Consider the following 121896-nt stretch of genomic DNA (forward strand, 5'->3'; position numbering starts at 1 on the left):
CGGCCACTTCACTTGAGTCTTCAACTCCATGGTGTTTTACATACGAAAGCTGCCAGCCTGGCAGGAGTCCTGATTCATGCTACTCTGCCAAGCCTGGCCATTCAGGGCTTGCAAGCCAGTGCTGTCTGTATCAATGAAAGCCCTCTAGAAAAGTATTATTGACTGGCATGAACCTGGGTGGGTGGCCGGTTGTGAACCTCTTTTATGTAGTACACTCACATCAATTTTGTTGCTTTAAAGAAGTCCCTCAACCTTGGTTTAGATTGCCAGATTGCCTGTTGTGCAAACTGTTGTCAATCATGTATTTATTATACCTGGGGTGGAAGCCCCGTTGGCATCAATACTTGCAAGAGTTTGACATGAAGGATCACGTCACCCAGTCCTCAGACACTTTACTGGGACTGGGTGTAAATGGAGTGAGATGAAAAGGCAGCAGATCTTATTTCTTCACTTTTCTTTGTCTGTAAGTATCTACACAATCATGGTAAGACATGTATGTAAATATGTATATGCATATGTATATATAGCGTACTTTATACCTACACATGATGCAAGTATGCAGTCACATTCCTGAGCAGTTTTGTGCCTTGTCTTTGGGTACTAATTTAAAGATGGGTTAATATTTCATGCCCCCCCTAAACCCCCAGTAAGTTTACAAATAAGATCATAGGGAGGGGTTTGATCACTGAGACAATTGCTGACCTGCCTCTTCTTTGCGCTTGTCATAATGGAAAATAACTGTTCAGCTAAAGTGAGCCATAATCAAAAGCTTTTTCTCTCCAGCACTATAGGAAACCCAACGCTGAGATTTGCATTGCTTGTATTTTTAGAATTGCATGGACAAAAATAAGGTTGTAGGCATATATAGTGGGTACTCAGGCCTGTCACTGGTGACTGCTGAACTTCATCCCTAGATCAGGCAATGTTCCCAAGGTAAGTAAGCACACCTTGGACCAGCCTCCACTTCACAGCCAACTAGCAAGTAGCTGCTTACAGAACGCACCAACTGTGCTTTGCCTGGCTGACCCCCCGTTCCCTGTTCCAGATACTCTTTGTACTCGACCTTTCCCACACACCAAGAAATTATGATGCTTTGGGTTTCAAAGCTGAACTAGATCAAAGTTTGGACAAACGGATAAATTTTCTAACTGCTTCAGACAGCAAACGAGGGTCTAAGAATCACTGCTTTCAGCATTCATTAATCAAACCTGTTAAATGATTACCTCTTCAGGGCTGTTTTGTTGACAACTCTTCATGATGGCAATGTGTCAGTGGCAGTGTCCCAAGGCGCATTCAGTGGTGACATCAAGGACAAGCCTCCCTCACCTCACCTAGTGGGCTGGGCACTTCCACGAAGACTATTTAAGAAAGGAGAATGCCTCCTTTGAAACCAATGATCACAAGAGTATTCCAAAGCAAGGGAAATCGGATCAACTGAAAGGCACAGCAAAATCCTCTCTGAGATCTTTTAAAGAAAGTAAGTAGAATGGTGTCTATGTATTTTTTCCAGCTTTAAATTACCAACAATCTGAGTTCTTTATATTGATTTATAAGTAGAAGTACACAATCAAATCTTCTACAAATTCTACCTTTCTATTATGCATTGTAGGAAAGCAGAGTTATGCCGGTTAGAATGACATAACATGCTAACAGACAACATTTAATTTTAGCTTGTGATCAGCATTTCAAACCCGTCATCCAGATCCACTGCAGGCTACGGTAATGCCCCCACAGTTGAAGACCGAGCTAAACATCATCCCCAAGGTTATCCAGGGGGATTTGCAGAGCCTGCCTCCAGAAGTGAGAGAGTTCATTGAAAGCAATGCCAAGCTGTGCCAGCCTGAGAGCATTCATATCTGTGATGGCTCAGAAGAAGAAAACCAAAAAATTCTGGACATCATGGTAGAACAAGGCATGATTAAGAAGCTGAGCAAGTATGAGAACTGGTGAGTGGCATAAAAGAAAGTCAAGTAGGAGCTCAGAATAGTGATAAGCATTTTCTATCTGTTTGCATTTAAAAGTGCTCAAAATCCTTTAATATTTACTTTTCACGAGCATTTTGGAACTGTAGCTTACATAGGTTAAATAGGAAGAGCACAATTTTCCTCTCAAAATTAACGTAAACTATATTAATCAATTGGACTACCAACTGTACATTATCTCTATTTATCAGTTACAGAAATTGGAGAACTGAAACAATATCATGAGACTTATGTAACTAATCATTAGCAATGGTTAAATATTTTTTAGCAAATATATCTTTTGAAGAATTCTACTATTTCAGGCAATTAGTTTATTCATCAAATACTTTTCTGTGGCATTCAAATAGCTCTGTGGGTGTTCAAATACTATTCAGCACAGGCATTATTCATATTGTGCCAATGAGTTTTGACTGTAATGTATTCAGCAAATACTTTTTTCAAATATTCCCTCATCTCTCCCAACTAACCCAACATGAAAGGAGAATATTAACAAGTACATGCTTGGGAATTACGTGCTGACCAAGAAATCTTCATGGAAGAAATCTGCAAAGACTTTTGAATAACTCAGAAGTACAAGAATTTGGCAATCTGTTTGCAGACTATTTGAGAGAGAAAAGGGCAAAATTCACCAGATAAATTATTCATTGTTAATTATATGCTTAGCTGTAGTGATGATGGTTATGACAGCCCAGCTAGAACATTTTTATCCTCATAGAAAATTTCTAGGCACAGAGGTGAAAATGGTAAAGCAATCCTCTCTATTGTAAATAAATGGCAAATAAATTATTTGAAGGAGGAAAAAATAATCCTGTCTAATCAGCCAGCTTTATTTTTTATGATCATGGTAATACTCAATATTTCTTTTGCAATGCCTTTAACTTAAATGACAGTGCCAATCCACTAGGCTGGATTCTGGTCCCGCAGACATATATGTGAACATTTAAAGTACTTGCTTGGAATACATTTTGCTCAAGACATCATCACTTTGTGGTCCCTATGTAAAACTATTTTTACTTATCTGTACCAATAAGAATGAGAATTAAATGAGTTTAACTTTTCCCTGCAAACTAGCAACAGGGAATAAAGCTGATGTAAGAGGCAGAAGAGTATTAAGGAGTAATGAGAATTTCCCAAGCCATATAATTCACTATTCATTCTGCAATGTCCTGAGATACTTTGTTTGAGAGAACGAATTTGACTAATCTTTGAGGCTGTCTCAGTTGCATTGATTTTGTCACTTAAGTTCTACCCTTTCAAAACGTTTTACCCTTTTGTGCTATAGGGGTCCTACAGAAGGGTTTAAAAAGTTATATATTTTTTAAATGATTAAAGTCTAATTTCATCATTTTTGGTGAAATACAGCTGGTTGGCTCTCACTGATCCAAGAGATGTGGCAAGAATTGAGAGCAAAACTGTCATTATCACTCCAGAACAGAGAGATACCACTCCAATCCCTAAAAACGGAACTAGCCAGCTGGGCCGCTGGATGTCAGAAGACGATTTTGAGAAAGCCTTCAATACCAGATTCCCGGGCTGCATGCAAGGTCGGTGAGAAAAGGAAAGCTGACATTGCACTTTTAGAGTTACAGAAACAGTACTACTAATACTTATGATAATCCTTAATTTAAAATATTTTAGCTGAAGGTTTAGGTAGGTACTCCTGATATAAGTCACTTTGTAGGTTTCATCTGGATCTTTACAATAGATCCAAAGGTCTGCACATGCATTGTCCTCAATCTTTCTCCAGTAAACAATTCATTCTTCTTTTCATAAAGAGGGGCAAAGCAAGGTAGGAAAAGTTGGGTGACTTTTGAAGGAGTCATAGAGCAACTGAGCAGCAGAGAAGAAATTCAAGTAAGAATGGAAGACTCCCACCCCCAGCACAAATTTCTTCAGTAAAAGAACCAATAGTTTACGTGAATAGAGCACTTGGCCTCCACCCACTTTTACTACTGGCTAGAGAATTTGTCTGAAGAGCTGCATTCAGCATTTAAGATAAAACTTACTGCTCCATGATTAGACAAACAGAAAGTTGCAGATCTCTAAACACCATCAGAAATGACCACAAGACAAACAGCCTTTAAAGAAGTGATAAACCACCTCTATATTAATAAATATTATTTCAAAAGTTCCTTGCTTTGCTGTTTGTGAGATCACATCCTGTTTTACAGGACGTACAATGTATGTCATCCCCTTCAGCATGGGGCCTATTGGGTCTCCTTTATCCAAGACTGGGATTGAATTGACAGATTCACCGTATGTAGTGGCCAGCATGAGGATCATGACACGAATGGGAACAGCTGCTTTGAAAGCCCTGGGCAATGGAGAGTTTGTAAAATGCCTTCACTCAGTTGGATGCCCTCTGCCGCTGAAAGGTAGGTAAGATTAAGAACTGTCACCTCTGGAATTATTCAGGCATACATTTTGTAACTGGCTGTGTTCTCAGCACATGGGGTACTCACTATAGAAAACTAGAGTGTTTTGCGTAAAAATGCGAGGTTCAAATCTCAATTAAGGGAATCAAAGCTCAATGAGAGTCACATGGAAAGGAGATTATTATCCCCAGTACTTACCAAGGGGTTTCCTTGGAAGCAGCTGGTACAGGCTGCTCTCAGAGGCTTGATGCTGATGAAACAACACAGTCTGATCCAGCACGGAAATTGCTATATTCATGAGTACAACATTCTGTTTTGCAGAACCGCTAATCAACAACTGGCCATGCAACCCCGAGTTAACACTGATTGCTCATCTCCCAGATCGCAGAGAGATCATTTCATTTGGCAGCGGCTACGGAGGAAACTCCTTACTGGGGAAAAAATGCTTTGCTCTCAGAATCGCCAGCAGAATCGCCAAGGAAGAGGGCTGGCTAGCTGAGCACATGCTGGTAAGAGATATTAAATCATGTGTTTGAACAGCCATTAAACCTCAAATTAGCTCAACATAAATGTATTACATCTTGATATCAGTGAAATTGCAGTCTCATATGGATAGTCCTGTAACATGAGACACGTATTTATCACACAGCGGCCTTATAAGAATTAGGAAACTGCTTACAAGGTTAAGTAGCAACCATTTAAAGAAGTATCTATAGAATAGGAGAACAAGGAAGATTTAGAATGGGTTCTAAATCTTGTAGATAGGCCCTTGTAGTGAGCAGAGCCTAAACATCACTGGGCACCCATGTTGTGCTTAGGAATCTAATTGCTGCAAAGGATCCATGCAAGTTTTGAAAATTGTCTTTCATGTTATAAAGAGGTTTATGCTCTTAAAAACCTGCAAATATCAGTTAGATTTTCTAAATGAATTCTACTTCGTCTTTTTCTGCCTTTAATTTCTGCTATCATTTAAACATCCTACTACCATAAAATACCACTGAAAAAAGGAATTTCCAAAATGCATAACATAACTGTCTTGGAGAAAAAAATGTATATGTACTGTGCAAAATGTGTAAGTGTTAATACATGAAGTGATTTCACTCCACTCCAGTCACGCAGCCAAAAAACGTTACCTGGTTTTCTTTTGTCTCATCTGAAAAATATAATTGTATACAACCTGGATATTATTAATTGGCAAAATAAAAATAAATAAATAAATAAATGTTTGAATTATGCATACACCTGACATTTAGAAAAAATGTAAGAACTCCTTATGGATACTCAAAGGGCAAGAAGAGTGGACTTTTTGATGAGTTGTCAACTCTATTATATTCAAACTCTAGTACTGTGCTTCTCTTGCAGGAACAAATTTGCATAATTAAATGTTTTGTCAGTATCTTTTTTTGGAAGACAATCTTTAGAGAGAAAAATGCAGGAAGAAAGAACCACATTTAACAGCTGCATTTGTTTTTCAATAGATCCTGGGCATTACAAATCCAGAAGGTGACAAGAAGTATTTTGCTGCAGCATTCCCTAGCGCATGTGGAAAGACAAACTTGGCCATGATGAACCCAAGTTTGCCAGGATGGAAAATCGAGTGTGTGGGGGACGATATTGCCTGGATGAAATTTGATGAACAAGGTCTGGAACTTAAATTGAATCGTTGTAGGGTCCAGTACGGTTGCTTTTAGTGGCAGCAAGATATGGTACCTAGTTCTGGACAGAATTAAAACAGTTTCATTTGCTTATATTTTGTCATTTAAATTTCAGGCAACTTACGAGCAATCAATCCAGAAAATGGTTTTTTTGGCGTTGCCCCTGGAACTTCGGTCAAAACAAACCCCAATGCCATTAAAACCATATTCAAGAACACCATCTTTACTAACGTAGCTGAAACCAGTGATGGAGGTATCTACTGGGAAGGCATTGATGAGCCATTGCCATCAGGAGTAACACTGACTTCATGGAAGAACAAGAACTGGACCCCAGATAATGGTAACCCTGCCCACTCTACAGTCTCTCTTCCCTCTCCCTACTGAATTAATGTTAATTCTGCTACTATGACCTTTCGGTTTTAATCTGTGCAGGGGAACCTTGTGCTCATCCCAATTCACGATTCTGCACCCCAGCCAGTCAGTGCCCCATCATAGACCCTGCATGGGACTCACCAGAAGGCGTGCCTATTGAAGCCATCATATTTGGAGGGCGCAGACCTACTGGTAAGAGATGTAGCAGCCAGGTTTCAAGGCTGAAGTGCTTGCCACAGAAGAATTGAAACACAAGTGGGTATAAAAACAGGTTTTACTATCATGGGTGAAAATGCAAAAAAATAACTCTAGTCTAGCTTCTTCTACATGTTAGCCTTTGATACTCACACAGCCCCTGACGTTTCAATGTCCAAATTGTTAGAATTTAACACAAAACAGGTAATAATAATAGAGGGCTGGAGACAGATTGGGACGCACTAACCTGGATAGTATTTAGACGTGTAGCAAATTACTATACATCCTGTAAATTCCTCAGAGTCTAACTAGCTTGGACAGAAAATGGTTCGAGAAATGAACCAGTTATAGACAATTTACACGAAGGAAATGAAATGAATTGGTCTCCTAAAGGTCAACCAAAGGTGGAAAACAAATAGAATTATGCTAGGTCTGAGTCTAATATCACAACTGCAGGACCAGATTCGATTTCCAATAAAGTCTGCTGAAGATTCTGAGGCCCCAGATATCTCCAGCTGAGCACCTAAACGTGGATGTGTTGGGTAATCAGGAGCCAGTTTTGAAAACATTCCTATAAACTTGGTCATAAAAGGGCTGGAAAGCAACTGAGTAAAAAAAACACGGAAAAAATAGAATAAATTATACAGTAATATGTATACAGCAGTATCTCAGGTAACAAAACCTGTTATGAAAAAGAAGCTTCTTGACCCCTAATTACTGAAGTGATTTTGTTCTTTACAGGTGTACCTCTTGTGTATGAGGCCTTTAACTGGCAGCACGGAGTATTTATAGGAGCAGCTATGAGATCTGAAGCAACAGCAGCTGCTGAGCACAAAGGTAAAGCAAAATCTAATCTGCCTTCCTATATTAAAAGGAATCCTCTCTAGAAAGCCTGCTTTGGTCCCTCTCCCCTCCCTTCAACGTTAGAGTCTTGGCAGCTAATTTTGCAACCTGTGCATTTTCATAATAGAAAATATTTTTACTGGAATTAAAACCCAAATTCTCTGTAAAAGTCAAATTAAGCAAAATAATCCCCCAGGTGGCAAGCATACAGAACAGGGGGCAGGCATGGGGTGCCAGAAGGCTTGATTAGGAGTCTGCTGTTACAGTCCGGGGTAAATAAACTGAAGCTTTCTGTTCTGCTAGAGCTCAACATAAGTAGGTGGTGGATGGAAGTCTTGGCATTCTTCATTTAAAGCTGCTTGACCTGAGATTTTAACAATTTAATTTCCACTGGTTACAAATATGAGCTCAATGTGTGCTTTTTTTAATGCACATCAGGGATAACGTACATACTGCTTCTTAAAAGGACACTGGTTCAGATGCAGAAAGGTGGTTAGGGGATCTGGGTACTAAATCCTGGGAGGGTCTGAATCTTTGTGCTTTAGGATGGGTGTGTTCACCCAGTACCTTACATTCTCCTTTGGTTTTTGAACAGGCAAAATCATTATGCATGACCCATTTGCCATGAGACCTTTCTTTGGCTATAACTTTGGCAAATACTTAGCCCACTGGCTCAGCATGGCACATCGTCCAGCCGCGAAACTACCAAAGATCTTCCATGTTAACTGGTTCAGGAAAGACAACCAAGGGAAATTCCTGTGGCCTGGCTACGGAGAGAATTCCCGTGTGCTGGAGTGGATGTTCAACAGAATTCAAGGGAAAGCCTCTGCCAAGCCAACTGCCATAGGTTACATCCCTGCTGACACGGCTTTGAACCTGAAAGGTTTAGAAAATATCAGCTTGACTGAACTGTTTGAAGTCTCCAAAGAGTTCTGGGAAAAGGAGGTGGAAGAAATCAAACAATACTTTGAAGGGCAGATTAATGCTGACCTTCCCTATGAAATAGAAAGAGAAGTGCTTGCCTTGGAGAAGAGGATAAAACAGCTGTAGCTGATCAGAATGCATTTATTTATGAACTCACACATACTAAAACAGGACAAACATTTTTAGCAAATCTCCACTAGAAGCGGCACACCGATAAGCAGGGGGGGGTTGCTGAAAAGTAGGTATTAGTTTAGTTAAACTATGGGTGCATCCTAGAAGTAACTCCAGACCTAAGGATTTGCAGCGTCATCACAGTTGTGGTGAGCGAGCAGTTATGGAAAGGTATGTGTACGTGATCTCAAACTCTGATTTGTCATTTGCATGCATGATTCCGCATACGGCTATAATGTGCATAAATTTTTTGCATAGTTTTGCATATACAATTCTAAAACAATCCAGCCCTCAAAGAGCAACGCACTGTTTCTATTGCACAAACCACTAAAGACTCAGATTAATTTTGTTTTTATATTTCAGCAGTATCAGTTACAAGAAAGAAAATTAGATGTTGTATATATGTATTATCTAAACATATTTCACGGCTTAAATATTTTTTAGAAAAATGAAATTGTAACTTTCATCAGAGTGAAAGATGGCTTTGTATTACTAATGTGTATTTAAGATACTGTTATTATATATGCCTCATGTTCCTGTGATTTCCAGATGTTTTGCATGGCTTGTTCTTTAAACTATTGAAATAAATGTTTATATGAAATATGACCTCATTTCCAGTATTCTCACTGTTTATAAAACTATATGCATATAAATTGGGCCTCATGTCAATACCACAGTGCAGAGAGCAATTCACTCGGCGAAGTTCACTGTTGACTAGCATTGACTTGCTGCTCCTAATCAAGATAGCTTTCAAGTTACAAACATTCTTTGCAACTTTTATTCAAGCCAAAGCAATGATCCAGGGATTATGATACCAGCTGAGAACAGTGATCCAGCTAGTCATGTGCTCTCCAAAACTGAGTTTTATTTGTTACTTCAGGCATTCACAAAATAAACTACCTCCTAGGAAAGCCCTGTATTAGGAGATAGCTCATTTCCTGAAGTCATAGGATTTGTCTCCGTTCCATAGTACGTGGGCTTTTGCAAGACTAACTGGCAGAGCTGTTGAAGTAAATATAGTTTAGGAAGAGTTTTCTGGATTTGCTGAGGTGCCTAAAGCCTTAGAGCTCAATGAAAGTGGGGGCTGAAGAGCCTGTATTTTTTTTCCTCATACATAAAGTTACTAAAACTATCCTCTGTTCTCCCGATTAAAGGTGTCCTTTACATGCTTCCCACATCCCTGGCAGGAATTCTGCTTTTTCATTTTGAATGCTTGATCTCCCAAAATATATTGCAAATATTTGTTTAGCAAAAAGAAGATCACTTACATTGTGTAATAAGCCTTTTTATAGACCCTGCTTCCTCAGAGAACAAACAGTACCAGGGCTGGTCAACAGATGCCCTTCGGAGTTTGCTAGGAGAGGTCACATAGCCTGGAAAGCCTTTACCAACCTTCTAGCTGCATGTTTAGAAGTTAACACAAACAGTGTCATTTCTGGAGTGAATAATACAACATAAGTCAATAGACAGATCATTCGATAAATAGACAATAGAAAGCTGTGACGAAAGTAGAGGAGAGCTGTGCAGCCTCTGGAGAGATGATCATCAGTCGACCTGTTTGCTGGTCAGAAACACATCTGCATGGATACAAGTCTCCTATATGGTCCTCTTTAGCCTGTGTACTTACGAATGGGCTCCCCACCAAAAAAAATCAAGGTGAAAGACTGCACATAACTCAGAATAGGAAGGAAGGGTGAACCAGGAGGGACTAGTATACACAGTCCACTCGGATTCAAGGACTACTATCACTTCAGTGTGTAAAATAAAGTTGTTTATCAAGTAATTCTAGAAATAGTTGATGAAGGACTTGGTGCTTTCCCAAACTGATATGACAGAGCCAAATATCTGGTATTTGGATACATTTATGGAAGAACAAAGTGGTCTGAGACAATCCGTCATGACAATATCAGAGGGTTATGATCAATTAGGCCCTTAAAAAACGGAGACTATAATGAAAGGGACGTTCTCAGACCTGAAGGATGCAAAATTGTTCCAGACACTTTTTGAACTGTTGCCCAGAAGATGTGCAGGAGCCCAGGGCTCTCCAAAGTACTCTGAGCAACTTCAGTGCGCTCCTGTACCTTCTCATGTAGGAACAGACTGAATCCTCATGCTTTGAATATTGCAAATGGAGTGTCTCCTCCTTCATACCCGATGGATTTGTGCTGCAGGCCCAAACCCAGCAGGCATGGGATAAAGGAGCAATGCTTGTCCAACAAAATGCTTGTCAGTGAGGCAATAGGTACCATCACCATGAGTCAACATAACCGTGATCTTGGAGCACCCAATCTGTTAACTCTATTGTTAGTGCACGGCGCTAGCTGCCTTGAAAATATCTGACCCCAGCCTCAAACATCGAATTTCTTATTCTGACTAAACCTTCACTTTCTGCAGTGGTGGTCTCCTCATTGTTAGAGGTTAATGAACTTTTCTTCCCCTGACCACCTCTCCCCTCAGGGTTCTCCATAGATTATTCTTCTGATATAACATAACGCCACTCATGAAAAGAGGATATCACAAGCAATTCTGGCAAAGGTATTTAAAGCATCTGTGGTTCTCTCTCTCTCCACACATTTTAACTGAATGCACCTTTTCAAACACTGCTTAGAGATTGGTGGGCATGCAAAATCATTCTAGAAAATGGGGAAAAATCTACTGTGCTGTTAAGGGTAAGAACAAGAAAATAACTTTTTACATGAATCATTCAGCAGCTCCTTTGTATGTAAATATATCCTTAGCCCATCAGCATCTATGGGGAGTACAATTTACATTTTGAATGATCAAAATGTTTAGTATTGGCAGTGAAAATGTTTTAAAAAAGAGAAGGCGGCGGTTTAAAATTTAGAAGCTTAGTCAACCATGCCAGATTATGATCTCAACTTCTTTCCCTCCAACAAATACCATGCTCCATAAAAACAAAATGAATTAGAACAAAATGCTTTTAAATTGAAATCTGGAAATTCCCCCTGATTTTCAAAAGGAAGAGGGGAAGGCAACAAATGCAATAAATTTCAACAAATTAGGAAAGAAATATAATACTTGGCTTATTAAATGGGATTCAGAGAAGCAAAGCACAGGAAAAACTAACGCATGAAGTGTACAGAGCAATAACATTTGCAACAGCTGTGTTATGAAACGCACTTGGTATTCTGGGAAGCTAGGAATAAAGTATTTTGTTAAAACATTTGTGGATGTACTGGTGGCTGCAAAAAGAGGGACAAGGCCAAAATCAGAATTCAGCTGCAAATGCTATCCGATATGGCCTCCAATACTTCATTTATACTGCGATTCACTGAAACAAGACCACACAGTATCCCCCCAGCCTTGACCCCAGGAGACTGTGAGCAGGTCACTCACTTTCTCAAGCACTCGGTTATCTTTAAAAGCAGCAAAAAACCCAAACTCCTGCTTTTTGGGGGAAGATAACTTTTCACTAACAGCCTGCAATAACTAAATTTTGTGCATTTTTACATTAAAATGTCCCTTTGGTGCACTTTTGATGCAAAGGGAAGAGCTAACAGGGGAGTAGGTGTGTGCATCTGATGTGGGAAAGAAACCTGGCACAAACCTGGGGTGTGTGCGCCTCTCTCCAGCCCTGTCTATGGACATACTCCATCCAGGGGAGGCTCTGGTTGACTCCCTTAAAATTAGTGCAGTTTCCTTAAATGACTTAACTACTCATGCCAAAATTCTAGCCTCAGTGGCCGATAAGCACAGATAAAACCATAAAGCTCAGATCCAGACCTTGGCTCAATCTTTTCACAGGTTGAGAAGTCTGGGTTTTGCTTTGGGCTCGCTTCTTTTGTTGCAAGGTCAAATTTTCAAGTGCTATTGTGTCTTGCTCATTCAAAGCTCTTTGTCAGGTGTCAGGCTCAGCAGTAATTAGCCTAAGTATATAAAAGAATCTACATGAGATGTGTGGATATATCCACATGAATGAAGGCAAAACTAAAATAAGTAAAACTCAGAAGTAAAATGTAAGCCAGCTTGCTGCAAAACTCTTCTTGGAAACAAGCAACTTCAGATCTCTTGCAACTCTGATGCTAAGGCTCTTTTCAGGGAAAGAACTGAAATTCAGAGAAATAGCATTTATGCTCTGGGAAATACTGTTTTCCAAAAACCTTGGCTACCATAGTAACATGATTTATTCCATACTTGCTGCAGTATAGTCAATTAGCTCCCTAACTGAAAGACAATTATCATAACTAGAGACATACCTGGCTGGAACGACTACTGAAAAGTGTCTGCTTTGCTTATAAATGGCAAAGCAGAGTACTCTAAATTCCAAATTAGCAATCATCTGTGTTGATCATGGAGGACGTTTCTGGCACTGGTTTAACCTCAGCCATACAAAAAGGGCACATTTGTCAAATCAGCACTGGCAAAGCTCAGTCAACAAGATTCCAGAACATATCCTGCCACATCTGTGAGTCGGCATGCAAAATAGCTAGGTATAAAAAAAGAAAAAAGAAGTATTGCTATTGTCTGCCTTGTGCTGCATTCTGCAGCCATCATAGATACACCTATTGGCTGCGAAACTTTAACTGAGAAGGATTCAGTGAGCAAATTACAGAAATCCACATATACTAACACGCAAAATCAGGTTGTATCTACTCATCTCACACATGAATATCCTTGTGGTTTCCTTGTAGGAAGACGCCATGCAGAAACCCCCCGAGATGTCCCTGCATAACTTGAAGATGGTTATGCTCTCTTCATTGCTATCAGAGACATTGGTCACCTCTGCATTCATTTTTCTCCTCTTTGCACTGGCTCCATTGGAGTTTCTCTGGCTTTACTCCAGCATAAGCGTGACCAGATGTAGGTTTTGAGATTATTTGACTTTAGCTTTCATTCAAGCCGATAAGTTGCTAGCAGAACTTTCTTTATAATGCATATCCCAGAAACGTTCTTTGCATCTTCTTTGGAAATGTCAGATACTAGCTGTTGGGGGTGGGGGTGGAGAGGGGGGAAGAAACCATCTGTTTTTCTTCTCCCAAAGGAACATATCAAAGTTTCTGGGCTGTTTTTGTGTAGCCTCAAGGCCTTTTATTCAGCAAAATAAACCTTGTGTAAAGCTGCTCGTTTTTTACCAAGCTACTGGATTTTTTTTTTCCTTTTAAAGCCTCAAAGCACCATTTCCCAGGTTAAGATGCCCAAGGAACAGTCTTTCCCAGAAACTCACTCTGAAAAACAGCTGTTCTCCAGAACAAACTAAGCGCTTCCCCCATGGAACACAGCTTCTAGGCCCACAGATCTTACCCGTGCTTTGTATACTTTTAGTGGCTTTAAAATAGTTAGACAGTCTGAACTCCTCTTCCCCCACATCATCTCAATGAAACTTCAAATCAAAGCCATGTAAGCTACGAACATGAAGAGCACAACAAAACCTCATTTTACCCACCAGAAACCATCACTGTGTTTGCCTGTGTCTTCCTGAACAGATGAGAAACTTCCCATGCCGTTCTGTAGCTCCCAGATCCTCGGAGCAGCTAGGAATAGCAGTTTTAAATTTAACCAAGGTTGGAACCAAAGTGAAACCTAAACGCTACAAGACGGTGCCAGCGCAGCTGGCGCAGAAGTCGGTATAGACTCGCTTGGCAAGTGATGGGGAGATGCATGCCAGCCCACAGGGCAAACAGCATCACCAGCAGTAGCCAATAGTGCTGCAAAAAGCAGTATGACTCTGCATTATATACCTTTAAACCTGGAGAAGCCTCTCTCTCCTGTGAATCGTTCCTGCTCACCTTCCCCGCTCCCCATTAGGTGGGGAAGGTGGGGATCCCTTCTGCTGCCTGACCCACCAGTGTGTCCCAGGGGAGCGCAAGGCTCCATCAAAACCAGGGCACAGCAGAAGCCTGAAGGTTGGTGAGACCTGAGCAAGCCTCCAGAAGGTGACGGCGCACCGTGCCGGTCGCTGCTGTTCAGCAATTTGACTCCTATTTTGTCTGAGTTCTAGCACAAATTAATTCCTATTTTCTTTTTCCTATAGCTCTTTCAAGTACAACAAGACTATGTATGCTAAAGGTGCCTACATCTTCTTTCCACCTTAATCAGAGGATTAAATTTAATACTAAATATTAAGTTTATAAAGAGCCAAATCCCAGTCCCACCAGAGTTTAAAGGTAGGACTCCCATTGGGGTCAATAGGAACAAGAGGGACCTGCAGGTTCTTTGTTGAAGTTTGTTTTTGTACATTCGGTCTCTATTCATCCCATTCAATTTGGGATACTACCAACATTCACGTAAAGCTCCAGAGGTAGCCAATGGAAAAAAAGATGCCGTAAATTTAACTGGGACAGCAGTTGGAGAAGGGAGGGGGAGGCTGTTTAAGGACTGTGGCTTGACTGGATGTTCTTAGAGTATAAAAACAACATCCTTCTGACACTAATAAGTAGAAGCAGGCACCAGATTTGGTGGGTTTTAATTTGTCCTTACAAAAAGACGACAGAAGTCTGGCTCTGTCTCATCACAGTTATCGTTTATGCTCAGGCACCCCTCCACCCTTGCAGGAGATTAGTAGTGATAATGCATCTGGTACCTGCCCCAGCAATAAAAGAGCTATATGGAGAAGATTACCAGAAACTGCTTGGACCTCTGCCCAATCCTAGAAGTCCTACCAACAATTTCCATAAGTCCCATCAGTTTTTATGGCTTGTCTCTCAAGAAGGCTGCTGAAACCTACTTGAAGGAGAGGCTTTAAAAAGATTTTTGCAGGCATTTATTTCTGGCCAAATTATGATTGCTTGGAGGAAAAAGAAGCCACCATAAAAATCTTGTTAGAGACTTCAGCAGGAACTCACAAACCCATGCAGAACTGAGATAAGCTAAAAAAAGCAACAGCATCCAGGAAGGAAAGGCAGACCAGCCAGCCAAATGCAACTCTAATTCCAACCCGTGACAGACCCCTGGGGCAGCTCCAAAGCCACTTAGCACAAGTGTGGAGCTCAGCCAGGAGGGAGGCACTGGCACCAAAAGAACAGCTCTAGCAAGTCCAGATTGCAATTCGGTATTTGCTGAGGGGGACAGGGGCAGACAGACTTGTTACTCATCAGTACTTTTGGGTTCTCCTAGACTGCGAACACACAGTTCCTCACCCCCGATACGCTCCAAGGCGGATAGCGCTGGGGACACTGATCCATGCGTTCCCTGTAAGGAAGAGGGTGCGTACTGTGTGCGTGCATAGGAAAACAGAGTAACAGCACATCTGTTAATGACACAAAACCATGCTGGCAATACACGGTGTGGCTTGGCAGGGGAATCTCTATCAACTGTCTGCAGTCCAAGGTCCAAAGGGCGATCTGCCTTCGGAGACGCCTGCAATTTCAAGGAACGGCATCCCGGAGGGAAAGCAATGCCTCCACAGCCTGCTGCGCAGCACCCAGCCCACACTGCAGCAGGCCCCCGGCACATGCCAGCGAGCGCTGCGCTTGCTTCGTGCCACACCAGAAGCGAATATCCCTGTAGAGCTAGGGAAAAGCGATGCACGGTAGGAGGATTAGAGGCGTCATCCCCATCCCCATGTCTCACAGACCCCTTTGACAGGGCTCACCCAACTGGGTGGCTTTGCCAGTGCCAGCAGAGCACTAATGAAAGCAGCAGCAGGCTTGCCAAACGTGGGTAATATTTGCTACAGCAGGGCCTGGAAAAAGCCGCTGTGCTGGGAAAGAAGCATGCAGCTGCCAGGAAGGTGGCTGCACTGATCAGTCCTGGGCAGGACCTTGGGGCTGCTGACAGCGCTACCTGGCTTGGGGGCTCTGCAGGCAGAAGAGTGGTTTGTGCCATAGGAGGAAGGCAAAGGAGGGGCGACCAGATGCTCAGGGACCAGACGGTTCCTAGCAGTGACAGCCAGAATCTCCCTGCAGGCTGCGTCACACTGCTCTGGTGTCTCCAAACATGGAGCTGGCTCCTATAGCTATAGCCTTAGAAAGCAGAAGCTGGAAGCTTTTCCCTCTATGACAGTCACTAGAGAATAGCTTCCAGCCTCCTAGTGCAGGTAAATGGGTTTGCTGAACACTGTCTCTGCTGAAGATGGAGCGGTAAGGCCAAGGAGGACATCTGCTCTTGGGACGTTTACGATGGTGCTGGTTTTTGAACAACAAATTTGAATGAAAACCATGTTGCACGTTAAAAGTCACCACCAGGCAGGAGGAGAGTCATGAATCTCTAGAAATCTTCCCAAATTCATAATCTGCAAGCCCAAAGTGAATATACATTGGAGGAAACACTACAGCTGCGACAGCCTCACTGAAGCAATTAAGCAAGGCATTGTAACAGTCCCGGCACAGTCAGCCTTGCCTCAGGGCCATCAGGTCTTTCTCCCATTACTCTTCTCTCTCCCTCACTCTGCTTATTGTTTGCTTCATTGTTAATCCTACCTAATTTAAAAATAGGAAATTGATTTCTTATGTATCCATTACCAACCAAATCATTTCTTTATTACAGCAAGGATCATATTTCATAAGCAAGTCATGGAAAATTAAAGCCATGCCTGTTACTTTGATGAAATAATGGAGAGAAACGCTAGAGGGGAAGGCACAGACAGCTGGGGGCGATCATGCAACCAATGGTGCAAGTTAACTCTTTGCAGGCACCCAGGCTCCAGGCAGCTGCCAGTCTACTGCAAACTTCTGGTTATGGTGCTAAGCATTCACTTATTGCTAAAACTCAAGAACCTCCAGGAGAAGGAAAATAACCACTCTGAACGAAGCAGGTCAATGACTTCAGTGGCTGTAGATAAGTTTGTTAACAGAAGTTTTGCAGCCTGCCTATGTGCAGAAACAGAAACGTTGCAATGTTAAACCAGGAGCCTCATCTGCCTATCTCTTCTATACTATGAGAAAGGCTTTTTCACAGGGTGGTTCAGAGAATTTGAATCCTCTGAATCCTGCTCCGATGACTATCCAGAGATCACCATGGCTGCCTAACCGTGAGTAGGAGCTGTCTCAAATCAGGCAGTGTGAATACCCCCTCATCTGCTGTACTCATTTTAAAAATGTAAACTGTATTGGCAAATCCAGATACGCCTTGGCAATCATCTAAATATGCTGTCTATTAGATCTCTTCTGAGACATTAAAAGACATTCCTGTTGTATAGTATATGCAGCAAAGGAACCCATGAAACAAGCCATACTTTAGCATAGAAGTCCTTGCAGCACAAATGTTTCCAGGCCTTGGTCATATTAGGCCAGGATGCTTTGCCACCAGGTAGGAAGGATTTAGACTGAAGGAGAACCACATCTGTCCTGGGAGATATTCAATTTACATTGCACATACAGGTTATATCGGTACAGCATGGAATCTCAGCCAGATCAACTAGTTAGCAATATAGTGTGACTTGGGGCAGATCACAAATTAAAACAAAATCCAGTGTGTGCATTACTGAGGATTTATGGACTGCTCTATGAACTTCCCCGTGAAGCAGACAGGACATTGTTCCTCTGAAGAGTTACCTACATAAGCACTAGGGCTAGAAGGACATTACAACATCCAACTCAAAGTTCATCAGCTGCTTCATTAACACGCCGATCTCTAGGAATAACAGCCAAAGAAGCAGAATCTCTTCTATTTCCCTATCAGAAGTAAAGATATCAGTGAGTTATCACTGTGTAGTACGTTTTTAACCATGTACTACCAATACACACACCCACATGGAAACACAGCGCCAGAGGACTAAGAATAAGCAAAGCTATCACAGCAGACCACGAGCAAGCAAATCCCTGAGAATGAAGGGTAACAAAAGAGATCACTTCACAGCAGTAATTCATGCCCAGGCAGTGCATCTGTCTGTGCATACTCTTTTCAAGTAAGACACTGCTTGCCTTTGTTTCTTTGGTTTAAGAGTCTAATGCTTTGGAGGAAAAAGCCCACCTTAGAGGATCTTGCAACCAAGTGTTACTCTAGGAAGTCTGTTGTGGGACTTGCTGTTCTTCTTTTTGGAAGTTAGAACCAGAAGGATCTCACATTAAAATAATTCTTACACCAGCTAAGAGAGCTGCAAACTCATCCACCTTACCTAATCCTTCACCTTCTCTGGGAGGAGGCTGGGGCATTTACCAGTTCTCTGCAAAGAACTGCCTGACAACGAAGCTAAAGAAAATCCTTTTAAAACTTTTTATGGTCTTTTCGTGCGATGATTCTCAGGATTGGCAAACAGGTTTTGTAACTCTGTGGCAGCAAAGGAAATAGGCTCCTTCCAGGAACATCATACATTGTCTCTGAATCTCCCCACCTCCAAAGTGCTTATCTAAAAATATGTCATTAGGAGATATTGTGTTCCTCTTTGCTAGTTTCTCTATTGGATGCTATCAAGTTAAACCAACTTATTTATACAGTAAAGATCCCCGAAACAGTCCGTGCAAACTACTGCAAGTTACCGCCAAGCAGCTCCAAGATCAGGCAGTGTGAAAACTACAATGACCAAAGCTTTCTGAGCCTCTAAAGTTCTCCTACACAAGAGGCATTTTGATTCTCTGTTACTGGAGATCATTTATACTGCTTTCTAGTCTGCCTGACTGCTTCCTTGTCTGACTTTGCCAGAAACTCAGTCTTTTCAATAGTTTCTATCAGCATTTTAATGATTATCAAATGCATTAGAGAAATTACTCTCAAAATGCTTCTTGCTTGGAAAATATCCTCCAGGAGTTCTAGATGAACATTTGTTTTGATAATGTAGTTGATAAGACAGTCACAAAAAATTTCAGAAATACAAACATGTTCATTTGCACTCACAAAATAAAACAGACTCACCATGCTAATATTTTAATGGAACCACTGGATGCTTTCATTAGCTGCATTTGCCACTATGACAGCAACAATATCTCCCAGACAGAAACCGAGACAAGACATAGTAATTAGGTCAAACCTTCAGGATAGAGCTGTCATCACAAAACATAAATGCAAATTACTCTCCCACTGTCCAGGCACTATAAGATACGTTATTGCTCTTCGGTTATCTAAGCAAGATAAAGAAATGGAAGAAATGAGATTCTTTCTTTCTTTTGCTATTTTTCACAATTACCCCATGTTTAATTAACCTTAATTAATTATTTAAGGTGAATTTAGCTTTCCTGACCTAATGGCAACATGTAAACTGATTAACTTTACAAAGCTAGCAAAGTGATCTGCACAGGGAGGTCAGATATTGCAATGCATTATTTAGGCCAAGCTATTCTTTGTTGTTGCCAACGATGGCAGCCGAACATGAGAAAGTGATCATGAAGGTGTGACGTCAGTCCTCCCCGGGTGAAGGCAAGACTCCCTTGGACCTTTGTCACCAGTGGGAAGAGAGGAGGAGGAGAGACTACCTCGTGCTAAGGGAGTACATGGCACCTCCTAGGGCTAAGTCTACATGGGCTTGGGGGCAGGAAGGAAAGGGAGGAGAAGGCCTCCCAGCTCCTCCAGGATGACAGGAGGGTGGCAGCATGCAGGAGATGGCAGAGCAGCAACGAGGAAAGAGGTGCCTTTGACGGCAGGTTTGGGCAGTGGAGCCAGACTGCGAGAAGCAAAGGCAAACTGGCCCTTTGTCCAGCTCTGTTTTGACAAGTCCAGTCACGTAATCTCCTTTCTGTTACGTCACGGATGATTATCAGGCAAATAAGTTTATTTTGTACAGATAATGCCTATCTTTGCTACAAAGCAAAACCTGGATGTGAACTTTCCAAGAGCTTCTACTTAGATTCAGACCTAAGCTTTGCAGTGGGAAATGCAATGCCCTGTATAGCCTGATGAGTACTGCAATAAATTCATTCCTGGAATAACTTATACACACATAGGAAGAAAGTGGTCTCTTTAGATATCTACAGTATTCCCCATGTCTTCTGTCCAGAAGCTGAGGCAGGTACATAGATAAGCGAGAAGAAAAAACTTGTCACCATACTGGCTTTAGAGAAGAAACAGATAAGGTTGATAAGGCAGTAAGTGAATTTCTCCTCCAGGCTATCATGCAAATACATAGTCGGGCAAAGGCCATTCAACTATAGCAAAAACACTGCTTTGGCGTTTGGAAATAGCAGCACCTCCAGGCACGAACAGGACGATAACCTCCTGCACTGACTGTCTCGAAAGCCCCTCGTCTAAAGAGCTCACAGCCAAAACTGGCAAGACAGAGAACGGCTTGGAGGGAAAAGATGGGCAGAGTCCAGCCCTGGAGTGGCAGAGATGGGTAGGGAGCCAAGAATGGAGGTAGATCTTCAGACCCAGCCCAGGGCCACCATCGCTGGGCGAAGCAGTGTGCCGCCAGGTGGCCACGCCAGCAGAGGTTTTGAAACAATCTCCCTCCTTTTGAAACTGAGATTCACGAGCAGTCTTATGAGCCACATTAGAAAAAACGATAGGGTCTTTCTGCCAAATTGCTAAGATTCCAGTGTTTTTTCAGTTTCTTTTACATCCTAACAATTCCTCCCCTGTATTTATTTCTACTCTGTTTTCTACCTCTGGGACCTGAGCAAGCCATTGAACCAGGATTAAATATGCCACAAAAGAATTCAAGCCTCATCATAGCCAAAATAATGGTTTCCAATGAAACAAAACAAAAGACCTCAGACAAGGTAACTATTTCAGCAGCTTATTCGGCCGTGTAAATAGATGTTGCCAAGGGAGACCAAAGTGATAAGACTACACCACCTCCCAAAATCTCAGAGAGGAAACATTCAAATCCAAACCTGATTTTCCAGCAGTGTTCACTATAACTCCAACTGAAATTGTGGATAAGTCACATTTAAAAAAATATTTGTAAAAGCGACAAAAAAAATTCAGGCTTCACAGTTGGGCACCAGCAAGGCATTTCCTAAGGGCAGGCTTAATTTTGAAACCATAGGACACCTGCAATTTCCTACCATTGAGGAAGGGATTACACAGACCTCAGGCCTGACCCAGGACTACAGCAACCTGGGAGTACTCAGTGTTTATTTTTATTGAAATCATATATATTTTTTAGATGATAATCCCCAGTGGCAACCTCCACACTAACTGTGCTGCCTCACTCCTCCAACTACTCCAAAGGCTGAAACTACACGGAAGCGACCAACAAAGCTAAAGGGAGCAGGGCCCTCCTGCTACTGTGCTGGAGGGAACACTCCAAAGGGCACTGGCCGTATGTTGCATTTTGGGAGGTTCAGGTTGGACATCAGAAGTTTTCCCCTCAAACAACAGTGCAACACAGTGAGGCTACCCAAGAGGCTGAGGAGTCTCCCGCCTTGGGGGTTTCCAAGGCTCAAGTAGACCAAGACACAGCTGACCCAAACTAGCACTGGTAACAGCTCTGCTTCAGCTGGGAAGTCAAATTAGGGCTGCCCTGAGGTCCCTTCCGCTGCATACCTCCGTGAACAATTAGAGGGACAAGAGATGACTATAGAATTGACCCCAAAACATGACCAACAGGTGCAGGAAAGAGACAGCTGTAAAATAACAACTTGATTTCTGCATGTGTGTTAATTAGCAATGAACCCCATAAAGACTAGCTGCATATTTAACCAAATGAAGAGGTCACTTTGCAGCCCACTCATCCATTCCTCTCTCTCTCGGGGACACTCAGGCTAGGCAAAAACACTCAGGAATGCAGTTCCAACTCACTCTCTGGCGTAACATGTTTGTTCAGAGACTTGTCAGATTCCTGTTTGCAGCCGGCTATATTGGTTGTATGGCTGTACTTTGGTCGAAGAACATTTCACCTGAATGTATTAACTTAGTGCTACATCCAGCAGAGTAAACAGTTTATTTTCAGTGAGGAACACACACGCTGCTTCATTAAATAAACCAACAGACATATTGACTTTATTTGCATTCAGTCTTTTTTGGCAAGTTACCAAGGCAAGCTGTGCTAGTTTTCCAAAAAAATCACATGAATCTTGCTGGCCTGCAGAGCCTTGCTTTGCAAGAACAAGGCTGGCAGAGCAGTTACATGGAGCCTGAAGCTCCCCAAAGATCATTTCACTAACCCATGCCACAGGACAGTTGCTCTTCATAGGTTCCTACCCTCCATGCACAAACTGCTCCCTTGGGAAGGGCAGAGATGGCATAGGCTGCAAAAGCAGTTTACTTTTATGGTGAGGCTCGCATGCCTCTCCAATCCAGGGTCTGGAGGGAAGCAGAGTAGGAGAAAAGGGAAGAGGAGAAGGAGTTAACCAGTGGCTCATGCCATGATTAGCAGAGGCAGGCAGGCAGGCAGCCTGGCCAAGAGCATAGTTCATTTCTTAGGAAGAAAGAAATCTAAATAGAGCCAGCACATGCGTATTCATCTGTACAATTAAGGGAAACTGAAGTAACCCTTGCCCCACTGCAGCCTTCCTGGGGCAGCTGGGTTCCTGTCTATGGGCACTGGGGTAGCACAAACCTTCACGAAGGCAGCCCCAAAGGACACCTGACCCAAGATGCCCATGCACTGCTGGTCTGGGCATAGTTGTTGATGTAGAAGAGCACCTGGGATTTCAGAAAGGCTGCATGGGGACGTGCACTTCCAGAAGAGGCTGAAAGCATCCTGCACCCCAGGGAGTGGGTCAGGGCTCTTGGACCAGGACAGCCCAAGCAAGCACACAGGCTGCCACGTGAAAAGGTTCAAGTCTCCAAGTTACCCCACTGCCCACATGAAGCCTCCTTCTCTGCCCAACCCACAAACCAGCTCCATGATACAAAGGAAGCCAGTCAAGAGCCAGGTTGCTCCCTCCTATGCTGCATTCACAAAGCCAGCCATGGGGCAGGCACGAGCTAGACCCCATCCTGCGAAGCAGCACAAAGTCCTTCCACACAACCCACCAGATGCCCACCCATCCAGGACAGGATGGCATACAAACAGAGGGCAGGCTGTCTCAGATCACTTAATCTTAAGGCTGCATGAAAGGAGGAGGCAGCATTTGGATTTTTGAACTGGACCTTCTGTTTGTTTTAAAAGGACAACTCGTTTCATAGATAATGCTTCAGGTAATCACTGCAGGACAGCTCAGCATTCACAGTGCAGGAAACCCCCCAAGAATGCATAAGCATGGATTGGTTTAGAAGTGAGCATGCTGCCGTGACATCACCCCTCTCAGCTGAGCCAGTCTCCTGTGCCTGCCCCCAGCACAGGCTGCCTTAGCCTAGACCTCTTCCATCATGGGCTAAGCTAGCACACACCAACACATACGCTGAGGACTAACAGGCCAGTGTCCGTGGCTCAGCTAATCTGACCACCAAGCTACAGCCGCTTGCTCGTGCATCAGAGCTCTACTCTATGATCAATGTTTAACCTCCGTAACCTAAAATGACCTGGAAAAAAGGAGAGGTGCTTCACAGCTGAATACCAGTCAAAGAGTTTAGAGTGAGCCTGAACAAACTTCACCTCTGATGGCAAGGCAGAATTGGCAGCATTTGCACTCATTTCAGCCAGGAATCTCCCAGACACGCTTCCTAGGTAAAGTTTATGTCCCAAGTAGGACCAATAGCTCTAGTTTGTCACATATTGCCTGACTATTACCATACTATGGTACTTATCTCAACATATAATAGTATGAGGGGGGCAAAACAATCCTGTTCTCTCCACTCTCCTCCCACCTCAAAAGGGCAAAACAGGCAGAAGTTTCTGTGCACTAAAATCAAAAATCAGGACCCTCTGGGTTGCTGCATGTTATACCTACTGAATCAGGTCTGCTAGTCAAAACATAGCACTACTGGATATATTAGTAATCTAATATACCCACAGTCTAATTTCCATTACAAAATGGCTGTCATAACCATCATCATTTGTCTCAATAGGGTAGTAAAGTAATTGCTGCGATATTGAAAGATAAGGAGACTCCGAAGCCCATTAAGATCTGCACCACTAGAAGCCAATTCTGTAAGTTGCAGCGCTGAATATGCTCTTGGTCCTTGCACAACCAAGCCTCCAGCAGTGAGATCAAGTTGCACTTAAATGGTAATTATGTAAAACTCCACCCCAGCCAGCAGCATTAAGGGAGAGTTTGGACAGTTCAAGTACAAATTTACTGTGTGTATATATATATATATAAATACAAACACACACACACACACTTTTTTAAATAAAATGCCCTTTCTGTTTCTGAAGACACCCTTTCCAAAGCGATGTGCAAGTTAGTTGACACAGGAACACACTTAGCTGGCAGAACTGGCTGTGTCTCCACACAAAGGGGCCAAACATCAGGACAACATCAACAGTTGAGCTTTCCGTACCTGTCAATGGCCAGCACTGACACTAACAGAAAAATCATGGCTGAGTAGCCCAGCAGCTCTTCCCGGGAGTGACATATCAGCACATGAAGTAAGATGCAGCAGTGTTCACCCCAAGGCTCCTGGTCCACCTGAACACTTCATCCTCTGAGTCTGCTTCTTGCCACATGCCCCATGGACCTTTCTCAAGGGACTCGTGCCCTTATAATGAGGAGGGCTGTCATGTGACCAGACCACAAGCTCCTCATCACATTGCTCCTGTGAGACAACATATAGGGTCATTAGAGCTCTATACCGTGACTTTTCCTTTATCCCATGCATCTCTATAAATGGTCCACCCAACCAAAGGATTTGGCTCCAGGGTAAACAAAACATAATTGGATTTGCATCCGTATACAGGGCAGGAGGAAGTAATTAGCACAGGAGATGATCCTGTCCCTAAGCACCTCAGTCCCTGTCCATGAGAAGCAGAACCAAGTAGACCCATGGGAGCAGAGTGTAGCTCTCTCCAAGCCTTCTCAGGGCCACATACAGCTGGGCACAGCAGAACGTTAAGGACACTCCAGGTCTTTCTTCCCAGCACTGGCCACGTGTCCATGCTCTCCAGATGAGAGCTCAGGAGCTGATGTGCAATTGCACCACCTAGTGACAACTGTTCATCAGCCACTATCCCATCACTCTGACCTGGTCCATCAGCTCAGCAACTGAGACACAAACGAAACCAGCAGCCAGGAGGCCACCTAACCTGAGCAGGAGCAGGGCCAAACATGCAGAAGCATCATCATCACACTGTGGAGTCACCCACTTTACCCTTACAACTACCTCCATCGCAGTCACCCCTTCCACATGGTTAGATGCTAAACCCTGAAAGCTTTTTTGATTGTTTCTCTGATGTTTACTACAGGTTAATTGATGCTATGGCCCAGTCTTGGGCAGCTGGAATGATCACCAGCAGCTAGGTTGCCCCTTGTTCAAACTGCAAGGGGCAGGGGCTGCTCCATTCCTACAGTACAGGAAAACCAGGCTTGTCTGCGGATGGCCCAAACCCCTACACTGGGTCAAAGCCTCAGGGAACGTCCCAGCTGTGGGTGTAGGTTAGCGTCAGGACAAGATGCAGAGCCCAGCAAAGGATGGGACTTCTGGATATACACAGGAGCAAAACACATAGGAGGAGGTGAGACAGCCATAGAAATCTGGTAGCTTCAGAAGAAGACAATAGCCAAGCAAGACCTCAGGCCCACAGTCAATCATCAGCATACCATCCACAGACAACAGCCTCCCTTTTGGCCCCCTGGCTTACACTGAGCTATAAGGGATCACCTGGAGCCTTGCTGACCACCACCATCCTTCTCAATGTAACAGATTTTTCCCCCTTCACAAAACCACAGTGCCCAGCAAAGGACTTCTCCCCTGCTCCCTGGGCAGCATTGCTCTGAAATAGGCTACCTCCATCACCTCCCTCTTATAAGGCCTCCCAGTCATCCCAGGTGCCGCTCAGCAGCACTAATGGAGAACTGCCCTTTAACCCTTTCCTGACCAGACTCCACTCCCATTCATGTTGACTGCTGGGGAGGTGCAGGGAGGCGATGATTACCCCATCCCTCATCAGGGTGGAGAGATCTGCCAGGAAGGATGGCTTGCCCCAGGGTATGGCTGAACCCAGAGCACACTCCCCATACTCCTAAATCCTGCTCGGATCCTTTCAAACAGCCTTAGTTTTTTTGAGTGTGGCCTTGGACATCCCCATATTTGTTTGCCTGCTTCCTTTCATCCCTTCCTACGTAAAAATCAGAATGAAAGATCACAACTTCCCACGGAGCTGAAACACAAAAGTTCAGTCACTGGAGGCTAGCTGGCAAAGAAGGCTCCTTTGCTCGCCATCTCGTGGTGGCAGAGAGCAGCTGGCCGTGGACCTCGGCCACCACCACTGGGGCTCGCTCCCCTCTTCCCTACACTCACATGCAGAAACATGCAGAGACCAACACGTCCGGGAGCATTTCACACGTGCAACAGCTCTCACGTCAACAATCACTGGTCATTGCAACAGAGGACGAGCAAGAGAGCCCGACAGTCTCTGTAATGAGCTAAACTTAAACCTTTTCCAATTTGCACAGAGGTCGTTCCTTCCCAGTCTGACCAAACCTGTGCAGGCACACAGACCCACGGCACACTACCTGCATCAAGGGGCGCCTGGGACCATCAGGGCTGGTCTCCAGCCTCACCATAGGATGGGAAGTGGGTTGAGTGCCCCCTTGCTTACCCTGGGGTGAGTGACCTAACCCCAGCGATGTCAGTGGATTTACACCTATGTAACTGAAGCAAGGATCTGGCTCAGGGCCCACAGTTTTTCTCTTTAGAGTAGTTTACGTTTAGGGCTCCATCATACTCCGTAAGTTTCCACTGACTTCAATCAGGGATGTACCAGGAGATTAATATGACTCAGGTGATGATGCGTCAGCCATACAGAGATTTCATGCCTGGACTTTTGCAAGGGTTTTTTAAAGTTTGGCCGAAGCAGAGCACAGCCACATTTCCTTCAGCAGGGGAAGGAGAGAGAGACAGGCAGCTGCAGGGATGGGAAAGGCCCGCAGCCAGTTCAAGTCACACAAAAGTCCCTGCAGCGCTCGGGTGCACACAAGGCAGCAGCATGCCAGAGGCTCAGGGAGCTGGGTGGGAGACCCAACTCACCCCGCACTGCTAGCCCCAAAACTGCTATGGGTGCCACCAACGGGAAGGAAAGGCCAAGGTTGCCATGCCACAACGTAGCCTCAGGAGCACAGAGGAGGATCCCTCCGAGAGGCAGCTAACGCAGCCTGAACCAGCAGGGCTTTGCAATGACCTTAAACCTTTAAGTGCTTTCTTCAGGGCTGCCAACAGGGGATGCAACATTGGCCCTTCTGCCTGCACAGCCCCAGGGCTGGATGCCAAGCCCCAGCGAGCTCATGCCTGCACTGCCACCCTCCCAGCCAAGGGCTCGGGGCGCCCCGGTTTCTGTGGCAGCAAGGCCAGGCTCCTGAGCTCTGGCACCACGGCTGCGCATGCCCTCACGCACAGGTTTGGCCAAATGGTTTTCATTAGCCCTACAAAGGGAAATTAGCCTCAAAGAGCCAGTGCCTGGAAGCTCTTCCAGGGCTGGCTACCCAAGCAATAGCGTCTGAAATGTGCCACCTCTGGCAAAGTCCTCCAGGACCTGCTGTGCAGCCACAACCCCTCCTCCAGCATCCCCTTAGCCCTTCCTGCAGTACTCCTAGTCCTCTCTAGACTTACCCCTTTTCTGTTTTTCCCCCTCATTTAGGATGAAAAGCACAAAAGGAGCAGTCTCCCCTCACCCCCCTCCTCCCATCCTCTCTCCTCCCCTGTCTGGCAGGTCTGTGTTATTATTAAGACACTTGAGATTATGGTTGTCTGAAAGTCAAAGAATGACAGCAAAGAACCAGATGCTGTACACTGATAAATTATAAGGGCATTATGCAGAGGCAGCTGTACCATATAAAAGCCTAGTTTTTATACCATGCCATGATTTTCCATGTGGCATCATATGGTTCCAGCATCTGGGTGTTACCATCAATGTCTCCCATATATTTTGCTGAGCACTGTCATTATGATAATGAAGAAATTGCAGCAGACGTTAATTGCTGCTCCTGCTGGCTATTGCAAACTGGTAGGCATCGGAGCAGGCGGGCAGGGCTTGCATGATCTTGTGGGGGGGGGGGATTTCTCTACTTTGTTGGCAGCAGAAGAGAGGGGGCCTGGATGGCTCCAGGTGCCATAAGTGGCCACCAAGCTGATCTCTCCCAGCACTCAACCCTGAATGAGTCAGACCAGCTTTGGTCAGCTTATTGAGATGAAGTTGGCAGGTCTCTGTCCAATTCCCACTGCGTAGATTCGTAAATTCACTTCTCCCAGTCATTTTTCTCATTAGCAGTCTTACCACAGAAAGGCTGAAGACTGTGCATGGGAAGGAGATGCTCTCTCCCTGCTCCTTCTCTGGCCAGGAATTGGCTAGGTAGCAAAGCACCTTGGAGGAATGGACTGCAGCCTTCACGGCTCTTCAAATATTTCCATGGCTCCCAGCTCAGCTCTGCAGACAGCCCTCAGCAGCTGGTCAATTCAAAAGCCTGGAAGTAAGGCAAAAGGACTTCTTAAAGTTTCGTTCTCTGTCTCTCTTACACTTAGCGATACTAAAGCTCTGACCTGGAGCTGGTGCCAGGGCTGGTAGATCTGCAGAAGGGGATTATCAGGGGTGCAAACCACCCACCACTTCCTGCCGCAACAACCGTCTCCCATTGCTAGCAGCTTGGTTGCTCTTGGAGAGCTAGGCCTGTGGTTCAAAAACATAGCTGTAAGGTGCAAATGTACCTTGAGATCTACTGGCAGGACAAAACATCTGTTTTTTCTAATTAATTCCAAATTTGGAAACATTCAAAATATGGTCCTCTGAGTCTGGATACCAAGGTCCACCTCTATATTTGTCCTTTCTAACCCTGCTGCAGTCCAGGACACTCCTATTTGCACGCAAAGCTGTTCATTTCCAGATATTGCTATCTGATGTGTGCAAAGACTGGAGGAGCAGCATGTTGCCTCCTGGCCATTTCCTAATGCCATCCTCAGAGGTTTCAACAGGGGACCAGGAACATTTGCTGCTTCAATAGCCAGTTTCATTTACATCCATGTAAAACCATTAGCTTTACTGGCCTCACCTGCCTCCAGTGCCTGCCAAGAGCAAGGAGACTTGAAGTGTTTCAGGGTTGCTGGTCAAGGCCCTATTCATCCATGTCCATCCCCTGAGTGCTCACCTGCCAGCCCACAGGGTGTTCCTGCCACACGGACCTTGGATCCTCTTGCACTGGGGAATTGCCTGCTTCTCACCCTTCTGGAGGCTTCACTTCCACCCTTTTTCTGAGATTGCTTTCCGTTCAGGTCTAAAGGAAGACTCTGGCTTTCTGCATACTTGGCAGTGGAAAAGCAGACCAGAAGAATGAAGTGAAAAAAATAAATATCCCAGCCTGTGGTACAAATTCCTGTTAGTGTTTCAGCAAGCAATTTCTCCAGTTAGCCTCATTTAGCACTTCTGAGAGTCCAATCTTAGCACATGGGACCTTTTTTTGGAGGCTTGGGCAATGCATTTTTGTATTCATGAACATCACTAAAAGCAAAATAAAGAAAAACAACAATTCACAGCTCTACGCCTTGATAAGAACAGGACTGGATGCAATAGGCCTCCAAGCAGCCTTGGGAACACTCACCCATTCACTTGTCTAATTGCATGCAGGGGCTAACGAGCTATTTTATTACTTCTGGTCCAGCCTGGGTTAGAAGTGGGGTCCACAATATGCTGTAACAACCCCTCACATGCTGAGATGCATAGTAACGTCTCATGACAGTCACTGGTTGAGGGTGTGTGTCACGCTGGGGTGTTCATCCTAACGTGGGTGGCGATCTGGGTTATGCGCACAGCCCCTGGAATTCACCCACTGATATTCCTTTACTTCCTTCACAGCTGGGTGGGGAACAGGCAGAATTACTATCCTGTCAGTCTCTTTGATAACCATTTATAAACATGAAACTTTAAAGATGAAACACTCCTGCTTTTGCTTGCTCCTTTGCCCAGGGGAAAGTGAGTTCGTGTAAGAGATATAACTCACAGTGGGAGCAGGAGACAGACGCTAGCCTCAGGCACGTACAGGCAGCAGTATGACAGGTTCTGGTGACGAGCCTCACATTTGCTCTTGTGAGCATCAAGTGCAAGTAAAACAGCACATCAACCCAAAACAGCCACAGCAAGCCAGCAGTAAGATGTGATGAAAAGGCAGTACACTGCTCTGAGCAGCCTCCACTCCTTGCTGACTGCACAGAAACCACAAAGGGACAACCTCAAAACCTCACCCCAGAATCCCACCCAAATTTTTTTTTTTTATGGGTTTTGAAAGCTCATAAAACCAGGCTTCTCCACTTTCTCCCCTCTCAACCTCTTCAAGACATGCACAACTCTTTCCAAATGGACTTGTAAAGCTGCAGGTGGGAATGACATTTGGCCAGGGAACAGGTGGTTTGACCAAAAGCAGAAGAGACTGAGGAATTCTCACTCGTTTCCATCCCAGATTTCATCCATGGGTCTCAGCTGAAATACTTTGAGGCAAAATCCCTATGGGCTGGAGGAGGAACAGAGATAAGCAAATGCTGGGTGCATCAAAAATATCTCATCCTGAAAGCCCATGGGCTTCCAGACCAGCAGGCATCCTTTGCCCAGCACATGCTTCTGCATCCCTTTCCAGTACCTGTTTTCAGCAGCTGCCAACATCAGAGAAAGCTGAAGGGTCCTCCAACACACCTCTGGGATGTCACATTCAACCAGCTACCTCAGGGACATGGAGACAAAGTGGAAGAGGCACCATGCTGGAAATGGAGTGATTTGTGTTGAGGCAGGACTATAAGGCAGAAGTCAAGGTGGGAGTCTTGCTATCAGAGGTGATGTAAAGTGCCTGCTCCTGTAGCCCAGGGTCCATGGGGCCACCCCAAATGCATCCCAGCCTTTACGTGAGTGGCTCCCCAGGCCCTTTGGTTCCTCAGCACTGCTCACTGAGCACTGCTGGTACTGCAGCGTGCAGCCAGGATGACCTCAGCAATGACCTCGTTCTCTTCATCATAGCTCAGCATAGCCCATAGCTTTGCTTAAAACATCCAGGCACAGTCCTGAAGCCTAAGAGCTTTGCCTTCAGCTTCCACAGAAGCAAATTTGAGATAAACTCTGCCATTGTCTGCTCCCCACTAGCATCCTGTGGATGGCCAGCCCTCAGAAAGGGCTTTTTTGGAGGTAATTACCCAACCTCAGCCATAGAGCTACGGAGCATTAAATTTCTCCCTCTGAGGGTGGTGCTGACAGGTGTAACACTAACCTACTTTTTTTCCAATGGAGAGTGGAAAATACAGTGAATAAACATATATGGCTGCAGCTCTAGTTTTGCAGTAGATCTGCAATGCCTAATTACCCTTTGCACATTGCAAGGAGCCAAGTGAGCATGCTGCCCCCATTAGCCTGCAGGGTGCAAATCCCTCCCCAGGAAAAAAAGCAGCTCCTGGGAAAGAAACAGGCTTGGGATCCACCAGCAGCACAGGGGAAACTCCATCATTAGGAGTACAGCTGCCATCCTGCACGTGAGGAACACACTGCTTGTGCGCCCCATGGGCTCAGCAGTTGCCTCACCCAATTAACATACATCTTTGATATATCTCCAATAACGAACTGTTTTCAGTGGTAGTTTTTTCCAGTCACTGAGTAGCCTGGAGAGCTGGTTTTGGGAACATGGAATTGAGAGGGATCAAAGAGGTAGAGTGCGGTTGTCAGGAAAGACGCAGGACTGTCATGTGCCAACGCTAGTGAAAGTGATGAAATGATAGGAGAATCACTACACGGATCTCCGCCTAGTAGGGCACTTTGTTTGCTAGAACCAAAAGCTTTTTTTGTATGACACTGAAACAAAAGATAGACGCATTTGTTAAGATCAAATAGCGTTTAAGCCAGCTATCATCAAAACTCCAACTAGCAGGGGGGAAAAAAAAGAAGGAAAAAAGCATAAAAACCACCAGACATTAAAACCATTAGGAGCTGGACAGGATGCCTTGGCAGGATTCCTCAGCCTGAAGACCCAGGAGCCGCTCAATGAATTATTCTTTTACTGCGTGCTGGTGATTGAATTAACTCCTTGCTCAGGTATTGTTCATTCACAGATATTTTCCTCAGCAGTTGCAGTCCTGCTAGAGCCACAATTAACAGTGATGCTCCAGCAGCTGCTTGAGGATCATGTCTTGTGAAGGTGACACAAAGGACTAATTAACACTGGCTATGAAAGCTACAGAACAATTAAAAAACCACACACACAAAACTGAAAACAATACAATCCAAGCACCTTGTCCTGCTGCTGCCCTGGCTGCTTACAGCTCCCTGAGGATTTATGAGAGCATTGCAGATGCCAGCTCCAATCCATGCAGATAGGACCTAGCCCCCATTCCAAAGCAATACCATGGCAAAGTGAGGTGATATAACCATAAAATAGACAAACAGTATTCCACCAGACACAGAACACCTCAACCTGTTGGTAAAAGCACTCCTGGCATGAGGGGCTGCTGATGTCACATGTACAGCTGAGACCAGTCACAGAGGAAGTATATTTTACTTTTTCAGAATCTGCTTTGCCCTTTGCTTTCAGTCACAATGTTCTCATGCTGAAAAGCCAGCATTCAGCAACAATGAAAGTTTTAGAAGGGGGTATTATGCTAGAATTTCACTTTTAAAAGCTTCCCTAGTCACATAAATAACAAAAAGCTGTTGCACATTCACTTTTTCTTTTTCCTGGAGAGGAACCATCTCACTGCTGGCTGCGGTCACTCACCTTCTCACATGCAGACCAAAACGTGTAACAGCTCCACTGCAGGCCATTGGGAACAGCTTTTGGTTTTGCTGCAAGCGTGAGGCCAGTTCACGGGCTGCAGTTCACGTGTGGCAGTGGCACCTTGTCAGCATCACAAACAACAGTGCAGAGGCCACCAGGCTTGGGGACACCATGCTTGCCCACACAGAGACCTGCCATGAAACCATCCTCCTAGGCTGTTCTTCCTCCTTCACTGATGTCCTGAGCAGAAAGAAAAGGCCTGGAGGACCCAGCAGAGATTTTCCTGAGGAGAAGGAAGAAAAAAAAAGAAAAAAGAAAAAAGCAAGGCTGCCCATCTCAGCTCATCATTGCCTGGCACCTGTGTCCCAAGGCAGGCGTCCAAGCACGTTGAGTGCAGGCGCGATGCCATCGCAGCAGATGGGCACGAGTGTAGGCAGCCATGAGCCTGCGAGCCTGTATCAGCTTGGGGTGTTGACTGTTTAGGGCAAATTTCCCAGCTGAGAATGTCAAAACAGCTGCCAGTCTGGAGTTTATACACCTATAATTAAGGGGGTATGTGATTTCTAATCCAGCTCAAACTGAGCCAGATTAATTGGCAAACCTAAAAATAGCATCTTTGACCATGTTAGGCAAGCTTTTGTACACAGTTTAAATTAGGAAAGTAGGTTCAGGCTGGCTAGAATAAGCAGGGAGAGACAGCGGCACCATTCTGCATCTGGAGAGCTGTTACAGGCCCGGTCCTGGTGAGGGATTTTGGGAGCCCAGGATGCACCATCCTACGCCAAAGTAATAGCCTTGCTCCCAGAGCATGGGGTGGCAAGAAAGAGTGCAGGAGGAGGCAGCACCCTTTTAGCCGGAGCAGAGAAGATGCTCCCTTTGGAGGTAACCCCTCTGCTTTGTCTGGTGAACACCTTGTAGAAGCAGAGCCTCTGAAAAAGATGACCCCCTTGGTCTTGCAAGCAGAGGGCTGAACCAGTCCTCCCCAGTATGTCAGTCCCATCCAGCCCAGCTCACTGTCCCACACAGCAGAGCACAACAGGACCCTAATGTCTTCCCATTTAGTGGTTCCTTAACCTTCTAGGTTGTGCCTCCACCCCCAAAACTTCTCCTAGGTCCCCACAGAGCTTACCCACCCAAGCAGTAACTGAGCACACCAGAAGGACATACACCCCCTCTGGTTGCAGCACCCAGAAGCTTTGCACAGCCAGAAGGGACACTTCAAGTAACCAGAGACTCCCTGGCTGCCCCCAGAGACATCCTAAACCCGCACTTACCCACCCAGCCCTCAATGGCCTTGCACCAGTGCTGCCAACATGTTGCAGAGCAAACGCCATTGACTTTGCTCTGTAATCCCCTCAGTTTTCTGAATGCCAGTCTACCCTAAGCCACACTGCAAGGTTAAATTGCTTTTAATTTTTGTTTAGTTATCGACAGGGGCACAAATAACTAACAGCATTGATTTGAATTTGGCACACAAAGGCAGGTTCCAAACGGCCAAGCATATTACGAGATCAAATTATTAAACATAGCTAATGAGCAAAATAATGATGTGGTACCAAGCTATAAAAGGTTAGGCTTTAAAGTTGTCACAGTTCATAAGAAAGATTTAATCACATTCTTAATCAAATATTTATATGATAATGTGTTTTAATCAAAATAATAGCAATTAATTTGGAGTGCAATATACCGCATGCTTCCTGTTCTTACTTTGCTGGGGATTTCTGTGGTGGGTTGCAGAGCACATATTTCCTTACTGAATAATATATCAGTCCCAGTTGTAAGGTATTCCAGCTCTCTGTGGCTGGGGGCATGCTGGCACAGTGACAAATTGAAAGAGCAATTCTAGGCCGGCGGGTGCTGTTCACCCTTAGGCTAAGCCTCATGCCAGCCCAGCACCTTTGTGGGGCCGGTGGTGGGCCCTGTGCTGTCCCACCACAGGGCTGCGCAGCCCCGGCAGTGCCCAGCGCCAGGTAATGGGGGCCCACGCTGGCACCAGCCAATGAACTGGGGCCCCTCGCTATGCCTTTGAAGCACTTACTATTCACAGATGATTTAGCTGCTACCTCTTTCCCTCTGACTTCTGCCAAATCTCATAACTCTCCTTGGCAGCTGATGGTATCACAATGATTTCCAGCTGTGTAAGAAGCAGCTTAAAATGGCTGCTGTCTTGGAGTGCCCATTCCCTCCTTCCCCTTCCTCCTTTTCTGGGCAGAGAGGATGCATATCTAACACTTACCATCTCTCAGCTCTTCTCTAGAGCCTTTTTTCCTCTTGAGTTGCTTGGCAAAGCCTAGACCTGCAGCTGGATGCTCAACACTCTGAAGCACCCAAAGTTCTGCTCTGGACTTTTGATTTAGTGCATTATAAACACAGAAAAGGCTGTTTCAGGGAGCAACAGCCCCCTCCCAACACCAGGGTTAGACCATGCGTGCCTGCAGAGTGCAGAGGTGGCCCTCCAGTCCACCTCTACTGAGAGGTGCACACATCTACCATGTGCAAATACCATCAAGGAAGGTCCATGGAGCCTGAAGAAATTAGACAGCTGAAAACTTGCTAGGGTGAAGAAGAGAAACAAAAGCTCAGATTTTGCCCAAAAATTCAAAGTGAAACTTGCTTCAAATTCAAAAAAGCCTTGAGGACCATTTTTAATAGAGGCTGCAACAGCCAAAATATCGTGAGAAAACATAACCTCCTAAGGTGCACATCAAAGTCTTTCCAATGCAATTAGCTGAAGGAAGCATCCAAACAATTTGGGTATCTCTTTTAACAGAGTCTCCAAGCCACTGGCATTCACTAAATATGGGCAAAGATCTTCAAAAAGCCATGCCAGGCAAAGTGGCACCCACTGAAAGAGAACATCCATCACCAGAAATCTCTAATAAGAATATCCTATTATGCGCATAGCTGCAATGAAGTTTTTGAAAAGGATAAATAACGCAGCGGCTGCCAGGACTGCAATAAGCATCACAGCTGACAATTACCTGGGCTCTGGCAAACCAGCCACACCGTAGGCAGCAATGACTCACATGCACGGTCCAGCCTCGTTCGCCTCGGGACGTGCCTCCTGCAGGTCCCAGCATACAGCCCGCTCCCACTGCGTGGCCGCTCGAGGAGGCACTGCGGGAACCAGGTACCATGCACTTCCAAGGCAAATATTGCAATATCCGGCAATCGGCCTTTCCAATAACATGTCATTCTTGGAACCACATTGCTTCTGGGAATTTGATCAAAAACACCATGACAGTGTCAAAATACTGGCCCTACCACTAGGCCCTTGGCACACGCCTCTGCATAGGCACAGCCCAATATTTTTTTCTCTTAATCTACTTAGCCTCTTGTGCTGGATATACGTATACACACTTTTCACTCTCTGCCATTTTAACACTTCATCAGAAAGCTGGGTTTTTTTTTTTTTTTTTTTTAAGTGTTAAGTTTGCCATTTCTGTTGGAGTTGAGATGAAAAGTTTTCAATGAGCCACCTTTGATTGGAATCACTTCTGTTGCCTTTGGTTTGGCCAGATGTTTCCTAATTACTTATCTGTCAAATATTTCTTTTTTTTTTTAAATGCACAAACATTTCCTCTAAATGTGAAATAGTATAAGGTTCTTGTTTAGTGTCTCTGCCTGAGTGAAATAAGCCAGGCTAAGCTTCATCATCAAGGCTGGATTTTATGCTTGAACATGCAACTTAACATCAAAAGCTTGATCTTTATTATTCAACATAGCCTTTTTAGACCAACTTTAGCAGGAGCCAAATGGCACATTGTAACCTGAGATTTAAAACTTTATTTTTAAAGCTTGATTTGAGTCATGCAGCTTTCTCCTGAGCCTTAGTTTTGTGTATTAACTTAGGGACAGAATCTGCCACCTTTGTTCATGTCAATGAAGACTTATTTACATGGATAGAATTACTGAACTAATGCTACTTGGTGCAAGTAACGGTTGCAGAGTCAGGTCTGATCCTTCTCCCATCAGAAAGTATTCCCAGCGACCTAAATGAGTCAGTCCTACAAGGCTCTTCTATCCATTATCATACAATGATTCAGAGGTAGAAAGACAAAGGACTTTAACTCCCCAAACTGACCGCTGCTGGAGGAGGAATCCAGTGTGGTGTGGAGCAAGGACCTGATCTAATGAGGCAGATGTCCCTATGCGTCCGTCACTGGAGACATGAGCATAGATTTGTTATTTAGCTGCTGCCAGAAATCTTTTACTCCAGATAAGAGTCCCAAGGATCCTGCTGTCAATGCCGCTTTTGCACAACAAAGAAAAAACTAAGTCAGAACTAAGCTCTGAACAAACCCATTGATATTTTAAAGATTTCATTCTCTTCCCTCTGCATTCAAAAGAGAATTAAAAAAGAGAGTCAAGGCCTGTCAAAATGTGTCATGCAAAGCAGGAGAGAGGAAAAGACTGCACTAACAGCCTAGGGCTGCTGTGTGTTCACCCAGGCCACCGAAGAGGCACAATCAGTGCTCCACAGCAGTGCAGCAGAGCCGGGATTCCTCCAGCAGGATGAGGGCTCAGAGCCCACAGCTGGGGCAGGTGGCCGAAAAGGGAGCAGTCCCAGAAGCCCCGTATGGCATGATGGCAGGAAAACAGCAAGTGAGATGCCAGGAAGTGGATTGCCTCCCCAGACTGCCATGCATTGCAAAGGAGAGGGTCTGAAAGGAAACAGCTATAGCCATTCTCCACGTTTTTGCAATCTGAGCATTGCTCCACAGTACCAGAATAAGATACCAGAAGGGGCTTGAATTAACCAAAAATAAATCCATATAACAATTTTTCAGTAGCTTTCACTATGTTCAAGGCCAAATACCATTCTTTAAGAGCAGAATCAGGCCAGTAAAGCTTTCAAGGTTTAAAGTTATTTGATAGCTAGTTATTTTCCTTCAAAAAACTAGGCAAATCTCTGCCTCTAGCTTTCATCACACCACCAGAAATGCTTTGTTAGTGTATTTGTGACAAATTAATTATAGAGATGGAAAAATCTATGTAGAAATGAATATTCAAAAAAATATTTTAAGATGTTGACTTCAGGGAATGGACTTCTGTTTCCAGCTCTGTAGGTTTTGCTCATTAACTCGCCCCTTCCTCCCAGTTCTTTTCAAAAGCTTTTTCAGAAATTATTAGAAATGGTTTTATTTCCAGCTTGCCTGGGGAGCAACATTAGCAAAGGAACAAACCTGATGACATTAGAATCTTTCTGGCAACAAGAAATGGCCTTTCAGGAAAGTTTGCAAAGAAAAAAAAAAATCTAGAAATCATTGTATCATTCCTGACAATCTGATACTAACACATAGTAAAGAGTTAGCATGAGGCTGTTGCAGAGCTTTAATTACTCTGTTTTAAGTTCTTCCTTGGTAGGCAGCACGACCCCCAGCCATGCCAGGTCCCGTCTTCCCCTTGCTGGGTGAACAGCACATCTGAGCAATCTGCAGGGGCAGCCTTAGGTGTGATAGGAAATCAAAGAGTTGCATTCAAGTGGCTGGGAAACACTGGCCACCTGGGTGTTATCCTGGTACCTTCCCACCACCTTGGTATTACAAGAGGCCAAAAAACTTCCAAGGTGACCACTAAACCTCTGGCACCTTTCTGAGCCCCTAGCAGGGGCAGAGGAACATCACATCCTTGCAGCTCGCAGGAGCACAGCTCCACAGTCCATCTTCCAAGGCCTATCACTACAACACAAACCCAGGGGGCAGCAGAGCTGGGGCAGATCATAGCACCAAGCCTAATATTTTTAGATACCAGCAAAGCAATTTTCAGTATGTAAACCAGGTGCTTTGATACAAGCAGAGCAAAACACACTGATGTCTCACTTGTGTTTTCAGGGACTTTCTTTTGGCTTCCCAGTTTGGATGCATTTCTCTGATCAGCCTCAAAGACTTCTCCCTCCACATTGTCCTTACCAAAGACTGGTTGTGGAGAGGCACTGACAGCATCTCCCTGATGTTTCCAGGGACTTCTCATCTATTTTTATCTTAAGTCACCGGCTACAGCAGAGAACAGTCCAGAAGAGAAATCCAAATAGCATTTATAATTGTAGCTCCCCTATAAATCTAGTGGGCCTGCTACTCATTCTCAGATCATGCAAACTAACTTGACATCATACTAACTTGACAAAAGCATACTAGTTGTCCAAATTAGCATAAAATCAAAAACAAATGAGAAAAAACATGTTGCTTGCTATGAAATATCCTATGACTAGAGAGTCCTTGGAAAGCCTCAAGAGCTGACATTGCAATGTGTCCCTTATCACAGCATTAATTTTCCAATATCCACTTAGTTGTGTGAGGCTTTAAAAATTCACAGTCAGGACAAATTTGATACCATGTTTCTATTTCAAAAACAGAAACCAACAACTTACCAGAAAGATATGTGGCTCTTGCTGTGTTTAAAGGTGTTGGAAAAGCAGAGGAGTCCTAAGGAGCCCCGCTCTGGTTATTGTCTGTAAAAGGCAGATCTTTCCCATCTTGAGCAAAAGTGGTTTCAACTGGCAAAATTCCTTACTACCAGCCTGCTCCCACTTGTAAGCTTTGTTAAGGATGATGAAAGCAGGAGGCCTCTCAGTAACAACTGTGGGGCTCAGCCCAGAAAGCACCCTACAGATGGGCAGCTGCACTTGGAGCTGGATTCCCGGGCAGAGTCTCCTCCCATCCTCTCTGTCCCCCTCATGCCTGCAAAGAGCTATCAGCCACATCCAGGCCTGCATCAGGCACAAGGCTCTCAGGGCACGTTATGCCAGGGTTATAAGTTCTGGTCCACCCAGAGCTACTTAATTAACAAGCTGCCTCATTAACATGCTACCTGACTAACAAGTTTAATTAATAAGCAGCCTGGGCAGCTTAATTATTAATTAATTAATCCTTGGTTATTAAGGACGCCAGGAACGAGTTCATAAGGGAACCATTTCAACAGTTTAAAGTGAAACAAGGCTCTCAGGAGAAGGAAGAGGCACTAAAGTGGCTGCTATGAGCTGGGTGCCCAGACCTAGCCCAGGTGCCAGAGAGAAGGTGTCTCTCCCTCACAGTCCAGCCCAGCACCGCTGGGAGGATTTGGGGCTGTAGACTGGGAACGCGTGGTAGCGTTCTCTGGTGTCCCCACAGACGGTGCTGCAGTTTGCTGATCATCTGGATCATCAGTGAAAAAGTGAAGAAACAGCTAAAGAAAAGAATCATGAACTTAAAAATATAAAGACCAGAAACAAACCCTTATCTCCGAATTCCTGCTCCCATCGGCATCAGGGTATTTCATATGCATAATCTGGGCAGGGTTTGTGGGTCTGCTCTAATGTCCAGAGAACCAATGGGAGTCTCTCTGCTGTTTTTAGAGGGGGCTTGGTCCACTGGGCATCATCTGGGTCAAGCAGCTAAGAACTAATACCTACCGCAGCCTCGAAAACAGCACGCACTGCTCTGGCAAGGTCCCAGGGTGCTGTTAAGATCAGTGATTTCAAAGATATCAGCCCTCCCTCCAAGCTAGGTCCTGCTGAACCAGGACCTGTTGAGGCCCTGGTGAAGGTCAAAAGCATTTTGGATGAGAACTTTCCAGAACAGATTGTCTCCTCTAAATCCAAACTGAATTCAGCTCAGCTATACTCAACTCAAAATATGTTGCCCACAGTTTGACAACATATAAAATTTAACATTTTTCGATTGGAAAGTGTGAAGAACTATTTTGATGTTTTAGTTTCATTTTGATACGGTAAATGTCTTGCTTCCATATTAATATTGATCTCAAGGTGTGTATACATTTTTATGTATACACACTGCATTAAAAACATTCTTATTATGATACAACATTTCAAATTTAGCTAAATAAAAGCAGTTGATGTTTTCTGATGGTATTGGTTTCAAATTTCCCCTCCATAAACCATTTTGAAATCCCAAACAAAACAAAATTCAGAATGTTGTTATTTCCCACACAACAGATGCAGTGCAACAGTCTCTAGGAAAGGGAATTTTTAGTTTATTGTTGCTTATGGTAACTTCATGTCTGGTTTCAAGGAAGATATGGAGTGTAGCAACAAAATACCTTTGCAGATAGATAATTATCATTGTTTTTATTTTTCAGGTCACAGTTCCCAATCGGAGTATTTCGACTCAGAAATACAACGCTACTGTTATTGCCACATTGATAAATTATGACTGTTGGTTTATTCTGAAAGCAACAATTAATGGTGTTCAGTTTTGTTCCAAAATTTGCTGGATAACCTGAAATAAAATACAACATAAATTTGTTATTAACATAATAACGAACTTTTTTTTTGGGGGGGGGGGAAGGAGAGCAGGAAGTGAGTTTGCTTTTTTTAAGACAAAGCACTTAGACATGGAATCAATAAGCAATATTGAAACTGGAAATTCACCTTCCTAATAGAAAGATGTGAGATGGATTTCACTATATGTATTTAGTGGAAATAAGCGCTCCCCACGTCTTTTACTCAGTTCTTTTTGGTATTTAATGTGTGTTTTTACTTTCTCCAACTGCCATTTGTCTGAGTGTCAGTGGGAAGGAGTTGAAAACAAGTGTGACTTATCTGATGACAGCAGGAAGTTCTAGTTAGTTTGGGTTCTTTTTCTGACATAAATCAGCATTTTCCTAATGTCTCATCCCTGTATAGAGCCAAAAGTTGTATGGTGTCTAAAACTATCTTAGCTCTATTTTACCAAAAATGCAAAGGACGAGGAGTTTGGTGGCTTCGCCTTTTCCTTTTGCCTGCTGCCGTTTCCCTGTCATGGCACTGGCCTGGGTAGGAGCTCTTTGATGGATAATTGAAAGTATAAATAGCCAAAAAGACAAAGCTCCCTTTTTAAGTGTTACTCAAAACCTGATGCCATGAAAAACAAATCTCAGAGCAATACCTGCTGCATGCTCATCAAAACTGATCCCAGTTTTGTGTTCTGATCAAAATTCAAGACATTTCTTCTCTGCAGCTTATGTGATAAAAGACAATGCTGTTGAGCACTACAGTTTTGTTACCCTGATACCCTGCATCCAGCTGGCCTGTAAAGTTTTTACCCACTCCTTCCCTCTGCTTGGAATGACTAAGGTTTGACACTGCTCGGCAAGGAGACCTGAGACACAGAGCGGGCACATGCACCATCTCCTGCTTCTGCCATGCTTCTGGACACCGGCTGCAGCAGGAAAGGGAAGGCGGATGACCTTTCTCTGACTTTCCCAACTGCAGTTGGTTTAAAGTCAACCCCGCCAAAGGTCACTGGTTCCCGCTTCTGCATCCTACCTCTTATGTACTCTTGAAGCTCTTCTGTACTGCAGGCTGGAAAGCAGGCTTGCATTTGGATGAGCCAAGGCACCAAGCAACCTGCTCAAGACATCTAGCAGGCCAGTGGCAAAGCAGATTTGCAGCCTATACAGCAAGCAACACAGTTTCTCATCATGGACACCCTTTGCATTGCCTGAGGTCTACATAGCCCAGCACAGGGTTCCCTGACTCTTCTCCAGATCCTCCTGGACACTGCTGGGGGCAAAACCCTCAAGTACCAAATGGCATTTTTGCCTTAGCAGAAAGGATGGAAAGAAAGGGCAGAAAGAAAAAGAGGCAATTCACTTACTCCCCACCAGACTCTATAAATAATGAATGCAACTAATTGAGGTCAAGGCCTCAGCGAGTTAGCAGCGTGGTTATAGTCTTGAGAACAAAAGCCTGCTCCCAAATGCTTCCCACGGTCAATGTTGCAGCAACAACTTGGAAAGGCTTGCAAAGTATTTACCAGTTGCTGTGTCTGTCACTTGGCTTGGAGATTCCCACTCTGCATCGTCCACACAAATCCACTTGCATCTCTCCACTTGTTTTGCCTTCTTTTCCTCTTGTAGCCTGTAAAACACTCTGCTGGCTTCTGGTTTTGTAATAAAAACAGCAGTGGCCATTTGGAAGACCTTTTGGGGAGTTTTGACTGCTCTCACATGGTCCAGAAATGTGCCTATCCAGTAACAGTGTTATAGACAAGCACAAAAAGCTATCCACTCTTTAAGGCACGAAACTATATTTTCCATAGTGCTTGCACTCCAGCACCCAAAAAAGTGGTTGTTGCAGCCAGGCCTTTCCCCATTTCCTAACCGTTTTCACCCCGAATTTTTCCTGTAAGTAGGCATATAACGATGACCACAGATTTGGGAGGGATTTGCAGTCAAATGTAAAGAGGCACAAAGTGAACAGAGAGTATGCACCACTCCCATCCATCTGAGCAGCTGGGAATTACAAGTGTGACTACAAACTCCCTCCCAGTGAAAACTGTATTCACTCATCCCAAACAAATCCATGAACATCACCATTGCCAGGGGCTCTAGGTCCTGTTTTGAGGGGAATCTCAATGGACTGCACTGATCCATCCTTTGTAGAGGCTACATTAGAAGACTGGCCATGCTGAGGGTGACAGGCTCCGGCCTCGCAAAGACACAAGTTGACTTCATTTCTAAGAGAAAGCAGGAAATTTTGCATTTATCCAGGAGGGAAGTGGGAAGTCCTGAGCCTCTTGGGTGTTGCTTCCCGATGAGAAAGCCAGCTCCTTGGCTCAGTGGCTCAGTCCTGTCCCCCAGCACTGACCTGCTGCCTTGGGTTGATATCTTCATGGATGGCAAATCAGCACTACAACTCCAAAACAAACCAAAAGAAAAGGAGTCAAATCTCCTAGGTCTTCCTACAAGAACCTCTCTTCCAGAACACGATACTCTGTGTGGTTGCACTGTCTTTCACAGGTTATATCAGCTTCAAAGTTGGGGACAAACAGTGGAAAATGCTATCATATCTGTCATGGCTGAACTCTGTTCCCTACATCAGCGGATGGTACCCGCTCGGAGCTGCCAGATTGCTCTAGCAGCCTGATTTCACGTGATTGACACCAGGGAACTTTTGCTAGTGAAATCCAAGACCAACGAACCAGCCGTTCTCTGAGGTCAGTCCCTGACCCTGAGCTCCTGCCTCTGGAGCAGACACTGCATGTTTCACTCACGCTCAAGCTCCCACAGTAGAGCAGGGCAGGTAGGGAGGCTGTAGATTGACTTTAGCCTTTTGCTCTGCCCAGACCTGTATTGACACATTTTTTCCCTTGTTTTTCATGAAATCCAGGCCAATGAGGAGTAGAAGCAAGTTCAGTGCATCTGTTCACCACAAACACTGACAAACAGCGCGGAAAAGCTTTGCTAACCTGAAATGTATTGGCATATCTAACCAAAAAACACTTGATTTCCCCTGGAAAGCAAAAGCTGTGAATGACCACTACTAGCAGGTTGCCCTTGCATGCAAAGTAATTGAATCAGGAAATAGGAAATGTGAGGCAGGAGAGCTTAGCTGTCATTTTATAAAAACAATTAAATGCATGAAATGTATCGTAATGATATAATTAAGGCAAAATTCCAATCCTCCATTAGCAGTGGCATTAATTATTGCAAGCATATTACACTCAGTATCACTGAAATGAGAAAATCCTTTGTTATGCAGCTTTATTAAAAAAAATTAAAATAAAAATCAGATTACCTGATCCTCAAGAGAAGCACCAATGCAAAATCATTTTTGAACAAACCTTGATTACCTTTGTGTTTTCAGGCTGATAGTAAGAGAGGCCAAAGCAACATGGCGAAACCGCTGTAAAATACTACACAACTGCAAGAACCAGCCGCCGACTGTTCCTGAAGGTGGGCAGGGAGGGAGCTGGGGGGACCAGAGTTGACTAACAGCACCATGGACACAATAAGCTGTTTCCATGTGCTTGCAGGAGCTGTATCGCGTGTGTCCAACTCAGCAGAGTGGATAGGTGTCAGCATGGCTTGCTGAGAGGCTGGGAAATCCTTGCCGCCGGCTCCAGAGACCACTGCTATATGTAATCCCCAACCCTAGCAGGAGCCAGACCCTGTGTCGCAGCAGTCGCTCCGAGCGCAAGCCAAAGCCTGTAATCTTGTAGCTGCTTGCAGATCTCGCGTGAGCAGCTAAAGGTGAAATCTGCCCGTCAAGCAGCCACTAAATATGCCCATAGCACCTGCTGCTCCATTGCGTCTAAGTACACTCTCAGCAACTTCTGAATTTTGCACGCTGCGCGTTATCCCGCACAGGTCGGCAGGAGCGACGGCGATAAACTGGGAAATTGCTCAAATGCAGCGAAGGGCACCAAGCTCTGCAGCGGGGTTTGCTTTTAGCCTGCCTCCTGTATGTCGGCCCGGCAGGACTCACTTTCGTCCTCCCAGCGTGCCTGAGGTCCCTTTGGAGAGCCAGTCTGCAGCAGGGCAAGATCTCACCTGCCTGACGTGAAAGACAAGGAGTCGCGGTTTCAGCTTTACAACTCCCTTACCCTTGTTTGAGGTGCTGTTCCCGCTCCCTCAAACAGTTCATTTTCTATGTTACATTTCTGAGGTTTCATGGCGTTTAGTTCTGGCAAGGCAGAGACAAGGGCTTTGGAAATACATTCACCATGAGAGGAGCCATCAGTCAGCTGTTAAAAGGCCCTTGGATGTTGCTCAAAACTGTGTTACATCCTGGGACAAACGGGGGGAGGTATGACCAATTGCAGAGGTGCGAGGACATCGGATATACCTTTCCAGCCAAATGCGAAAGTCAACAATAACATCCCCCATGCAGGTTTTTTCAGAACTATAAGCAAACTATATATGCACAGGAGCCTGTTTATGGTGATTTTTGACCATTCAGCTCAAGAAACATACTAACAAAATGAAAATGAAACTCTTCCAGACAGCCGTGTGACTCCTGGACTGTAAGTGCCAGAGCACAAGCAAAGGCGTCGGTTGAGTGATAATGTGGATACCTGCTGAAAGAGGGGGATTTTCAATTATGCGCGGACGATTTTTCCACATGTACATCTCCCATTATATGGTAAAATCAATTAGCAAGAGCCATTTGTTTCTGAACGCATTGGTTGGAGAGAAACATTCGTTCAGAAACATTAATTTCTGGACAAATGTTTACGATTAAAATGCAATTCTGATTCCACTCAAGTCCTATACTGCCGCCCTGCATCTCAGCCAAATTCGGAGACTAAATGAGAGTCTCCAGGAAAGGCAGTTCATGATTTGCAGAGATGGGAAATCCCTCCCTGGCAGTTTGCTGTTAGGGCACCAAGCTAAGGCAAAGGATGGGGTTGGGGAATCCGGCTATTTCCTCATCCAAACTTTTTTCCTTGAGGAATGAGAGCTAATGGAGAGGCTTAGACAATCTGAAAGCACTCAGCCTAAGAGGAGAAAGAAATGGTAATCTGCCCCCCAAAAACGCTGGAATGCCAGACCTTGGCTACCTGGCTCACGGTCAGCGCTCGCCAGCTCCTGAAGATCCCAGGCTCTCTCCAGGAACTGAGGGACAAATAGGAAGCGAGCCACATGCATGGTCTTCTGCCATCAGGAATGGCCAGGCACGGCCAGCGCTAGCGGAGGAAGCAGCCTGCGGTTGCACTGCTGCCCACGCAGCACTGGACGCCAGAACAGAAAAGCGATGTATTTTCTCATAAACCAAAACCTAAACAGAAAAGGCAAAAGTCTATTTTCCAAGCTCACATTTTTATTGCAGCAATTACTCATGACTAGTTGCAATTATTCATGACTCAGCCCGGGAAGACCTTAACTGATGGCAGAAAATCATTGGAGTAGGGTGTTTTCTAGCACCCTGAGAAGACACTGAGTAGAAGACACTTGACAGAAGTAAAAAAAAAAGTTAGTCTACTTCCTTAAAGCTTTACTTCACTTTGTGCTTCTGCTGTGCCCCTAGGAGTCTTGATTATGTTCCTTGATACCGTCATTATGTTCTTTGATACAGTTATTCAGACACTGCTCACACCGAAATGGAAGATTTTTCTTTGGAATATTACCAGGCTAGGGCAACAAGAGAGATCACATCCTCAGACTTCCACAAGGAGAAGCGTGCTCCGTGTCTCTGCTTCCCCGGGACCCATTGCACACAGGGTGCTTGGCCATGCTTCCTTTGGCAGGTTGCTCACAATAAAAGTTGCTTTCCCACCGTAGGTTACTGATCTGCTCTGACTTGACTTCTCAGAGGCAGGGCACGAGTACGTCTAGGCACCGTGCACATTCACAGAAATTGCATGTTCAGACAGCTTACTCAGGCATTTACAGTAAAGCTAGGCCTGGAAAGGGTTAGCAGAGGTCCAGTTTCATGCTACTCTTACAATATTACTGTAAATCTAGTCATATTTAGTATTTTTTCTTCAAGCGTAGGAATTGTGCAACCAGCTGACCTTGCACAGGCAAAGGAGAAAGAGGAAACTTTCTCGACCTCTTGTTTGCAGAGGAATGAAAACATAGCAGGGCTCAGAGATCAGAAAATAGACAGATCTCCTCCCTCCTCCCTCTTCTTACCCCCACGTTTCGGGCAGCTTTCTGGGCTGCACGGGAGGGCAAGGTGGCACCGAGGCCTGGCCCCAGGATGCCCAGGGCCGGTCCCATGGGGAAACCTCAACTCTGCCTCCTCCTTGGAAAACAAAATCAGCAGATTCACTTAGCAGAGCAGAGGGAAGCAGCAGCTCTCACACAAGACAAAAACAGGGATAAGAAAAAAAGAAACCACTGGTGGGGCCCATCCCGATAGTGCGAGAGTTGGCTTTTAACCCAGTTCTGCTCATTTGAACCTTGCTTGGTGTTCATTAGGGTTGCCTATTGATGGGGAGTCTATGTGCCCTGTGACGGACAAGTATATTAAGGAGTTGTCCGAAGTGAGCATATGCTTAAGGAACGTCCTCTTCTGCAAGAAAACCATCCGCATGAAAACACGCCCCAAGGTAAAACACGGCCTGGCTCCCTCTCACTCACACCAGCTCCACCGACCGACCAAAACCTCTGCACCTTCTCCTCAAAACGCCATGAAGCATCCAGACACTTCTGGTCTTGCATGACTACAGTCTTGGATAACTATTTTAGAGCTGCTAAAGGGCTTCGAATGCCTTATTCTTATGCATGGTAATGGGCCCAAGTACTAAAATGCTGTAAGCAACTCTTGAAAAAAGTAACTAACTGCTCTTGGCACTGACACTGTTAACTCGTAACTCATTAACTTCAATATCAGAGAAGGAGCATGACCCACAGCCCATCCTCTGCTGTGATGCAGAGCTGCTGTGGTCCCAGGAAGGACACGGCCGTTCCCAGTTTCTAGCTCAGATGACGTTCTCCTTAAAGGCCTTTTAAAGTGGCCCAGTAGCATCTGCTGCATTAGGAAACACCAGACTTGACATCTGTGCCAAACTTGCAAGCATGGCAAACGGGTATTTAAGTTGTGTAAGACAAGCTCCGCTCCCCTGGATCACTCCTAGGGAGTGGCCACGCTTTTGCCATGGGCCAGAAAGCAGCCAACCATTGGGGCACAGGAGAGGCCAGCGCCACAGCGATAGGGATCACAGAGAACGATATCTTAAGCAACAACACATCCAGCAAGACTGTGTTCCGGCTCTCTCAGGGCAGGGCACTTCAAAAAAAAGGAGCAAAATAAGCAGGAAGGAATATAGAAAAAGAAGTGCAAAAGCCTTCTTTTTTCCCTCCATTTATGCCTTGACACTAGTGAGACGACAGTAGACAGGAAAAAGCATAAGCATGGTGCAAAGCCGCTTTCAGTGGTACAGTGCATTCCTTGGTAAGGGATGGGGTGAGGCTGTTTTTTTACTTATGTCCCCATCTCTTTTTTAACCAGGCTGCTTATTAGCAATGCGCATCAACACCACAGCAATCGCTTTCTACTTCAGTTACTGTCTTAATCAAATGCAACTTCACAGAGCCACGCTGATCTAATTGTTCAACGTCCAAGTTGCCTGCATTTGCAAGAGATAGATACTCCGCGGAGCTACTTTTTGACTGGCATCCAAAACTCACCACTAGCTGCTGTGATTGTGATTTATTGCCGCTGCTAACAATCAATCTCAAGGCAAACACATGCATTTGAACCGAGAGTCAGGACTGCACAAGGGCGGAAGATGAAAACCCACCAAGAGCTGACAAGTAATGAATCCTGACCAGCAGTCACCGCTCTCCAGCATTTCTGCATTTCAAAGCCCACTCCAAGCACATTATGTCAAGTGTTTCGAGTCACCTCTCCTCCATATAGTGTGGAGCCATCAGTTTATTCGGTTAGAGCTCTAAATTTCATTACGGCACCTTTTAATCTTACCTGACAGCGGGCTGTCCAGGCGCTGAGCTGCGGAGGGAGCCGGGAGTGGTGCGCCAGCCTGCCCAGCCTCCCCTCCCGCAACGCTCCTGAGGGTGGGTGATGCTCTCCAGCCCCTGCCGGCAGCAACCCCGGCTCACGTGGGGAGCAACGGGTCTCATTAATCAGGGCGACAGAGGCCAGGCAGGGGGATGCCCGGTGCTGCAGGAGTGGCAGCAGCCACGCGGTGACGAGCGACGCTCTCGGCCATGTGGGGACAAAAACTCTGACCCCGCTCCGGCAGCACGTGCCTCTCAGAGGATACCCTAAAAATGCCCTGAACCTCAGTCTGACCTCCAAAAGAATAAGCACAGAGACACCTGCTCTTTCAGAGCGTCTATCCTTTCTCCTCATTAACCAGGGGGCTTCAGAAACTCATGGGCCAGCTGAGACCCAAACCGGTCCCATCTCATTCAGCTGCAGAGGGTTGCTGGGAAAATGTCCTCTCCATACTGGCCTTTAGCTTCCACCCAGCAAAAGAGCAAGAAAATTCCCCTGAGCCGGCCACAACCTGCCCCGGGAGATGTTTAAATTGGCCTCCTGGGACATGGGCTGATGGCCTTCACCTGGCCCCCAGCCACCCCGCTTGCCCTGTCATTTGACAAAATGCTGCTGGTCTCCCGGCACCTCCAAGGAGAGGAGGGAGCCGTCTGTCCGGTCCCTCCGCAGAAGGAGGAGGAGATGAGCTAGTGTTCAGGGAGGAACCGGATTTGCCCCTTCAGAGCTTACATGAGGTGGACCTTGAGCAGTTGTTTTCCAGCCCAGTCATGCCCCAGAGCATGAGACAGGAATTACTGCTTGTTTTCTCCGGTCTTGTCTTTTACTTTGGCCAGTAGCACTGTTACACAGTCCTGTTTTATATCAAAGCAATGGGAATTGCTGGTGTCTCTTTTACAGAAAAAAAAACCGGCGCAGCAGCACCTGTTTCGGGTAATCTCCCTTTAGAGTCAGGCTAGTCACCGACAGGGTCTCCTTAGGATCATGTTGTTTTCGTAATAAACACCAGAGTAACCCCTCGGGGTGATGCGCTCCATGCAGGAAAATTTGTTTCCAGCCAGCTTTGCTCGGGATTTTCTGTTCAGTTCAGCGAGCAGCACTAGCACAGCCGGCGGACATCGCGCCTTTCTCCACCCTCTGCCCCTGCGGGGGGGGCGAACCTGGTGGGGTCCGTGGAGACCAGCCGGGCGCCAGGGAGGCTCACAGGGGCGACCTGTCGGGGCTCCTGAAGAGCCTTGGAAAAACCGAGCCTATTGCTCCTGGCCGCAGTAACCGAGGTGCCGTTGGCATCTGCTCTCTGGTATCTAGCACCTCGGAGTACACGAGCAGGCCGAGAGCCTTCGTCCGATCGCCCCAGCTCCTGCAGAAATGCTCATCAGACCTTCGCACCTCTGCTAGGCGCCTGCCGGCTTGATCAGGATTAAATAAAATTTCCCCTTGGTGGGAAACGCTCCGTCTCTCCCTGCCATACGTGCTGAGAAGAGTAAAGACATTTTAGGTAAAACAAGCTCTTTGCTAATGCCTTTCGCAGAGAATCCCTGCAGACCCCTTCAAAGCACCAGGCACGGTGCGTTGGCAGCCAGGCTCCCGTTTGGAGGGAAAGTCAGTCCCCGCAGGTGACAAAACACATTCACGCTGTCGGGAGGAGCACGGTGTTCAGTACGCCAAGGAACACGCCTGTCCCGTAGCTGGCGGCACCGGCCGACCCTGCTGGCGCGGGCAAGCACAAGCCGGACCCCCAGGACTGCCGTAACGGAGAAGACCAGGGAGGAGAACGTGCCTGTGCCCACAGCTGAGCTGCCTCCGGAAACAGCTACCACAGCAACAACAAAAAGGATTCAACGCAGGCACAGGCAGCAGCGTGGCCAGACGGGCTGAAAGGGCGCGAGAAACGCATCCTCCGTCCGGGAGCAACAGGACCACGGCTCAACCCGACACCTGAGGAAGGCGAGCTCGGCGAGGAAACGCTGCCAAACAAAGAGGAAAAGTTTGGGTTAGGGCAAGAAAGCGTGGAGACACCAAGAAATGGTTTTGGAAAAGCGTCGCTGTGAAGCTCGGATACTTTCAAGCTGGAATTTGCGTTTTCCCATAAGCAGAGCCAGGGAGAGGCGGAAACGTCACAAAAAGGGGTTTCCATGTTGGAAGCACAGGGTAAAGCTGAGTCTGATTTTTCTTTTTAGGCCTTTTAAATTTGCAGTACAGAAATCTGTTTAAAATCAAAGTCTTTGCCACTTCTGGTTTCCAAAAGTCACAAGTAAAATTGTTCCTTCTGGGTTAAAAAAAAAAAAAAAGAGTTAAAAATAATCTTTTGCCAGTCAACCACGCTGCAGTGTCCCCAGATCACCTTATTAGCTGCAGAAAGGTAGCTTAGTAACAGCATTTTTCTGCCCATTCCCACGCACTGAGCTGGCTGCATTTGTTTTTTTCATTAAAAAAAAAAAATCCCCTTTGGAAAATGTGGTTTCATCCGAGCTCCCATTTTCTGTGGGAAGATGTTGGTTTCAGTGGGATTTTTCAGCTGTGAATCCTGAAATGAGAAATGTCATTTCGCAAACGGTGATTCAAAGCAAAACAGTGCCCGTCACCCTGCCTATCCGTCCCGCGCCCCGCTGACCCTGCGAGCCCCAGTCCCGGGAGGGCGATTTCCCTGGCCTCGGCTGGTCAGCAGATCCATGTTTCCTCACCAGACAGGATGGAAAGTGGTTGGGAACCAGCTAAGTTTCCAGGCAGGGAAATCTGCCTTCACGGCGCCTCCTCCCAGTGCCCAAGCTTTTCCCCGTCGTAAAGCGCGATCCGTCCCCGACCACCGGCAGTGCCGGGCGGCTGCCATCAGGTCCCGGCCCACGACCCGGCTGCTGGTGGGAGCACGGGCTGCCTGACGGAAACCCACGTGGAGAGTCCTACGTGTCAAGTCTGACAATTAAAGCAATGTCTTGTTACAGCAAATCAGTTTGCTCTTGCAGTGCTTTTCTGCCTTGTGCTTTCCTGCTGGGCCCTGGTCCTACCCAGACCACGTACGCGATGCTGTGCGCTGAGGAAGCCGTTCGGACTTCTATCTGTGCTATTCACAATGCATAAAATGAGGCGTGTGTCTTCCTAAGATGAGGGCCTGCGTTTCTGCGAGTGGTTTGTGAACCTAAAGAGATTCCACCGTTTTTAATCATGCCAGCGCTTGCAAGTGCTCTGCAGCCGAGGTAGGGGCAGAGCTAAGATCACAAGGAAGACGAGATCGCTTGAAGAAACACAACAGCTTGAGCTGCCTTTTTGGTCCATGCGCTCAGGCTGAAATGCAAATTTTGCTTCCCAAGAAGCACAGATCTACCTGAAAAACAGATCTACCTGAAACTGTTCCTGCCACCGGCCTCCTCATAAAACCTGCTAGAACTCCTAAGATTGCTTTCCAAAAGGAAAAAAGAAATCCAGCCCTTGAGAGCCCTGCTCCAGGGACAAAGCATCACCTTTGATTGCAAATGTGTTAAAAACTTTAGCTCCAAATACTCATGGGAAAGTTGGTTTGTCACTAAAATGGTGCTGGCAGGTTTCTGCTCACTTAAAACATGATTTAAAGGGAAAAAGGCTTCCCGACTAACAGCTGCTGTTTTATACATGGACTAGAAGGCACCAAATGCTGACAGTACGGAGCAATTCCACGTACAAGATGGTTGGTGATAGCTCCAGTATTATAACATCTCCAGAAGTTCCCAGTGATGCTTCGAGAATCACATTTTCACAGTCGAACACTGCTAATTGATTTATCACAGAGCTCTGACCGCTGGAGGCAGGTTTTGTGCACGCCAGCGTTGCAATGAGAGCAATTTAATACACGGTGCCACTCAGGAACCTTGTCTGCACAGTAACTCCCACTTTCTCCAAGAGGTGTCTGATCCCTTTGGAAACTCCTGACTCCACCAGGACACAGGGAACTGGCCAGGTTTAAACTCTGCCCTGTTCCCGGGGCTGTGAGAGCAGCAGGTGCCATCTCCCATCCGGAAGAAGTCACACAGATTGCTATTCTACAGCTGCTTAGAGCATGGGGGCATTTTGAATGATTCCGGTCTAAAGGTAAAAGGGCTCCAGACCAGACTCGTCTGGATGTTCAGCCCATCAGAATATATGACTAGTTACTGGTAAAAGCATTTGCTGAAGTAGGGAGAACGAGGCCAACGCAGCTAGGCAACAGCATGGTTTTAAAAGAAGCCAATTTCTTACCATGGGGAAAAATTAAAGCCTTCCAGTCTAATCCAGCTGCCTTTCAGGTCTGTATCACCCAGGGTCGTCTTTCCAAGCAGCAACACACAGAGGAAACCAGAAATTCCACCAAATAAGCCGTAACTGGGAGATAAGCGACACAGTCCAGGATCAGAGCCAGAAGGTGCGATTTGGGGTCCTCACTCCTGCTATGCTGTTAAGCTGCTTTCCGTCAGGACTACTGACATTTTCCAAAGTGGCCCTCAGCTTGGGCGTCTGCTGGAGCCAATTGGACGCGCCGAGCACCCAGAAGGGCCACTGAAGTCCACAGGAGCGCCTTGTGCTCCCCAAAATCAAAGCCAAGTTTCCACCGCTTGGCCATCCAAATCAGCTGGAGGTACCTCTTTCAAAAGCCAGGGTGCCTCTTTCAAAAACACTGTCTGCAACGTCACCTTCAACAGGGGCTTGGGATCAGCTAGGGAGCAGGGCTGGCAGAGGGTGACCACCTACACAGGGCTGGCAGCATTCGGTCAATCTCAGGGATCATTAGACACTTCTTACCCTCAAGAGAGACCAGAGATCCCAAGGTCTCTCCACTACAGGTGAATCTACAGGAAATCCTTCAGAAATACAAAAAGAAAACCCCTGCAAACAGTTAAGTTTTCAATCATTTTAATGTGATCACTGCAATTTGACCACAGTCTCAGAAAGAAAAAAAAAAAAAATCACACAAATTATCTGTGCTTAGGATTTAAGTCAATCTACACAGTTCTCGTTGACTGACGATTATTCAAGTTAAGACCTTCTGACCATCAGAGATGCTCTTGTCTCAAAGGCAGGATCGCAAGTGTTGTATATATTGGTGCAAAACAGGAATGCTTCATCTGGAATTAAAGCTGCGACACCTGATCTACTCAAAAGAAAACATAACTGTACACGCACGCACGCACACACAGATCTAGCATGCAAATACACCAGGAATCAACTACAGCTTCACGGGAAAACACATGGTGCGTCAGTACACGTGTTGGCCTGTTATTCAGAAGGCTACTTAACAAAGTAGGGGGAAAAAACACACAAACATTAATTTTCCAATATTCAAAGAAAAATAGGAAGAGCTTTTTAAATTACATTGTGTTGGCAAACTCTGTTTTTACGTAACAAAGCAAAAGGTGAAGGCAAATTTTCCAAAGTATTGTAAAATTTATTGTATAAGTATTGCAGCTTTTAGAATGACATATAATTGCCACTATTGGTTACTGTTACACAATAAGCGTTTACAACAGATTTTTGTAAATTGGCATCAGAGTACATATTCATACTAAAACAGCAAAATATAGATAAGTACTGCATTGCATGTGCTGTCAATAGTTTACATAAGTTTAAACTTGAACAGAACTCAGGATACAGGACTGCCTATAACAAACTCCAAAGCCAAAGCAATGCAACTGGAAGTTTAAGAAAATATTAATACAATGAAATGTGACTATAAGGCAGGCAAATTAGGACTTTAATGTTGTCCTTCATGAGCTTCTATAGTACAGCAAAACTTTGAAGCGCGGTTTCTGGAAAACTTTTTTTTTTTGTAGCTTTGTGTTGTACATAGAAAATCTCTGAGCTATACAGAGACAGAAGAGATTAAAAATTCATTCTGTTCTTGCCTAGCACTGTTAATGCTACACATCTGGATTCAGTCTTTTTTCAACCCTTAGTAAAAATGTTGGGCTTTGATTTATTTATTTTTAATATAGCAGTTAGTGCAATTTTATAGTTTTATACACATACAAAAGGGTGATTCTCAAGAGAGCAACTGGCTTTCCTTATACCCCCACTTAAGATAGAATGAATTTTGTAACACTTACGGAAACAATGCACTAGATTAGTGAAGCTGAATCTTCAAACCATTGAAATCAAGGGTTGCGAAGGGAACTTAGTTTTACCAGTGTCAGAACCAAATAAAACCCTTTCTTCCTTGCCATCCTTATTGAAAAAGCCATGTTCACATTCCAGGTCATTAAGTTTTGGTGGCACTTTTAAGAATGGTGCTTGCCATAACGTAACATAAGGAAATCTATAAAACTAACCACCCCTTTTAAAGCTAACGTGACTCAAAACTTCAAGCAAAAAGGCAGGCTAGGACAAGAGGTTGCTAAGCATTAGCAATGCCTTGTTTCTTCTGCTTTTGTTTATAAGTAAGTCATTCTTAAAAGGCCTGAACCTCTCTCTGCTGCCAGCTGCAAGGCGCCTAGAGACTTCTACGGCGTAGGACCATAGTCACACTGCTAGGACAATTCTCTCATCATCTGCACGAAGGCCGAAAGAAAACAAGTCAATACATCAGCAATCGTGTGCAAAGCAATTTCTCTGCCTAGGTGGCAAGATGGGAGACGAGTACTGGGAAGAAATGGACCCCGAGGCAAAAAGTAACATTAAATAGTAATAATAATAATAATAATAACAATAACAATAACAACAACAACAGCAACAACGACGATAATAAAAAAAAAAGAATAGATCGTTACTTCTAAACACCCATTCAGAACTTTAGAGCTGATCTGGGCCCCAACTCTGGTATCTGCATTTGAAACACACGGAAGTTTTCCGGACTGCAAAGCAGAGGGATTAAAAAAGAAGAAAGACAAAAGGTGAAAACTTGGCGCTGTCGAGGTGGATTGGAGTTTGCCCAGGCTGGCTGGGAGCTGAGGGTCCCCCCACCTGCACCTGCAGCTAACAGGCAGCGTCGGCGGAGAAGGCGGCAGCTAAACTCGTGTCTCTACATGATGTGGACTGAAAGGCAGCACCGTCACCAGAAATTTCTTGCCAATGAAGCCATCTCGTTTTACACCCATTACATACTGCATACTAGAAAAGAGTTAAATGAAACTGGACCCAGTAACTCAACAGACTGACTAATGAACTGCAAATATTTGGGGCGATGCTGGTGAAATAAAGTTCACACCGGGAGTTGATGGAGGGAAAAGAAAAGCTAGAGAATCGGCTGAAATTTTGAGGACTTCAAAGAATTAGTTTTAATTGCACTACTTTTTTTTTAGACCCTCTCCCACTACCCGACATGAGACCGTGCCATGACAAACCCCCCTCCTGATTTTTCTAGGGGTTTCGTGGCCGGATTGCTCCCATGCGACAAGACAACTCAGTTACTTAACAACCTCCAGTCCGGACGACACCTCCGTATTTACCATCCAGTTTTGGATGTGCGGCGCATACTCCACCCAAAACCTGCTGAGGTAACCATTTTTTTTTTTGTAGCAAACAAACTATTAAATCACAGAACGACCCCCCCCTCCCACCCCCCGCCCCCAAAGCCCCCAAATAAAACCCAACAATACTATTCACGCATTTTGGCTCAAGAGGGCAGTAGATATTATATTTCAGTTTGTCTTTTGGTTGGTATCTCGTTTACAATATCCACCACAGTTTCCTACCCAGGCGAGCAGGAGATGTGCATAAATGTGTTCAAGTTACCTTACAAACAGTCCAAGAAAACAAACGGCAGAAAGGGAGCACCTTACACGGCGAGGCACATCAGAGCGGGTCTCGGGGAGAACGGGAACGTTTAAAGAAGCAGTACCCCACTGAAACAAGGGATCGGAGGATCGAACGCAAGCTCCTAAGGATCAAGAGACCAGACGCTGGTTACTTGTGACGCTAAGGATGATTTTGTTTGCCCCTCTTTAAAAAGGGAGGGTAACTGTTTCTTTAATAAGGCACTAAATAGACATGTTACATAAAGGAAAGATACATTTTTAAAAACTTGTATAAATTCATCAGTTTTGTACCTTTCATGACAAACTAGATTTATTTCTTTGCATGACTTCTTTTTTTTTGTGGCTTTTTTTTTTTTTGGAAGGTCATCAAAATTTAGGTTACACGACTGTAAAGCTATGAAGATTTCAAGAGCTGTGGAAAAGCAGTCTGAATATTGAGAAGGTACAGGACTATTTCTAGGCAAAATTAAAAAAAAAGCAAAAAAAAAGATTAAACTTCAAGTTCAGCTATTCATCGTCTTCTTTAAAATATATATAAATATTGTTCAAATGGTCAGAACTTCAAAACTGTTCTCATGGTTTTTTTTTTTTCAAGTAATAGAAAAGTTGCTTAAAAACAATATTTATTGCCTTTATATCTTTCATTTATGTCACTCTACTAGATAGCATCCTGCAGAAAATGAAATTACACCTGCTTGTAAAATCTTCGCTCTTTGTGGTTCCCCTACCCAACCCTTCCTCACACTCGGAGAAATCCTCTCGCAGCAAGCGGAGCAGTGATGCCCAGCTGGTACCACCTGCACACAAGGTAGTGAGAACAGTTTTTCCCTTTTGTTTTCTCTCTCTCTCTCTCTCTCTCTCAAATTTCTCACTCGCTCATTCTGTCACATACAAATTCACCGCAAGGGTAAAACACCTATCAGACATCTACGCAATATACAAATGTAAACAACAGCATAGTAAGACAAAATGCTTCTGAAACAAAGATAAATTAAAGACGCACAACATCCAAAGGGGGTGAAGGGCGGGAGGGGGAGGACATCGCTCCACGCGGGACCATGCTGTTTTGAATGAAGAAATCTTCAGAAGAGGTAAAGGGTTTTTGCTTCTAAAGCATTAAGTATATTTCTTTAGCCTTTAATTAATACATCACAGGAGCAGGTTCATTTCCACCTATTGTATTTTATGCCTCTGTAGCTCGGATAATGAAGTAAAAAATAACAATGACCAGAGGCAGCCTACAAGAACTGCAGATATTTCATGAGACACGACTGCGCTCTTTTGTTCCGAATAAAAATTTTGGAGTTTAATATAAAATGAAAATGACGTTCAGGAACAACACACTTTTCAGCTGGTACTTTCAATGAGATATTTAAACCCCTTTGAAAGGCAGGCTACGGGTATGTTACCATTTACTCTCATTAACTTCCTTAACCACCAGTTTTAACTCAAAATTGGGCCCTTCAGTTTAACATAGAAAGAAAGAAACCAAAAAACACTTTGTTCCGTCAGACACAGAAGTTTATTCTCATCCCCACCACCCCCCTCCAAAAAGTTAGAGGTTGTCCAAAAAAAAAAAAATCAAGTAATTTTTGTTTGCTTCTGTCATTACTGACTGTCAGAAGCAGTGATTTTTATTTTTCCTTTTTTACTCCAATAATCCTAACTGATGACACACAGACACACACACAAACTCCTCTTACTTGGTAGGGAATGTATAAAACAGCGAGGGCCACTGAACCGCCCACCGGCCGACGGGCCAGGAGGGGCCACGCTCAGCTGCCTCTGGAAATCAAAGATTTGCATAAGACGCAGTCTTGCTCACAACGCTCCTCACAGGGCTGTCCTTTCAACTGTAGGATTTTTCCACCCCCTTCCAGCTAGTTTGTTCTTCACTTTGACATATATCCCTTAACAGTTTCATGGTAGACATGATAGAGGCTTTGACCAACACAAGCACTGACATATTTATATTAAAAAATAGTGCAAAATTTCAACATTTATATAAATAACTCTAAACCCCTGCTTTTGTTTTTTTTTGTTTTTTGTTTTTTTACAATGTAATACACACTTTTTGAGTTGGCACTCAAAAAATTGCCATTTTTCTTCTAGTTCAGAAAACAACTTTTTTTTTTGAATAGGCCTCTTCTAATACAAAAATACTCCTGCTCCTTACACATACACTTTCTCTTATTTTTAATATATATTTATATATTTATATTGCAGATCTTTAAACAAAATGTTTTTTGTGCAAATATTTTGTTTTTAAAGTTAAGTGAAATAATCAAACAAAAAAAAAAGCATTCACACACAGCTCAACTAGAAACAAAAAAAAAAAATGAAGGACTACAGTTGATTTTTTTTTCCTTTTTAAACGTCTAGACACAGCTCAATAAAGAAATGTTTTTGCAAGCTTTGTAGGCTTGTGCATTCAGACCAGACATAACAAGTAAATATTTATACACGGAGAGATGGGGAAGGGCTCTTTTTCTTTGCTCATCTTCCTCAACTCTCAATCTCTCTCCTTTTTCTTTTAACGAGAAGTGCAGAGTGTTTCATTTACTTTCTTGCGTGATTTTTTTTCCTTTTTTTTTTTTTTTTTTAAAAGGGGTGCCCTTTTTGTTTCTCTTTATCTTTGTTCCATGCGGTTGTGCTCTCAAGGCCATTGATTTGTGAATGATGGAGTCTGCTGCCCTCTAAGATCGAGGGCATCCCATTGTTGTTCTGCTGGTGCTGGTAAAACGTTGACCCGGGATAGTGCCCTATCACCTCGCTGTATGTTGGCGGCGGTCCTTCCATCCGACCGTTACTCCCGTAGCAGGTCGCGCTGATGCCAGAGTTACTGCTGGGGGGGCACGGCCCCCCATACACTGAGTTATCTATCAAGTCACTGTCGAAGATGGTTCTGTTGGGGGGGGCCCGGACCGACTCTCTGTTGAGCTCCATTTGCTGCTCCGGATCTCGCAGCTGTAGCGTGCAGGGTCCCTGGTACGGGGGCGGCTCCTCGCCGTCCGACAACGAGATGGTGGGCGGCAGGTCGATCTCATGCTGCATGTAGGGGTACGTTGGCTGGAATCTGTTAAAACGGTCCCTCTGCAAAAAGGATGGCACGGCGAGCCGGTCGCTGGGTCTCGGCGTGTAGATTTGCTGCTGAAAGGGAGAGAAAGAGCCAGCAAGCGTGAGTATTGTGAAACGTCGCAGCCTGCGAGCAACGGGGAAAGGTAACGGCACGCAGCACCAGCTTCAGCCTCACCTCTGTTATTCCGTTTCCTGATACCGTGCTTTCTGAAGGCCACAGGCTTCCTTCCTACGTTGGGAAGGAGAAGAGAGTTCAGAGTAAGTCTGATTATCAGCAATATTTAAGTTCCCGAAGTTTTGCAAATGGATTATGCCAGGCTTTATTCTGCAAAGAGCCTGGTGTAAAATGATGTTTCTGCAGTCAGCAGAACCGCACAGGCGAAGCAATGCAGAACAGACCCAATTCTACGGGAACAACAGCGCTACCCGCTCCAGTAAGAACATTAATTTATTAACACTGAAAATAATTCCTATAATCAAAATCGCCCTCCATTCTTACCTCCATTTATATTTAATATATCACTTACAGAATGAATGATGAGAATGACACAAGCAAATTACACTCACTTATTTGTAGTCTTTCCCCCTCCCACCCACACCCACCCAACATGTTTCTCTCCCGGGTTCAAGCATGCCAGAGGAGTATTTTTCAATTTGTGATCCATGAGCTACTGGTGATTCATAAGACATCAGAAAACTGTACATGAAATAACAGGATTAAAAAAATAAAATAAAAAAAACCCACACACCCACGTTCTGATGCATACAGTCCAAGAAATCATGAGGAAAGATAGATAGGTAGAGAACACTCAACAGTTTAGCCTAGTTTTGAATTGGCTATAAAAAAATAATATATATAGCAACAGAGCACAGGATGGTGCTGAAGTATTTCTTCCCCAAAGTGAAAAGCCCTTGGCTTAAAAAGATGGAGCGGTATAGAGGCTTCCTTATGTTGCCAGCATCAGCCCCGATCCCGTGATCAGAACCCAGGCTGTGACCACCTGAGGCGTCAAAAATCTGCAAGCCAACTTCCCCCAAACCATGAGACTAGTTTATAATTCACGAGTAAAATAAACAAACAAACAAAGACTCTTTTCATTTGCGGGCGATATTCTGAACTTACGTAGCTCACCTTCTAAACTTGTGCCGTAAGAGCTAAAATATCTAAATATTGCTAACGCTGACATACAGTAACATTGCTCCTGGAGACAGTGCTGGAGGAAAAGGAGCCAGAAGGCTCACAATTACAAACTGTAATAGCCGGCACTCCTGAGGTCCTTGCAGGTAAACCTCCAGTTCTGGCACTAGCACGTCAGGCACAGGCAGGCAGTTTACCACCGGTGCATAAAAATGCCAAGTGTTTTTTTCCTTTTTTTCCCTTTAACAATGTTTTCCATCTGAAGTCCGTTCTAGGGACCTCCCCTACACAGCAGGGCACTCTGAATGAGCAGACTGCAAACCCTCCTACTGTGAAATCACCTATTTCTGTAATAGCCACGGTGGCAGTCCAGGCAGGGTGCTGAGGTCCAGTGACCCTGTGAAAACCAATGCATTCTGCGCAAAAACCTGCAAGCTACCACCATAACTCAGACGCTTCCTCTGATAAAGTCACAACAGATTACGCCTGTCAGACGGCTCCCTGCACCCAGCCCAGGTGTCACAGGCACGTTTAGCCTAGTATCAGTCAGATGCGTCCAAGGGCAAACGCTGACGTATTCTGTGAGCCCTTTGTAGCTAACGCAGTAAACTTAAGTGGTTGAGCAGCTTCTCGACTTACAGCAAAACCACCACCGATGGCAGATAGCTCATCCTCAGACACCTGCGAAGCAGTCCACAGGAACCCTGTGACCGTGGCCTCCGTGGACAGACCCTAATTTGCAAGCCCTGCAGAAGGAGCATCAACATCGGGTACTCTGTGACCCTCCTTTGGACAGCCCAAAACATAGAGCACCCATACAGCATTAAAATGTCCAAAGCAGCTGCCAATTAAATCCCCAATTCTTCTTCTCCCCACCCTTCTTCTTCTTCTGTGTTTTTCCCAACTTGAGAATAAATTTCTTCCGTGACATTGCATGTAATATCAGATATGGAGACAATCCAATCACATTCCTGTTTTTGAAGCTCAAGTCTACACATAAACCTCAAGGCAGTCCTGTTGCCAGTGCAAGGAAAACAGTGATTTATATGGAAATGAGATGGCCCAGATTCTTTTCACTTCCCTGTGTTTTTTAGGGAACATCTCCTTGGAATACCAGAGGTTAAGTGTTATGATAATGGCATACTTTCCAGCTAAAGCTAATGAATCTACTGTTTCAGTTTTGTAAAGCATATCCATTCCACTGAAACGTCTGGCAGGCCTGAACAATACAATGCCCGTATTTTATACAGACCTTGAGACTTGACCGTGCAACTGTATACACAGGCATCAACTGTTTAGTCTAGTCCATTTTATATGTATTTCTTGCCTGTAAGGATACTCTACATTAAATTCCCCCAGCAGTTAGAAGAGCCAAGAGTAACTGCATCTGTCATAGACAAAAACCTTGTCTTTAACCCCTCTGGCACTTACTGATCTGACATCAAAGGACAGGGTGGGTTTTGCAGCCAGATCCATGGCGCGCGTCTAGCAAGCAGGCTGGGCAGACAGGCCGATTTAAACAAGCAAAGCCTCCGGCTGTCGAGCCTGCGCCTCTACCAGGGCGGCGAGGAGGGTGGCAGGGCAGAGGCAGCGGCTGAGGAGGTGCCCTGCTGCACTCGGGGTCCCGCACGCACAGCCAGCACGCGGCTCCCCAAGGGCGATTCCTGTCGGCTGCTGGGGCGCAGCTCAAACGCAGCCCTGATGTCTGCAGTGCTCTCGCTTTCAGCTTTTTACCTCCATCCAAAGGTCTCCGAGGCACTGGCTAGGAGCAGGAATCACCGCGAAACATGTGTGTTTGCTTTGCAATGTCCCCACGGCAGACTTCCTGAGCGGTGAGTACCCCGCTGCCTTATGCTAGATGCTTTATATTTAACATCGCAGTGGGCAGCGCCACTGCGCTACCCCATCTGCTTCGCCACTTCCCCTGGAGCGTGTCAGCCCGTTCGCACGAGGGCAGCTGCAGGACGGCAGGAAGCCCGGCGCTCCCCGACGCGCAGGGAGCATCGCGACCCACCGCTCGGGGGCTCTCCGCTACAGGAGGCGAGCAGGACGTCATACACCGTTAGGGGAATTACTTCCCTTCAAAATCTGCCCCACCCGCCGCTACTCACTCCAAAGCCTGGGCCCAAAATCCCTCCAAGGTATTAAGGAGGAAAACTCTCTGGCTCACAGACTAACTCATCTTTTTAAAAGTCTGCATTTGTACAACTGAGGTCTTGACACAGGATTGGTGCTCTGGATGACGCATGGATGCAAGAAGAGCGAAACAGCAGAAATACTATTAAACATGATACTTGGAGCTGTAAGGAGAAGACAGAAGACCCAGCCCCAACATAAAGTCTGCAGGAGCTGGATCTGTCCTCAATTTTTAATCATTTCTGCTGAGACTTCAGGACTTGACTCTGGAAAGGCTCTTCATTCAGCTTTGACTTTTGGAATACTTAGGACTGACTTAATCTCAACAGTGGCTCTATCCAGAAAGCTATGTTTCTTTTTGCAAAATGTTGAGATTCTGATGTCTAATGAGCAATATGCCTTTAAAAATCTCCAACAAGTATTCCATGACTCACTTCAAAATCTAAAATAACTTTTTAATTTCTTTTTAGAGATCAATCTTTGACTTTTATAGAACTGCTTGTTTTAGTAATAGCAAAGAGCTTTTAGAGTAAACTGAACAGTACACGCTAAGTCTGGAAGCCTTCAGGAAGACTTATGTTTTCCAATTTGGGGAACAAAGTTATGTTTGGAAATTGTATTTGAACCACTTTTTCGCAAGGTGGGGGGTGGGGGGGAAGCATTGAGATTGGGTCTCACTGTCCCAAAGGCGTAGAGACAACGCCCAGCTTACTGCAAAAAAGGATCTGAGTAGCATTTCTCAAAGAGTCTTCATTCTGGAAAAATAAAGGTACCTGTTTTAAGAAGATAGAGTTTAGACAGAGAGAAGAGAGGGTTACAGAGAAATACATCCAGTAATACAGTATTTCCTTGCTAGCAGGAACCACATTAAAAAGACCTTTGGGGAAATGAATTTCTCCTTCACTTGTAACTTCTGAGCTACAACAACAGAAAAGGACAACTAATGTCGATGCAGGAGCATTCTGACCATGGGCTGAACTATTTTAATATTTTAGAAGAGGAAAATTGTGTATGTAGCCCCAGTGCATGTCTCTGGTCACGACAGCAAAATGAAGTTTGGGATTAAAAAAAGTCCAACAACAGTTCAGTGCAAGTTTAATGGATTATGTAAACCAGCATCTAGTTCAACCAGGTCTGCTTGCCGTTCTTGAATGCCGGTTTAGACTGGAGAAGTTTCCTACAAAAAGACATACTGTGCTGAATCTAAAATGAGCTACCTTTAAGATCTTTACTATGATTGATCCCAGTGTAACGAGCTTCCTGCTTAGCACACAAGGGGCTTTTCTGTCCTTTCAGGAGGGCTCTCAGGCCACAAGGAAAGTGTGGCTGGGACTTAATTACACTGTGCTTGGAGCAAAAGAGGGGGCAGGGAGAAGAGGAAGAACGGTAAGGAGGGGAGAAACCCCAACGTTGTACATTAACAGCACTCAGAAAAAGGATTTGAAGGCTCTGGGTCTGCACAGAGGTCTAACAGATGTGCAGCAGTAAATGTTTGCTGAAAACCTATTTTAATTACTGATGTTTCTGAAGGCTGAATAAATAAATGAATCTGTTTTGGTATACCACCTGGGCCAAAAAAAAAATGGCTGGAAATAACACTGGCTTGGTGAAATCTTTTTAAAAATAAAAAAAATTAAACAATGGACAAAATTTTATTTCAACCTAAAATTTCTGTTCAATTTCCATGCGATTTGCTATTTTCTTCCATGTTAGCCTTAACAAAAAAAAAAGGCATGTAAGAAAACATAAACAGGTATTTTAAAATAAAAAAGGCTTGTCCTGTTATTTGTTTTGAAAATGTAGCAAGAAACATTTTCCTATTTCCAAAATAAAACATTCTGGAAATGGGGGAAAAAAACCTGTATTTTTAAAAGCTCTAAATCCTTCACCCACTTTTACATCTAAAGCAATTTGCCAAATTTGTCCCAAACTCGCAAATACTTCTGGCTTTATTAAAACTCCTCATTCTGGCAAATATCACAGTATGAGTCTTAATGAGAAGGTTTTTTTTAAAAAAAAAAGCCTAACATTGGGAGGGACCAGGCCACCCAAGTTCTGCCCTATCCCTAGATTCAGAACCTCGCTAGTTCAGAAGTTATTTCTTAATCCCCACTCTCAGAGAAACAGGATGTCTAATGAAGCAATGGAGATACAGCTAATCAATGGGTCCCCACTCTTGTTCCTTTCAGGTAGAAACCCATGATACCAAAGCCTCTAAGTAACTTTTTGCTTCTGAGCACTGACTAGATGTGCTCATGTGCCCACATTTTGCTACTGCTAGAACCAGGTGCATGGGACTATAAGAAGTGAAATAAGTTTTGGAATGCCAAAAAGAGCCTGGGCATGACCTGGATGTTTCCCTCCGATCCCCAAAACAGGCAGGCACTTGAGAGAAACGCCTTGAGTGCTCCTCACCCTCACACCAGTTGGCTTAAGAGAGATGGCTTATGAGATGGCATACTCCAGGCAGTCTGTTCGTGCTGTATGGTTTCAGATAAACGAGCATGTGCTGAGTTCAGCCCCTTGCCCTTTAGAGATGCTGTCCACAGACTACTAAATGAAGGGTCTTCACAGCTCTCCTTCCCAAAGGGGTATCTTCTTCACCTTGGCGCAGAGCACCCCGTAAGGGACCTTACTCTCCTGTGTGTAATTCATGACAAAATGACAGATTATCTATGGTGATTTATTTATTTATTTATTTAAGAAAACAATCACACTATGTGATCTTTTTCTTATTGGGAGCATGGATATAATATAAGAGAACATGGCCCCAAATGGAAAAAAACAAACAACTACTGATCTGTTCAGCCTACAGTGGAAGTCTGCAAACAAGAGAAAGAGCAAGAAGCAATGACCTTGAAGAAGCCATATTATTTAAAGAGCTTTCAGATCCTTCAGGGTGGATGCTAAAAAATGTATCAGTACAAGATAACCCTGCACTGGAAGACAGAGTCATGTAGACAGCAGTGAATAGTACATGTTCGCCCTCCAAGGAAATTTTATTTCCGTTCTCTACAGGTTCCTGTAACTCACTCGGAGCTGCAGCATGTGAGGGAACACTCCAGCTCTACAAAAAGCAGTCTGTCAAGAGGCTGGAGAGGCTCCCCCTCGAATTCGTGTCAGAGGTGCAATTAATGCATTTCTCCTCTGAGTTCTAATGAACCAGGAAGCCTGAGCCACGCAGCGAACCACTCGAGCATTACCTTAGAGAGACTTGTGCTCATCTGGCTGACAAGTGTATTTTGACATTCCCCGCTACTGTAATGGTGGCACAATTTTACCAGTGGAGAAAACCAGAGAAAGTCTTTCACAAATGCCTATCCTCTTGAAGCCAGGCAGTAGATTTTAATACAGTCGTTTGAGACGCTCCAACTGGAGCCCCCAAAAGACTCCATAATTTTGAGCTATAAAGTCAAGACATTTGCATCCCAGCCATCAGGACAGGACACACAACGAACAGCCTCATACGGTCAGTTGTCTCAGCGAACATCGCTGTTGATCAGCCAGCACCCGTGCAGTAGGATGTGTAGCAGCTGCAGAGTTCACAGAGGCTACCGGGCTTACCTTGATGAAAAGCCTAAACTAGCTCAGGGCAAAGACAGGGTTATGGCTGTCCACATGATATAAGTTATATCAGAGGCATCTCCAAACAGGCTCCGTGCAGAACAGAGACTGAAAAACAATGCCAGGAACGAGTTTGGAGGGTGCCTCTTCATCCAGTGCTGAGTGGCACATGGGCAAACACAACTGAGATCAATGCCTTTGACTCTAATGCTTCCCAAACTTTGCATCACTTGGTAAACAGCAAAACACAGATTAGGAGACCAGGGTGTCACTTACTGATGACAGATTCTCATCTCTCCTCCTCCCTTGGCTGTGCCGGCTGATGAAAGATCGTGCAGAGAGTTTGTAGTGGTTCAGCAGACACGTGATCACAACCACCATCACCATCATCACCACCACGATTATGATTATCTGTACAAACTCCAACTCCGCTGCAAAAGAGACAGACATACTTTGAGCTACCTGAGAAAGCACCACTAATTAAGAACAAGACAAACTAATTTTGCCAAAAAGCCAACAGCACAGCAGAGCCGCGTGTTTCCACCATGTTTAAAGCTCTCAGACATATGTATGTGGGCTCTGCATGTTTTGAATCCAGCTACTTACTAAATAAATAAATCAGTAATTCGTTTCTTCAGTGTCACAGAGTAAACTGACTCTGGGAGGGATCTTTAAATATGATCTACAAAGCACACAATTTTTCCAAGCTATGGTCCAGACACAAGACTTCCCGCAAACCTCCCTAGAGGCCCACAAACCTCCCTAGAGGCCCAGCGCTCTCCAATTTCCAATCTGTTAAACGCCTCCACGATCATGTGAAAAGCAGATTCCGCGCCAGTGCCGAACGCCACTTTGCTCAGGGTTGTGGAGTCATGGGCCATGCCCCACCGGCCTTAACGAAATAATTTCACAAAACGTGAGCTAAGTTTTTGCAGTTATCTTCTCACTGCCACCCCCCTTTCCTTCAGAGGAGATGGGACTGAAGTCAGCCTCGGCATGCTGGGGCACCAGGCAGACGTCACCTCCTTTCAGAGGGGTGGGTGGAAGTACAGGACTGTTGAAGTGACACAGGGAGCCGAGCTGAGGAGAACTGGTGCTTTTCAATGAGCAGTCAGGCTTACTCAACCCCAGTGACTGCAGCTCCCCTTTCCCCCTCCTCCAACATCACCGGCATACCAGAGCTCCAGACATAATTCAATTCAGGGCTCAGTTCAGCCAGCTGACAGTGGCAGCTTGAATGGCTTGAACTGGCATAAAGGAGGACTGCCAAAAATCCTCCAAACAAACAGGAACAAGTAAACAACAGACTATCCAGTTCACTCCAGAGACATTTGGTAGCGCTCAGCGTGAAGCGGCTCCTAAAATTTAAGAAAATAATTCCTCATACCTCACTGCACCCAAATAAAATTGCGTGCTGAAGACAGTCCGTAACAGCAGGGTAACTATTTCCATGCATTCAGCATCCAAGAGTGGGAGTTACCCGCGTGTGTGTGCGTGCGTGTGTGCACACAACACAAGCACTCACCTGCATCACAGCCCAGCAGCAACACTCCCTGGGCTTTCAGTAAAGGAGACCAGCAAAACCCCAATTCAACAGTGCCAGTGATTTAAACCTCATTTGCCTCTCAGCGGGGACAGTTACAAAAACCAGTCCCCAAAAGCGGTGCCCTAAGCCATCACGGATGCTGCCATCTGTGTTTTATCTATACACACGAGTACCTGCAGACACAAGACGACTCCTACCTGCCTAAAAAGGGCAGTATCGCACTCCTCATCCTGGATGGGATGGATTCTGCTGAGTCAGGCGGATTTTTTTTCCCCTTTTTTAAATGGAGAGTTTTCTCCTGGCAGGTGGCATTTAAGTGCCAGTAAAAGCAAATAAATGTCAAGAAAACAGTCCAGCTGGTAAGTGCTGCCAGTTACCTTGGAGTTAATCCTGCTAAACAGCAGCTATTTCTGCCACTGGACAAGCACATTTCCCATCATCCCAAAAGATCCCAGAACACTTAACCAGCTTTGCCTGCCACCTTCAAAGGCAGAAGTATGCCTTGAAAGCAGGAACATTATCTGGCACTTGAAGTTAGGCATATGAGTAAGTCCTTCTGGGCTTGGAGCCCATTCACTTACGGCCCCCCCAAAATGCAATTTGCCAGCACAGAGGCAGCTGCATGAGGGGTGGAAAGAGGTGGATTAAAAGCCAAATAGCGCCAAGGAATTTTAGCTAAAGGCACTTTCTCAAAAGAGGAGCCCAGGGTCTTCCACGGTAAACCCAGCAAGGTATCCAAACGCCACTGTGAGGGGAATAGTTTGGGGGAAAAAAAAACAAAAACAAAAACAAACAAACAACTAAAATGTATATCTATATCAATTCCCCCCCTTTATGATCTGATGCTGAAGTGCCCAGCAGCTCTCCCACGGGGAGACTTGCCCTTGAAAGAGCTGCCACAGGCGGCTCTGCGCCAGAGGAACGAATGAAAACAGCAAAGTCGTTTCTTCTGAACACAAAACAGATCAACCGGGTGCACAAACACACCGACAAAGTTTAACAGATTTGGAAAAGAGGATGATGCAAAACCTTAAAGAAAAAAAAAACAATTAAACTCTTGCCATTCCCCCCCAACATCCCTCCCTGGGTTTTCTTTTTCTTTTTTTTTTTTGCGGGGGGGGAAAGGAACCATGAAAAAATAAAAATTAAGTAACTCTTCCTGGGGAAAAACAAGCACAAGGGATTGACACCGTTTCTCCACCTCTCCTAACTCCGACGTTAGGAAACCTTGGCTTCCCGCAGCGCCAGCCTCCCCCGGTGCCATTTTCCGCAGGAGGAAGGGGGCTGGAGGGGAGACGGCAGGAGACGTTTCCCCCGCAGCAGCCCGCAGCTCTCCTCCCCGCTCCCCAGGGCCTCCGCCGCGCGGCGCAGGAACCGCTCCCCGCAGCCCCTCGCCGGGCTCCGTCCGGCGGCCGCGACGGACCCGGGCCTCGCAGAGGCCCCCCGCCCCGCGTCAACACCCGCCCTTAAAATTCAAGGGCCCCTTCGTGGGGAGCCTCCCCGACGCGAGGGCCGTCGCCCCCCGGCCCTTCAGTCCCCCCCCCCCGAGCGGGGGCGGTGAAAGCCACCGGCATCCCCGACGGGGAGACGATCCCCGTGGCGGCCGCGCCGCACCGGCGTGGCTCGGCGGTCCCCTCGCGCGCCGCCGGCCGGCCCGGCGACGAGCCTCCTCGGGAGGCAAGGGAGCCGCCCCGCTTCCCGAGACGCGTGTAGGGCCGCACGACGGGTGGGACGAGCCCCTCGGGCCCCCGGGGCTGCCTCGGGGACCCCTTTCCGCCAGCGAGGCCCGAGGGCCCCCCGCAGGCAGGGCTCGGACGAGCCGCCTCAAGGCCGCCTCCGGGCCGCGCGTCGGAGGCGGCGAGCGGAGACGGCCGCCCAACGCTTACCGGCGGCGACGGCGGCGGCGGGCGAGCTAGCGTGCGAAGCACCAGACGGAGCAGGGCCACCAGCTCCAGCCGCAGCCGCAGGTGCAGCTCCTGCCGCTCGGCAGGGACGGGCCCCACCGCCGCGCCGGCCCCGCCGAGGCTCTGGGCTTTCCTCTGCGGCGGCCGCCGGGCGCGGAGGCTGCGGCGGGACGCTCCATGTCTCGCGCCCGGGCGGGCGGCAGCGGCGTCTCGGCACAGGCACGAGCACCAGCTCCTCTCCCGTCGGGAGCCTTGCGCGGCAGAGCCCACGAGCTGGATGAAACAGCCGCCCCGGATGAGGCACGGAGTCTGCTCCTTGCAGGATTCATTACAGGGGAGGGGACAGAGGGGGAAAAAAAAAAGAAAGAAAGAAAGAAAGCAAGCACGCTCGGATTTTAGGAAGGCGAGTCAATGTAGCCTCAGACAAAACGCAGCATGCGCTTTGCCTGCGGTAAGGAGACGCCAGAGAAAAAGGAGACCAGCGATGGAAAACTTCCTTTCTCCTTAGAAGAGGCGGCATTTCTGAAGAAAAACAAGTCTAAGCTGGTTATAAAGGAAAGTTCCTTTCCCAGAAGGAGCACTGTGCTAAACGAACCGGATCTCACTGAACTGTCACAGCAGTCTGTTGACGCCGGGAGAGCTGCGGCCACCAGAAAGCGTTCATCTTTCCGCCCCCGCTGCGAGGCCGGGGGTCGCGGCGGCAGGGGCTGGAGGGGGTGCGGGGAAGACATATGAAATGTTGGTATCGTTTAAACGTGACCGAGGCTTCAGTTTCCTACACACACACAGGCGTGCAACGAGTAGAGCCTGAAACAGGGCAAAGCATGGGAATCCCGTTAGGCTCAGGGACAACGTACCGAGGTCTCGTCCCTCCCGACGCAGCGTCCGGAGCGCTGTTTACTCTGGCTCTGGGACTAGCTTAATTGGAGCGTTACGAAATAGGTGCCAAGAGCTGTAACGGTAGCACAGGGCAGGACTACGAGAACAAAGGCAGCATCCCTGCCTGGCAGACGCTCTCCCTTCCCGACCCTTCTCCGGGGGTTTCGGACACTGCAAGCGGACCCGGGCGAGTCGGAGCTGGCGGGTGAGGCGGCGAGACTGGGCACAGGGCTCTGCTGTGCATCACGTACTGCTCACGTTAGCTCCGAATTAGGGCATTTCAACATATAATCTAGTCTAACGTTACAGTGATCGCATTAAAATTATAAATAGAATAGTAATTTTAATATCTTACTTCGCGTGAGGGGAAAGGACAATTAATCAGTAAATTAACATTCTGTTAAGTGGGTTCGGTGAAACATATCTGAGCAATAAAAACTAGTCAACTCCCCACATTCTGATTTTGGCTTTTTCGCATCAACAGTCATGTTGTTCTTAATTTTCCTTCACCGGCATGGGAAAGGAAATGCCTTTTAACCACTGCAACGGAGCGCATCTAACTGTACTGCGACAGCGACCAGAACCTGAATGTTTAAGCATCATGTACTCAGCCCGTGCCAGCTATGAGAAACGGGTCTGCACTGATGTTTTGTTCGCTGCTGTTGAAATGAGAATTTCTTCTCAGTGGTCTATTTAGAATCCACCAACTGGCCAAACCCACCAGCAGCCTCTAATCTCTGCACCAGAAGGAGTCAAACCTTAGGAGCTCAGGAAAGAGCCCAGAGCAGACCCTGAGTGTTGGGGGGCAGAGTTTTACCCTGCCCCTAAATCCAGCCCAAAATGAGCAATGCAGCGTGCAAGCCTACAAACACAACAGGTACTTTGAGCTGAGCTTTAATTGCTTCAGCAAGAACACTCATGTTGCCCAATCTGGCCTTTGGGGGCAGGGGGGAAATCAAACCAAAAAAGCCCCACATACAATTTGGGCTTTTCAAGTTTCAAGAGACTCATACCATCCCGAGGCATCAAAGTTTCTTCCAACTCTCCTTCTGTTCTAACTTGTCTTCATGGGCTTAGTTTTCAGAATGGGGCAGGGAGGGGGGAAATACCCGCACTGGAAAGCTGGATATACTTAATAAGATTTTATCCAAGCAGCTCAGTCAAACTAATGAAGGAAAACCATTAAAAATCCAAAACTTTTGAGTTAATATGTTATGATACAAGTGCAATTCAGCTGCTATGCTAATAAAGCGCCTTTGGGGAATGAAAAACAAGCCAAACTGCAAAGCACATAATTTATAATTCCACTGGTATTCTTAAAACACACACACGCGCGCACACCCCCACACAACAAAACAAGAAAAAAAAAACACTCAACACATTTTGTATTTGGCTTCCTAATCATTGTCACTTTTCAATTAGAAGAGACCTCATTCCATTTCTCTCTGTAATTTTCCCCAAGGGAAGTGTTATAAATGCACTAGGCTTTACAAGATGGGCAAATTCAGCCTCCAAATGCAGAGTAAGGTCACACTAATGTAATTTTGCATAATTTTTACTCCAGAATGTTTCAAACTAACAGGTTCAGACATCACATTTAAGTGACACAACCTGCTTTTCTGTATTTTCTGTCTAGACACTGCAACTTTTGGAGTCGGTAAGCACACAAGCAACTGTTTTGCAACTAAACATTTTTTCCTCAGATTCTCACAATCCTGAAACTGGATATTCGTGATTAAGTAAAAATCACTCATCACATTCCATTTTTCAGTTTGTTACTCACTCGCCACTTTAAACCACGTGTGGCCTTGAGTAAGGGTTTCATAATAGATTATAGCGTTGCATTTAATAAACCACAGGAGACTTTGCTGCTCCCCAAAGCTTGCAGACTCCGCGCAGTGCGGGCTGCAGCCACCCTCCTGCTCAGAGGGCTCTTTGGAGGAAGGCAGCACATGCTGTTACAGCTGCATGGCGTTTCGGCTAAACGCAGAGTGAATCGACCCAGTCCCCTCCCAGGGGCCCGAGAAGCTCAAGCTGCCCCTGCGCGCCGGAGATGCCCGCGTTGCTGCAAAACAGCTACCTCCTTAGGTCAGTCCTCCAAAATCACTTCTGGGCTCACACTCATGAAGTCCGATCGCCTCCCGCCCTGCGAGGCAGGAGCGCGCTGAGCTCACTGGGCTGCTGCCTGGGCACTAAGACAATATGGCTTGAAAGCGTCTGAAATTTATGAAAATTGAAGCTGGTGAGCAGTTGCTGTCTCTGCGCGAGGCTGAGGAAATCTCGCTGGCGTTCTGGCCGGCAGCCCCCTCCCCAGCATCGCCTTCGCCCAGGCTCAGCGGCCACCAGGACCCAGGCGTCCCCACTCCTCTCAGCGTGGACCTGGGCTTCAAGATTTACAATTCGGTGGAAGCAGCTGCAGAAAGGAATAATTTTGAGAGCTTTTTGGAGCATTTCAGATCTTTTAAGAACGAAACGCCCGAGAGCCACGGATTTAGAATTTATTAATATTTCTGCAAGGAGGGAGCTCTATTTGAGTCAATATTCATGCTGTTAAGCATGAGAAGTCACCTTCTGCCTACACACAAGGTCCAGAACTGCCACAGGGGCGCTAAGGCTATGATGTATTTAAAACATATTTTCTTACTTCTTACAATTATTCCTGCAGTTCATAAAATGCTTACTAAAAACTTTATTAATGCTCTTCCCTCCACACAGAGCATCACTGCTGAACATCAATGCTCCAAAGTGCTGGTAGGTATCAAAAAAATACACCTGCGTTTTGCTGAAATAATGATGGATACTACAGCTGTAATTTAACAAGTGGACTGCACAGCTTTCAGACAGGGTCTTAACCAAGACAACCTCTGCTTTCAGTCGGGTATAATATGCATCTGCAGGTCAAAACAGATATCTCTAAGCTTCAATTATGATTTTTATATGTGTATATGTATATATATATATATATACATATATATACATATACACATATATATACACAGGAATTGCAAATCATGTAAGAAGGGAAGAGAAGGGGAAGTGAAACTACGCAGGAGACAATGGCTAGCTGAATAAATGTTGCTGCACTAGCTACAATTCCTAAATAAAAAAAAATTAAAAACAAACACCAGTCATCATAAATGCTGCAGTGAATTGTGCTAAAACTAAAGTCTGTTGCGGTGAGACAGAATTAAACAAACCAAAGAAAACCCTGCTTAATACTTTCCTTCTTCTATGTTCTTTTTCACTTCCTCCAAATACTCTTATTATTAAAAACCTCTTAGTTCAGACTTTAAACAGATTGCTGGGACAGTTCAAATAACATCACAGTCAGATCACAATCCAAATCTTGAACAGGCTATCAAATATAAGCTCTTAAGGTGCAGAGAAAAAACTCCTGCTGCTGATTTCATCTCCTGGTAGAGATCTGCCCAGCTAGGCAGTATCTCAAGAATACTCTCCACACCCTATCTGTAATCCAGATATAGTGAAATACCTCAGCAGAAAGCCTCACTGTTGAAAGTTAACTAACCATCAGTTGAATTTTACCCAGGAAGGATGGGATATGCACCTCAGCTTCTGGATAGCCCCATGATCATCCCCCCGAAGCAGAGTCCCGTATCAACGGTTTATTAGAATTCTTTGGGGAAAATTTATCTGGAACCATATTTTGAGGTGGCTCACACGCCTGGCAAGGACAGGACAGCTGATAACAGAAGCAGCCACAGCTGCCATTAGGTTTGGAGGGACTGATTTAACAAGAACTATCTCTCACCTGCCCTCAAAGTCTCAAAATTTGCATAATCAGGTATTTGCATTGATCCAAGGCATGCCCCACTGGCCTCTACGCTCGCAGAGGCAAAAAATTTGTCCTCGCTAACGTACTTGCAAGTGACTTCCACCAGATCACGATTTCACACACCCACAGCAAAGCCAGGCTTTGGGAGGGACTACAGACCTTCACTGCCCTTTTGAGAGATGGAGGAACCAATGGCCCTAGCGTGGGGATGGGGAAAGGCCTGGACTGCCATCTGCAGCAGACCCAAAGTTAAAGCACGAGGCTCCCAGGCCTGCAGTCTTTGCTGTGTTGAAAACCCCCAGAAAGGTAGTCCTGGAACCGCGTGAAAACTGAGGCAGAGAGTCTCTAGCGCTCCCATTTCAAAACAGAATTGAGAGGTTTTTGCAGCTGTCAAGATTAGAGACACATTTTTTTCCCAGAGGAAAATAGTTCATTTTGTTATTTAAGGATAAAATGAAATCCCAAGCAAATAACAGGCTGAGGGGCTTTATCATCTAGAAAAAAAAAAAAAAGAAAAAAAGGAGAAAAAAAAAAGAGCTTCCATCCCATTTCCTATGGGAAGCACGTGGCCAGCTGCCTCGCTGCAGACGGCCACAGGGCAACCTCCAGAGTCTCTCCGTCTGTAGGTGGTGCTTGCACGCGCTCTCCGTGGAGCCGCGCCGCGTTTGATGGGAGCGCTAACAAGGGCCGAGACAATCGGCGGCTCCCGCGGTCCCTGGGGCACGCGCGCGGCAGCCCAGCGCGGCCGGGTGAATGGAGGCGGCGAGACATTGGAATCCTGAACGGCTTCCCAGCGCCGCTCCGCGCACAAAGGAGCACTAAACCAGGGCTAAGATGCAATTAGGATGTGTAATTTGTCTGTAATCCATCCCCCTACCTACCCCTGTGCCAGATTTAACGCGGCTAGGGCAAAGACAGCACGTTGGGGGAGGAACGCTCCGAGAAGGTTGCCCCATGCTATTGCACAAAAGAGCATTTCTGGAAGGAATATTAAGCCCAAACTCACAGCAACACACACTCACACATGCAATAACATATGTTTAATATACGCTGCACCCACATATGCCCTTGGCTTGCCCACTCTGTGCAACCAGGTCACAACAAAGATGAGGAGACGGGGACGCAGCCAGACGGAGGAGCGGTCCCTGCCAACGGCCGCAGGAAGGTGGCTGCCCACCCTGGACAACGGCAGCCCCTTCAGCATCGGCTGTGGCCAGGGCACGTCCCACGCAGCGCTCGCGCGCTGGGGGACAACCTCCACGAAACCAGCCACATGGACCAGGGAAAAAGTCCCGGAGCTCAGCACAGGGGGCCATCTGCACGGCTTGACGCCTGCTGGGAAATCTCTGCAACTGCCCTAACATCTTTCATACCAGAGTTCAGGGAAAAGGCAAAAAGGCAGGCTTAAAACGAAAACTGAACTGCAGCTGTAACTGCTCCGGCTTCCTCCAATCTAGAAACTGATGTTAATTTGAGCAGTAGAAAAATCCAAAAGGAAGTGAGTAAGAATTCATGAGACTAAAAGACAAACGGCGCTGGGGAAAAAAACAGATATTTTACTATTTCAGAAGTTTTAGAGCGCTGTGGTAATAGCTTTTCCCCCCTGAATCACTGTTGTTCTATTACTCCGCCAACAAGTATCTTTGCTTTCACATTGCCAGGTTCCTTGTGTGGTTTTATCTGGCCTTTGGTTTTATTCCACACAAGTGAAACGACTGTCTTGTTTTAAAAAAAAAAAAATTGAGATAATATGGAGTCCCCTTCTAAGCTGGAAAGCCATTCTGTAACTCAACTGTATGAAAATCTTAAAACCGGTCATTTTACACTGTACACAGGGACTACATTTAATTAAACATCACTCATTTTTCCAGGGAAACATGCTGTAAGTGCATAATGGAATAGCCAGAACACTCTGTGCATTCACCTCTGGGTTTGCCTTTGACACACTTAAAATAACTTTTAAGCCTAGGCCGCATGGGTCCTGAACAGGCCAGTTTGGTGCAGAGATTCCCCCTGCTGTCTAACAAGCCTCAACAAAATGGGCAGACGAAGAATAAGACTTAAAACCAGCCTGTTGAAATACAAAGAGATGCAACCAGGTCTTGTACAAACTTGAATAGCGTCTTTCCAGCCTCCAGAAGACACACACTAAGGACAGCTGCTAACAGCAGTAGTTTGAGAATGCTTACCAAAAAAAGGAAAAAAAAAAAAAAGGAAAAAAGGAAAAAAAAAAAAAGGGAAAAAAATGCTGCTCCAACTTAATCCTATCCCATTTTGACACACTTCCTCCATATCCAGAAAATGGCTGGAGGTTCTCCAGGAAACCCTGGATAGATAAGGAGTCACCCCAAGTGCTCATCCTCTTCCCAGGCCAGGGCCACGGCAGCGCCGCCCCGCGGATGGGGAGGCGAGGCAGAGCGCTTCATGGCCAGCGCTCGCCCGCACTGCCAGGCTCACCGTAACCTCCTGTCTCCCTCCCCGTTCCAGCTGCAAAGCTTTAGCCTAAGGATTAAGTGAATTCACAAATATACGTGGTTGGCTGAGGGGAACGATATAATTAAGGTCTCTGAGAGGCTAAACAGGGTTAGCAGCCAGAGCAAAGCTCGTCATGGGAGATGCATCACTGACAGCAGTGCCGGGATGAACCCACAGGGAGGGGGAAGGATTATTCACCCTGTCTAACTTTAGGCACTTCAATTAGTTGCCAAGTTAAGAGTCCAGGCTCCCCTACACCACCCAGTGGAGGGGGATGAGGTCTTCCTGGGGTGATTCAGCCTGGGAACTAAACTTAGCTCTGAGTCACCCTCAAGGAGGACCTCACTCCCTCCAGTGACTGCAGAGGAGCTGGGCACTCTACGCCTGAAGGACACGAGCCCATCGCCACCATTTCAAGTTGGGAGCCCCAGTGCTGGGCACTCGAGGCCCCTGACAGCGATCAGCCCTTGGCATCACTGCAATACCGATCGGCGGCACACAAAGGGCGAGAGAAAGCTCATGGAGAGACAGCGCGACTTGCCCTGGGCTGTTCCACCAGACAGCAGCTGAGCTGGAAGCGCATCTTGCCTGCTGTTGCCCGAGTCCTTGCTCTAACTATTAAGAGGCGCTTTCTCCTCCTTGCCGAGCGTTACTGCTTCGCAGAGTGCCTACAACCATTCGTGCAGTCTGGTTTTATGAGGGTGACTCTGCACCAGGACCCAACGACGAGGCGGCTCCACAGGCAAAATGCAGGACCCAACAGGGGGGACCTGCCTGAACTGCGCTGGGCCAAGTGGGAGGACAGCCTCGTCCCAAAGCTTGTGAAATCCGTAAATGAATTGCTGCCTACAGTAAGCTAAATATGGTGGCACTGTAATTCCACACCACATATCTCAGCTTCTTCCATAATCCTTGAGAATTCGGGGTAAGTTTAAATGAATGTAAAGCTCCCTTCTCTCAAACATCCTTCTCGCTCAAACCTCAGACAAGAAGGTCTCTTTGCACGCACCACGCACATACACACAGTTTCTCCAGACATGACAAAATTAACTGGATGAATTAATAAAAAGTGTTCACAAATCCACAGTGAGTACTTTCATCACGCACTGTTTCTCTAATTTTCCATTAACACCTCTGATATCCACAGTGCTGCCCTTGCAACGTGACTCAGAGTAAAATGCAGAAGAGCTGTGCAGATCCCTGACTTCGTTTTCCTTCTACCCCAATTTTCTAATCTTTTCATCCACTCCCACCCTTGGAGTGGGAACAGGTTCCTTGCAGCCTTTGATGGCAGTGCACCAGTTACATTTAAACAATTTCTAAAGGAAATAATGGTACAGCTACTTTTTGATTGGGAATGTGCAGATAAGGTTTTTCAACAATAATCAGGAAAGAGCGAGGGAGAGATCAGTGAAGTCCCGATGAGCCGGGGACGGGCAAGAATTTGAAGCTTGGGGATGACGAGTGTTCAGGAATCCTACCTCTCCATTTGCAGTTCCCAAATTCTGCATTTACAAGCTTTGTGGGAAGCCAGGCAAGGACACACAAGGATGTTCGCTAGGAAGAGTATCAGACCAGTAACCCTAACTTTAATGGTTTCTTAAAAAAACTTGTGCAGCTCCTCCAAGAACAAATTAAAAACAGCTCTGGGAATAGGGGAAAGCTTGAGGTGCCTCTCTACCCCAGCTTCTGTAAGTGTCTTTCAGCACCCAAAATCTAGACTGCTTCATTAATATCCTATCGCAAACATCCCTCTCAGCCACCAGTCCAGAGGTCCCTGCCTACTCCTCTGCCTACTCACCGCTCTTGACAAGCACAGAAAGAAGAATATGACCCAGCATTTTCTCCAAGAGACCTGTGCTGCAGTCTTCGCACGAAACTTATTGCCAATGGGCAGGTAGAGATGCTGCCTTGAACGAGATGTGATGGACCTGACTTTCAGCAGTTCTCAGCAGCCACATCTCTGGCCGAAGGCAGTGGCAAGTGCAGGGGTGTAGGAGCCCTGAGAATTGGGTTTCTGAAAAGGAGAAGGAGAGACACCCTTATCCATTCTGTCAGCTACTTGACAGGCCTGACCAAATTCCTCTCCTTGTCTTACTGCAGCTTCAGCTGCAGTAGTGCCCAGAGGCACCAGAAAGAACAAGGAAATGTACAAGGACAGTCCTTGTCATGGACAGCTGAGAGCCTACCACTGCCTTGCATGACCCAATAATTAAGCCTCAAAACAAGTTCTAATCACTGTCTGAAAATAAAGCAAAAAAACACCCTGTACCATCTTGCCTTAAGCATACCAACATGCAAGTGGAAGAGATCCAGAGAGACCACGAGCTGACATTACTAAACTGGTTTTCATCAGAGGAGTATCCACAGAGCAGGCCTGAGGTCCACCTGGTTCTTGGGCATACGTACTTGAGCTAGTTTTAAATCCATGCTGGCCCCAAGGGCTTGCACTTGCGCCTGCCAGCTGTGACCACACCACAGCTTGGGAATACTTTGGCCCAACATGCACCTCCCTGGAAGGACCTGAGGGTTAAACTCAGCAGAATCGAATCCAGCTGAAGTGCGACGGTTATGCCAGATACTCAAAGCCTCTGTAAAAGGATGTGGGTTAAGCAATGTAGCCAAATGGTGGACCTCATTTTTTCTACTCAAAGCAAAGGAATGCGGATCTGAGGAGAGCCGTGTGAACAGTCACCCTTCAGAGCTGTGCTTTTTGCAGGAAATAAACTCACAACTCTAGCAACCAGCTACTTGGGCTTTGGACTCTGCAAGATCCCACAGGCAGTCAGAGGCACCAGGGCCAACTTTGGGACCGCTTCTAACAGCAGCCCCTCACCTTTCCCTCCTTATACATGAGGCACTGAGGAAAACACCCTAGCACAGCAGCAACACAGAGTGATGGCAGCAACTCTGCATGGTCCTATCTTTCCTAGCCCCACTTGGAAAGGGGCATGCTCATTATGCTAAGCACTGCATGTGAACTGCTCTAATTTAAGCAAGAACCAAAACAGCTCTCGGCAACAGCTGGAATTCAAGGGTTGCCAAAGAGGGTGCAGCACAGAGCATTGCTCCTGGTTTACAGAAGCTATTTCATCCTCCAGATGCCAAGCTCCACTTGTTAAAGAGACTAGTGTTCTTGCTCTCAGAGGCTGCACAGGGAAGAAGAGAGGAAAGAACAAAGAACTAAAGATGGTAGATTACTCAACTTCTGTCATTTGTCTGTTAGGTCATCTTAGAAACAATCAAACCAAGCAAAGTCATTACTCCAGTATCTATGTGTTAGTGTTTATCTGTTATGTTTATCTGCCAAATAATACCTCCATAAATCACAAATGAAGGGCCCATCAGATTGTCAACAATTATATTTGTTTACAAGGCAGCACAGAAAGTAGAGAAGATGATAGCTATAGAATATGATCCTAGTATTGCCAATGCTGGCACAGATCAGGAATATCTTGAAGCTAGAGCTACAGCAGCAAAACCAAGGCATAAGGGAGAGCAGAATCAGGCCCATGACAACAGACTGGACAGCTGGGAAAAGCCAGTTGGATTGAGGTCTGCTTCATGCATCATCAGTACACTTAACAGCTAAATTACATTTCCAGATTCAACATGGCTGGTTATAATGCACAAAGCAGAAATAACACCATGTGATTTACTGATCCCAGGCTGAGAACTGCAGCACCAGGCTTGAGAATAAGCCTTGCCCTGGGACTCATAAAGAAGCTAGTTTGAGAAAAATCATTGCTGGAGATTGGGTGATGGGACCCCAAGAAGTCGCATTCACAGTGTGAATTCTTGGACCATAACTGTGTTTTTAATATAGCTCATTTTCTTCATTTGTCACCCTGGGTAATCAAGCATCATATCCTCTGAGTCACTGGCAAATGATGGCCTAGCCCTGCACCTCCCACCCGCTTTTTTTGGTTTCGTTTTAAAGGAAACGGCCCCAGTTCTTGGTTAGAGTTGTGGAAGTATCAGGCTGGACAGTCCTTAAAAAATTTCTTAATTAATCCTTAAAACACTCTCACAACACAATCACAGTATTGCTCCTATTCGTATAACAGGACTTCCCAGGCTAGCACGGCTAAGACTATAGCACAAGGAGCAGGAGTTACGTTCAAAGGCCAAAAGGAAGGATCGGCATGGCAGTACTCAGCATTTACGCTGAAACTGAAAACTTTAAAGTTACAGTCAGCAAGTCTTTCAGCTGGGACACCTTGCTTTGAACAGAGACCTACCAACTGTGATGACTTGTTTAAAGAAGCTCCTGAAGACATTAACCAGCTCCATCAGAGCACAGGAGAACTAAGGAGATTCTTCAGGATACTGGGATACTTTAAAAACTTGTATATGCTAACCTTTTCCCTTCCTTTTTGTGCCCATCTGCCCTCCTACACACACACCCCCTCCAGTATTTTGGGACAACATATTTTATGCACAGTAAACTTGATCCAAGCCTACTAAAATTACCGGAAGGAGTACATTGCTTTTGAAGTTACTCCCAAGGCTAAGGACAGTAAAATCAAATTGAAAGAATAAAGTAATTTTGATTTTGCACATAAGAGATAGGTACATTTGCTCACTCTCTAGAAACTCTCATGGCCCCTACACCAAGCTAAGAATAACCAGAGAGCTACTTCCCTGCTGCTCAGGGGCTCCACAAAGGCATTAGACCTAAATGATTTCTGAGATACGGGTGGGACCAGCAGCGCTCCTTGATTCCCTTTTCCCATCGCTCTCAGGATTCCCTTTTCACACTCCTTTGCATTAGCGATAGCTCAGATTACAGCCCTTACTTTGGGGCACCCACCCAAGTAACAAAGTTTGACCGTGTTGCATCACGTGACCGTATCCTCACCACCTCAAAGTCAAACCCGGGCATCCAGAGAAGGATAACTGATCAAGAGTTATAGGTCTCATTTTCTATCATAATGGCACACATCAGACCAACTCTACCAAAAATCAGTAAAAAACCCCAAAGCGCACGATATCAGATGCAAACCCAGCCAACTGGCTCCGAAAGACCAAAGAGGTTTTGTTTCTCAGGGGTATCTCTATGGTTAGTAAAAATAAACACACCAATAAATAAAATATTTTCTTATTCCCTGGAAACATTCCTGATCAATATGCGGCTTGCTGTCCTAGAGGCTTTTTTCCTTCCAACCACCAGAAACTCATGACAAAGGAAAGCACGTCTCATTTATGAACTTAGCTATAAATACTTTTGCTAACTGCCATTTAGGAATTTCATTTCCTGCTTGAGCAAGTCCTGTTGAAAGAGGCAATTACCAAATTTGTTTCTAGTTATAGAAATAGATGTTTGTTGCTGCCCACATCTGTTTCGACAGACAAATTGCCAGTCACGGACGCTCTATGGAGAGCAAACACTCCATCCAGGGAGAGCTTTGCCACCTCTCCAGAAAGCTAATAGCAATTATATGGATTGGCTTTCCAATTCCAACTTCTTTCAAGCCCTATCTCTCACTGTAACGGGAGCTGCCGAGCATTTACAGGGCTCATAACCTGCAGCTTCCCAATTAGTTGCAAAAGCCTCCATGGCGTCACGTGTTACACGCTATTGATTGCTGTTGGTAGTACAGTGAACTGCTCCCTCCTGCTGCTGAAGAGACTCTAAAGAACATACGTTTAATTAGTCATTAGGCACATCAAAACAAAGCAGTGTTAATTCTGTATGTCACGTAGATTCAATATGTTGTATTTATGCTATGCGCACACAAACGAACTCAGTGGCGGCGCGTCTTCCTCACCTACAAAGCAGCGAGAGGGAGAGCTTTCCCGTTCGGCACGGGACGCTCCACCGCACGGTCGCAGCGGGAAACCGGACACTGAGGTTTATGAGTGCCCGCTGAGTTAGCGCAGCGTGTACACGGGCCACAGCCACTCATAGCTAAATGCTGCGTGTGACAGCTTTTATTGAATTTCCTTCGCAAGTATCCTCCCTTCTCTACTTTCCTCCACCCTGTTTTTATCCTCTGGAAAGTTTCCATTTCCACATAATCCAGGGAAAACCATTTACCAGCCAATTCCCAACTGGCTGCAATACTGGCCCTGCAGGAAGGAGCTGGGTTCAGGCGCTGACCTTGGCGTGGACCGGGGCCAATGCCCAGCCTCCTGGTGGAGCCGGCAAGCCCGGCCGCCTCTGCAACACGGGCTCCACGGCGGGCAGCAGAGACTGTGCAGGAGTGAACGGGGTAACGCCGAACAGCCACCGATGCGGGGCTCCAGAAAGGACTCCTCGTGCAGGGACGCATCAGCGGGGACGCCAGCCGAGGAGCGAAACCCCTCCATAGCTAGGCTCAAAGTTTGGTAACGCACATCTGTCTACACATGCCCAGACCCCAGAGCTCAGCTTTAAAACACAGCAGCTCGGAGATGAGGTGGAAGCACACCAGAAAGCCAGGAAACCCTGTGACCGAGGGGGAACCTCCCGTTAATCATGCATTTTTTCCCATATGAGTCATTAGCTCCCCCACACCCTCTGCCTCACTTATCAATCAGGCAGCAGCGCTGAAAGGCCTATTAGTATTCGGGAGGTGCAGCGGGAGCCCTGTCACGCCAGATGCTGCATCCAGGCCCTGTCCCGCAAAGGGCTGGCCATCCTAAAGATACGTATGGCCACGTGCAACTCCCCTCCGGAGAGCGCCCGGATCACGGGAACGGCCTCGGCAACTGCAGGGCTTGCAGGATCCGCGACTCCTCAGGCAAGGAGATGCGGCACACCAGACTGCCTCGGAAACTTGGGAGCAGACGGGTGTCGAAAGAGAGATTGAGCAAGATGACCAAAGCCACAAACACAGCCATGGCAGAGCTATAAACTGAAAGCGGATTTCCTCAGCTATGTCCAGGGCCTTATCAGCAGGACACCTCTCCTTTCCATACTACTTTAATTGCCCCTATCTGCAACACAGGTTTTCAGCTTTTGCTTATAAAGGGAGCGACATTTCACGAGGCAAGTTACTTCTATGGAAGAGGTAAAATCTTAGCGATAGACACAATTGTGCATTGCGGAAGAGTGCAAAACGCATGCAAGCGCCCACACGTAGCCGCTTGCACTTGGTCCCCGCAATATTCAAGCTCAAATCTCAAACTGGCCTGAACGTCGCCAGATGGGAGAGGATGAGAATCCAGGCATGTAGGTACATACTCTCTCCCATTTATATAGATATTATATGTCTATATATATATACATATAAAAGATATACACTTGCAGGCCAAGGAAAACGAGGGCAAGGTGAATAAAAATGTCCTGGGTCTGATAAAATTAGAGAAGAGGGTAATAAACCTTCACCTCAGTTGTAGCAACAGCCCTGGAAAGGATTTAAATAACGTCTTGAGCAAATATTCTAGAAGGCTTATTTTTTGTTGGGGTGTTTTACATCTGTTAGTTTTTAAGCACAAAAAGTAGGTTTCTCCCCATCTAAAATACCAAGAGCATTTACTCGATAGAGACTCTTTCACAACCCGAGGACCTGTCTGGGGTTCCCACTCCCGCCGAGGCAGGACAAGCTGTCAAGTCCCCCGGGGCAGGTCTGCTCCCCTTCCTGCCCGCTCCATCGCCCCGGCCTCCCCGTGCTGCGCGCCGCGGCCAGAAGGCAGATCGACGACACAGGGCCGCGGCCGAGAAAAGGAAGGTCGACACCGGCAATAAGCCGCGGCGAGGGGCTGGGGGAAGAGGGGACGGCGCAAGGAGCCCCCTCCGTCCCCGTTGCTCCGGCCCGTGCCAACCTCCGTGGAGAGCGAGGGATGAGGAGGTTTCCAGGGTTGCTTTTAAACTCGCCGCCTCGGAGCGAGCCGGCGGGACGGCCGGTGGCCGGCTCTGCCCCGCGTCCCCGGGGAGGCGAGGGGCAGCTGCCTCCGCAGCGCCGGGAGCCCGGGCCGGGGGCACGGCGGAGGGGGGACGAGCGCGCAGCGGAGGATTATCCGCCAACACAGCTTGTCCCCTTTTCACTGCATTTAACAATAAAGCAGTAGCTATAGCAACGGGGTTAATTAATGCATCTGATTTGCATAACTAAAACTCTCAACCCATTCAAACCTTGCTGATATTTTCATTCTTAAACCCGGCCCGCCAGGCTGCGTTCGTACCCCAACGGGAATACAAACAAATAGAGGCACGTACATAGGTACCGACGTACTTACAGACAGGCACACATGCACCCAGGCAATCGCGCACAAACAAACAGGACCCCCAACAACTGCAGAACTGCAGCTTTTGAAACGTGACCTGCCGCTGAGCCTCCGCCACAGACCTGCTCCACATACCTTTACCCCCCAGAAGACGTTAGCGCTCACCAATACACATGCTAAAAAGACAGAATGGGAAAATGGGGGCCAAAACATCCTTCAAAAGAAAAAAAAAAAAACCCAAGGAAAAAAGTGATTTTCAGAGACGGAGGGTGTAAAGCGCATTCCAAGACAGAGGGGGTAAGAAGATAGGGAATGTAAAGGTTTCAGACTATCGTATAACCAGAGGGGGAAATGTCTTCTCACCACAAACATGCATCTGCATGATGTCTAGACAGTCATAAAAAGGGCAATTAAAGTACTGCAGGCTGCAGTAAGCTAATGTCTCCTCTCCGAGTCTAAACAGTTGAAACATACTGTGCTAACTTCAAAAAAAAAATACAGGGAGAGAAAGGCAAGTTTGTACGGAAAAACGTTTTGAAATTCAGTTTTAAATAAGCTGGTAAATTAATTCAACCTTGTCAAATCTTTGCCTTATAGCATATCAAATATTCCGCCTGCGTCCTGTCTAGACTGCGATAACAAAGGGCATTTAAAGCCCTGCAAGATGCGCTGACAGAGTGGCCATTTAAAGATGCAGTATTGCTTTCTCCATCTAAAACGATTTGTCAGATGGAGTTAAAATGAAAATGATAAGTAATCACTCTGGTTCACAACCAACATTTAAAAAGGGGGAAAAAAAAAAACACAACCCACAGCCCACAGATATAAATCCCACTAAAATCATTCCAATATATCATTCCAGTGGGATTTGTTTGGCATTTGCTTTTTTCTTTTTTTTTTTGTTAATGAGAAGTAGCTATCTTTATGCAGCTCGTACATTTCTAAATAGGAGCAAGTTTTCAAAAGCTAGCTCTCAATTGTTAATTGATTTACTTTGATATAAGATGATAACTTACAGTAAGATATTATTAAAACAAAGGCTTAACAGTGAAATGGATTTTTTCCTTCCAAGAAAAGGTGCATTTACCCTTGCAAACTACATACTTAAAATGAAAAAAAGTAAACCCTCGCATAACAGAAGCCGGTCGGCCTCCAGCAATGATACAGCTCAACCTAAGAGTCACTGTCCCCTCCTCAAAGAGAGGAGGAAAGAAAAGTCAAGGCAAACTATGTAGGTGTATACATCTTTTTTTTTTTTTTTTAACTGAGAAAGGACAGTTTTCTGGAAAAAAGAAAAGCAGATTTAAGCCTCTCTAATACAAGAAGCATTTTCTTCCCTTCCTGAGTTTTGTCAGCTGTTGAAGAGCCAAAAAATCTCATGAAATATAGGCAAATAGTTCATGTGGCTTAACAGGACAGACTAACGATGCCCATCATACAGCAGAGACAAACCAGCATCCTTGCTGGATTATGGACAGGTAACCTTACAGGCAACCATTTTTCACAAAATGCAAGCCTGACTTAGATCGTATACGATACTGAATGATGAAAAGCCCTTCGTGAAAGAAGGGCGGTTAGAGGCATGCAGAGTTTCTATTCAAACTGCATCATATGGTCGCTTTTGTGGGGGAGATGGAGCGGGGAGTTAGTGCTGTAAGTTCAAAACGGGGTTTACTACAGTTTCTCTCTGCTCCTTACCCTATAACATCCCACCAGCACCTCATTTGCACCTCCTTCTGCCTCCCCACCCTTGTTTCTTAATTATTATTTTAATAAGACTGTTTCCAACTTCACTGCTCATTCTGCAATAGCCCAAGGGCTACAACTGTTCATTAGACAGAATTTCTGTTTTAATTGCACTGACACAGATGTGTAGGTTATCTGGAAGAAATTACTAAAATGAGCAGTAAAGAATGGGGCTGAATGCTTTTCTCCCCTTACGAAGAGTTTAATTTAACATTACTCCCCCCCCCCCCACCCTGTACAAACAGCAGTGTTAAATGCATCACAGGCCTTGCAGGGGTGTTAACCCTTAATCGCTTCCTGCGCCAGACTACGCAGGTGCTGCAGAAACCTTACCGGGGTATGCCCTGCGTTTATGGTCCCACGTGCTTTAGAGCCAAGGGAGTAACACTTGAGGAAGCCTTTTACGAGGACGTTTTTAGCTGTGGTCAATACCCATCTGAAGCACGTGCCAAGTTTTCCCTGGCAAGAATTAACCTGAGCCCCAGAGGCATTTTGCTCTACGCGCTATGTTTTCTGCGAGGGCTAAAAGTACAGTTTTGACTCAGAGCACTATTGCCAAGGTGCTAGCTGGAGGGTGGCTGGTGATGACCACCCCACGAAGTGCTCCAGCGATCCTCCACGATGATGGAGGCCGCAGTGCCCAAGAGGACTCAGGCTGATCATGCCCTGCCTGCCCCTGCACTGGGCACCAGGAGGCCACACCAGGGAACGTGAGGTCCCCGAGCATGGAAGCGACCCAAGTTGATGCCACGGACAAGAGAGACTGTGAGGAGAGCAATACACACTACCGCACGGTCTCAGTCTGCACGTAACTCCCAATATTGGCCATAACAATAAAACTAAGTCCTTGGGGAAAGCTCAGTTTTAATTAACGTTGCAGGTTTGCCTTATCATGAGTTTTGGTGGCATACGGAGCAACTCAGAGTCAAGATGCCTCGGCAAGACCCTGGAAACACCAAACCCTGGAGGGGAAGGAGGCGATACTTGTGGTTTTTAACGGCTCCCACCAACTCCTGCACTTTCAGAGCCGCAGGTTTCATCTCCGCTCCCTGCTCTGGGCGTCAGGACCGCGGGGGGACAAGGATTAGTGCGTTGGGTTCCTGCTCCTCCCTCTCCAGGGATGTAAAGCACCAGACATGGGCTGGCTCTGTAAAAATGTCATCGCTCTGCTTAACAGGACCCAGGCTTCGAACCTGCCACAGTTGCGCAGCTGTCAAATCGGCCACGGAGTTTACGTGAACTTCTGCAATTCACGTTGGCAAGAGCCAGATACATAATAGCCCTAGATTCATGAAGAAATAGCTGCCAGTGCTATTTCTATTTAAAACCTCTATTTGAGTTTCATACACTCACTCTTCACACATAATACATACACGCATATACATAAAATGCAGGAGACAGCCAGATCCAGCATCATTTCACTTTACCAAGAGCTCTGCTTAATAAGGGTTTCAGGTTTTGGCTCACTGCTATTATTCAATAGATTTTAATTCAATAATAAAAAGCAGGAGCCTGCCAATTTTTTGTTATATCTTTTTGCCAGAAAAGAAATTGGGCTAGAAACTTGCTACCAACTTATTTAACAATTCTCTCTCCCTCACCTCCTGCCACCCCAATAAAGACAGACAAGGAGCTGCCCTCCTTAACACCAGCACAAATGGACCTACCAGGGCAGCTGAAAGCTAAAACCGCACAGACACGCGGCCAGCAAGGGTGGGCTGGGCGAGGAGGGGAAAGAGAACAAAAAGATGCACATCAACAGTTCAATTCCATCTCTGAATATAGCTAAAAGCCATGAAAAAGAAATTCTCCTTCAGCAAAACTCATCTTTGATTTAAAAAGGAAAAAAAAAATTAAGTGCTTCATGACAAAAAGTCCGTATTAAAAATAATAAAGAATAAATCTTTCCTTTGTTGCTAGGGGACTTATTTGCTTTATAGCTGCTGAAAACCTTTAAAATTCCACTATTATATTTTAACAAAACCCTGAGACTGAAACATCTCGTGTGCTAAAATTCGAGAGAGAAGCACATCAGTTCCATGCTTTATGCACAAGTACTTTGCTCAGGCCTGACTTCATTTTGTATCTTGGTCCTAGATGCTTTTTGGCAGTGTGCTCTAGACTTATTGGCATGGGCTAAAAGGGTTTTATTTAGATGGTGTCAGCTGAGCATCTGTGCCTGCGGGAACTGGAGTGGGGGTGATCCCGACTGCATTTCAAAAGCGCATTTCTCTTGGGGAGATAATTATAAACCTGCACGCGTTCGAATAGCGGGGTGACTGCCCAGGGGGGAGCCCCCCGTCTGCCTTCCCAAGCGGAGCCCTGTGCGGGGGGAGCGCTGCCGACGGGCAGGGAGCAGGCGGGCTGGGACCGCCCCCCACCTCTGACCCTTCCCAACAAAAGGCAGGGAAGGCGTCTAGACCTCGCGTCTGACTGCGAGTGAAGGAGCGCATTGTACTGCCGAGACGGCGGCGGACGGCGCGCGCGGGGCCGCCGAGGAGCCACGCACCCTCCAGCTTCAGCGGGCGGCGAATACAACCCCCCCAAAATGCACCGCGGCGTAGGACAGAGGTGGCCAAGGGATGGCCAACTCTTCCTCCTCAGGTCGCGCTTTAGCAGCGGTGCCCAGAGCAGTTCCCAATTTGCAATGCAGCTGGAGCCAGAGATGAAACCAGCTCAAATTTCATCTGTCCGGCTTGAATGGCCTTGGAGGTCCCTTTGCCTCCATGTATTTTATGTATCCCATCTTCACATTCCTAAATGCAGCCGGCTCACATTGCACTTCAGCACAGATTGCTAACACAAGAGAGAGCAAACAATGCACTGTCTTTCATAGAGCCTTTTTATTTTGCTTTCACTGTTCAACTCGGTTAAAAGGGGACATACAAAAGTGTTCCTTCTTACCCAAGCCTAGTGACATCAGCTCAACGTGCAGAAAAACGGCATTCAAGACTCAGCCCTGCTACGTACTTCTTGCATGACCCTGGTCAAGTCCCTTTGTGTCTGTGTTGTAGGTATAGGTGCCCCATACACAAAAATACTCCATGAGATGTCATGAAACGCAAATACTGTAAAAAAATGCTAGAGCTAATGGCAAGTTACTCAGAGAACTGCATGCAAAGAAGGGAGGGGGGAAGAATAAATAAATAAATTAATATATTTTTCAAAGGACCTATTAAGAGTCCTCCTTCACCTCTGACAGAAAGAAAATGTTAGTATCAAGTATTAAAAAAGATGCATTAGGAGAGAGAGAGAGAGCAGACCACTACTTAAGAACATCCATTTTGCAGCAAAGAGTGGGAATGCAGCTGGCCAGCCAGCTTCCGCGGTGCGCTGCAGAGCTCGAGCGCTCGAGCAGAGCGCTGCAGAGCTCGAGGCACGCGCTGCCAGGCAGGCCGGCCCTGGGTACTGCTGCTGCGCCAAGCGCCTCTCCACGAGACAACCTGGTGGTAGGGAAACAGGGCTTATTTTCTAGCAAAATTACTGTGAAATGCACCATCTTGAACCGGCAGGTCAAAACTTTTCTCATTTCAGCAAAGCCTGATACGAAACCAAAATAATTAGTTTTTAACATCCCCAAACTGAATTTTTGGATTTTTGTGTCAGAAGTAAGCCAAATCACCTATACAAAGGGACGGAATAAAAGCAGCCTACAGGTGAAGAGCCTGCTCTCACGGCAGCATCACTCTGGGAACGACCAGAATTAGCAGTACGCCCTGGCTTGGGACAGCCCGTCAACACGGCACTTCTGAACGCTGGTGTGATCAGGAAGAGCCTCACTGGATTTTGAGTTTTCTGTCTTTGAGTTATTGATGTCTGTGGCTCCTACATGGGACCTTCACAGGTTCCTTCAGCTCAGGGATAGGCCAAGCAAGAAACCAAGCAGCTAATAGAGTTTATGTAGGCATTAAAAGCCCACACCCTGATGAAAGGTGAAATATTAGCTGACTGAATATGCCGAGTTCAGAAAATGAGAGCAGCTCCACTACTCACTTAGCTACCCGATGACAATCCTCTCCGACACACCCTGCAATCTCTACACCCCTCTTCCACCTGAAGACAAGGTGGCTTGAGGACAGCAATTTTCTTCCTTCTCTCTCTCTCTCTCTCCATCACCCCGATATTCCATCTCCAAAACATAATTTCTCCTGCAGCAATTTCTGCCCAGGATGCCCCAATTTGCAGGGCCAGCCAGCACCAGTACCGCCAGCAGAGCTAGGAATGGATGCAGGACACTCTGTGGAGCCTGGGCTGAGACAAGGCGCAGCTGCAGTCTCAGCGAGGTCCAGGCAACACTTGCTTGCAGATTGGCACCTGCCATTTGAGTTGCTTTGTTTTTTTTAACAGTTGCATGTAGACTATTTTTGGTATGCATGCACAGGAAGACTGACAGATCCTACAATGAGATTTTATCAGCAGCATGCAGCTATGGAAACAAACCAATTTGAACTAATATAACAAAATACCCAAACCGACAACAATGAAATAAAGCAGCACATATATGGGCATTTTCCCAGTAGAGTGTTGCACTGAGCATGACCCAGCTTCTGGGAAACAGGTGAGGTCTGTGTCAGCTTGGACACATGAAATCAATAAAAACTGAAATCAGACACTGCATTTTCATCTAGTTACATTTTGTCTTGCGAATTTCGTTTTGTGCAAACCCTCTATCCTGCCTTTTATTTTAATGAACGCAACAAACGCGTCTTTCCCAGGATCAGCTGAGCAGCTCTGTGGTGAGGGCAGCACTCTCCGTCCTATACACCCCTTCCCCCTAGCCATCCCCTTTCAGAGGCAGGAGAGCAGACACTGCAAACACAACAGAAGTTGTTGCACATTTTTATTTTTGCTCTCTGTTTTGAGGACAGGACTATCCAAACACCTGCCTGGCATTTGGCTTCCTGGTCCTAACTTGGCAGAGGATGACACTCAGCAGAACTGTTCCCCTTTTGAAGGGCCAAACGGATTCACATACCAACTTGCGGGAACTGCAGACAGGGTCTGGCATCCAAACAGGAGACGTTCAGCAGTCACTAAGAAGCAGCCGGAAGGGATAACAGTTTAAAATTTGAAGAGGGAAATAAATAAATAAAGACCTGTAAGTCTCCCTTGGATCAGTCTTGCCCAAAGCGGTGCTCCCTGCTCCGACTCCTGTATGCCGAGCTTTAAGAGCTATTTATCTCAGCATCCACAGAGGCACAGTCGGGGATTACCCAGCCATGCCAGCACCGATCTTGGCTAATGCTACCACTAGCGCTAGCGTGGTTGTGTAAACTAACAAGCGCTCCAGTGCCAGGCTGCTGTAGCCGTGGGGCACGGGAATCCGGCTCCGCAGAGCTGCCACGGAGCAGCCAGCTATTTGGCGCTCCCATCTGCGTCAGGTCCTTGGGCCTGGTAAATAAACGAACCCACCTTTTTTGGTCACGCTCCGGATTCCTCCCCTCCACCCCCACGTTCCCCTCTGGGCAAGCCGAGTTTCTCGGCAGCAGGTCGGCTGGAGCTGGGAGCATCGCGGTTCCCGGGAAAGGCGGCAGGAGAACGCCAGGCTGGCCGGCATCCTTCGGGAAAGGGCACCTCTCCCCGGGCATCCTCCCTCTGCGACCTGGGGACAACGCTCGGAAGCTACCGAAGAAAGCGTTCAGCAGGTACGGGGATTTCTAGCAATATCGGCCCAAGCTGGAGCTGCAGACAAGGACCCGGATAGCAAAGGCGAGACCAAAAGCACCCGACACGGGGAGCTGGGCCTTCCAGACTGTGGCTTTTAGAAACCCAGAAAGATTTCCTGTGCCTCTGCGCATGCAGTTTCCTTTTCGTGATGGCTGAAAACAGTTCTTCACTGGACTGAACTGGGCAGCACAATTAACAGCAAGATTACTAAAATGCCCTACACCATATTCCAAATAATATCCATTTAGTAAGATTAAAAAACACACAGAAAATACAAGTTTGTGACAAAGGTGTAAGTAACTGGAGACAGCAGAGAACAACTCTGTCTCAAAAAAACACTGTATTTAATTTTCCGTTGTCTGTATTCTAAGAAAACCACAAGTTTTCACCTGCATCTTTCTTTTGCCTCCCTCCTTGAAGGACAAGCATACATATAACACAGGACAGGGGAGACCAGGGAAAGCAGAAAGAGCAGCAAAACTAGAGCAAATCCCTGCTCGCTTGCCTTCCTAAGTTACCAGACAGGAAAACGGATGCAAGGTGTAAGGGGGGGGCAGAAGCTGCACTGCTCGAACAGCGCGAGACTGGGCTCCCTCCACCAGCAGAGCTGACCTGCAAAAGCCTCCTGCACAGCAGACCTGGCGGTACGCGCTATTAAGGCATTAACATAAAATAAATCATTTACTCCCACAAGGGCTCCCTACGGACTGCAGCGAGCGTCCCTGCCGCCGTCGGGGCCACCCGCGCGCACGGGTCGCAGCCGCCCTTCGCGGCCGTCCGCGCGCCAGCTGCTCCCGAGCTTGGGCTCCTTTCCGCTTCCCGGCACTGATATTTGCACCACGATACTGCTCTCAGAAAGAGCATTAGTGTTTTATAGCTTTTTCGCATAAGCGAAAGCTATTTTGCTCTATGACTAAATTGTGCCACGGGTCTTTAAATAAAGCAAATGAAAAAATTATTTTCTGTCTTATTTTTGATTAAGATTTTTTTAATGAACACTGGGAAAAAGCCTAGTAAGTGATCTGTAGGTACTACAAGCATGTTAAAGATCTGAGGGTGGTTACAAGCCAAGGTCATAAGCTCTATTGACTTCTCTGGCTCTATAACAATTGATTAACCATTTATTAAAATCATTTATTCATCACCTCCTAATACTTTATTTATTAGGTTCTTCTCTAACAGGTTTGGGCATACCACATTTTGAGCAAACATACCTTACTTCTCAGGTACTCTCAAGTCAATTTTAAACTGACAGAAAGAGACCCATAAATGTTATGGTGACTTAAAACACATACACACACACAGGCTCTTTCGCAAACAGGTTCAGCTCAAATTCGGCAGCCTGGTTCAGTGCGGCCACTGAGCCTAGTTTTGTCAGTCCTGAACCTGGGCAGCTCCTGCCAAGCTCAGCAGGAATCTGACTTCCCACTACCTAAAAAACCACTCAGGTTTTTTGCCTAACCGCTTTCAAAAAATACAGCAAAAGGTTTTCCTCGTTATAAAGCTGTTCATTAGTTTGTGAGAGTAACAACAAATGGAAGAACACTCGCACTCAAAAGGACATTCAGCCTTTGAAGATGTTTCTATCCTGAACAACAGGAGAAAATCCCGTCCAGGATTCCCAACGTGCAGTCAGATACTGCAAGACAAACTATCCAGATTTGCAAAATTAGCAAAATTAGCAAAATTTGCTTCTGAAGATGTCGTTGTACATCCTTCTACACTCCAAAGATCAAATACCTGCTGCTCTTACTAGGTAGAGAGGCACCAACATATCTCATTACTAGCAGGGCCACGCAATTTGCTACCCGCTTCGCCAAGTGAATAGCAACGGTGTTTGTAGTACAGCAGCTACAATCATACAATCAACCTTTGTAATTGGATCTTGGCAACTCTTGAAATACTTTCCTTACCCAGTTTACCTGGAAAGGTGCGACCTAAACATTCAGCGCCTAGAGACATTTGAAAGAAAAACAACAAGCACACCTCAGCGATCAGAGCCACCCCAGACCGGCTGCAACACACCTCATCGCTCCCAGCTCCCACGATGGTCCCGCAGCCAACCACGGTGACTTGAGACACACCCGGACCTACGGCTACAGCCTCCGCAGCACCCAGGAGTACTAAAGACTATACACGCTAGCTCATACCACTCCTGCTAGCAGCCTGGCAAGCTCTTTCCAGCTCAGAAGTCACGGCACAGGGTCCCTCACCCCTCCTGGCCATGCTGCCGCACAGGGCTTCCCAGCATCGTTCCTGCCCAACGCTTGAGGCCAACGTGCCCCATGAAACGCTGAAGCGGTACAAGGTACGCCAAGTTTCCGGGATGGTGCAGCCCACCCTCAGACGTCTCTGCCATTTCCAGTAGCATAAGGTGTTTTTTGCCACCTTGGGGGACACTGGTCACTTCAAGTCAAGAGGCCGGCAAATTATTGTCCTTTCAAGCCTGGTCATCTCTGCAAACACTCGTAGCAGAGACCTACGCGCTGATGGACCTCAATGAAAACGCAGGGCTTTCATTAAACCCTATCCCAAGTAAGTGGGTAGACGGCATGGGGTGTTTAACAAGGCGCCCATGCCAGAGTCTTGCACAAAAATCTAGCTGAAATTCCCAGCAGTGGAATTTAAGTGAGACACAAAACTAATGACTTGTCTTATTCCTAACTTTCTGCCGCTATCTCTAGACTGTAACTTAACAGTGCATCACTGCTTGCAAAACCGATTTGATCGTCTCCCTCTCAGGGAGGCAAATCCTTCCAGACCCCATTAGCCAGACTGCAATGCCAGACAAGCAGTTTGCAAGCTGCTGCAAGACAAATGAGCGCTGCTGCAATCCTGCAGGCAACGGCTTCAGAGAAAACCCCGTGCATATATAACTTTTTTTTTTTTTTTTTTTTTTTTACACTGAAGCACATAGGAACTGTCTGTCACTGATAATGGTTAATTGGTACTAATTAGTACCTGCCACAGTATGACTCTAAAGAAGTCCTACCAGCCTATAAACGTGGCCTTTACCCCGAGAGCAATACATGTTCCCAGCCATCAGACGCACCAAAGCACAGGCGGCCACACCTAGCGAGAGCGGCAAATCAAAGCCTCTAGCACACCCTGGTCTTCCTCAGCCCTCTGACTGCAATACGGTTAAGTTAAAAGTACATGAAAGCAGTCTTGGAGGCAATTCAAGAGGTTATATTAACACATCATTCCTCTTGAATACGGCTTTAAGAAGTTAACTTTCCAAAGCAACTGAGAGGGCAGAGATAAGCAACATTGTCACCCCAGGAAAAGATTAAGGGTCAGAGAGGCACTGTAAATTACTGCAGCTGCTGAATAACCTGGGATCTGTAAGCTCAGAGTCAACTCACTGATTTTAAGTCACTCTGATTTAGAGGAACAAGTCCAGATGTATTGCAAATCAATTCCTTGCGCACAGACAGCATTAAAAAGTTAGCTCGTAAACGTGAGCCGTTCCCTGTGTTTCCACGGGCAAACGGCAGCACGCTCGGGCAACCTCGGCACGTGCACACACAGTCACTGTTGCACTGAAAGCAGCATTGACATTTATCGCGGCGGGAAGGAAGAGACAAGACTTCTGCCGAGCATGACACCAGCTCGTGGCAACGAGCCGCGACCTCCTCCTCCTCGCTCCTCCGCAGCCTGCTCCCCAGAGAGGAGCTTCGCCACCGTTTGCAGGCAGTTGGATCAGCACCAGTTGTTCTGTTTAATTTACAAAAGGGCAGAAAGCGACAGCCTTCACCCACACCACTGCAGATCCGCGTTTATAAGCGAGCTGGAGACCTAAGACATCCCACCAGCCAACGTGTTACTGCTCCCAGCGGAGCCAGGGATGGGAGCTTGCAGCACTGCAGCAGAGGCAAAACCCAGGCCGGCGTTTAGTGCACAAGCTGGGGCGAGATACACTGCATAGCTACAACACACTGGGTACACACATGCACCTCATCTCATCGCCTGATGTCTCACCCAGGACATTTCAGCGATGGCTTGGACCACACAGGAGAAACCAGCCTGAACCCCCTTCTGTCACGTGGGGTTTGGGGAAGTTGCTTCTTGCCTCCCTGTGCGCTTTGCCTACCTCTCACGTGCTCACACTTGGCCTGCTGTCCGAACCATGCATTTTGCCAATTTTTTAAAATGCAGGTGAAGACCTGAAGGAACAAGGTTTAAAGTCAATGCTTTAAGAGGACCTGAGCCACCATCAACTCTCCTCCTTTCCTCCATTCTCTTTTGGGGTTTTTCCCAGCACTCGGCAGCAGAGGAGCAGGGAAGGGACACCGGCCGTGCCGGGCTGGCGGGAAGCATGCCCTGTGGACCTGTGCCCGAGGTGCTCCTGTGGCTGTGGTCCTGCTAGATGGCTCCTTGTGAGGGACAGCTCACGCGGTCTGTCTACCGGCAGGAACAGCAAACCCGTAATTTCCCTGGCTGGACCAACACCTGCTAGTGGTTTCGTCTCACGCTGTCTGTGCGACCAAAGAGACTGCTGGCAAGAGAAAGATGTACTTAGCCTAAACAGGTGAAGACATGAAGTGAGGAGCGGAGCAGCCACGTCCGTCTCACGATGCCTCTGTGCAACGCACACTGGGAAACGATTTTTGGCTTAGTCGGCAAGGAGACTGCAAAGCAAGCGAAACCACTGCCTGCGCTGAAGCGCTTTAGCACGGAGGAGGGCAGCGCTCTTCCCCCCCCCGTGCCAAGCAGGGCCGAGTGACCCAGCGAGTGATGGGGATGGCACGGCGTTTCTCATCGCTCATCCCGGCGCGATGCACTGGTCCCGGGCAACGGGGCTCCTGCCCCGCCACATCTTCCCACACCAGCCTGCCAAAGCCGCTGCCTTTCTGCGCCACAGGACACCCAGGAACGGCCTGGACCTACCCAAAGTCATGCCCAGGACGTGCTCCCCTGTCGGCAGGTGGGATTTCTATTTTACTGTAGATGAAACAACACAGCCCCACCTCTCACAAAGTATTTACTGAGAGCCATAAACATTAAACAGAGGAGAAAAGTGTATCCCAGCAACATCTGGAACTTGTCCCTTCCTTCTTCTATAAAGGAGAAAAAAAATCATGCCCTATTCTTTTTGAGAAAGAAAAGTGATTATATAGAATTATAACGCTGGGAGTAAGAAGATGCAGAGAAGAGCATTTTCTTTGAAATGCTGTTTGGACAATTAAAAAGGGATAGTTTCAAAAAGGAAACAAATCATATCTCAGCTTTTTCCACCAGGCTTTCCTTCTACACATTGGCTAAGGCACTTGGGAAAGCAACAGAGTTTTCCTCCTTGCAAGACCTTCAATACGTGAGAGGAAACTGTCCAAGTCCTAGCTGGACATGATTCCTCTGACTTCCCTGATTTTCTATGGGAAAAGCTACTCGAGGAGCCAGTTTCAGAAGTGGAAGGGCAAATAGTAACCAAGAGAGTCAATGCTTTGTCTCTCCAGACAGGGGGATGGAAAGGCTTTAAAAATAGAAACAGGAAAGACTATATGGATTAATTTGAGGATGCAAGGTCGAGACACAATATCCTTTGCTTCCTCAGGCTCCCAGCTGCAGAAGGGCTGGGGAACAGGCCCACAACGCGCCCGCCGGCTGCCGTTCAGGAGCGGGGAAGCCTCCCCGCGAGGGGCAGGCAAAGCAGTCGGTCTCGCTCCAGGCCCACAGAAGTGCCTACAGCCACTAAATTATCCAGCTACTTAAACCAACTGTATCGATTGGGCTGGAAAACAACGCTGCAGTCCTTGGCGCGTGCACGATTAGGGGAATGCAGCTGCAGAGGAGCTTTGCATTCCTCACCTGCCGGCAGTGACAGTAATAATACAATCCACTCCTTGCACCCTACCCATCCCCAAACACGCAGCGACCGAATGCTGTGGAAAGAGTCCAATGGGCAAACGTAGGCAAGATGAAACTAATGCGCCAGCCTCCTTTAAAACAAGGACCGCAGCAAGTGACAGATATACTTGATTTTGCAAACAAAGGCAAGGCTTTTCTTAGTACTAGTCCCATTAGTTGGGTCCCTCAAGCCCCCCTCCCCACACACACCTCCTCAGCTATTAGTGGACTGGATACAGGATTTCACGAGGACATTAATCTCAGAAGCCATAAAAAGCATACCTCCACACTACAAAAAGCATTTCTTCCACTTGAAATGTGTATTTTTACTAAATTAAGCAAAAAGGTCTTTAAAGGTTTAACAGGAGTCTGCAAATTCTCCTAAAAGCATAACCAAGGCAGACACACAGCTGCAACATACGGTGTGATCCTTCCTACAGCAAACAAGAATAGGCGGCAATGCAAAACATCTCCAAAATCATAAACCTGCTGAGACTGGAGTGCACTTGTGGTCTGGAGAGCAGCAAAAGCCCACGGTCAAGTCAGAAAGAGAAATTCCTTAACATCTGCACACCACTGTTAACCCATTCAGAGCAGCAACGCTCCGCGCATTAGCCAGCTACCCTTGCATGGTAGGGTAGAGCCTTCTCTCGTTGCATAACCAAATTAGCTAAATTAAACCCACTCGAGCATTCTTCCTTCAGATTTGAAAGAGCTACTTTCAGAACTTCAATTAAATAAATGTAGTCTTTTTTTTTTTTAAAGCTGCACTAATAAAAAGCACACAGTGAATATATTAAATTGAGGCTGTCCATTACACTTATTGTTCCTTACAATTCAGGTCTGGATGGCAAGTCAATGGATGTTGGAAAGTATTTATCAAGAAAACTCATGAGAATTACAAGGATTAAAAGGTATCAGCGAGGCAGAAGACGTTTGTAACCCACTAGCTTGCATCATGCCTCATTCAGGGCATATGGGATGCCAGCTAGAGACCTGGGGTCCCCTGTACTAATTCTTGAGCCAATCACTGGCACATCAGTCAAAAGGAGAGCCATCAGCTGCATTCACAGCAAATAGCTGAAGAAAGCAATTCATCGATGCTGCTACGAGTAAGTCACACTAGAGAAATACAAAACATCTATTGCATCACAAACAAGCAATCAATACCATTAAACGTGTTGCACTCCTTGTTTTACAGCGTATGTGCATGAGCACTCTGGAGAGGGCAACACTGAACTCGCATGGAAAAATACACCTTCAAATGCAAGCAAATTCCCGTTACGGTAATGTAACTGCAACAATAAAAAGTGATTTCTGTTAATAATACAGGAAATTATCACAATTTAAGATAAAATTATTCTGAATTGTGTGAAGCAAGTGCCCGTAAATCATGTTGTCCCTTAAGAATCCTAAAGGTATAAAACTTCACAGGCCAAAGTACCTTCAGAGCTCAGTACTGATGAGCCTGTTTGTATAAGGTGGAGTAAGTCACTGAAGCCAAGAGACCGTTACGTGGTAAGGTGCAGTAATAGTGGGGTGGGATGGGGTGGGGTGGGGTGGGGTGGAACAACACACGGGAGGAAGAGTAGGACCTGCTCCTCCAGCAAAGTGGCCCAGATCTGCAGAGACATCGACTTCTTGTAACTCCAGAGCGAGCACTGAAGACATTGAAGCTCTTTAGCTCTTTAGGAACCAAGTTTCATCGCGCTGCTACTTGCAAAGAAGCCAAGAAAACCCAACATGGGTTCAAGTCTGAAGAACCTGGAACAAGTCCAATCTTGGGACACCAAAGTCCCCTATGTCAGGACTTCATCCCAACTGCTTAAACACCAAATCTTCAGCCAGCGTCTTCCCCAGAGATCCCACTCACTCCTTGCCTCTGCAGGAGATAAACCACCGCAACCACCTCTGCCCGGGGTTCCAGGAGCGCGTGAAGTCTGCCTCGGCACGACCGCCTGTGCGACAGGGCGGCAGCTTTGCGCTCTGCCCCAGCCAGGGAGGGTGCTCCCTTGCCACGGCACAGGTGTGAGGAGCACCAACCAAGGCCATGAGCAACCCAGCCAGACAGCTGCACGCACCGGAGAGCATTGGCGCAACGCGCAATGCACACAGGTGAGGGTGTGGGAGGTTTGGGACGTGTCTTCACTTTGGGTTGTCTTTTTGTTATTAATAATAATAGTAGCAATATTAAAGAGGCACCACTAAGGGTGAAATTTGAAGATTCGCTCAGCATGGGGCCGAACACGCAGTGGGTCACCCTGCCGGCACACGACCGCCGCACAGCTGGAGACCAGGAATGGTCCGTAGCAGCAGAAAGCACAGATGCTTCACGCACAGATGGAGGTGGCAGTGAGGAGACTCCAGGCTGTAGGGAGTCGGGTTCGAAAGCGTTAGTCTTTATGTTCAGCGGTTAGACATCTTTTGGGAATTCATCCAAGTGGCACTGCTCCCTTCCCACTCGCCCTGCAGGTAAATCTCGCATGTGGCTTACACAATCTGTTGACTTAAATAAAACAAGGGCAGAAGAAGAAAGCTGTTCAGACATCAGAAGAGGCTCATCAGTCCTTTGGGCAAAAGTCTGGGTCACTTCCCTCTCTGAAGTGTATTTTGCATCTTGTCTGAGGCCAAGTTTCCCTCTGCGAGTGCACATGCAGCAGAAGTGGTCAAAGCATTCAAAACTTCAATAAAAGGACAACAATGACAATGTTGCCAAGTTCTTCCATATTTTTGGCCAGCACTGATGCTTAAATTCAATTTACAGAAATATAAGTCCATGTGCAATGTGCTTCCATTTGCTCTTTTAGAAATCAAATATAAGAGAGCAGTGACCGCATGAGGCTTGGGGACACTTGGCCACAGCTACTTCCAAATCTCAAACCGCTGTTTCACTTGTGCCTCCAGATCGCCCCCGAGTAATGCTCATCCATCCTGTGGGTGTGAGATATGCTCCGAGATCATTGCGTGCTATACAAGTGCTAAATCTTGTTCAATACACTTATCGCAGGTGGAAAACCAAGTTGCAGCGCAGAAGGCTGAACAGCAGACACAATCCTAAACTTCTCAGTGCTCCCAAGAGCTCCCTGAGCAGCGCTAAGGCTAGGTGGTCCATAGCGAGCCCTGCAGAGCGGCCTCACCAAAAAGCCCCAGAAGTAATTCGTGCCCTATTATCGGGCTTTCCTTTTCTATTGCTTATCTCAAACCCTTTCTGTCCCGCATTCAGCTCTGGCACTGAAGTGCCACCACTCCTGGAGCCCACCTTCCCCACTAGTGAGCGCGGCAAAAAGCAAACTCTGCCTCTTCCAAACCAAGAGACCACAACCTGACTGAAGCAATCTTGAAAAAGGTGCAGCCAGAACTGCTTTTGTTAGCAGCACTGCAGAGGTGAAAGAAAATTAATTCTCACAATTAGTGAAATGGGACAGAGGCAGAAAAAGGAATTTCTTAAAATGCAGGTCTCCTTCCCCCTGAGAGTTTGAGGCAGCGAAGACACACCCAGAAGGAAAACCAGCTTGCCTGACCACCACAAAGGCTACAAGATGTTGCATGGCCATTCTGCCCGACGTGCAAAAAAAGTGCTACCCCTGATCAGAAACAGCATGTTAATTAAATACTCGTCCAACTTCTGCATGTGAAGGATATAGTGACTGAGGTCTGCAATAGCAAAGAGCAGGACTTTGCTAAACACTCATAACGCAAGTTAGTGTCTGCATCTTGAGACAGGTAGAAGACACTACCGCAGTAGTTATGATGGCAAGTTCCTTAAGAGAAAAACTAGACAGTTATTCATTTCACCTATCAGGCCTAGGTTAGCATTTAAATAGGATCTACTGTAGAGATCTTTAGCAATGAGCAGATGTGGTTTTTGAGTAATGGTTAATATTACTTAACTGGTTATATTCACTAATGTAATTGACACCTATTCCATCATCTTTAATACACCCACTTCTTTCTCCGATACCATAAATAGATTAGAAAAGTTTCTGCAGATGGCCATGACCCCATTTGTTTGTGCACTTAGCCATGTATGAATCACTCTTGGCTTGTAGCAGCACTCTGGAATTACTGAAAGATAACTAGTCGGCACAGACACCAATAAATGAATCATGCTTTCCACAAGACCAAACCTTTGGGCTTTTACAGACTCCAATTACAAAGTAAGAATAAAAGAACAAAGAAATTACTCAGTCTATTTGCACAAAGTCATGCAGAGTTGATTCACAGTTTTATAGAATTATTACTGACAATCATTTGTAGGGGGCCAGAGTAACAAACCAGCTACTTAACATATCGGACAGAATGAAGAGATGGAAAAAAAAAAAAAATCCCCAAACCACGTCCTGCATATATTCTTGAGAAGTCATATTGATTTTTGCACAAGTATCACTTTCCATTCTTGCTATGGTTCCAGCCTGGGGGTTAATCAGCATTCGTTCTCCAAGGCTAAGTTCTACCTCGCTGGGTTGCACGGCCAAGTTTGCAAGTGCGGGAAATCCTGTTGCACCTGCTGAAATGCAGACATCTCGTGCCAGCAATGTGCATGCACTACATGCACAATTCCTCAGCACTGCATGTATGAGCAGGGTCTTACGAATGGATTAGAAGACTGAGATATGCAAAAGCAATTGCCATTCTAAATGTACACTTTTGAATATAGACTGCAAGTGAAAAACTAGCCAGTCAGAGCCATTTTATTGAAGATATGTGCGAGACTGACTACACTGAACAAAATGCATGAACAATTTGAGAGCACTGTGAACATCCACCAACACTGACAACTTGTGAGGCAAGTTTCAAAAGATGTCCTAGATCTCTCTATGAAACGCTACAGTCTGCGACAACAGTAACATCTATCACAAATTATGTCTGTGTGTATATGTAATATTTTAAAAGTGTTCTAGATAGAGCATAAGCCTAGTCTTATATCGACCAGAAATATGAATGTGGTTACTTTGCAGAAAGAGGAGGTACCACATCAATTATCACCTTAGCAATGTTATGTTACCATATGCACTGATACTGTTAATTTTCAAAAACTAAAAGGTGTTGGAGTCCTCAGTGCTGACCTCACCCTTGCAACATGCACCGCTGCACTGGCTGTAGCACCTCTGAGTGCGATAGCTAAATTTATAAGCTATATGCTCCCAAATGCCCCACATCAGCATCTTGTGATTTTTGGGCCTATCCCTGACACAAGGATAACATCCAGCTGAACAAAATCATTGCAATTTTGGAAAAGACGACAAATTAAATGTATATGCAATGCTGTTTGTCTAAGGCATTCCAGTGAGACTAGCTATCATATACATCTGAAGATCCAACTTCATGGGCTTATTTAGCTTGCAGATGAAACGTGTGGCCTCTTTCACCCCCCACCTGGACTTGGCCCACAAGCAGAGAACTGCCAGCCTGGTACAGCTCGGAGTCACAGCCCAGGAGAGGCCAAAAACAGCATGAGAAGAGCCACCACACAGCACTAAATCAGTCTGGAAAAACCTTGCTTGTTTGTCCCTCATCTTTAAGGCCACTGACTTCCCAACAAAGGTATAAACCCTACCCCAACTGGCTGCAAGAGGGAAAGATGCTACCCAAGATTTAAGTGAAAATGCTAATAAAACCTTCTGAATTCCTAACCCCTCTTCCTATATGCCTCCATCCGCGCTACAGGAATTAACGCGACGATCTCTCTTGCAAGAGAACATACAGGCGATAACACCCTTCTCCCTCCAAAGACAGTTTATCTGAGGATGTGCTGTAGAGAGAAGGGGAAGAAAAGGATTCCCAATAGCACCAGCAGAGCAGCAGCAAGCTGTCTTTAGAAAGCTGCTGAAGCATCCACTGGATTCATGGTCTCCAGGTGCAATGCAAGACTAAGAGGATGCATGCGCTAAATGCTAACATAGCCTTTTTAGGAGGAAAACAAATGCAAGTCAGGAACCTGAGATATTAGGTGAATACTAAGGTAAATACCATACAATACACTGCAGCAGAAATGCTAATGCAAGTTCAGATTTCTCACTGAAGATATTTCAAGAGGCTCAAAGCTTCGATAATATTTAACATCTCTGCTAATTTCCTCTTTGGTGTAATCATAAATTTACCATACTAGCCAAGAGATCTGGGATGAACTACAAGTTCTAGTTGGCTCCAAAGCAGACAAGAATAATGTGTGCTGTTACTATTTTCTCTTAAAATGTACCTCTGCAAAACTGTCTGAAAAAGAAAAAAAACAAGAAAAAAGAAAAAAAAGAAATTGTGGAACTGTCTTTACAAAGAAGCATTTAAAACGCAGATCAAAGTGCTGCCTTGGAAGCTGTACTCCTTGCCAAATCATCAAAGCTCTCTTTACTCTCAATAGCTCCCCATATCCTCTGATTTGGATGATGAACTTCTACAGCTGAAATTTATCTATTTAAAATACACTCCTTTTCTGGTTACCAACTATTTCATTAATGAGTTCATTTTAAGCTATTTTCTTACATTACTGAATCAACGCAACTTTCACAAATATGTACAGGCAGGCACATACGCACACACATAATTTGGAGTACTCAAAACTTCTCGGACCGTGGAGGTGCACAGGTACGCAGGTCTAATCCTGTAAGCGACGGCTCCAGGACGTGGAGGTCTCCTTTTCCCCGGCCGCGCCGCAGCCAACACCTGCATTGCTGTTACACCGAGACATGACACCCAGCGCTCCCGGGTTGCGTCATGACCGTTTTCACACCTTGTGCCTGGAGGAAGAAGCAGAGCAGCCAGGGCTGAACCACGGCCACCAAGGGCCAAATCCCGTCTCCCAAGGGGAGCCGCTCGGCGGCAGCCAGCCGGCAGCCCCGGAGCCGTGACGCTGCTCTGCACGGCGAGAGCGGGCTGGCGCCGAGCCGCGGACCCCCGGCACGTTCCCTCACCTGGGACCTGCCCCAGGTGACCTACCTGCTGCCGCCCAAAACGATTGCAAAAATCATCGGGCAGCAACTTCACCACACAGACAGGAAGAGCCCTGCACACAACAGCCGCATCGGCATTAATGACCCCTTGGCTTTACGGACGTCTGGGAGCACGCTCACGGCGTGAGCGAAGTTTCTACTTAATTGCAGCAAAACGGCCCTTGTAGGTCTCTCCTTGCAAGCCTCCTGCGCCAGGTTTTATTGCTGCAAGGGGAAACACACCAACAAAAGCTGCACCTTATCAGAGATGTTAAGGGACCCGATTAGATAAACTGTGCACCAAGCAGAGTGCCTCCTCACAGAAAGCAAATCCGTAGTCAGTTTTCACAGGAAAAACCACGGCAAACAGATGACCTTTTTTAGCTAATTAGGGTTACCAAATCCCGATGGTTGCTATTACCTGAAACAAGACCAACCGACATGACTGTGCAATGAGTTACTCAGGAAAGAAGCTAGATTATAATTGCTGTCTGTTAGTGACACCATGTATTTTGCTACTTCCCTTGGAAAGGTCTCCTCACGTCTATCCATTTATAATTTAGGTTTACAAACTCAGTCCAAAGCTGGATTTATCTGGCCACCAACTGCCTGCCCTGGAAGTCTACAAGTATTAGTGTATTTAGTGAGTGACAGTGAATACCTAAGCAGAGGGCACGTACCCTTCTCAGTACTCTCCGTTTGCCAAGCAGTCAGCAGGAGTTAGGCTAAGCGTCACTCAATATTCTGAAAATTCAGAGGTGATCCCATGCCCTACCTTGGGGATTCGTGGCTTTAAAGGAAGAAGCACGGCTGCTGTTTATCGCACACCTTTCAATGCCAGTCCTCTAATAAGCAGGATCTCCAAACATAACCAGGGCAAACAAAAGGCTCATTGGGGGCTGGAGGATATCCACCACCCTCAAGACACAAAGTAACAGGGCTTATTGCATCCAACCTCCTCCCCCGAGCATACCCCGAAACGGGCCGGAAGGAAGAATTCGCCCTATCGTGTCGCCCCTTGGCATTATACATGACCTGAGGCGCCTCCGTTGTGGCGCACGCGGCAGGACTCTGAGCCACCTCGCGGGACCTGGGCGTCCAGGTCTTCCCCCGGGGGGGGGGGTAAAAAAAAGTTTGACTATTTTTCCCTCCCATTTCCTCCTTTGTATCCTTTAACTCTTCCATTCAGCGCCGAGGATAAAACACTAAGATTGAATCACTGCCTCGGGGCACGAAACAACGGGTGATTTGAAGACCCCTGAGCCAGGCAGGCTCCGGGAGGCGGCGGGCATCGCCGACCGTCCCGCCTGCCTCGGGCGCAAAGCGCGGGACCGGGCGACGCCAGCCGCCCGCGGTCGGGGCGGGCGGGCTAAGGGGGGAATCGCAGGCAGTCCTCGGCACCGTCCGCGCGCCGCGCCACCGGGGTCGCACCTCGGGATAGGATGCTGAGCTCGGCAAAAAGCCGCTCTCCTGGCGGAGACGGGGCCGAAGACAAGGGACAGAAACCTCCCGAGACCCCCCAGCCTGGACGCGCTCTGTGCGGGCGCTCGCGAGCTCGCTAAAACCCTCGGAGCAGCCCTGGCCTGCCGAGGTGCACGCACCTGGTTTAGGAAAGCCTGGGCGGGGGGGTGGGAAGGAAGTAAATCAGTATTGTACAGTATTATATACTCTCCCCTGAAAGGATCTGCAACGGCCATTGACGCAGCGTCAAGAAAGAAGCGCGTTTGCCAAAAAAGCAGTGTGAAGCGGAAAGGAGACAGGATCCGCGGCTGAGCCATCTGCATTTGGTTTGTTATTAAACCGAGGAATGTGAAAACCTAGAAGTCCCAGCCTTGGACGGAAACCCGCTCTCACGGTCGGCTCGCTCCAGCCCGGCGCTGGCAAGCCCGGCGGCTCCCGCGCGGGCGCGAGGCTCCCGCCGCCAGCCGCGGGGGACGGTCCCGCTCCCGCTCCCGGCAGGCCTAACTGCACCTTTATTAACTCCAGCCTTCCCTCCGGCAGCTTAACCCTTTCGGAAAGTCCTTGCGGAGCCCGTGCCAGCGCCGCGCGGAGAGGCCACCCCGGCTGCCACGGCCCCATCAACCCTGAACCGGCCCCAGGAGACCTCGGAGCGGGCGGCAGCCCCCCCCGCCGCCACCTCCGAAACGTCCCGTTAGGGCCCCGACCCGGGAACGGCACCCGAACGGGCGGCAGGGCAGCGCCGCTGACCCGCGCGAGGGGCACGCGAAGGGCGCTCACGGCTCCGCCGCTCCGCCGCAGCGCTCCCGCACGGCGGAAATAAAGTCACACCTGGCGGCCGCTGCTCTGAGGTGCCCTCGAAGTGGTATTAAACGGATAGATTTAAAAAAAAAAAAAAAAGTGTTAAAAAAATAAACCCGTGAAATGAATTTTTTTCTCAGGGAGGCTCAACTCCGTCCTTCCCACCGAGCTCGGGGCGGAGGAAGCGACCGTGCATCCGACCCCGCCAACGCCACCCAAGCCCTCCTTTATCACCGGCACGAGCTACCGCTGCCAGCGACTTGGAGAGACCCATCCACAAACGGGGCAAGCACGTGCCCCAGCGAGGGGGCTTGCTCCAGGAAACCCGCTGCCCGGGTGGCAGGACGGCGGCGGTGCCCGGCTGACGCCACCGGGACCGGCAGCGGGCCGGGAAGGGCCATCCAGGCGGGATCTCCCGGAGCACGCGGCGTCCGCTGCCAGAGCCCAGCCAAACTAGTACGAATTTAGGAAAGCTAGCCCGCAACGTACTTATCTCCTCCATCCTCTCCAGGGCTGCACACACAGACCGGCAACAGCCGTAGCAGGCACCTGCCTGCTCCCAAGCTGTTCGCACGCGGAGAAAATGGAGAGGGAGGGGAAGGAGGCTATTCCTAAAAAAAAAACCAAGGGATGAAATTAAAAGATTGGGTTGCTCCAACAAAACTTCATGGCAAGAGTTAGGCTGGAAGAGAAGCTTTTTTTCCCCCTCAAAAAGGCATGACATTAACTCACAACTTTTACCATAACCGTAAGCCTTGATCAGACACAAAGTCAAGTCTCTCCTCCCTGTAATTCTGCGGGACGCAGCGTACGCCGTTAACTGGCTGACATAAAAAAGAGCTGTATCTTCATTATTTATACGCTGCTATTGGTATGCCCACCTAGCCCAGCCTGCTAAAGTCTAGGAAGAGTAATGGTCTATTCAGTACCAGCAGTGTTTAAAAAAAAAAAAAAAATCAGGCAAATCCAGCTTAGTTTTGTCTGAACATGAATGAGATTAAATCAAGATTAAATGTGCGTACAGTACAAAGGGTATGGTTTATGCTAAAACTCAGGATGAGCACATGCCTACAGACCTTCTCCAGGATGCAGACACCTGGATCAAGCGGTGAGGAAGCAGGGCAAGGAGAAGGCAAATGACACAGGACAAAAACCACCCGAAATACCAAGGGACAGATGCTGTCTCGAGGGGGGGCAGGGGAATCCCCTCTGCCACCCTACCGAAGCTAAGCGGGCGAACGCAGCGCTAGCAGGAAGAGGCTGCGCCGGGCTGACTTTCCCCAGAGCCGCCGGAGCGAGCCTGCCCCATCGCAGCGCCGGAAACCCCTGCAAAAATCAAGACTGTTTCCCAAGTTTTCACTTCAGGCCATTTTGCATTAACCTGCCTAGGTTTCACGGCACTGAACAAGGGCTTCATTGGGGGAGAAACCCCACAACCCACCCAGGCCGGGCTGCTCTGAAAACCTTCCCTTTACAGGGGGAGGAAAAAAAAAAAAGAAAAGAAAAAGAAAAGAAAGAAAACGCCATTGAGTTCACGCTGCTGGAGGAGCCAACTCGCTTCCTTAGCGCCGCAGCACTACGCTTTCCCCTCTCCTCCCCACGCAGCTCGCTCCCAGACGGGGAGAGCGAACAGAAAAAGTAGTGGGTATTTGGGTCAGGCCACGCACTCAGGGCTACTCTGTGCCAGTTATGAAAATACTAATAAAAAAAATAAAATAGGCCACCAGGAGCACAAAGCGCCGGGGGGGCGGGAGTGGGGGGGAGCTGCCCGCGGCGCTCCCCTCGCCCCAGCAGCGGAGAGGCGATTTGCAGCGCTGCGAATCAAGGTACCGAAAGGGGAGATTTCCACCCGAGGGCGAACAACGCGAGTGGGGGCGAGGGGGGGGCGCGGCGGCTCCGCGGCCAGCCCCGCGGAGGGCAGCGGGACACGCGGGAACTTTCCCCACCCGGGGGGGCGCGCGGCGTCCGCGCCCGCGGAGAGACCGGCGCGGGCTGGCACACGCGCACATACACACACGCTCACGCAGACGCGGCCACGCGCGCCGGGGGGACACGCGTGTTGCGCGGACACGCGTGGCCGCCGCGGCGGGGCGGGGGGCGCGGGTACTTACTGATCTCCATGCTCTGGAACAAAGACCGTTTGCAGTTGCATGTGCAGGACACATTGGGCTGAATAGCTACGGCCGTGCTGTTCAGACCCATTAAGTTATACATTTAAAAAAAAAAAAAAAAAAAGGAAAAAAGATTTTAAAAAAGCAGCAGCAGCGGCGGCGGCAGGAGGCAGCGGCACAAAGAACTTCACGCCCGCCGAGCGCTCTCCGGGCAGCGCAGCGCAGCGCAGCGCACAGACGGGCTCCTCCTCGGCGCGGGGGGAGGGAGGGAGGGTGGAGGGGAGGGAAATGCAGCTGCGACCAAAAATTGGAAATTTAAAAAAAAAAAAAAAAAGCGCGACGCGGGGAGAAGCGCAGCGCAGCGCCCCCCGCAGCGGCGGCGGCGACGGGGCCGGGCTGGACGGGGCCGGGCTGGACGGGGCCGGGCTGAGCTCGGCGCGGCCGGCGCAGCCCCGCGCTTTTGTGGGTGGCGGCGGCGGCGGCGGCGGCGCCGCGGCGGCGGAGGGGAGCGGAGCGGAGCGGAGCGGAGCGGAGCGGAGCGGAGCGGCGGCAGCGCGGCCCGCCCGCTCCCCGCCCCCCGCGCTCCGTCAAGGCCACGGAGACGCGGCCGCGCGCCGCCGGCAGCCGCGGGCGGGCGGGCGTGACGTCAGCGCCAGACTGGGGCTGCCCTGCCGCCGCCGCCGCCGCGGGGGGGGGGGGAGGCGCTCCGCGGGCGCGCGCTGCCCCGCGCTGCCCCGCGCTGCTCCGGGCGCTGCTCCGGGCGCCGCCGCCGCCGCCGCCCGCCGGCTGCGCAGCCCTCTGCGGCGATTCCTCCCTGCCCCCCCCCACCCCGCCCCGAGGAGCCGCGCAGCCAACGCCGCCCTGGCTTTGCGCGGTTGGCAGCGCGCGTTTCTTGGGGGAATATTTAAAAATAATAATAATAATTAAAAAAAATAGTTCATTTTCACCTCCGGCCCGTAGCGCTCACCCCTTGAAAAGAGACTGAGGGTGGTTCGAGGGACCGGTGAGGGACTAACCCGCGCTCGTCACATCCCACCTAAATTCCGGTCTAATTTGTTAGGTATCGTCTGCGCGGACAAGGCTGCGGTCGCACGAAGGCAGCGCCCGGGCAGGGAGCCCCTCGCCGCTGCGCCCCGCCGTCTGCCGCCGACCCCAGCGCAACGCCCTTCCTCCCTCCTTCCCTGCCCATTTGCTTTTGCAAATCTGGCCAAAAGCGTCCCAGCCTGGACCCCAACGAGAAGTGGGGGCTGCGCCGGAAGAGCACCCCGGGCTCCTGGTGCTGCAGCGTCGGTGGGTCCTGCGCTGCGTCACCCCATCCCCAGCGCTCGGTGGCTCCTTGTGCAAACAGGGCACCCCAAGGAGACCTTGGTGGGACTCGGGAAAAACCCGCGAGTGCTTCAACAGGGCATCGCTAACCCCTGGGAGCTCGGGGCATCGCTAACCCCTGGGAGCTCGGGGCATCGCTAACCCGCGGGAACTTGGGGCATCACCAACCTCTGGGAGCTCGAGGTGTCACTAACCCACGGGAGCTCGGCCACCAGCTCCACCAGGATGGGCTCCGAGCGCGTAACCCCGGCTCCGGGGCCAGGCCGGGGGAAGCAGCCCGAGGGAAGTGCGTTCGGTCACCACGGGCCAGACAAGGCTGGTGCTCGGGCCTGGCGCAGCCCCGCGAACCGGAGCGAGCCGGGCCGCAGAGCCCCCTTCCTCCCCGCTGCGGTCCTGTCTTGGAGCGCACCAAACGCAATACGCCTTGGTTGCTCTTCTTTTGTTCAGTTCTGTTTTCTCATACAAATCTCAAAAAAAAAAAAAAAGGAGAAATTCCCGTTTTTGTTTCAAACTGCCTGCTTTAAAATTAAGCAACCTCCTTCACTGTTTAGGCAGGTGAAAGGAAAAAACTTCATCTCTCCCTTGAATGCTTAGCCTGCCAAGTTTTAGTCAAGACAGCTTCTCCCTCCCTCCCCCCCCCCGGGAAATAAACCTGCGAAAATAGGGGTTTATAATGAAAATGCTGAAACAAGCTTAACTATAGTGGTGCAAAGTAGCTGCTATAATACTTGGTGAATCCTGTTACTGGGAGATAAAGACAGCTTCAGTTATCTTCTAAGAGAGCATATTTTCCCATAATTCTTGATAGCTATGATTTAGTATTTGGAAGCATTTAAAGAGTCTTCAATTGGGCCTATGCTCCCTAGAGATGCTCCCATGAATATTGCACTAAAAAAGGATACAAGCTACCACTACCACGTGTAAAACCAAAATCTTTCGCAAAGCTGTAGAAATCATGGAAGATGGACAGTGTCAAGAGTCAGGCAACGGTATTACTTACCGTAAATTTTAACTTTTATCTGCCCCCCTAGAAAATGGGATTTATTTCCACATATATATTTACAGAATAACATTAAATAAGCCTCTGTGCTTTACAAAGACTCCTACGGCCCCATCTAGTCCCGTGGAAAATGCCTAGAGAGAAGGAACAACGAATTGCTAGGTTGTTTAATCTTTACTCTTTGCCACTTGACAGATGGTAACTCCCAACAATCACTAATCCAAAAGAAACACGGAAAAGGATCTTGCATCACAGATAGAAACGAGCTCTAAGAAGTCTGTGGTTCCTGGTGCTGAATGCATGCGAACTACCGTACAACGGGAGGTAGCAGGGTAAAGCTCTCGGTCTCCCCGCCGATCCGGGGGCTTTTCTCTCCCCGGCGGGAGGGATGCGGGGAGCACCGCCGAGTGCGATGCTAGCACCGGTGGCTAGCGTTCAGGATTGGGGCCAGGAGAGAGAGAGAGAGAGAGAGAGAAAGCACCATTCTGAGATCATTTTGCATGAATTCTGTAGGCAACAGTTTTTAGTTCTTGGTGGCTGGGTCATACGTAGCCCGATGGTATGTTTTTTCAGACATTTGAGCACCCACAACCCCTCCTGAAGCTGCTGGGAGTTAACAGGCGCCAGAAATTCCTGGAATCATATCGTGTGTGCTAGAGACGACGTCAAGAAATCAGTCACTCAGGTGGCACAGGTTGAACATTTAGGCTAAGCTCCTTACCAAAAATTACTCAAAAAGAATCTACCCTAAGCTGCAAGGAAAATATTTCCAATCCTATCTGCATCTCCGTGTTTATTTCCCTCTGCCTTGGTTTCCTCATCTGTAAAGTGGGAGGGAGAATTTTCATCCCCCTTTTGGCTTGATTCGTTCAGGTTGGTACTAGAGTCTGAACTCCTTTGGCTCCAGGCAAATTTCTAGAAACGTTTTATGAAAATGCACAGAAAAGGTATACCTGTGACAGGAACGTGGAGACTTTGAACTTTGATTCTGAGGCCTCAGAAAGGCCAGCTCACAAGTTTAAGCGAGGCGTGCACACGCTTTGATGACAAACGCCAGTTCAGACGGCTTTATTTGTCATTCTGCTTTTACCATTAGTAAAGCTGGAAGCATTTTTTCTTTTCACAACACCTTTTCTTTTCACTCGAGCTGAAGACTCGAGACCCTTTCTCAGCGGAGCTTGCTAGCCTGGCCAGAAGACATGACGCGTTTGTAAGCCAAGCTTAGGCCGTCAGCTTGCAACTAACATAGTCCTTCACACTTAAAATATGTAGCGCGGTCATAAATAAGTCAATGTTAGCAACACTCGGGTGCTCACGTTTCAGCAGGCACCATTCAGCGGTGACCTGCTAGCACGCTCAGCCCCGAGCCCCGCTGTCCGCGCGGACCAGAGCGCTACGCAAGCGCACGTAACCTTATTCTGGTGCATGTTCGACTCAGGATTATTGTCTCTTAAGGCACGCACTTTATGGTACATCCTCAAACGGCCTTAAGCAAGGAAACGCTGCTTTAAGTAAGACATTATTCTTGTGTGGCGGGTCAGTTCCCTGACTAATGAATTATAGAGTCCATCCCTCTCTCTGGCCCGATGAGCGCGTCATTACTTTTTACAGAACGGGAACAGTTTCACCCAATAGCGCAGCGGGCAGGAGATCCGGCCGCGTGCGGAAGAGCAAGGCGTCAGTCCCTGGTCAAACGGGAAACGCCCAGGTAAGATGCCCCGACTCCCCCGCCGCCGAGGACGGGCGCCGGGGCAGCCAGAGCCTGGGGCCGGCGTCCCGCGGCCGCCCGCTAGCCAGCACAGTCGGCGCAGCGCTGGCGGAGCGGACAAAGGGCCGGGCCGGCCGGGCCCGCAGGTTGCGGCTGAGCTGCGGCGGAGGAGAAAGGCGTCCGCCCGCTCCCTGTGAATCAGCCGCCTTGTTCTAGGGGGAGTTTTTACAAGTTTGCAAAGCTTTGGTGGATGAAGGCTCCAGTTTCACATGCAGGCTGCTGCAAGTTCACACATTTTCTTAACCTTTCTCAAAAAAAAAAAAAAAGAGAGAGAGAAAGAAAAAGAAAAAAAAAAACCCTGTTTGCAAGTCGATGCCGGTTTAAAAATGCGCTGTTTACCACTATCCCAACTTCATCTGAACTACTCCTGCAGCTTGAAGAACAACCAGCATTTTTCCACCATGATTTAAGAACAAATAATTAAAGTCATCCCAGATGGGCCTGTAAAAATTAAACTATATCAGCTAACTTTAAAGGATTTATCCTATTCTTTGTAATAATTCTGTCGGCCCTCCAAACTACTGCGGTTTGTCGGAGTTTCTCCTGCACAAGCTCTTGGCCGATGTGAGAATTTTAGAATGTACTGTAGCGGCTTTGGGCACCTGCATTCTGTCATTGTTCACGGGTTTTCAGGTTTTTTTATGTTCTTCCTGGAGACTCCTCTAGCAGTTACAAGATGAGTTGAGGCACCATGAGATCTCAGTTCATTGCCTGGTTTTGCTACAAACTCTTAGAGTAAAGAGAGGCAGTTGTCTGTGCCTCGGTCTCATCACACATGGAAGGGGAGGCAGAGGGGCTTCATCAATACTTGAGGTCCTCGGAGAAACATCAGTCTGTTCTGGATAGTCTGGCACTATAATATAATTTCACTCATTGCAAGACCAAAAGTCAGTCATTTCCCTATGCAGTCATGTTCAAATCGTCGCTTTTATTCTTCACCGCAAGCACTTCTGCGTTAGTTAAGGATTGGAGCGACCCTGCATAATCGTTACACTGCAACACTAAGCATAAATTCATGAAATGCAATTGCAAAGAGAGATCCATACTACAAAGAAGTAACCTTAAGAGTCAAATCGTTTTCTTCAGAAAGTGGTTGAGGCAATCTAAGGAAAAAACAAAACAAAAACTCACAGCTCCCCAAAGATTTGTTAACTAAACAGTTGTCCATTAAAGAGACCAAATATTTCACAGCATTAGTCTTTGGATTAATGTTAAATCGATATGTACTAACGCAATAGGGCAATAGTTACCATGGTGAATAATTCTATATTTATTTTCAAGCAAGCCTTATTTCTAACATTTCCAGACATGGTTGCCACTTTCTGGTGACTAACCTCGTAAGGGTGTGTGTTTTTTTTTTTTTTAAACTGTTTGGTACCAGAAATTGCAATTTTCTCCATGACAACTATAACAAGATCTCCACCATGGTACAGGAGAGCAATGCTGGGCAGGGACACGGATGCACGCCAGTTTTAGCTGAGGGCTTGTTTACCTTTGAAAGTTAATACAGATTAATCTCGGGTATCACTCGAAGCGCAACAGCTACGCCAAATTAATTCCTAGGCAGACGAGCCCTCGCAGCGACTTGGAACACGTTTTCCTTCGGAGGACCTCAGCCCCTTGGATGAGCATGTAATAACCTACCTCAGACCGTCTTCCGTCTCGGAGAACGCAACCATGAAACTCCCACTTACATCTTGATTATTTACTGGTCTACCCTATCCCGTCTCCGACTCGCAGAGCCGGGCGGGCTCCTGCCCCTTCTCCGCACGGCCGCGCTCCCACCTTCCCTTCCCTCGGCTCCATTTCTGCCCGGCGAGTCTGGGACCCTCGGGCCCTCCCGCTTCCAGCGCCGGGCTCAGGACCCCGGGGCAGACGGCTCCCCGCATCCGGGCCGGGCGGCTCACAGCTGCCCCACGGGCGCTTTTCCACCTGCGCCCAGCATAGCGCTGGGCTGGGTCCCATTTGAAAGGTCTTGGTCCCAACCAGGAGGGCTGCAAAGTCAATGAGTATTTGCAATGAAATTTTTTACTGAAGCCACCAGAACGTTATTCCAACCCGTTCTGTCTCATTTGGGGCCTGATATAACTCCGGCTGACGTCACTGGAAAGACTCCACCCTACCTTTACATTTTATTGGAGGCGCTGGAAGGAAATATATCAGTTCGCTAGCAAAAATAATCACCCTCTGAGTTCACAGCTCCCTGGTGGAAAGCATTTCGTTCTCTCGCACCGACGGCTAAGACCGCGCGAAAGCGGGATGGGAGCGGGCAAAATAAAACAGCGCTGGCGAAAGAGTTGCAAAACCCAAGAAACACAGAATTAGCCCTGACTTCTCTGGATGGAACAAGAGCCATTTTGGACGGGGGAACGGCACTTTGGAAAGCCAAAAAAAAAAAAAAAAAGAAGGGGGTGGAGGGGTAGCGGCAGAGCCGGCGGAGCGGAGCGGAGCTGCCGCCCAGCTCCCTTCTCCCGAGGAAGCAGCTGGCAGATTCGGGGACGGAGCCGCCGCTGGGGCATCCGGCGCTGCCGGGCGCCCCCGCTGAGGCGGTTCAGCGGCCGACGGCTGCAGGCGGGTTATGCACGACGCTGTCCTGACGGGACCCCCCCGCGCCGGTCGGTGGGGCCGGGCCGGCGCTGACCCGCCGCCGCGCCCAGAGCGCCCGGGCCGGACCCCGCGCGCCCCCGCCCCGCCCCGCCGGGGGGAGCCCGCGCCGCCCCCGCCGCCGCCTTAAGTCCCTCCAGACGGCGCCTGACGTCACAGGCAGGCGTTCCCCGGCCACTCAGAAGTGGGGCAGCCGGCGGCCGCCACGCCCCCTCCGGCCGCCAGGCGGCCAATCAGCGCAAGGGCAGGCGGGGCGCGCGCGGGCCATGTGGGCTTTAACTCCACGTGGGGGCGGGGCGCGGCGCGGCTCGGCGCGGCGGGGGCCGTGACCGCGCGGTGACCCGGGGCCGCGACAAAGGCGCAGCCCGCGGCTTCCCGCGCCGCCGCCGCCGCCGCCGCCTTAAAGGCGCAGGCTGCACCGCACCGCACTGCACCGCACCACCCTGCACCACGCTGCGCTACCCTGCACCGCACCGCACCTCGCCCCACTGCACTGCTCCCAGCTGCACTGCACTTACTGCACCGCTCTGCGCTGCACTGCACTGCAGCGCACGGGCGCAGGGCCCCACACTGCGTGCACATGCTCCCGCCACGCCAGTGTTCAGTGCCCTACAGGCCCGTAACCCTATTTTGTGCTTCTGCGGTGCAAAGCAGACACCAACCCGTGACATCATCGCCCAGTGACTTCTGACGCGCCTCCTGTTCTCAGCTGAAAAGGGCTTTTGTGGCCCGGTGCATGACATTAAAGCCGGGGCACGCTCGGCAGCGGCTGCTCTGCCTGCTAGGAGGGCCCGGACAGAGGCCGGGTCCTGGAAACACAAACACTGCCATAAATGTCTTTTCCCGAAAGGCTATTTACTCAGCTGCTGACATGATTTCAACGGAGCGATTAGTCGTTCGTGCTAAAGCCAACCACCCCGTCTCCTCGCTGATAGTCCCAAACGCTACGGCTGCTACTTTATCGGCGGTCTTTTTTTCCCCCTTTTGTTTGAAAGAGAGAGTTCCTGCAGTATTTGGATCCCCAGATGCGCTGTATCGTCACCCGCTCGGCTCACAGGCGAACCGCAGACGTTAAAAGTGGTTGTTTCAGCCCGGCTCAACTGTAAGGAGCTGTTAACTCCCTCCCAAGGTTTCAATCCCTACGGGAGAGACAAAGTCGATACTGGAGAGCTTCGTTTCACAAAGAGAATAAACCCCCAATATTTAACTTCAGGTATAGGTTGTATATACAACGTTACCTAGTGCTACAAAGCCAATAATTTTCAGTTATAGCGAAGCGATAAAAAAGCCCAGTTTCGACACTTCTCGCTCAAACCCCGTGGAGCTTTGCCCGAGCCCAAGCAGGCCGAGCAGGCACGCCTAACTAAACCCTTTGAGTCAGGGATACTGAGTCGTTTAAGGGTTTTTGGTTGGTTTGTTTTGGTGTCACCATTTTAGATTTCTAATAACTCCGATAACTGGTGAAACGATTAATCCTAAGGCTTAAGAGGACACACAAAAACGACTCTTTTTGGGGACTCCAGGGGCCATGCGCGAATCTGATTTCCCAAATGAAGTGCGTTACAGCATCACTGCAAACCTAAAGGCTTTACTATTTTCAAATCTTTTATGCTAGACTTTATACAGCTAATACAGCGCCAATGTTTCCAAGGAAACCAATATGCCCTGTTCTCACTGAACCAAATCTCACTATTAAAACAATTAAAAACTTAATCTGGGCTCCCTCCCTTCCTCCTCCTCTCTCCTTTTGGTATTATCTTACACATTTTAATTAAAAACACGATTGCAATAATTTTTTTACACATACGCGTACTACACTGCGACTTACCCAGAGGAAGCTTGATTCCGGAGCAGAATAATCGGGAATCAAACCGATTGCGACGACTGAGTCGAACTTACCAGCGGTCCTGCTGCATCGATGCTGCCCGCTGCTCGTCTCTGCAGGCTCCCGGCCAGCGCCGGGAGAGGGGCTTACAACTCTGCAAGGCTGGGAGAAACACAGATTTATGCAGTGAGCTTGGCTTAGGCACATTTCCGAATCGCAGCGGAAACGGTCCCGGCTGGCGTTCGCGCCCCGTGCTCCCGCCCCAGCGCCACCCGCGCGGGAGGCGATTCTCCCCGTTCTTGCCGCCCCGCGGCCCAGCCAGGGGCGTCAGGGCGGCGGCGGGCGGCCAGGGCACGCCGCCTGCGGCCCTGCTCCCCGCCAGCCGGGCGGCAGCGTGCCCGGCGCTGCTGCGGCCCCGCTGCAGCCCACGCCGCGAGAAGACCGGAGGCCCCGGGAGCTGAGCCTCCTCGGCGGCGTCCTCCGCCGGGCGGAGGGCTCGGGGCCTCGCGTGGGTCGCTTGCGTAGGCAGCGCCGTCTCCGGCCTCGGCAAACACGCACCAGCCCCGGGTGCCGGCACCAGGGAGCTTAAAGCCGCGCTGCAAACGCCCAGCTCAGGCCCCCCCCCACCCCGCCGTGCCCGGCAAGGAGGCTTGGCGGAGGAGAGGCAGCTGGAGGCTCACGGGGAGGAGGAGAGCAGCTCCGAGCGCCGGGAGCGAACGCCCCCGGGGCGGCAGTAAGCAGAGCCCGGCTCTTTCGGCCGCCCGCGTTGCGCCCTCCGCTCTGCCTGCCGCGCGTTGACCCCGGTTTTTTGTTCCCCTTGCGCGTGCGACTTGCAGGGCTGAGGGCGAAGGACGGGAGCAGTCAGCGCAGAGATGTTTCCTGTGGATCCAAGAGCTAAATCCGGCCCGAGCTCGTGCGCTCCCTGGATCCACCGAGGAGCGGGAGGGAAACGCCGTCAGGGCTGTTTCCCCCACCGCTGTCTGAACGCTTTGACGTCCCCCCGCCCGCCCTGGTAACGGGCAGGGCAGCGGGGAAGGAGAGCGTGAGGAACGCAGTTGTGGTCTCACGCCTTCACGCCGGGCTGGCCGGGCCCAGCAGCGCGAGGCCCAGGCTCGGCCCTCCCGCCCCGTGAGTCCCGTAGGCGCTGGCTTCCTGCGAGGTCTGGGAAAGTGCGTCTTGCTCACTCCTTCACCTACGTCTCTTAAGGGACTGCGTGTTGCTGAATGCTCCTTGCAAATGCAGTTTCCTGTGAAAAAAATCCCAGCCTTGCTAACATCCCACATGTAATATGATACATTCCCATTCATGCACACTTCCCACCACTCTGCCATACAGCCTTGTACAACCAAAGAGAGAGAAACTGTAAGGCATGCCTGCACGCTGAAATCCCTAATTCTTCAAGTTGGGGGGGGGTGATTTGGGGTGATTTGGGTGTTTTTCCCCCCCTTTTTCTAAAAGAGTTTTGGAAAATTACTTTCCACCATCTGCCCTGCCAGAGCTAGGAAATATTTGGAATACATTCCATTCTCCTAATGAACACGCAACAGCAGGGGTGCAGCAAACAAGAGAGAGAAAATCTTTCTAATGAACAACAAATGAACGAGAAATCAGATCTGCATAGCTTCAGCTTTTGTTGCCTATAGCTTTAGGGTGATTCATGGAGACAAAATCAACGAATGTGCTGTAGACCCAGGTCTAGCACGGCACGCACAACTCCTGTCATGACCCAAGCCATATTTGTTTTGGATACAAATATAGAGTCTTGCTAGCTTCCTTTTCTTTTAATTGACAAAAGTGGGGGAAGAATTTCTTAAGTATAGTTCCTACAACTCCTGTTAACGCTCTTCAAAACGTGTTGAATTTATAGGATACTGTCAAATGCATATTAGTATTCATGACACAAATCACGTTGCTTCCAACTGGTATATAGAGCTGTATCATGCTCTTTTGTTAAAAAAAACAATAATGTGCTCCAACTGAAAAAATTAGTGGGTCTGTCTTAGATAAAAAGGACCAAAAAGCTCCCCTTGATTCATGCCCCTCAGAGGCTGTGGATGCATGTTGCTGAGCATGGCCAGAGGTGGACTTCCAGATCCACCACAGCAGAAATTAAGGACTTCTGTCAGGTGATGTATATGCCATTATGAATACGAAAATTAGCTGTTCTACTTTTAAGAGCTTTGCCTGCAGCAAGCCATTTAGACATTAGCAATTTTCCACCCAAAGCTTTTGGTATCAGAAGCTTGGACGTATCAACTGGGAACTTCAGTCCAGGCTCAGAAGCTGTGCGAAGCACGGTGCTGGCTGCCACAGCAGCCCTTCGCCTGGAGACGCAGGAGGAATGACGCGTTCATGGAGTTGCAACCCAGCCTTATTGGCAAAGCCTCTGTTCAGATACTGGGACTTTTCTTCACACCTCCTTAATGGTGTATTTTGTTTTCTGTACCAGTCCACAAGCTGTAGCCCAAAATACTCGAAAAGTGACAAGTGCCAACAAAGAACTCTTCAACTCATCATCTCTGGAGGCTGCGGCATCTCCCAGCCCCTGCCTTAAAGAAGAAGCCATGGGAGCACAGGGGAACTTCCCAGCCTGCTTTGAATGTCATCACATTGGCCATGGCAGGCCAAAAGAGCAATTTCTAAACCAGGGAGATGTGGATACAGAAACAGGAAAGGTCTTAGTCCTATAAAAGTTACCTGAGTAGAGACTACTGACACTTCCCACGCCATCCTGAAATCCTAGATTGACCCTACATATTTCTTAGTCTCCGGAGCCCTGAATTCCCCATAGGAAACAGCACCAGCAGGTGAAATGGGAAACTATTTAGCAAGAAATCCTTCTCATCCTGCTCTTACTGGAGGTTTCCGATAGCCTGGAGGTGTAATGGCACTAGAGATATGCTTATAGCAACCCAATCTGCAGGTGCTAAAAATAATGACCAGACTGACATCGCTCTGCAGGTACAATGATACCTGCTCTTTTCTATGCAGTCTTTCTGCTTCATTCATTGGGTGAACGAAGACTGAGGTGAAAGGTATTACGCTGGGTTTCCTCTCTGCACCTAGCACTGTCACCTATTTTTTGTGTGTTGAGGTGCTAATTTTTTGGTGTATGCACTCATTTTTTTGGAGCCTGACTCTGCTATTCCTTCACACCTGTGAGAAAACGAGCAGAGTTTCCTCCAAGAAGATCTCACATGACTGGACCTATTTATTTAATACC

At 47.2% G+C, this 121896-nt stretch overlaps 2 protein-coding genes across 8 annotated transcripts; one reads left to right on the forward strand and one right to left on the reverse strand.

The window, feature by feature from the left end:
- The first annotated feature begins 962 nt into the window (after positions 1 to 962).
- On the forward strand, positions 963 to 9123 carry PCK1 (phosphoenolpyruvate carboxykinase 1). Its single transcript, XM_009683988.2, has 10 exons — positions 963 to 1477; positions 1671 to 1946; positions 3345 to 3526; positions 4154 to 4357; positions 4679 to 4866; positions 5836 to 5998; positions 6128 to 6352; positions 6445 to 6576; positions 7321 to 7416; positions 8018 to 9123. Exons 2-10 carry the CDS (start codon positions 1723 to 1725, stop codon positions 8470 to 8472), a joined length of 1869 nt encoding a protein of 622 aa, XP_009682283.1. The 5' UTR covers positions 963 to 1477; positions 1671 to 1722; the 3' UTR covers positions 8473 to 9123.
- A 44950-nt stretch (positions 9124 to 54073) lies between these two features.
- PMEPA1 (prostate transmembrane protein, androgen induced 1) lies at positions 54074 to 118910 on the reverse strand. 7 transcript variants are annotated; one of them, XM_009683986.2, is made up of 4 exons: positions 118748 to 118910; positions 67120 to 67274; positions 60181 to 60234; positions 54074 to 60074 (listed from the first exon to the last, which is right to left on the reverse strand). In XM_009683986.2, exons 1-4 carry the CDS (start codon positions 118878 to 118880, stop codon positions 59529 to 59531), a joined length of 888 nt encoding a protein of 295 aa, XP_009682281.2. In that variant the 5' UTR covers positions 118881 to 118910; the 3' UTR covers positions 54074 to 59528. The 7 variants fall into 7 exon arrangements, with proteins under 7 accessions (XP_009682281.2, XP_068768392.1, XP_068768396.1 ...); XM_068912291.1 differs by having other exon boundaries at positions 54074 to 60077; positions 118748 to 118904; XM_068912295.1 differs by lacking the exon at positions 118748 to 118910 and adding an exon at positions 110151 to 110447.
- Positions 118911 to 121896: the final 2986 nt, after the last annotated feature.

Source organism: Struthio camelus, chromosome 18 (assembly GCF_040807025.1).
Source record: "Struthio camelus isolate bStrCam1 chromosome 18, bStrCam1.hap1, whole genome shotgun sequence".
Taxonomy (NCBI): domain Eukaryota; kingdom Metazoa; phylum Chordata; class Aves; order Struthioniformes; family Struthionidae; genus Struthio; species Struthio camelus.

What these genes read in the sequence shown, in the direction of transcription:
- PCK1 (XM_009683988.2), top strand. Translation starts at nt 1,723, where the DNA reads ATGCCCCCACAGTTGAAGACCGAGCTAAACATCATCCCCAAGGTTATC. An exon ending in ATTCCCGGGCTGCATGCAAG is followed by an intron (nt 3,527 to 4,153) that starts GTCGGTGAGAAA and finishes CCTGTTTTACAG; the next exon opens with GACGTACAATGTATGTCATC. An exon ending in AGCAGCTGCTGAGCACAAAG is followed by an intron (nt 7,417 to 8,017) that starts GTAAAGCAAAAT and finishes GTTTTTGAACAG; the next exon opens with GCAAAATCATTATGCATGAC.
- PMEPA1 (XM_068912291.1), bottom strand. Translation starts at nt 118,880, where the DNA reads ATGTGCCTAAGCCAAGCTCACTGCATAAATCTGTGTTTCTCCCAGCCT. An exon ending in TCGATGCAGCAGGACCGCTG is followed by an intron (nt 67,275 to 118,747) that starts GTAAGTTCGACT and finishes TCTCTTTTGCAG; the next exon opens with CGGAGTTGGAGTTTGTACAG. An exon ending in GAGATGAGAATCTGTCATCA is followed by an intron (nt 60,235 to 67,119) that starts GTAAGTGACACC and finishes TTCCCAACGTAG; the next exon opens with GAAGGAAGCCTGTGGCCTTC.